Source organism: Diospyros lotus, chromosome 7 (assembly GCF_014633365.1).
Source record: "Diospyros lotus cultivar Yz01 chromosome 7, ASM1463336v1, whole genome shotgun sequence".
Taxonomy (NCBI): Eukaryota; Viridiplantae; Streptophyta; class Magnoliopsida; order Ericales; family Ebenaceae; genus Diospyros; species Diospyros lotus.
In genome coordinates, this window is record NC_068344.1 from 7,169,187 (window position 1) to 7,279,525 (window position 110,339).

General features: G+C 37.4%; 1 protein-coding gene and 1 pseudogene across 3 annotated transcripts; one reads left to right on the top strand and one right to left on the bottom strand.

Moving 5' to 3' along the window:
• The first annotated feature begins 19,636 nt into the window (after nucleotides 1–19,636).
• On the top strand, nucleotides 19,637–66,569 carry LOC127806913 (acyl-acyl carrier protein thioesterase ATL3, chloroplastic). Of its 3 annotated transcripts, XM_052344509.1 has the most exons (6): nucleotides 19,637–19,713; nucleotides 19,795–19,984; nucleotides 20,527–20,630; nucleotides 63,605–63,714; nucleotides 65,880–65,975; nucleotides 66,070–66,569. In XM_052344509.1, the coding sequence occupies exons 2-6, from the start codon at nucleotides 19,797–19,799 to the stop codon at nucleotides 66,187–66,189; spliced, it is 618 nt and encodes a 205-aa protein (XP_052200469.1). In that variant the 5' UTR covers nucleotides 19,637–19,713; nucleotides 19,795–19,796; the 3' UTR covers nucleotides 66,190–66,569. The 3 variants fall into 3 exon arrangements, with proteins under 3 accessions (XP_052200469.1, XP_052200468.1, XP_052200470.1); XM_052344508.1 differs by having other exon boundaries at nucleotides 19,654–19,984; XM_052344510.1 differs by having other exon boundaries at nucleotides 19,654–19,984; nucleotides 20,530–20,630.
• A 10,095-nt stretch (nucleotides 66,570–76,664) lies between these two features.
• LOC127807058 (small nucleolar RNA R71) lies at nucleotides 76,665–76,764 on the bottom strand (annotated as a pseudogene).
• Nucleotides 76,765–110,339: the final 33,575 nt, after the last annotated feature.

The window sequence follows — 110,339 nt, forward strand, 5'->3', positions numbered from 1 at the left end:
AATGAAGGTTAACGATGGAGGAAGAAGAAGAAAGGAGAAGAAGAATAAGAAGACAATTGGGAGAGGGAGAAGGGAGCAAGAAAGCAAGAAAGAAGAAAAGAAGGAGGAAATGGGGGAGGAGTTGTCTCCCAACTCTCTCCAATCCAACCCCTTTTTTGGCTTTCCTAATTTACCCCTCACATAACACACACATAATTCAAATATCTCTTGCCCTTTAGGTCATTTTGTCATTTTCTTAATTTTTTTTCCCTTTTAATTAAGATACCACTCTCTATGCCCATAGCCCAAGCCCAAGTCTAAATATATGGCCCAATCCAACTAAGGCCCAATGGAATTTTCTTGAAATTTGGACTAGCCCAATTCATTTACACTTAAATTTTTAATACTTATAAATGGCTTAATTCAAATAAGACCCAAACCCATTTAGCCCACAACTTTGAGACTTTTCCATACATTTCATTTATACTCACAAAGACATTGATCCACTTACATTTATTTTTCCTCAAAATATTATCTTCATTAATTTTCCCCATTACCAACACATATAATATTTCCAACACTTAATTCAATAAAGACAAAAAATTCTAATATTCGAAAGAAAATATCACTCGACATCTAGACCCACCTACGGGTCGTTACAGTTTCCACTAGTATCAAAGACGTACCTTTTTTGGAATGAAGATCTGCTTATTTATAGAAGAAAATGAGACAATCCTAAATCTCCTTGGCATGAATTTTTTTATAGATAATTTTTATCCCAATATTCTAATATCTTATTAGAATTAGGATTTTTAATAGATAATATTTATCCCTTTTACACTTAGATTTTATTAGGGTTCCTAAAGGATAATGTTTATCCTTTTTATGGGACCTTTGAGGGAATTTTTAGATGTTAGAATTATCCAGTTGTACTCTGCTTGGTACCCCCTTTAATTAAGGAGAAATTTACACATTTTTAGCCCAAAATGTTATTTTGGACTTTTAGGCTTTTTTAAGATTTTGCTTATGACACAACACCTCTGATGCCTCAAAAGGCACCTATGATGCACAACTAAGAGGCAAATCACCAGCCATGACTGTTGAGCCAAGTTGCTCCAATCAACCTATTGTGTATTTTGATGTTTGACAAAACATAATTTTAGTAAAACTATTTTAGTATGTTTAAAACCCCTAATGGATTTTTGATACTTGTTAAGTATTATAGTATTTTGTGTATAAGTAAATCTCAAGAGTTTTAAAAAGGAAAGAATCGATTCAATAAGTTTTAATCACTCAATTCACCCCCCCTCTTGAGTGGCCATTGTGTGTGTCAAGGGACCAACAATTGGTATCAGAGCGGGTCCTACAATATTTGTGATCATCAATCTCAAATTTTAGGATAAGATCTTAAAATGGCCTCATATGTATCTAATGGTATTGTTGAGGGAACTTCTCCCTCCCGTCCCCCATTCTTTGATGGAGCCAATTATAGCTATTGGAAAATGAGGATGGAATCCTACATCTTTTCAATTAGTTATCTTTTGTGGAAACTTGTTAGGGATGGTTTTACATTATCTAAGGAAGAAGAAAAAGATTGGAGTGAAGAAGATATAAATAATCTTGAAATGGACCATAGGGTCAAATATATATTGTTTTGTTCTATTTTTCCTAGTGAGTATGAACAAATCTCTTCATGCTCCACATCTCATGAAATATGGAAAAAATTAGAAGTTATGTATGAAGGGACCGATCAAGTTAAGGATACTAGGATAAATCTTTTGATGTCCTAATATAAAGGGTTCAAATTGTTAGCCAATGAGACCATTAGTGATATGAATGCGAGATTTCAAAAATTGGTTAACTCTCTAAAGATGCTTGGCAAGGTTATCCCCGAAAGTGATCAAGTAAAGAAAATACTTAGGTCACTTAGCATAGATTGGCAACCTATGGTTACCGCTATCACTCAAGCCAAAGATCTTGGAGTCTTGAAAATGGAAGAGCTCATTGGGAATCTCTTAACCCATGAGTTAGTTCTTAGTCAAATGAAAGAACCCATAAAGAAGATAAAGAATATAGCTTTAAAAACTAAATTTTCAACTAGTAGTGAAAGTGAGTCTTCTAGTGAAAATGATGAAGATATAATTCTCCTAGAAAAGACTTTAAAGAGCTTAATGAAAAAGCAAGGTAATGGTAGTAAGAAATCGCTTCCTACTTGCTACAATTGCCAAGAAGTTGGGCATTATAAAAATGAGTGTCCAAAAGAAGAGAAAGAAAAGAAATATAAGAAGAAGAAGAAGCATTCAAAATATCCAAAAAGGCATGCTTTAAATGCATGGGATGCAAGTGAATCTTCCCAATCCGAAAAAGAAGAGGCACAAGTGTGTTTCATGGCCTTTGAGGATGAAGAAGAGGAGAATGTAGGAGTTGATGAACTCCAAGAGGCATTTAAAGAATTATTTGCTAAATTTAAGTCTCTTAAGAAGGAGTTTTAGAATGCAAAGAAATATTTTGCTAAGGAGAAAGAAGATCTTGAAGAAGAGAATGAGTCTTTGAAAAATGAAATAGAAATCTTAAAAGAAAAGATTGTAGAGTTCAAAGAAGAAAATGAGTCTTTAGAAGAAAAGCTTAAAAAGAAAAATGAAGCAAACATGGATGACAAAATGTTTGAAAAATTCCCCATCTTGGAGAAAGAAATATTGGTCTTAAAAGCTCAAAACTCAAGCTCACTTTAGAAAAAGGTGCAATAGAGAAGTCTTTGGCAAGCCTAATTGTGAAAAAGAATTCTAATCCCCCAAAGCCAAAGCCAAAGCCAAAATATCAAAAGAAATCTTGGAAACCATATAGATGGACTCCCCAACCCCCTAAGAGAAATGAAATTAAAATTTGGGTGCCAAAAGGGGTAGTTCAACAAATGAGAGCCTTGGATCCTCCTAAAGGGTCCAACACAAAGGCAAAGGGCATTCAAGAGCCAAAAGCCAAAGGTCCCATTTTTAGATGGGTGCTCAAGGCTAAGACTTAGCCTTATGTGTGCCAATGTGCATGAGATCCACATGGGAAACATGTTTTATTTGTTTTAGTGGAGACTCATGGCACAAGAGAGGTGAGGGGTTCTATGGCTTAGACCTCACTCTCAAAAATAGGATGGAAAGCCTATGGAATAAATGAGAATAGGAGAGGTTTGGTTTTTGGGTAATCACCTCATTCCTAAGTTCTAAAATTAATATGGCTTGAAATCTAAGTTTGCTAAATGCATTAAAATGTGAAAAATCATCTTATGGCATATAAAAGATTTGGACTTAATGAAATCCTTCATGCTTTAGTTTAGGTCTTATCCCATGGTGTTTAAATGTTTGAAATTTTTGGGATTTTTGTAAGACAACCCTCATTTCCATTGTTGATCCAACTTGCATAACCTATTGTGATAGATATATTTTCTTTGGAGTCATTCAATGCAAGAAAAATTGGTCATTTGGAAGAAAAATGAGGTTTTGATCATTTTAGTCCCTATTTTCTAAAAGAATTATTTTTGAAAGGGTCTAAATGTGTTGTGTGTTCTATGTGCTTAAATGTTTCATTTATGTGTGTTTTAGGCCTTGTAGAATATATTGGTATATGTTATGTTAATTGTTTTTGGCCTATGTTTCAAAAGAAGGAAGATTCTTTCAGGACTGCTTTGTTGCAGTCGACTGTGTAGGTTTCACAGTCGACTTTCATTTGGCAGTCGACTATCCATTTTTGGAAGTCAACTCTCCTGAAGCCTCCGGGTGAAAATGAGTTTATTTGATCAAATTTTTATCTCCCATCATGTTTTAAATATAAGTATGCCTAAATATGTTGCTTAAAGTCATTTGGTATCCTAGTGCATCATTGTTTTATCAATTGGTATTAATTGATATCATTTTGTTTCATTGTTCTCCAACAAATGGTATCAAGAGGATATTTCTTTTATACAACAATTGGTATCATCATCCAAAAATTATTCTCAAAATGCTTATATCATTTTTTTTTTTGGCATCATTTCAATCATTTGGTCTTAATGCTTCAATTGGTATCAACTTTAACTTGGTATCATTTTCTTGTTTCAAATCAATGGCATACAAAAATTTGTCTAGCCACTTGTTTTAATTGATATCATATTTATCTCTTGGCTAGTGTATATGTTTGGATTGCTTGGCTGCTATTTCCTACTTATTTGTTATACTCTGCATGCTCTGATCCCTTGTGCTTTATTGCTTTATTATTTTCCCTATATTTCTCTCTTTACTAACTCTTTTCTCTTTTTGATGATTTCAAAAAAGGGGGAGAAGTATGTAGTGAGGGGGAGGTATGTCTAAGGGGGAGGTAAGTTGTAAGGGAGAGAGGAATGTCCTTCCAAATGGTTTTTCATTGTAAAACCTTGGTTCATGTTTTTCAAAAACAATCTTTGTGATTTTTGTTTTATTGGTATCTATTAGTACAAAACATAGGGGAAGTTGATTTGCAAAAACGTTTTCATAAAATTATAATGTTTTTGTCATCATCAAAAAGGGGGAGATTGTTAAGCCAAGTTACTCCAATCAACCTATTGTGTATTTTGATGTTTAACAAAACATAATTTTAGTAAAACTATTTTAATATGTTTAAAACCCCTAATGGATTTTTGATACTTGTTAAGTATTATAGTATTTTGTGTATAAGTAAATCCCAAGAGTTTTAAAAAGAAAAAAATCGATTCAATAAGTTTTAATCATTCAATTCACCCCCCCCTCTTGAGTGGCCATTGTGTGTGTCAAGGGACCAACAATGACGTGTTTCCTAATAGCCCTAAGAGCCTAATCAACCATGAGTCCACAATAACAATCATTAAAATAAGACAAGCGATGCAACTAGTATAAAAAGTCCAAGCTAATAAGTAAGAAACATCCAATTCTCTCATTATCTCTCTTTGACACATTTTCTCTAGTCGGCTTAACCATGAAGCCATCTAGGTGGTCACCTAAGACTCTACATTTATGAAGGCTCCAAAATTTTGTAATTTATATATTTTTTATTTTTTTAATAACAAATATTTTATTAAGAAAATTTTGAGTTCAAAATAAAATTTAACTTTCAATCCAAATTTTCACAGACACCCAATCCAACAATCAATTTGCCCAACAATCAATTTACAATATTTTATCTTCCCAATTTTTACATTCCCTCTTTCCATTATATCTGATTTTTTTTTCTTTCAATTTTTACCCTTTCTTCTTGAATATCCCATAGACTTTATGACTATAAGTTTATTTTTTATTATAAATCTTTCAATTGCAATCCTAAAAAAAATCCCATTGTTCTCAATTTTCTCTTCCCAGTTTTTACCGTTTCTTTGTTTATTGTAATAGGTTGTTTGACTTCATTTGATCTCTCAGGCATTATATTTTAATTAAAAATTCACTATCATTATGAGATTATCATATTTGGTAGTTGATTGAATTTTAAATTTTTTTCTTTTTTAATTTAGTGAAATGATGAAATTTTCTAGCAGAGATGTGTATTATTTATTTTTTTTACAAAAAAAAATTAATATTCTTAAGAAGATCTCGATAAATTTTTTCTCTTAAAACCCCCAAGTTGATTGAGTCAGCCTTGCTCTAGTCATTAAGCTTTATAATCTTTCGTCGTTTTCTAGTAGAGATGTTAAATAGGCTAAGTCTGGCTAAACTGTGAGGCAAGTGCTCTGCTTAGCTCAAGAGCACACATAGGTTGGGTGTTATAGTAGGCATACAAAGTGGGTTCGTAGCAAGTGGACATTGATGGGTCGAGCTTGCCAAATTAACTATTTTTTCGTTACTTTTCTTTTTTATTTTAAAATACTTTTCACCTTCCAATGTTACTTCATATTTCAAAGTTTCAAATGCTTAATAACTTAAGCCATATATGTGAAACTATAAGCATGAAATAAGAAATAATTTATATTGTGAGACTTATTTATAGAAAAACAATGCATATGAAGAGGCATGTCTTTAGAATCAAATTGGATTGAACAGTTAAATCGACAACCTACTAAAGTTTCATTTGGTTGGCATTCCAAATCCAACAATTCTAAAAATTGGTAAGATTTAAAAAAACCATCCTAGTTCAACTAGTTCGGAGAAGGTGAACATTATGTTTTTTTCACTTGTCAATTATAATGGGTGTCCTTATTGATTATTACTTCATCGCCAAGAATTCTTCAAAGTATTGTCTCGTTGAAAATAGTTATGAAGCTTAGTAGAGATAGAGAGAGCTCCAAACCATCATTGAACCATTAGAAAGGTGAACCAAGCTAGGTTCATGACAAGAGGGGGTTGAATAGGATTATATGCCATTATTATTTGATGGGTTTGAACTAGTAGGTTTTAAAGGATTTCAAGAGTACTTGATTAAAATAATATTATTTTATTAAATGATTCCCAAGTTAATACTAATCCAAAACTAACTCCAAATCTAGTATTCTCCCATCAAATCAAGAAGCCACGCAAGCAAGTTGCATGTGCATAAGGGGAAAAAAAAGCCTTTACTAAGAGCATTTTTCATGTTGCTCTTCATCACCCACTCCCACCGTATTGTATTTACTTATCCAACCTAAAAATGCTCTTCCCAATAGTGTTTTTAGGCTAAACACCAACACTTCAATGATTGAGAAATCAACCACTAATTAAAATCAAGGACAAACGCTACCTCATGCACCCTCACGTGCCACCTAGGAGCTCGACGAGTGAAGCCCATGTGCAGCCGGACTAGTTGTCTTCTCCAGTCTTCTTCTCCAATTCCAACGACCTCCAATGCTCCAAATTCTTACAGGGGCTTGTAGAGCTTGATGAGGCGACCTCAATGGTGCCTTTAAACGTCGGAAAAAGCCACCGAAAATAGCTTTAAAAGCTAGTTGCAGGTCGCAGCGCTGGCGAGCCCGATTTTTTGGCCAACTCACTGAAATACCCCCAAACGCACACGAAACTCTTCAAAACTCTCCAGAAATGATCCTTGTGACTTGAAAAACAAAATCCCTCTAATCTCTTTGCTCGATTCTTGCCAAAATGAGAGAAATTTCGATCGATTTTGCTTTAACCCTATCGGCCGAGAACTCCTTTTATACTCGACCTCGACCCAAATTTCCACCACCAATCGATTGCTCTTATCCCCTTAACCCTAGATCTAGCCTCCAAACCAATTAAATAACCCCAAATCACGAGCTACAACCCTCGAAAGATTCGGCCAAATCAAAAATCCCATCTGCCATTAAACCTGATCACACTTCACCATTTTCCGGCCAATGGCAGCTCCTAATGGCCTCATCATCGCCTGGAGGCTACCCTGGAGCCTCCGGGCGACCTTCCCAATGCCTCAGGGGTGGCTGGTTAGTTTCACACTATGCAATTTTGAAAAATTGCATTTTAGCCCCCAACCAACTTTCAATTACATTTTCTCCCATTCTTAGATACCCTTAGACTATCTAACACTTTCACTACTGCCCATAAGTTCTATATTTTTCATTTTCTCAAGAAATTTCTGAAAAATTCGTCGTTTCGACCTCCCCCTGATACTTTACAAAATCTGCACTTTTGCCCAAATGCCCTTATTTGCATGTTTTTTTGACTTCAAACCTTCAAAAATCCCTTGATTTTGTCGAATATTGCTTATTTGGGCAATTTGACATTTATTGGCTTGCTTGACATAGTCCCTCACCTTTTGTTGTATTTTGAATATTACCCAAAAGCCCGAAACTTTAATAAATACCGATTTTGACCTCATAATTTCTAAAAATGCTTATAATATTAAACATTGGATATTACATAGTCTTTCAAGAAACTCCTTGTCGTGCTTGTTGCCTATAGTTTGAGATCGTGTGAGAACCATTGTAGTATTCTTAAGCTTTTTGGATGTTTCTCATAGACGACGCCAATTATTTTTGCCAAAATACAATAATAAAATTATAAAGTGGAAAATATCATCGTCAAACTACTTGAGATTGTCGTCACTTGAGACAATCACCGCCTAAGACTTTTTTCATTTCAAAACCTAATATCGTCCTAAGACTTTCGTCTCAAGACCTAATATCATCCTGAGACTTTCGTCTCGAGACCTGATGTTGTGTTGAGGCATCGTCCTGAAACCTAATGTCGCATTGAGGCCTTCATCCCGAGACCTGATGCTGCACAAGACTACAAGAGAGAAAACACTCTAATGCTTAAGTTAGACGCTGAGCATGCTGAAAACTGTAGATAAGAGTTTCTGTAGTGGCCTACTCTCAGATAGTCCCACTAGCATAGGATATCCGAAAGGAGGTTATCACAAGGATAATATAGAACAATAACATACAACACCACATTACAATCCTTAGATAAATTCAGCAGAAGCCAATATAAAGGTTTACAACATCTTGGCACCATGGCCTACACAAATGAAATATAAAGACACTAACAAATTTTACAACTTAAAATTTTATCACTTGTGCCCTCATCACAAACACTAACATAGGTTGTCTAATATGGGAGATCTCTGTACACCTCTAACCCTAGGCTCTAGCCCCACTGGCCTCGCCCTCAACCACTGCTCTACTTTTACCTAAAATGACATGAGAGTAAACAAGGTGAGCCATAAGGCTCAACAAGTATATTTATAAAGCATGGAGATATAGAATCAAATGCATGGATAATCAAGATAGAGTAAACAACTCTATGAGATGATATTATTATAACACAACTCATAAGTTTTCCATTTACATCAATTTCTCATGCCGTGATTATTATACATACCATGTAGTTATTTCCATGCTCATGCACATGCTCTAATAGAAAGGAATTTTTCACATAATTCCCAAGGCTCCTACGGCCAATATGTCCATACATGAATATATATATATATATATCATGAAAATATATCAACAAATAATAACAATTTGAGTCTTGCTTACCGAGTTGATGGTCACCTCATCCGCGTCAAGCTCTCATATCCTTTTCTCATCCACGGACATAGCCGTCGCCCAAAATAATAGGTGGGCAAATCAATATAATCATGCATCACATAAGCATGTCCCAATTTCATGTCAATCATTAATGATTAAGAAAAATCCAACACAAAAAGGATTAATTGACATTTCTAGGAAATTTCCAGATTTCGAAGGGTAACTTCAAAGGCCTATTTTGGGCTTGTTTCTCAGTCAAATTTAATGAGAGATATATCAAATAGAAGCCTCAGATCTCTAGTTTCTGAAACAATAATTGGATTCGGAATAAAAAATAATCACAATGAGTTATTTCCCAAAAATTGAAGCAAGACAGATTGCTATAAAAAAATTATAGCATTCTAGACAGAATTCAATAAGGATTTTATGGATTCAAATCGTGACCAAAAATTTCAAATCCTATACCAAAAAGAATCCTATGATGTCTAGTTTACATAGAAACAAATGGATTATAAATCGAATATAACCATAGAAAGTTATACCACAAAAACCCAAGCAATGTCGAATTACATGGAGCAGTAAGTTATGAATTGTTTTAGTAGAAATTAACAAGGCCACTGGGGGTTCAAATTGAAGCCAAGAAATTCAAACCCTATATAAAATCGAATCTCATTGAGTCTAGTTTACAATGCAATAAACGGATCTCAAATCGGATATTTCTACTACAAGTTATGCCCAAAATAATAGAATATGCACAAACTGCCACAAGCTAAAAATAGACATATGGACATAATGCAAAACAAGCCAACAAATGATTGTTTTTCTGTAATCTAACCAAAAATATGTCATTCTTTGAATGATTTTGGTGTAAATCAAGCTCCAAATGAAGATCCAACAAGACCCATTAATTTTGAAGAATTTTTACAAAATATTTGTACATAAAAAGAAAGACTCATTTTAAAACAAAAATGGTAGTTTTTGCCATGGAGAAGCAAGATCTACTCAAAATGAAGAGAATTAAACAAGAAAGTTGTACATCAAAATAAGGAGAGGTAATCTTGTATAATAAGAGAGATGCAAGGAGAACTTACCTTAGAAGATGAAACCCAAAGAAGAACTTGATGAAACTCTTGAAAATCCCTTTGCTTGAAGCTCCAATGGAGGAAGAAGAAGAATAAGAAGACAATCGGGAGAGGGAGAAGGGAGCAAGAAAGAAGAAAATGAGGAAATGGGGGAGGAGTGTTGTCTCCCAACTCTCTCCAATCCAACCCCCTTTTTGGCTTTCCTAATTTTCCCCTCACATAAAATACACATAATTCAAATATCTCTTGCCCTTTAGGTTATTTTGTCATTTTCTTAATTTTTTTCCTTTTTAATTAAGATACCACTTTCTATGCCCATGGCCCAAGCCCAAGTCTAAATATATGGCCCAATCCAACTAAGGCCCAATGGACTTTTCTTAAAATTTGGACTCAACCAATTCATTTACACTTAAAATTTTAGTACTTATAAATGGCCTAATTCAAATAAGGCCTAAACCCATTTAGCCCACAACTTTGAGACTTTTCCATGCATCTCATTTATACTCACAAAGACATTGATCCACTTACATTTATTTTTCCCTTAAAATATTATCTTCGTTAATTTGTCCCATTACCAACACATATAATATTTCCAACACTTAATTCAATAAAGACAAAAAATTCTAATGTTCGAAAGAAAATATCACTCGACATCTAGACCTACCAACGGGTCGTTACAGTTTCCACTAGTATCAAAGATGTATCTCTTTTGGAATGAAGATCTTCTTATTTATAGAAGAAAATGGGATAATCCTAAATCTCCTTGGCATGAAATTTTTTATAGATGATTTTTATCCCAATATTCTAATATCTTATTAGAATTAGGATTTTTAATAGATAATGTTTATCCCTTTTGTACTAAGATTTTATTAGGGTTCCTAAAGGATGATGTTTATCCTTTTTATGGGACCCTTGAGGGGATTTTTAGATGTCAGAATTATCTAGTTGTACTCTGCGTGGGACCCCCTTTAATTAAGGAGAAATTTACACATTTTTAGCCCAAAATGTTATTTTGGACTTTTAGGCTTTTTTAAGATTTTGCTTATGACACAACATCTCTGATACCTTAAAAGGCACCTATGATGCACAATTAAGAGGCTAATCACCAGCCATGACATGTTTCCTAATAGCCCTAAGAGCCTAATCAACCATGAGTCCACAATAACAATCATTAAAATAAGATAAGCGAGGCAACTAGTATAAAAAGGCTAAGCTAATAAGTGAGAAACATCCAATTCTCTTAGTATCTCTCTCTTTGACACATTTTCTCTAGGCCGGCTTAACCATGAAGCCATCTAGGTGGTCACCTAAGACTTTACATTTATGAAGGCCCCAAAATTTTGTAATTTATATATTTTTTATTTTTTTAATAACAAATATTTTATTAAGAAAAATTTGAATTCAAAATAAAATTTAATTTTCAGTCCAAATTTTCACAAACACCCAATCCAACAATCAATTTGCCCAACAATCAATTTACAATATTTTTTCTTCCCAATTTTTACATTCTCTCTTCCCATTATTTCTGATTTTTTTTTTTATAATTTTTATCGTTTCTTCTTGAATATCCCATAGACTTTAAGACTATAAATTTATTTTTGATTATAAATCTTTCAATTGCAATCCTAAAAAAAATCTCATTGTTCTCAATTTTCTCTTCCCAATTTTTATCGTTTCTTTGTGTATTGTAATAGGTTGTTTAACTTCATTTGATCTCTCAGACATTATATTTTAATTAAAAATTCACTATTATTAAGAGATTATCGTATTTGGTAGTTGATTGAATTTTAATTTTTTTTCTTTTTTAATTTAGTGAAATGATGAAATTTTTTAACAGAAATGTGTATTATTTTTTTTTTTTACAAAAAAAATTAATATTCTTAAGAAGGTCTCGATAAATTTTTTCTCTTAAAACCCCCAAGTTGATTGAGTCAGCCCTACTCTAGTCATTAAACATTAAAATCTTTCGTCGTTTTCTAGTAGAGATGTTAAATAGGCTAGGTCTGGCTAAACTGTGAGGCAGGCAAGTGCTCTGCTTAGCTCAAGAGCTCACATAGGTTGGGTGTTATAGTAGGCATACAAGGTGGGTTCATAGAAAGTGGACGTTGATGGGTCGAGCTTGCCAAGTTAACTATTTACTTTTCTTTTTTATTTTAAAATACTTTCACCTTCCAACGTTACTTCATATTTCAAAGTTTCAAATGCTTAATAACTTAAGCCATATATGTGAAACTATAAGCATGAAATAAGAAATAATTTATATTGTGAGACTTATTTATAGAAAAACAATGCATATGAAGAGGCATGTCTTTAGAATCAAATTGGATTGGACAATTAAATCGACAACCTACCAAAGTTTCATTTGGTTGGCATTCCAAATCCAACAATTTTAAAAATTGGTAAGATTTAAAAAAACCATCCTAGTTCAACTAGTTTGGTGAAGGTGAGCATTATGTTTTTTTCACTTGTCGATTATAGTGGGTGTCCTTATTGATTATTACTTCATCGCTAAGAATTCTTCAAAGTATTGTCTCGTTGAAAATAGTTATGAAGCTTAGTAGAGATAGAGAGAGCTCCAAACCCATCATTGAACCATTAGAAAGGTGAACCAAGCCAGGTTCATGACAAGAGGGGGTTGAATAGGATTAGATGCCATTATTATTTGATGGGTTTGAACTTGTAGGTTTTAAAGGATTTCAAGAGTACTTGACTAAAATAATATTATTTTATTAAATGATTCCCAAGTTAATACTAATCCAAAACTAATTCCAAATCTAGTATTCTCCCATCAAATCAAGAAGCCACGTGAGCCAGTTGCATGTGCATAAGGGGGAAAAAAAGCTTTTACTAAGAGCATTTTTCATGTTGCTCTTTATCACCCACTCCCACCTTATTATATTTACTTATCCAACCTAAAAATGCTCTTCCCAAGAGTGTCTTTAGGCTAAACACCAACACTTCAATGATTGAGAAATCAACCACTAAGACTTTGGTGATGGATATAACATCCATTTAGACTTCGACAACTGAAAGTCTGACCAATTCTTTACAATGTCGATGAGATTGAGATGAGCCACGACCATCAATTGAGATTAAGAATGAGATTGAGCGTGCACGAGAGAGAGTTCTAGAGGGTTAAAAAGAGAATGAGAGTCGAGAGATCATAGGTCAAGGTTTCAAATTTGGGGGCAAATTAAAGGGGTTTGGGTTTAGGAAAATGACATTGTTTGACTATATAACTAAAAGACGCCTGTTAGGAAGGTTTCTAAGCCAAATTGTTCTTAGCCTAAAAACGCTCATGGGATGAGCATTTTTTAGCAAGAATAGTTTGTGTGATGACCCTCAATTCTCCCCCCCAAATTTCCAAGGCATTTTTTTTTCTTAAAACACAACTAGGTTAGCACAGTGTGTATTTATTCCATAAGAGATCTCGCGGTTTTACAAAATCTCCACTCTGTCACTCAACCAATCAAGCTACTTATAAGATAAGTCTAGTGCCTTTGTTTGTGACAACTCCCTGTTTAACATAAGTGGGTAATCTTGTTTAGCTAATACTTTTTTTTATCATGGACAAGCCTCAGTTTGATCCAAGACTAGGTTTGGTTAACCCACATAGTTTGAAAGCTTTCTACCGAGATTTAGTTGAACTAAAAGTCCCTTTTTATTGACCAAAGTCAACTAATACCTTCCAATCGAGCTTTGCTCATTTGAAGCTATCGTTTCAAGTGTCCAAAGTTAACTCTATCTGCCTTCGATTGTTCAAAGCTATTACTTTAGAAGTCAGAAGTTGGCCAATATGTTCTTATTCTACTAAAGTTAAAGTTCAAAAAAGTAAACACTTCAGCTACTATTTTACACCCATTTCAAACCATCCAACTTTCCAATGTTGGTTCTTAATTGAAATTGTGTTGGACTCCCTCAAAGCTTAAACATGTTGTAACTCTTCCCATGGGCTCTCCAATAATATGTTATGAGTTCGAGACTAACTCCATTTATCACATTATTTTCCTTATGCACAAGGACATGTTAGTTTTTCCAAACACCTAATTTGTCCTCAAATTTGTTTTGTTTTTTTAAAACACTTTTTTCCAAGACGCCTGATAACCTTTTTAAACATCAAGATATGTCAAGTTATTGATTTTAAAGTGACTATTTGTCATTGTGTTTTTTGTATAAAACCCTTATTTTCAACCCTCAAACCCAAGCCCAAAGATTGATATTCTTATACCTTGCAAAAACATTGTTTAGGGTGACATCTATTACAAAAGATAGCTTGTACATTGCCATGATAAATTGTCTATCCTACCAAATTATGTTACAAAATGTAGGATAACATGCTCTCAAACCATCTAATTGATGAACTACTCTAATTGTAGAGAATGTAAGTTATGTTATGTACGAGTTAGCTTAAGAGGGGGGTGAATTAAGTTTTTTCATCTTTTTTGAAAAATAAACTTGAATAAATAGAAATGAAATAAGAATGTTGGAAATAAAATGACAGGAGCAGAACACAAGATATAAAGGGGTTCAGCCTCAATTACCTAATCCACTACCTTAGTTCACAACTAATGATTTTGCAAACACACACACAAGTGTATTATATTACCTTGTAGTTTTTACAGGTTCAACTACAAACCTACTGAAAATGGGAGGCCCAAAACACCAACGCTTGGTGGATCAATGCAAGGGACACCGATTTTTAAATTTTTTTTAAAAACATAACAAAATGACGGAAGCAAAATTATCCTTGCAAGACCCAATAAGAGTCATCCATATGCATAAAACATAAAACCAACCATAAGGGTATTTCAAAAATACCTCTAGGATGAATTTTCCCCATCGGTTGTCCTCAAAAGAAGCTCCAAGATGCTTCCACAAACTTGCAAGTCAGGTGACAAACCCGTATCCTCAAGTGAAGAGGTCCTAGTCCGTCTATGCTCGAGCTACCACCTAACCCTTCTTTAGAGCATAACTAGCACCCTCTTAAAGAAGGTAATGTAAGGCTGAAGGGGTTCCAAAGGTTGCATTTTCTATACAATAACTAGAAGATCCAAGAAGGAAAAGAAGCAAACTATAGATGAGTGGAGAAAGAATACCCTTCAAGCTTGCAAGCAACCATGAAGGAAGAAGAAGAAGCCATAAGAAAGATGAAGACGAAGAAGAACCCACGAGAGAAAGCCCTAGGACTTTTCCTTCAACTTCTCCAAACTTCTTTTCGTGTAAGGCAACTTCTTATTCTTTTACCACTTTCCCATGATATTTATACACGACATAGGGAATCGGGTCTAGCACAAAACAGTCGATAACTTATAAGGAACGGTCGATCGGTCCAACCGATCAATAGCCCCAAGGCCATTAGTCAACCGACCACAACAGCCACCATGAAATGATGCATTTTGCCTCGCTATTAACACTTAATAGTCTTTTCACTAACTCTTAGTGAAACCAAGGCCCCGTTAACACTTAACGGTGTGCCCCGCTAACACTTAGCGATTTCCATAAAATTGGATATCTTTGGTTAGCATTTAATTGCAACCATCAACATTAACTCTTTAATGAAAAGAAACACACTTATAGCATTGAATCACTAATCGGCACAACACTCAGTGTGCGTGTGACTTTTTAGGTCCATAGCCATGTAGTAATCAAGACACGTCAACTCCTTAACGCTAGTTGAATACTTCAACCTACTAAGAGGATCTCTCTAAATCCCTAGAACATCCTGAAAGATCCTGAGTATCCTCTAGCTAAGACTTAAGATGATCCTAACAGCAATGAGGTTTGAACTTCAAATGAACCTATTAAGGTTTTTAGATTACCATGCACTTTAATCCTTCCACTAACTAACATCATGGCAAGTGAGAGTCATGGACTGATTAAACTCACAAGACTCAGTAACTATGACATATCTAGTATGGTGTGATCGAGGTAGCATTTCAAAACAACTTCCAACATCGAAAACACCTTTTCGATCATTCCTATGCTTGCTAGGAGTTAAACAAGCATAACTAACTAAGAACACATAGGATGTTCACCCCCATCTAATGAAGGACAATGGATCCCATCAGCAAACATCTGTTTCCATACACCACTGCCCGAAGACCACACATAGAGCATTCCCACCTCTCACTCTAAATGGTTCCGCTCAACAATAAATCTCTGACACTAATGCACAAAATAACTCTGTTGCTTCTAGTCAAAGAAGCAGGTACACAATCGAGAACCAGCGACATATCATTAATCCTTAAGCCATGTGATATATCGCAGGCATCACATTCAATAGATGTTCAACTAATATCCACCCACATGTCTACTATTTGTATCTCATGCAAGATGGCATATGACACACCACCCATACTCATTAGCATCTCATTGCTAAATAATGGTAGTAGCACATATGCTGGTCTATAATAGATATATCATATTCTCCTTCTGATAAATCTCAGGATAAGGAATTCCTTTAAGAAATCCTGAACTATAAATATGTGTCATATCATTCTTAACACTTAAGAACTAGATCTCTACCCAAAAGTTTAAGGACTAATTCATAAATAAAAACGAAGAGTATGAATGAAGATATGACTTTATATATATGAAATATATATATTATTCAAGATAACATTATTAGTGCCACACACATACATCACATGTAGTGTAAATTTAGCATTTAGGGCACTAACACTAACACCTACACAGTTGGCTTTTTCAAACAAGCGCAACCGGAACCACTGCCTTTTCATAAGATCAGACGTAACCTTTACAAGTTCACAAGAAGTTGTGAAAAGATTTCTCAAGAGAAAATTATGAATGAAATAGTAATCACAATGGATTTTCTCTTGTTAAAGAGTTACAAGATTTGGAATAAAGCACTCTAAAAATTCTCACAGAAAGATTTTCAAGGAGAAAGCTAAAGAGAAATAGGAAGGATTTGAAAAAGATTGCTAGAAGTGTTTCGAATGATGTTCTTGATTTTTGCATTAAGCTTTTCTAACCTTTTTCAATAAGCTGATTCATCTCCTATTTATAGATTTCCTGCATTGAATGTTAGTTGACGTGGTAGAATTCAAATTAAATGATTCATTTGTCTCACAACTGCTATTTTTTATCTCTATGAACACTAAACAACATTTATTAAATCATTCAAGAAAGCTTATGTTGTCTGAAATGAATGATTTGAAAGTTAAGACTGCCAAGCATTTAATGCGTCAAACGACTATTTTTCAAAAATTGATAACAATTACTCTACTAAGTTGTAGAGATACTTGACTACTATAACATTTCACTCGATTGGACATATCAAGTAATCAATTATGTAAAAGCCTTACTCGAGTATGACCAAGTCATTACTCGACTATTCGGAAAGCCATATAGGCTATGCATTATTTACTCGACTATTAGACTAGGCTTACTTGACTAATTCAAACATTTACTTGAGTACAAATATTTGATACTCGATTAACTTTAAGATCAAATATTTAGCCAGAGACAACCCTTTATTTACTCGACTAACTTATATAGATATTCAATTGATAAAAGCACATTAGTCGATTAACAACAAGCTTTACTCGATTGATTTTAAGAAAAATAAGAGTTTGCATAATGCACTTGAGTATAAGGATATTTATAGTTGAGTGAAAAATATTTTGTTAAAGCAAGTAATTGACTAATTTGAAAAGCATACTAAGCATTATTCGACTAAAAAATATGCTCAGATTTCATAATTATAAAGACACTCGATTTTCTCAAAGGTTTACTCGAGTATAAAAAATTAATACTCAATTATACAAAGTACCATACTCGATTTAGCTTTAGGAAACAAAGCTTTGCAAAAACATACTTGAGTAAGGTTTTCATGATAGTCAATTGAATGACTTCAATACTCGATTATTTTAAAAGCAATACTGGGCAATACTTGATTGAATTAGAAGTTTACTTAGATTAAAAATATATTTTCAAAAGCTTTACTCAATTACTTTTCTTTTAAAAGTTTTATATATACTCGACTAATATGAGCATATAATCAAAAGATTTTTTCATACTTAGCCGAATTTTAAAGAGTTTTTTTTCACAAGCTTGATTTTATACAAAACATACTCGACTATTTTGAAAGATATATGTATATAAGCATGAAGTTTTCAAATTTAAAAGAATTTATATAAAATATTTTGAACATCATCAATAAACCAAATTTATTAAAAATATATATTTCAAAAATTATTTTGCCTCCTTGGCCAAGACAATGTTCCCCTTGAAAATGAGTGATTTTTATGATTATTATCTTCAAAATGACATTGTCACCTTAACAACGAAGTCTTCCATGGACACCTTCGCTATACCAGCGTCTATGCATCCCAAATGTCCATAATAGTTATATAGTATGGAAATATGAAAAAATAAATGTAAGAAACATAAAAAAAAGAAGAAGCATTTTTAGGCTATTTCTCTAATTTTGAAAATATATTAGGGTCATTTCACAATATTAGAAAAATATTGGAAACACATTTCATGTCCCAATGGCCATGTAAGATGGAATCAATTTCATCTCTACTGTTCCACGACCACTCTATTCCACGACCACTCTAATTGAAAATTTTTAGCCTTAATATGTTCTTCTTTCTTCATTTCGCAAAAAATTGAAAGTTCTTTAATTTCTTTTATCATCATTGCAGTCGTCTTTCTGTCTTCTTGTTCTGATCATAGTTCCGTCACTTAGTCTACTATTATCATCCTTTCATTTTCTCGATCTTGTTGTGGTTTCACTATTCCATCGCTTCATCCATCTTCAATCGACGACTACATGCAATTTCAAGCTTTTACATCGATGAGTCCATCTTTTCATTTGTGTATATATATTCATATTCTTAACTCTTTCTTAGGTAGATTGTGAATATATTATGTATATATATATATATATTTTGAATTTATGTATATTACATATAGTTGTGACTGTGAATGTATGTATATATATATAGCTACAATCCTATGAATATATATATATTTTCTTTCTTTAGATTTATTATTTATTTTTAATTATTAAGTCATAGTTTATGAATAATAAAACTTGGATTTATGTTTGTTTGAATAGACGATGAAATTTATATTTATGTTCGATTGAATAAATATTTTTATATTAAAAATTATATTTATAAAAAAAATTTATATTTTTTTATTTATTGAATTTTGTTTCTTATTTTTTTTAAAATGTCCTTTTTCTATTTTTATTTTGTATTATATCACTTTTCGTATAATCTAGCCAATCACTCATTTACCCATTTAATTTATTAAATTAGTATTATAATTTAATTATTTTATTAATATTATTATGAATTGACAATTTATCATGAAAATATGCTATCTATTTTAAATTTTTTTCTTACATTATAATTTAATAATTATATATTTATTTATTTAATAAAAATATCTATTGCAAGTTCCGCCATTGAACCGTGAACTTTTTCATTATAAATTCAGAATTTATAAAGAAAATATGTTATTAATTTTAATTTTTATATTATTATTTTAACTGTTATATGTTTATTTTTTAATAAAAGTAAAAAAAAAAATCAATCCAAAAAATTCAATCTCAATCGGACTATTAAATCGTAAAATTTTTCTTTTTCCGGTAGGTCGATTTTAAAAGCATTGAAAATGCTTTTAAAATAAAGGAAAACTCCATTTCTGGTTAGCCTTAGCTCCGATCCCAAGCCCGGGGCTCACGAGCTAGGCGCGTGATTGGAAGGTTGGCAGGTGAGCGGCATGGAGTTTAAAGCCGCCCAAATGCGGAGACAGAATTCTCATCACTTTCTCCGTCGCTGTTGTCGATTGCAGAGATGGTTCAGGTTCTCGGGTTCCCTGTTCCGATGGCTGTAATTCCCAGCTCTTGTTCCAAGAACGCGTGGCTAAATCTCCGCCGCCTGCCGTCAAATTTTCCAGCACCCTCGCCGCTGCAAAGCCGGCCACTCCCTTCTCGTGCCAGGAGTAGTCCTGTGGTGGCATTCGACTTAAAAGGTGGCCGAGGGTACTACTGCTGTCTTCTGTTCTGCATCTTTTTTCTTAAGATTTATTCCCTGCTAATTTTTCAAATGGAGGTTTTACTTAGCAGAATGTAATGTTTATTGGTCTTTCATAAGATTCATATTGAGTAAAAGAACAATGATGGGTTACTTTTACTATGGTTATGGTATTGTTATATTTCTTTTTCCTAATTTCTATTTGGGTTGAATTTTGTAGACTTAAACTTGTTTAATCAGACCTGATTTTTATGTTGAGTTAGACTTCTAATTTGGACATGTTTTAACGAAGACATGAAATTTACTTATTCTTGGGTAATCGGAGATATGAGGAGCTTTAGATGGTTCTTTGCTGTTGCAATTGTGGAACCTTTTGAGATCATTTAGTGCTCGTGGATGGAGTTGTACAAGTATATTTTTTCATAGGTACATGTAGTGGACTCAAATTCAGGACTTTTTATTAAGCCATGCAAAACCTAAGCTGGGGGTTGTCTATGGGGATCAAACTGGAGGTTTTAATTTAATAAGTTCTTCTTCTGGATTATTTTAGCAGAATGAGCGGATTCCATGAAGTTGAGCTCAAGGTGCGTGACTATGAATTGGACCAGTATGGTGTTGTGAACAATGCTGTTTATGCAAGTTACTGCCAACATGGTGAGAGCCTCTCTGGTTATTGATTGAATTACTTTTGGATACTTGTTCAATTACAGATAAGTTTTGCCACAATTCTGAAAAACGTGACTTTCCTAAAAACTTGAGCTGAATATGGTCCTCAACCCTTAGTTTAAATGGGGAAGATTAATCTTTTTAAATAAAAATAGTCAACATTGCTTATAAATCTACTAGATTTTGGAATCTTCTTCCCTTTTGTGGTTTCTCCTTTTCTCTTTGTTCCCTTTTTAAGTTTAGCCAATGTTATGAGTGGTCTTTGAAAGTCTGACCACAAACTGCACCTGATTTTATGGATGCCTATTGAATTTTCCATTCTGTCCATTTCATTATTCATTTCTTTTATAGCATTGTAAGCCAACTTTATGTAGAATTTTTTTCCCTGTGACTTGTACATTGTCAAGATGAGATGTCAGCAAAGAATGGTTGTTATTCACCAAAGACAAAGAGGGTTCCTTTAGCTAGGACCTCAATTAGGTAAGACTCATTTTATGTTATGCTTTAAAAAGTTTTGCTTAGTTGAGATTTTTTTGGCTTTTCTAGGTGTAGAGTTGGCTTGCCATCCATTTTTATTATTTGGTTGTGAGAGTGTTTGCTATGAGGTTGTGGAGATATATAAGAAGAGGCTTGCCTCTTGGAAGGGACATTATGGTTCTAAAAGGAGGCCAGTTGACTTTTGATTAGGAGTATCTTTTCAACTTGTCTCTATGGCTGAAAGATTGAAAGGCTACAAAGGGATTCTTTCTTAGGGGTTTCAAGGATGAGTTTACGTACCTTGTGAGCTATGATAGACTACTGTTGGTTGGGGCAAGGGATATTAGCAGAGGGGCTTGATATCACATAATATGTGATGTGTTGTATAAAGACAAACAATTTCTCAGAAAAGCTTTATTGTAATTTGTATTCTTCCTCTCTATTCTTTGGATTAGCACAACAAAAACAATAACAATAATCAAGTATATGAATTCTAGTTCGTCAATCATCTCTATTTGTGGTCATAGCTTTTATAGAGCCCTTATAACTCATATCATACCTAAAGTTTCCAACCAAGTTTTTCTTTTTTTTTTCTCCATCTGTTTTGATAAAGACTTCTTTATTTCCATCCAATCTCTTCACAAGAGCCTTTATCAGTCTTCTTCTCATATTGCCACGTGTCTCATGTTTTTATCTTCAATAGGAGCCACCGAACTTATATGAATAACTTTTTTTTTTTATTCTATCATTTCTTGTATAGTTGGGCATTCATTGTAACATCCTCATCTTTTTATGCTCATATTTTGCACGTGTTGATGATTTACCACCCAATATTCTTTGCCATACAACAAGCTAGTCTTATAGTTGTCCTATACAATTTTCCTTTTAGCTTTAATAGAATTTTACTATGTTGTAGATCAAATCCTTTGATATGTTTGTTCCAAACGTTAACCAAAGAGTTTTGGATGTTACCAAAGATTGCCTTTTCATATAATAAAAAAACTTCAAGTTTCTTGAACAAGTTTATTCAACCCTGGGACCCTAGGCTTTCTAATAAAGACCTTAAGACAGGTGGTTGTGGAAATTTACTTTAGGTAGCTTAGGCTTGTGGAGAAAGTTCATAGTGAGCAAACATGAAAGGGCTAGGCGGTTGGTTCATGGCCCCAATCTGACCTCCTTATGGCTTTAGCATGTGGAGATGGATTATGGGAGTTTAAGATGAGTTTTGTTGGCTTAATTTGTTTCCATCTGGGTATTGGAGTTAGAGATAGGTTTTTTTGTTTAGATATTTAGCGTATTAGGGTGTTTTGAACGTCTTTCAGTTGGCCAAGGATAGAGAGGATTTAGGTAGTGGGCATTTTTCTTCTTCTTTATAAGGTATTATTTGGTCTTTACAAAGGCACAATTTCCAAGATAAAAAAATTGACTCCAAATTGGCATTTTTAGCATCTTCAAGATCATCTCTTGTCTACATAGTATACACTCAGAGGATAATTGCGTTTTGTTGGAAGAAGAAAGAGACGAGAGACAGGCGCTAGATGGATAGGGATCAATAGTGATCAAGAGATCATAGCTAAAGTATTCTAATCCTAATCGATAAAGGAGAGTACAAGATAAAAGCAATCTTGGAATCAGCTAAAGAAATCCAAGATATATACTAATCCAAATCTGTAAATTATATTAGTCTAAAGTTATGTTCTTATCCCTGTAAAATAGGAGATTTTTCAGGAGAATATTTAGGTAGTTTACTGTATATATATCTTCTTAATCAATAGAATTTTTATGGTGGAAGAGTTATTCATTCTCCAACTGATTCATTCATGGTATCAGAGCCAAGTTCTCGTGGCATTTGTTTTTTGTTTCTTGTTGCATGGTGGATTCTTAAAGTCCATGATATGGTTGAAAAACAAGCAGCCAGTGAGACTTCTACCTCTAATCCTCCTTCAATGAAGGATACTTCAATTCCAGCTGCTCCAGTTGTTCAAACTGCCATGGAAAGTCACTCTCTCCAGATCACACAACACAAACTGAATGGAACCAATTACAAGAATGGTCCCAATTAGTTTTACTCGTTAAAGGTTAGGGAAAGATAGGATACCTAACTAGTGTAGTCACCAAACCGAGCATTGAATCAACTACATATGGCATATGGGAGGCTGAGAATGCTATTGTTATGGCTTGGTTAGTGAATTCTATGGAACCAAAGATTGGAAAGACCTACCTATTTTACAAGACAACTAGTGAAATTTGGAAGGCAGTCCAAAAAATATATTCTGACATGGAAAATACAGCCCAAAGCTTCCAGATCTGGTCACTCATTCGAACCACACAACAAGGTACAAGTTCTGTAATTGAGTATTATAATTCTTTAACAGAATTGTGGCAAGAGATGGATTTGTTCTATGAGATTACATGGGAGTGTTTTGCGGATGGAAAGAAATATGACAAGATAGTGGAAAAGGAAAGAGTCTTCGACTTCTTACATGGGCTAAACTTAAACCTTAATGAAGTGAGGGGCAAGCTACTCAACACAGAGCCTTTTCTTTCCATTAGAGAGGTCTTTGTAGAGGTTAGACAAGAAGAAAGCAAGAAGAAGGTGATGTCGACAGATTCAGGGCATTCTAATAGCGAGGTCTATACCCCAACCTCATCCCTTAACGTTTCCCGAGGGAAAATATCTATCATCACTGTTAAAGGAGAGTCTCAAAAGGAGAAGTAGTGGTGTGATCACTGTAATAGACCTTACCACACGAGAGAAACTTGTTGGAAGATTCATGGGAAGCCAGCAAACTGGAAACCAAGGAATGAAAGGAAGGGAGGACAACACGGAGAACAAACTATCTATATGATGGAGGTTGGAAAAGGATGTACAAACTTCACCTTAACAACAGACCAAATGGAAGCTCTTCAACAACTTTTGAGTCAAACTAAGGTTGCTAAGACTGAAAATTCAGACAACTCCAATCCGGTGATATCCTTAGCAAAGCAAGGTAATGCCAAATACTCTCTTATTTCCAAAACTCTTCCTAAAGGTTGTTGGATCATAGATACTACAGCATCAAATCACATGACAGGTTCTCTTCATATGTTGTCCAATTATGAATCTTGTGATCAAGATATTACTATTTTTATGAATCTTGTGATCAAGATATTACTATTTTTATGGCTGATGGAACAAAATCCTTTGCAAAAGGGAAAGGAACAACTTATATAGTAGGACTAACTTCAAAATCAATACTATATGTACCTGATTTAAAGTGTAATATGTTATCAGTAAGCAAATTAACTAAGGACAAGGGTTGTTTGGTGACATTCTTTCAATCTTATTATGTTTTTTAGGACCTATCCTCGGGGAATGATTGGCAGTGCTGAGGAGAGAGGAGGACTCTATCAAACCTCAAGACTTGATCATTCTACTGCATTTAGGTTTCTTATTCAATCTTCTTTATTTGTTGTTTCAGAATAAGAAATTATGTCATTGCATCACCGGTTAAGACATCCCAGTTTTGAGTATCTTAGAATCTTGTATCTTTTTCTTTCAAACAATAAAGACTTTACTTGTGAACATTGCATTCTTGCCAAGCAAACCAAAAGCCCTCATCCTATTCGTGTTTATTCTCCATCAAAACCCTTTCATTTATTTCATAGTGACATTTGGGGGCCATCTAGAATCCCAAATCTCACTAATACTTGATGGTTTATCACTTTTATTAATGACTGTTCGCTTATTCTTTCCCACAAGTGAACGGAATCGTAATAGGTAATATAATGATGAATCAAGTATCGTTTCCACGAGGACTAGCTTTTAATGCTTACTCTAGTTGATTTAACTTTAACCTAACACACACATTAACAAAGATTTCAACTGTAATAAAAACTAATTTACTAATAAAAGATGCAAACAAAACAATTTATTTGATTCAAAAACTCTCAAAGTTAAGGCACTAGGGTTATTTGATCCACCGTCGGCCTTCTATGATTCAATTATTCATTACTCGGGTGTTGCTATTCCTTATCTTAGGTTGAAAATCGATAATCCAATTACAACCAAAAGCCTCTCTCGATGGTCATTCAGTTCTATGTATATATATGAGATTAACTATCTCTAGTCAACTTTCGAACATATAAACATGCATTCAATCATGGAGATCATCACAAAATGATTTCATAGGGCATAATGGTATCTCTACCTATTATCGGACCCTACGTTGTTTGCTACCATGTCTAATCCGTATTAAATCTCTCCAAAGCAATACAAATCACAAATAAGTTTCAATGGAGATCAAGCATCAAAACACATTATAAACATAACAAACAATCAACCCGGATAGATAAGAAAATAGCAAACCGAATAACTTTAAATGAAACCATTAGAAGTTGAGGTTTCATCATTCACCCTAGCTATAAACACTTAGCTATGCATGCTCTCAATCAAAAGAAAAAAGAAAAGAGTTTGAATCCATAGTAGAGATTGAGAAAGAAAAGAAAAATACAACCCAAGAGTCTTCAATCTTTCGTCCGCTTCTCTTCCATGCCCCCAAAAAACTCCTTTAATCTCCCCAAAATCAGTCTTCATATGGTCCTCTTTAGGTTATCAAAGTCATGCACCTTGAAGGAGTCTATTTCTCTTTTATTTGGATTGAAACGGGCTTAAAACGGCATTTTCACGAAGCTTTGAACCCTACCGCGGTCCTACCGCGGTATGCTTGTTGCTGCAGACCCGTGAGGCAAGATTATCGACTCAAATATATCACCGCTCAAGTAGAGAATAGTTAATATTTCAAAATCACTTACAAGTTCGATAGCCTTCAAGGTAGCCTCGGATTTTGGTATCATTCACATAGAGTTTTCTAGTAATGCTACACAACTGTTTTTTGACTTATTCCATGTTTTGACGTGTGTGTGTGCGAATCCTGTCAGGTACAATATCATGCATAAGGTTTTTGGTATCCCGACCCCTTGATGGTCCTGTACACTTTTTCGCTCGTAATATGCACTCCACCCCCAAACTTGGTCTTTTCATTCAGTCCCTAGGTGCTCTCAATCACTCTTTTCTTTCTTGTTCAAGTTTGGTTGGACTCGGCCAAAAATGGCGTTGTCTTGGTTTGAAAGACTCTCATTTATTTTGAATGCTTCGGCATGCTAACATCCACTAGACAGTCAAACCCACCAGTTTTCTCAATCCCTAAGAGTTACAAACATCGGCACCATTATTGAGATTTTTTTTTTTTTGTTGAACGAGTGCATTTTATGCTCCATCTCGTTTTTTTTTATATCTTATGTGCAAGCCTTCACTCCATTAAGCTTTCTGAATGACCCTTGTAACGAGCTTTTAGCCGATGACTCCCAAGCCAGATGACCACGGGGCACCAGGTTTTAAGATACCTCTACGGGCATAATCACTCAAGTCATTCAGGCTACGAAGAAAGGTATAAGATATATGCAGGTTCAAATTTACATTGGTGCACGACATAGTGACATAGGGATTAGATCACTAGCCTATGGTCATTGCCTAGCTTCCCTTAGTATGCCTAACACATTCCACACAAAGCACGGAGTCAACACATTCCTCAACATTTGTCATCATGGCTCAACCTTCCCCAAACTTTTCTTTTCATAATATTTGATAATTGAGTTACTCACAAAGTTGGTTTAAGGGCGAAAGTTTAAATGGGAACCTATGCATTTAACCTCTTGACAGTTGTGCTCACATTCATCTATCATGGATAATGAATCACAAAACAAAATGAATAGCATCACTCTCTTTACTCATTTCATCAAAATGGTACCAAATAAGCTTCATCATTGATGGCACGTCTACCTAACAAAATAAGACAATTTTTTTTTAACACTATTCAACCAGATCATGTAACATATATCCTCGGCAACGGCGCCAAAAACTTGTCCTGCCTATTCTATTCCGCAAGTGGACGGATCGTGACAAGTAATACAGTGATGAATAGAGTGTTGTACCCACGAGGACTAACTTTTGACGTTTACTCTAATTGATTTAACCTTAACCTAACACACACATTAACAAAGACTTTAACTGTAAAGAAAACTAAGTTACTAATAAAAGATGCAAACAAAACAATTTCTTTGATTCAAAAACTCTCAAAGTTAATGCACTAGGGTTTGTGAATCCACTGTCGGCCTTCTATGATTCAATTATTCATTACTCGGGTCTTGCTATTCCTTATTTTAGATTGAAAATCGATAATTCAATTACAACCAAAAGCCTCTCTCGATGGTCATTCAGTTATATGTATATATATGAGATTAACTATCTCTAATTAACCTTCGAACATATAAACATGCATTCAATCACGAAGATCATCACAAAATGATTTCATAGGACATAACGGTATCTCTACCTATTACAGGACCCTACGTTGTTTGCTACCATGTCTAATCCATATTGAATCTCTCGAAAGCAATACAAATCACAAATATGTTCCAATGGTGATCAAGCATCAAAACAACATTATGAACATAACAAACAATCAACTCGAATGGATGAGAAAATAGCAAACCAAATAACTTTAAATCAAACCATTAGAAGTCGAGGTTTCATCATTCACCCTAGCTAGATACAACCCAAGAGTCTTCAATCTTTCGTCCGCTTCTCTTCCATGCCAAAAACTCCCAAAACCCTCAAGAATAAGTCTTTATATAGGGGTTTTTAGGTTATTAAAGTTGTGCATAGTGAAAACTCTCATTTTTCATTGATTTGGACGAAGATGGGCCGAAATCAAGCTTTGATTTGAAGTTCAGAATGCTACCGTAGTCCTATTGTGGTATGCTTGTTGTTGCAGACCCATGAGCTCCAGAAAGCAATTCTTAAAGTGGTCCTACAGTGGTATGCATTCCGCTGTAAGACCGTGAGCTCCAGAAACTAAACTTTATAGCTGTCCTACAGCGGTATGCATTCTGCTATAAGACCGCTAGCCTTCTTCTTTTGCTTCTTTTTTCATCATCTTCCACTTTTTGCTCTTGACACTCTTTTGCTTTCTTTTGAATCGATACCCGACCATGTCTCCAAGCTTTATTTCAACTCCCATCATGCACCAAAATCACTCTTTTTGCTCCATGTTCGCTTTACATGTAATGTGTACCTATATTGACAATATTAAGCCCAAAATGAGTAGCAATCATGTTCATTGAATAATTAAATGCTAAGTTTATAAACCAAAATAAGTGTACAAAAGACATTTATCAATGACCATACAAGAATTAGTTGGGTTTTCTTAATGAAAGACAAATCTGAAGCCTATTTTGTTTTCAAGAGGCTTCATCAAATGATACACAATGTCTTCCAAACATCAATTCAAGTTTTAAGGACTGATAATGGTCGAGAATATTTATTGAATGAATTTAATCAGTACTTAATAGAGCACGGTATCATTCACTAAGCTCATGTCCCTATAGCCCCTAACAAAATGGGATAGCTGAAAGAAAGAATCGTCATCTTCTTGAAACAGCTAGGGCACTCATGTTTACCCATTTAGTCCCAAATTCCTATTGGGGAGAAGCTATACTTACATTTGCATATCTCATCAACCGGCTTCCCTCAAAAGTTCTAAAGTTTAAGACTCCCCTAAATGTTCTTCTTGAATATGTTCCTCATCATTCTCGAGTCTTAAACTCTCTTACTCCTAAAGTGTTTGGATGTGAACAGATTTTGTTCTAAGGGTATAACACACCCGAGAACTTCAACTAAGTTTGTAGAACTCAAACTTGTTAATTGATTCAATGAATAGACATCTATTTATACAAGTTCTAAGCTATCTAATCCTAATATTTAGGAGATAATATACAGCAATAAGATAAACTATAACAGAACTTTAAGCAATAAACAATAAAAGACCACAATCAAATCTAATCCTATTATTTCTCCTGATTTCTAGGAGTTTCAATCTTCAAACTTTCTGCTTATCTTTCCAGCACTTTAGCAGTCTTTTTTATCTCTTTGTAACACTCCTATTTCACTTAGGACTCTCCAATACCCCCCCTCAAGCTAAGGAATAGATATCTCTCATTCCTAGCTTGTTAATGAGAGTCTCAAAGCTTGATCTTGTCATGGATTTGGTGAGCACATCCGCTTCCTGTTCTGTTGTAGGAATATATGTCAATTTGATGTCTCCTTCTTCAATTTCCTGTTGAATGAAACTTCGGTCAATCCTGACATGCTTCATTCTATCATGTTGTACTGGATTGTTAACAATACATATAGCTGATTTACTATCACTGTAAAGCTTTGTTGGCTTTGTTAGAGGTAGTTGTAGATCCTCCATTAATCTTACTAACCAAATTAGCTCACAAATCCCTTGGGCAATGGCCCTGAATTCTGCCTTAGCACTGCTTCTTGCCACTACAGATTGTTTTTTGCTTCTCCATGTGACTAGGTTGCCCCACAATTTTGTGCAAAAACCTGATGTAGACCGGCTGTTCATCACTGATCCTGCCCAATCTGCATCAGAATATCCTTCAGCCCCCCTTTCATTACTCTTTTGAAACAATAATCCCTTACCTGGTGTTCCTTTCAAGTATCTCAAAATGTGGTATACAGCTGCCATATGTTGTTGTGTTGGAGCATGCATAAATTGGCTTATGATGCTCACAGAATAAGCTATGTCTGGACGAGTTAAAGACAAATAGATTAGTCTTCCAACTAGTCTTTGATACCTTTCCTTATCCACCTGAGGATCATTATCTCTTTTCACATATTTCCAATTTCTTTCTAGAGGAGTGTATCTTGGTTTGCATCTGATCATTCCTGTATCTCTTAGAAGATCAAGAGTATATTTCCTTTGAGATATTATCATACCTTCTTTACTCGCAATTTCCATCCCCAAAAAATACTTCATTGTTCCCAAGTCTTTTAGCACAAATTTTGCCTTTAGCTTCTGTTTTAGGGCTGCAATTTCTTGAACATCATCCCCTGTAACAATTATATCATCTACATACACAATCAAAATGCATCTTTTTCCATTGGTATGTTTAATAAATAAAGTGTGGTCAGCCTTCCCTTGTGTGTACCCGAATTGAGTCAAAGTAGAGCTGAATTTCTTAAACCATGCTCTAGGAGATTGCTTTAAACCATAAAGAGATTTATGAAGCTTACATACCTTGCCAATCCTCTCTTCTTTCTCAAACCCAGGTGAAATTTTCATATACACTTCTTCTTCTAATTCTCTATTTAGAAATGCATTCTTGATATCAAATTGAAATAGCTCCCAATCTAAATTCACCGCAATAGACAATAATACTCTAATGGAGTTTAATTTAGCAACTGGAGCAAAGGTTTCTTCATAATCTATTCCATAGGTTTGAGAGTAACCTTGGGCAACAAGCCTAGCCTTATATCTGTCCACACTCCCATCTGAGTTGTATTTAACTGTAAACACCTATTTGCAGCCAATGATCTTATTTTTCGGACTATCAACCACTTCCCATGTGTGATTGCCTTTGAGTGTTCTTATTTCTTCCATCACTGCCTCCTTCCATTTAGAATCAGCTAAGGCTTCTTGGATGTTTCGAGGTATATTCACTCCATCCAAAGTAGTAATAAAGGTCTTGAATTTAGGAGATAACCTGGAATATGTCAAGTAATTGGAGATTGAATGTTTCACACATGATCTGATGCCCTTTCTTATTGCAATAGGAAGATCTAACTCACTGTTAGCAGCATTATTTTCTCCCTCAGTTGCTGGACCTTCCCTCGATTCTAACAATTGGCTGAATTGAGGAGCTGAACTTTTACCTCGCCTTGAATAGACTTTTATTAGTTTTTCTATGTTCAAGTCTTCTACTATATCAGTTTCCATAGGTCCAGCTGGGTTTAGAGATTCTTGAGAGGGAGGAAGGCTCAGACAGTGAGGCTCAAACAAGGCTGGCTGAGGATAATCAGCAACAGTTGTTGGATTTGAATCATGATTAGGAATGGGTTGAAGGACTGGAAATAAAATGGGCATAGGAATAGTGTTGTCCTTCATTTGAGGTGTGGTATTTGAGTAGTATAACTCATTCTCCACAAAGGTTACATCACATGAGATAATAACTTTTTGTGATGTTGGACAAAAGCATTTATACCCCTTTTGAGTAGGAGGATACCCAATGAATATACACTTTAAGGCTCTTGGTTCAAGTTTATGACGATTTGGACTGGTTTGGTAGACATATACTACACATCCGAATACTTTGGGAGGAAGATTGTTTAGAATCCGAACGTGAGGAAAAATAGATGTAAGGTTGTGCAAGGGGGTTTGGTATTTTAGGACTTTGGAAGGCAGCCTATTGATGAGATAAGCGGCTGTTAAGACTGCCTCCCCCCAATATCTATTTGGAATGGAACTTGTGAACATAAGGGATCTAGCCACTTCAAGTAGGTGTCGATTTTTATTTTTAGTTATTCCATTTTGTTGAGGGGTGTAAGGACAAGTACTTTGGTGAAAGATCCTATTAGTAGTTAGATATTGGGTGAATGGATAAGAAAAGAATTCTCGGCCATTGTCAGTCCTAAGAATGCAAATAGAGGACTGAAAAACATTCAAAATGAGTTTATGGAAAATCTGAAAAATAGCACATGCCTCGGATTTTTCTTTCATTAGGTATACCCAGCATAACCTTGTATGGTCATCAATGAATGTTATGAACCATCTTGCACCATTTAAGTTTGGAATTCTAATTGGGCCCCATATATCACTATGAATCAAATGGAATGGTTTTGATGGAGTATATGGGTTTGGTTGATAAGTGCTATGAGTTTGTTTGGCAAGAATGCAATGATCATACTTGAGTACCAACTTTTCTTTATTGATAAATAAATTGGGGTACAAGCGTTTCAAATATGGAAAACTAGGATGACCAAGACGTCTATGCCATAATAAAATTTTAGACTCTAAGCTGTAAGAGAAAACCTATGTGGAGCTTGACTAGGAGAATTCTTGTTATTGGAAAGCCAATAAAGTCCATCCCTCTCCTCAGCACTGCCAATCGTCTTCCACGAGAGTCGGTCCTGAAAAACACAATATGAAGGAAAAAATGTCACAATGCAATCCAAGTCTTTTGTTAATTTGCTCACTGATAACAGACTATATTCTAAGTTTGGCACATATAACACTGATTTGAGCAATAAATTAGCCACATAAACACTTCCCTTTCCTTTTACCAATGATTGTGTTCCATCAGCCATCAAAATATTTAGCCCCTTTTCTTCAATCTGAAAGATATCAAGTGTGGCAGCAGATCCGGTCATATGATCGGATGCTCCAGTATCTACCACCCAACAATCCTTATTTATTTTTCTAGTGGTCAAAGACAAAGGCTGATTACCTTTTTGTGCCATAGATGCTGAGTGACCTAGTGCAACATCCTCCAATTCCCTTGTAATATGAGAGTTTTGTAACAGCTTCTGTAGAAACTCAAGCTGATCATGAGTTAGACTCATACCTGTTTTGTTTTCACTAGTAGGAGCACTTGTTGTTGCATAGGCTGATCTCTCTTTCTCCTTCTTAGACCTAGGTTTCCAGTTTGGGGGTTTTCCATGCAACTTCCAACATGTACTTTTGGTGTGATAGGGTCGGTTGCAGTGCTCACACCATTGCTTCTCCTTAGAATTATCTTCCCTCTTTGTAGTAGTAAGGGCTGATCCTGAGTTATGTTCCGTTGTAGATGGCAGCATTACTCTTTTTCTGCTCTCCTCCCGTCTTACCTCTGCAAATACTTCTCGAATGGATGGTAATGGTTTAGTGCCTAGAAGTCTGCCTCTTACCTCATCCAAATTTGGATTGAGCCCTTGGAAGAAATAAAAAATTCTCTCCTTTTCCAGCATCTTGCTATGCTTTTGGTTGTCTTCTGCACACTTCCAGTCAGGATCATAAAACAGATCCATCTCTTGCCATAACTCCATTAGGTTGTTATAGTATTCTGTCACGCCGAGGCTGCCTTGCTTGGTAGTCCGAATTGCAGCTCTAACCTCGAAACATTGGGCTGTATTTTCAAGATCGGAATAGATTTCTTGAACAGCCTCCCAAATTTCCTTCGCCGTTTTATAGAAAAGGTAGGGTCGACCTATCTTTGGCTCCATAGAGTTGATGATCCAAGCCATCAAGATCGAATTTTCTACCTCTCATCTTTGATAATCTCCTGAATCTTCTGGTGGTGCTGGAATTGCCCCGGTTAGGTAGCCATATTTTCCCTTGCCTTTTATCACCAAGGTTACGGATTGAAACCATTCTCTAAAGTTTCTCCCGTTTAACCTATGTTGGGTGATTTGCAAGGTGTTGTTGTCCAATGACAGGGTGTTGTGAGACGCCATAGTCGCTGGAATTGAGGATTGCTGAAGAGCCGAACTATCAGATGATTCCGCTGCAATTGGAGCTGTATTCCCACCGCCTTGCGGATCCATCTGTGTTGGATCATGAGGCTAGATAGAGCCGAGCTCTGATACCATGAACAGATTTTGTTCTAAGGGTATAACACACCCGAGAACTTCAACTAAGTTTGTAGAACTCAAACTTGTTAATTGATTCAATGAATAGACATCTATTTATACAAGTTCTTAGCTATCTAATCCTAATATTTAGGAGATAATATACAGCAATAAGATAAACTATAACAGAACTTTAAGCAATAAACAATAAAAGATAACAATCAAATCTAATCCTATTATTTCTCCTGATTTCTAGGAGTTTCAATCTTCAAACTTTCTGCTTATCTTTCCAGCACTTTAGCAGTCTTTTTTATCTCTTTGTAACACTCCTATTTCACTTAGGACTCTCCAACAGGATGTATTGCTTTTGTTCACAAGAATCAATCCATCCAATCTAAATTGGATCCTAAGGCACTCAAGTGCCTCGTCATGGGTTATTCTCCTACTCAGCAAGGGTAAAAATGCTATAATCCTATTACAAAAAAAAAATCATTGTCTCTTGTGATGTTTCGTTTGTTGATACACAACCATTCTTCCAAAAACATTCCCAGCAAAGGAACATTATTGAAATTGAACACCATTCGGATCCAATGGTGCTCACTTCAGATTATTCTATTCTCTTGCCTACACCCAGCTCAATCTTGGAGCTATTTGAACCTTCACCTGAAAGCTATCAAGTATCTATGTCCTTTAACTAAACCCATCAAGGGAGAGAGAACAAGGATAACAAAACTCAGGAGAATGATCAGATTCAAAGTAAACCTCATTTAATGGTTTATTCAAGGAGGCCTCATGACCCTTAGTTAACCATTTCATCTAAACCAAGGATAAGTCCAAAAGAGATATCTAATAGAGATGTTGAGGCTCCTAGCCAGGGGGAGGACAAAGGAGAGAATGAAAAGTATGACCTTGATATTCTCGTTGCTCTAAGGAAAGGGGTGAGATCATGCACTAAACACTCCATCTCAAACTTTCTGGGATACTCAAAATTATCCCCTCAGTTCAGGTCCTTCACAGCCAGTTTGGATGATGTGGATCTTCCTAAAGACATCTATCAAGCATTAAAGGAAGTAAAATGGAAGGCAACTGTCATGAAAGAGATGAAAGCACTAGAAAAAAATGAGACTGCCAGATGGGAAGAATATATTAGGCAGCAAATGGGTGTTCACCATCAAGTACAAATCAGATGAGAGTATTGATAGATACAAAGCAAGGCTTGTAGCTCAAGGTTTTACTCAAACTCAAGGCCTTGACTATGAAGAAATATTTACACACGTGGCTAAACTTAATTCTATTCGAGTATTACTATCCTTGGCAGTCAACTTGGATTGGATATTATATCAATTAGACATAAAGAATACCTTCTTAAATGGTGAGCTGGAGGAAGAAATTTACATGTGAATACCACTTGGTTTTGAAAGAGATGACACTAAAGGAAAGGTATGCAGGCTGAAAAAATCTTTATATGGCCTGAAGCAATCTCCTAGAGCATGGTTTAAGAGGTTTAGTGATACTTTAAATCAGCTTGGATACAAACTAGGTCAAGCTGATCACACTCTTTTTACAAAGATGGAAGTTGATGGGAAAGGACTATTCTAATAGTCTATGTGAATGACATAATCATCACTGGTGATAACATACAAGAGATTGAAAATCTGAAGAATCAACTTAGGGAGGCATTTGAAGTTAAAGAACTAGGAGACCTGAGATATTTCCTAGGTCTGGAAGTTGCTAGAAACAAAAAGGGTACCTTCATATCACAAAGGAAGTACACCCTTGACTTGTTAAGAGAAACAAGCAAGCTTGGGTGTAAGCCTGCAAGCACTCCTCTAGAACCTAATTGGAAGAATAAAGGAGGAAATGAAGATAGTAAAGTTGACAAAGGGAGATTTTAGCGTTTGGTAGGTAAGTTAATTTATCTATCTCACACAAGGTCAGATATTGCCTATGCTGTGAGTATAATCAATCGATTCATGCATTCTCCAATAAAAAGGCATGTTGAAGCTGCATACCATATCCTAAGGAATCTAAAAGGACACTCGAGAAAGGACTTATGTTCAAGAAGAGCAAAGAAAGAGGAATAAAGTGTTATGTTGATGCAGATTGGGCCAGATTTGTTGAGAACAAGAAGTCCACATCAGGATATTGCACCAAGTTATGGGGGAACTTGGTCACATGGAGAAGCAAGAACAAGTGGTTGCTTGCAGTAGTGTAGAGGTAGAATACAAGGCCATTGCACAGTGTATTTGTGAATTGATTTGGATAGAATGAAAGACCTCTCTATGCTTGTAGATTCTCCTAAATTGTTTTATAGTGATAGCAAATCAGCTATAAGCATAGTAAACAATTCGGTATAGCATGACCGAATAAAGTATTTAAGGATTGATAGACATTTTGTCAAGGAAGAGATAGAGAAAGGAGACATAAGGCTTACTTATGTCCCTACTGAAGACCAAGAAGTTGATTTTTTAACAAAGACTATGCAAAAACAAGGATTTGAAACTCTTAGAGGCAAGTTGAGAATGATGGATATCTATTCTCCAGCTTGAGGGGGAGTGTTGAAAGAAGAAAGAGACAAGAGAGAGGAGCTAGATGGATAAGGATCAAGAATGATCAAAGAGATCACAACTAAAGTATTCTAATCCTAATCGATAAAGGAGAGTAGAAGATGAAAGCAATCTTGGAATCAGCTAAAAAAATCCAAGATATATACTAATCCAAATCTGTAAATTTGATTAGTCTAAAGTTATGTTCTTATCCCTATAAAATAGGAGAGAAAATAGGAGATTTTTCAAGAGAATATTTAGGTAGTTTGCTGTATATATATCTTCTTAATCAATAGAATTTTTATGGTGGAAGAGTTTTTCATTCTCCAACTGATTCGTTCATGTTTGATGCACATTAGAGGGTATTATCACATTCCTAGGGGCAGAAGAGTCATTGTATTTCTTTTCTTATACTTGTTGTTTGCAATGCTTGTACTTAGTTACTATAGCAGTTGTGCTTAACCGGATTGTACATTCCGGATAGTGGTATCGCTGGGCTATATATAGGCCACAACTAGAGGATGGGGATTATCATGTGAATGAAGAATCCTTTCCCTTACTTTTTGTTATCTTTCTTTCTCACTTTCTGTTCTCTCTCTCTCTCTCTTAAACATTCTCCCTCTTTCTTACTGTTTCTCTCCCTCCAAATCTTCTCTAACTCTTAATCCTTCCCAATTGATCCCTTATCAGATCCTTGGATCTGACAATTGGTATCAGTGAAAGGGAATGCCAACACTTGGTGGTTCATGCAAGGGTTTTAGCCCGTTTTCAAAACTTTTTCGAAAACAACATAAAATAGGCAGCGGAAGAAAACAAGATCACGTTGCAAGACCCGGTATCTAACAACCATATGCAATCAAAACTGAACCATCCATAGGGCCTTTAGAAAGTATACATCATTGGATGCTCCTGTAGATGCTGTGAATGCCGAAACGCAGCCAAGGCAGCTCCTGTCCTCACCGAAGGCTCCCGAAAACAGCTCCCGAACAGTCACCAACTGCTTCAAATGAAATACTGGATAACTAGTCCATCCCTCGCTTGCACAAAGGCCCTAGTTAGTCCACGCTCCAAGCAATGGAAGAACCTTACAGGAAGCATATGTGCTAGTCAAGCTTCCTTGTAGGTGATGGATGTTGTAAATTGGGTTTAAGGGAAACAAAAGGCTAAATCCAATAGTCTCACTATTGGAATGGATTGCTACATTAGCAAATATAAGAAGGGAGCAAAGGAGGAAAGGGATTTGATTTTGGAAGAAGAAGAAAAACTATCAGTCGAGAGAGAGCAAAGGTTTCATAAACCAGCAAAAAGCCACTTTTCTTTTTCTTTTCATTCTTTATATATCCAATTAGGAGAGAGAGAGAGAGAGGGAAAGGCCTGAGGGGGAGAGGCATGCCATTTACTTGTTGTCCTTCCTCTCGTCCTCCCCATACATGCGTCCCCCAAAATCGTTACAGAAAACGATAAGAGAACATTCCCGAACGCAATCCTCACTATAAGAAACGATCGACTGGTTTCGAGGAAATGATCGACTGGTTTACACCAAATCAACAAGAATTGGTCAACTGATTCTGAGCTGGTCAACTGGTTCGGGGTAACGCACTAAGGTCTGATTGACCACCTCTAAGGCCGATCGACCACCTATATTTCCTCATCTGAATTTTTCATAAATTGCATTTAGACCCGCCATTAACTCTAAATGGCCATTTTATTATCTCATAATGAAACTGAGGCCCCCATTAACTCTTAACGGCATGCTTGTGTCACGACCCAAGGGTTAATTAGAAGGGCTATGCTGTATTTCTTTTACTTTAATTGTTGTATCTATATTCCAGCTATCAATTCTGTTAGGATTAGAAAGGCCACATGTGAGGCCTTAGGAAAATGACAAAATAGTTTGTTGTAACTATTGGAGGGGGGGATGATCTGTTGCATCCACACCCACGCCAAGCACCTATATGTATTCATCCCATTCCATGAGAGAAGGCATGCAAAAATAGAATACAACATTATCCTATTCTATCTCGTCTCACTCAATTCTCTTTTCTCCCTCTGTTCATTCCATTGTTCCCTAATCTTTTTCTAAATTCTCCCTTCATTTTTCCAATTTCCAATCCAACCCTACCCTAAACCCTAGGTTCATGACAAATGGTATCAAAGCAATTGTTCCTCGGCTGTGAGTTCTGAAATTCAGTGGTTGTCCTTGTCTAATCCGATTATGAAGTAATCAAGCCGATTCGAAGTAGAGCAATACTTCTTCAGTTGTGATTCATACAATTGTTGGTAAATTGATTCTGATGACTTTTGTCGGAATTGATTGAGCAGTGAATTCCGCGGGTGGTGCAGAGAAGTGGTCGGTGATTGGGTAAGCAGAAGACAAGTTGCGAGAGCTACATCAGAGTGACGACGTGTGTGAGGAAGGCTGTCACAGCCAGGTCAATAGCTGAGAAGCAATCCTGGACACAACAAGGAATGGATTGAATAGCTGAGTCGATCTATTCGGGAGGCTGTGTTGGAGGCAACTTGGCCAAGTGGTTTTGCATAGGTTCATGACAAATGGTATCAAAGCAATCGTTCCTCGGCTGTGAGTTCTGAAATTCAGTGGTTGTCCTTGTCTAATCCAATTATGAAGTAATCAAGCCGATTCGAAGTAGAGCAATACTTCTTCGGTTGTGATTCATACAATTGTTGGTAAATTGATTCTGATGACTTTTGTCGGAATTGATTGAGCAGTGAATTCCGCGGGTGGTGCAGAGAAGTGGTTGGTGATTGGGTAAGCAGAAGACAAGTTGCGAGAGCTACATCAGAGTGACGACGTGTGTGAGGAAGGCTGTCACAGCCAGGTCAATAGCTGAGAAGCAATCCTGGACACAACAAGGAATGGATTGAATAGCTGAGTTGATCTATTCGGGAGGCTGTGTTGGAGGCAACTTGGCCAAGTGGTTTTGACAGTGCATTTGGTGGCTCTCGGTTTGAAATTCAGTAGGTGTTGGTTAGAGCTTGCGGACGAGCAGACAAAACGTCTCCGAAGGAAGGTTCGACAATTCATTGAAGTGGAAGGGCAGGTTGATATACGATTGATTTTGCTTACGCTGTTGCAGGTGCTGTTAGTAAGGTGAAGCAAATTACTCCAACGAGTTTGATTGCCGATCATAACCGAAGGGGAGAAGTAACTGTTGGCTCGGAAGGTGCAGTTAGTTTTAACGGAAATTTCAGACAACAACAAAAGGGAAGTGTGGGGAATTATGATGGAAAGAGCTGCGATTTCTTGGCCTATTGCTTTTCCAGCCAGTGAGATTTCGGCCAGGAGGAGTAGTGCATGGAGGAGATCAGAGGAGCCTTAATTGCAGCAGAAGAATGTTTCATTTTCAGCCGAAATGGAGCCTCAATGGCAGCAATAGGGACAAAGGAACAAGCAATGGGATTCATGAAGAGTGCGAGGAATTTGGCCGTATGTTCCGCGAGAAGTTACAGGAGTTTGCGATGATACTTATTAAGAAGTATCATTATAACTTTCCGGTGGAATACTTTGATAATTATCGCAGAAGTTTTAACAAAGAGGAATTTCTCAAAATGAACTAGCTGAAGGAGAAATCAAGATGGCGGGAAGGGGATTCATTGCTCACCTTCAATGTTGAGCAGAAGAAGTATACCGGTTTAGGCGAAATTGACAAGGAAGATACCAACTCATTACCTCGTTGGCTAGTGCATGGGCTGAAGGATTTGGTGGTGTTCTAGATCAGAAGTTCATAGGAAATGGAATAGCATTGGATTAAGAAAATCGGACTAAAGGACCCTCAATCTACCCAGATATTGGGGTTGGAATCCTTCCTCCTATTTTGGACCTACCAAAAGCTAAGGATTATTTGGCATGGGTTAAAATGGGCAGCGAGAGGGTGGAGATAGCACTAGCTGGAGGATATCTTACTATCAACATAAAAGGCTCTAGCACTGAACAATGTGATCGTGTTGCTGCCATTTCAAAAAGGGCAAGACAAATTGCAGGTGTGAACCCGTTGTCAGTATTGGAGGTAACAGAGGTAACTAAAGCAGGGATTTCGGGAGAGTGGAACACAAAAGCTGAAAAGAGAGATGCTGATTTCTCTTTCAGTCAAGGGAAATCCTTTACGAGTTATAACCGTATAAGTAGTTCTCTCCATCAGTAGCAGATTCAAAGTGGTGAGGAATTTTGGAAGCCAGTTGTAGATGGGGAAAAGTTAAGGGAGGTAGCTGAAGAAGTTATAGGTTTTGCCGAAGGGAACAAAATTCATGCTGCTGTATTGGTTCCTTCTCCAGTGGGAAAATTCGAATGTTGGTCTATTGCATTGATTGATGAACAGATGGTTGAAGACGATGTGGCTGCAAGTCATAATGCTGTTACGGTTGAGAGAAAAGACAAAGAGGAAAAAGCCTAGAAGGATAAAGAAGGAAAGAAGCATTAAACTGATAGAGAAAGCTGAAACTGGATGAATAAGAACGGTTCAACGTAATAAGTTTCTTGGAGACAAAAAACCTTTCAAGGAGAGGGGATTGTCACGACCCAAGAGTTAATTAGAAGGGCTATGTTATATTTCTTTTACTTTAATTGTTGCATCTATATTCTAGCTATCAATTCTATTAGAATTAGAAAAGCCACATGTGAGACCTTAGGAAAATGACAAAATAGTTTGTTGTAACTGATGGAGGGGGGGGATGATCTGCGGCATCCACACCCATGCCAAGCACCTATATGTATTCATCCCATTCCATGGGAGAAGGCATGCAAAAATAGAATACATCATTATCCTATTCTCTTTCTCTCTCTCACGCATTTCTCTTTTCTCCCTCTATTCATTCTATTCTTCCCTAATCTTCTTCTAAATTCTCTCTTCATTCTTCTAATTTCCAATCCAACCCTATGCTAAACCCTAGGTTCATGACAGCCTGTTAATTCTTAACAATTGCTCCTATTAATTAAACCCATTCCGTTAACTCTTAACGATGTCATCACTAACTCTTAATTATGATCAATACTTAATTACAACATTACATCACTAATCAACCACTATACTCGGATATGCGTGTGACTTTCTAAGTTCACCACTGAATAGAAATCAGAACACGTTAAACACTTTGATCTACAACGAGGATATCTCCATCTCCTCGATGTACCCTAAGAGGTCTAGAGTGACAATTAACATTATGTCAAGACGATCCTATCAGTAATGAAGTCATACTTTATGTGATCCTATTAGGGCTTTTGATTACCGTGTACTATAATCCCTTTACTGACTAACATCCCAATTGAGTGAGAGCCATTGATTGATCAAACTCATTGACCTCGATAGCTATGCCAAGATCTAGCATGGTGTGATTGAGATGACACTTTAGAACTCCTTCCGATATTGGAAATTCCTTTCCAATCATGTGCACTCTGGCCAAGGGTTTAAACAATCACAAACCACTACTGATCGCATAGGATGTTCGCCTCACGATGGAGGTCAATGGATCCCATTAGCAATCACCTGCCTCTATACGTTACTGTATAGAGACCACACAGTGCATATTCCCACTACGATATACGAGTGGTTCCGTGCAATGACAAATCTCTGACACCAACATACAAGACAACTGTGTTACCTCTGGTCCAAGGACCAGTAACACAAACGATGTCAGTGACGGATCATTAATCCTCTCAACCATGTGATCTATCACTTGCGTCACATTAAGAAGATGTTCAACTAACATCCACCCACATGTCTACTATATCCATCTCATGGATTATGACATGCGACTCACCATTCTTTATCATTAGTATCTCATACTAATCAAAGGTAGTAGTCCATGTGTCAATCCGTAATCAATTAATCATATTCTCTTTCTGAGAAATCTAAGGACTGGGAATCACTTTAAGAAATCCTAAATTCAAGAGTTTTTGTTACATATTCTTAACACTTGAGAATAAGACCTTTATTAGGAAATCTAGGGACTCATTCATATATATTAATTGGAGAGATATGAATGAAGATATGACCACAAAATATAAAAATGTATTTCATTAAATTTACAAGATATACATCATTAGTCCCAATTTACACTTGCTAGACATCATCTAAATTTAGTATTAGGGCACTAACTCTAATAATCAGAGCCAAGCGATTTTGACCTTGTTAACGGAGGTTGCGACATTGGGGTGAAGCTATTGCGAGCTATCGGGTATCATGATCGCTATCGAATTGTGGGTGATCGGTGATTGGTGATTTTAGTAGCAGTTTGCAGATCAGATTTGACCCTTGGAAATTGGGTTGATCAAGGTTAACCTATAAATTAAGAGGATGGCTGAGGGAACTAGAATGAAACAGTTGGAAACCCAATTGGATACGATGGAGATTGGGTTTTGTCATAATCAAGAGTAGTTGGAGGATTGATAGGGGTCAGTGGAGTAGGGCCTTCGCCAGATCTAGGAGAAAGTGAGTTATGGTAGGGTAGAAAACTTGGCCACTCGAGAGACAATGCTATTGTTGGAGAAGAGTGTCCAGGCGGAGGTCACTGGTGTTAGAGAAGATGTAATGAGCCTTAAGGAAGAGTTTGCTGGGTTTGGCCAGCAATTGAGCACCATTCTAAGCATGTTCTCCCAATTGCCTAATGCGAGCTTACCGATGGACTTCCCTCCTAGGTCCACCACAACTTTGATCTTAATCGAATCAAGGATCCGACAGTGTGCCTTTGATCTTATGGAAACAGAGGAGAGGATGGAATTCATGCCGGAGATGTCCTGGATCTGGCGAGGACGGAGTGCATGCTCTAATGCCAAGGCTGGAGATTTCGACATTCGAGGGTGACAAACCGCAATGGTGGATCTAACGTTGTGAGTTGGTCTTCTAACATTATCGAGTGGGATAAGGCCAGAGGGTGAACCTGGCCGCCACCATAGATGTTAAAGGCGTGCCTAGGCGCAAGGTGCCTGAAGGCGCCAGTTTGACGCCTCGATTGGGACAAGGCGACATGTTTTTCGGGACGCCCTCGCCTTGCACGACAAGGCACCGAGGCGTGAGGCGCGCCTCGTGAAAACTAGGTTTTATTTAAAACCTGGGCAGTCCAAGTCGGCTCGTCACTCCCATCTTCCCCTCTACATCACTCCCATCTTCTCCCTCCTCTCCTCGTTGCTGTCAAGTTGCGCCCGCCTCTCTTTATACGGTTGTTGTTTTCTTGTTGATTGGAGAATTTTTGTGGAAGTTGGAACTGTGTTGCAATAACCCAGTCAATGTTGTCGACAACTTCCAAAACTGACCCAGCATGGAATTACTTTGAAGTTGATCCTAAAGACTTGAAGAGGAGGAGGAAAGTGAGACAGAGATCGAAGATGATGAAGACTTTAAAGAAGGAGAAGAATTGGGAGAGGAAGAAGAAGATGAAGGGGTGATTGAAGGGGATGATGAAGATATTGATCTTGATGTTGATGATTTTCTTGATGATGATTGATTAAAGCTTCTTTATTGATTGTGGACTTATAGTGTTTATTGATTGTGGACTTGTAGTGTTTATATGTTTGTTTAGAACTTTGAATGATGATGATTGGTACTTGTTTGAGTTTGAACTTTGATGATGTTTCTAGTTTAGAATTTGCATGATGAATGAATCAACTTTGATGTTGTTAGTTTAGAATTTGAAGATGATGAATCATGAATGATATGTATGTGTTATTATTGATAATTTGATAGTTGTTTATGATTTTACAAGATTTTGAGTTTTTTTTTTCTAAATGGCGCGCCTTGCTTCGCAAAGGCGCGCCTCGCCTTGTGAGCCTCACGCCTCAGGCTTCAGGACCCTTTGCGCCTTGATGCGCCTATTGCCTTTTAGAACTATGGCTGCCACATACCCTAACGATTGCTTGGATGATTGGTTTCAAGGTTGGAGCAAAAGGAGAAGTGAGCTGAATTGGCAGGAGTTCATGGAGGATTTTTGTGCTCATTTCAAAGAAAGAATCGTGATAAGACATATAAGTAGAGGAGTTCAACAAACTTAAGTAGGAAGGATCAGTTGAGGACTACCAAACCAGGTTTGAAGAGTTCAGGTCCCTGCTAATCCTCTCTCACCCGACTTTGGATGAACTATACTTTGTGTCTAGTTTCATCAACAGGTTGAATGATGAACTTAGACCCACTATTAAGATATTACAGCTAGCCACCGTTAAGCAAGCTGTAGAGAAAGCACAACTCCAGGAGTTAGCCTTGGAGGCGATTTTTAAGAAGCACATGTCAATATCTAAGGGTTATATCGAGGGCAATTTACAAGGTAGTGAGGGAGGAATAACTAAGCCTAGCAATTTAGTGGTGCAGAAGGGAAACCTATTACCCATGACTGCACTCAACCCAACCCTGATCAAGTCCCTTTTTGTAACGACCCGTTTTCCTACAACGTGCATTACTTCAAGATTTCGGGAATACATATATATATATATATTTTTTTTTTCTTCAACATCAAACACACAACATAAGTCTCTCGATACCTTCATCATAATCGTTTCCCGTCAATCCCGATCGTACCTTCTTAGCATATCGAAATTTAATAATAAATAAACTAAGACAGGTATCAACAATCACATCAGCGGAAGCAAGATCGAAACCTCAATGATATATAACCGACAATTCCTTTACAATAACCAAATCGATGTTTCACATAAAAATATCAAAATATTACATAACCTCTGAACATCGTAATCATGGACAAAACCTACGAAAACTAAACATAGCCGCTACATCTTGATGATATTCTTTCCCTTGGCGCCACTGCTTTCACCTGGAACGTTTGAATATTCCAGGGACATAGTCCAAATTAGATGCTGAATCATCTAAGTGAGAGTTCAAAAACGTTTTCATGCAGATATGAAAAATCATATACAAAATCGATAAATCCCGACATGCACCAGCCTAAGAGAATCCCACATAGCACTTAACCCTAACCGGGGAAAATGCAATCTCTCTAAAGGCGACACAACCACTTCGGCCCATTGGCAAAACAGTCCTGCTTAAGAGGGACAACATCGACATATGAGCCCGGGAATCACCCCATTGTCATTGTTAGGCTTTACGCTCCAACTCAAAAGCAATTTAAAACCCAACGCAACCCTAGCCCCAAGAGTGTCACATCAGCACTATCCTCAGAATCGACGTCACCTCGGCATTAATGCTATTGCTCAAAGGAACCTGGGGTGGTGTCCACTCGCAGCCCCGCCACTTGAGCCAACAACCGGGGTGGTGTCCACTCTCAGCCCCGCCACTTGGGTCCCGTAGGGTGAAATCCGTCTCAGTCCCGTCCTAAGTGGGTCACCTAGCATTAATCCTAGGTATGCATCCCGAGTGCCGTCACTCTGGGCTACGTCACAAGTTACCAACCCACGTCCCACATGGACGACACAAAACAAGCCAACGCCGAAAAATCATAACATGCATAAAATCAACATCTCAATGTATGCACTTTACCGTACAAAATTCAATGCATGTGTAAATAATTGTTTGGACAACCATAATAAACCAAGCCATAGGGATGAACATTCACAGTAAAGCATTCACATGTCACTCAAGGTCTTTTCGAGTAGAACCACTCACAAGTCAAAACAAAGTTGGGGGCGAACACTCACCTTGTAATTCAACTTTCTTGAAGAGCGCGAGTCGCTTCGATTTGCGTACCTGCCTTGATTTGCGTGCCTGACCTCGATTCTTGTGCTCGACGCTCTTATACTTCAACCTCGAGCTTCAATGATACCCTAACCACCACGTTTATTCAAAATCATATCAATATCTATTTTTCCAATTTTTCCATAATTTCTTCCTATTTTCTTTATATTTCTCCTCAAAAATTCTAATAAATGCTTACTCAAGTTTTTTCCTTGATTTCTCTTCATAACGATTCATAAATAATTAATTCCTAACTCCCAAAATTTTCTAATGATTTTCTAATTCCTCTTCCTATTTTTTATAAGTCTTATTTATTTGAAAATTACAAAATGACCATTTTCTCCAACATTTTTCCAAATTTTCTTACATCATAATTCATAATTTATTTTTCTTAAAATAAATAAAAAATTTTCGAAATTACCTAAAGCCTCACGCGCCCTCACACGCGGGCGCGTGGCTGACTGGTTTGAACTGGCGCGTGGCAGTCACACGCCAGTCGTCTTCTACCTTGAGCCGGTCGCCGGCGACTGCTCCGATGGCTACAAAATCGGTGCCGTTCGAAAGCCCTTGGAGAATCGATCACGATGCAACAAAAATTAGGCTGAAAGGCCACCGGAAAGTGGCCCAAATGGCTGGTTACAGGTCCGGCTAGCGGACCGCCTCAAACCCTCGGCCGAACTCGAAACCCCCTCAAACCTACTCCAAAACGCCTCAAATCGATCCCAAAATGATCCTTGACTCCTAGAGACCAAAAGCCCTCTATCAAAGCTCCAAAAATCGTTCAAAAACGAGCTCGATTTGGTGCTTCCTTCTCGGCCGAAACCCTTGGCTATTTATAGCCAAAATCCGCTCCCACGTGGCCGATCTCCGGCCAAGGCTTCTTCCCCACGCTTCCTAGGCCACCCTAGGCCACTCCCTGACGACCCTAGGTTGCCCAAATCGCCGGAAAATCAGGCCAAAATCTCGGCCAAATCTGCCATGTACGTGCAAGATTTTTGAAAATTACAGTTAGGCCCCCATGAAATTTCCTTTTACATTTTGGCCCTTATTCTCAAGCCCCTTAATTATTCAACTATACCACTAAGACCCACAAGATTAGAACTTCTCATTTCTCCCTTGAAATTTCTGAAAATTTACCGTTTTGACCTCCCTCGGGCATTTTTAGAAAATTACACTTAGGCCCGATTGATTTATTTGACCTTAATCTACTCGATTCAACCTGAAACCACTTAAGGGTTGTTCTATACATCGAATACTAGTTCTTGACACTCTCCGTTGACTTTTTGGACGTCGTTTACAGCAATTCGGTAATACGACCTAATTGGTAGCTGTATTTTTGCTCTACCGAAAACTGTTCCCGATCTCATTTCTTTTATCACTAAAAATCATAATTTTAATTGCTCGTCGATACTATACCATTTTCCTTGGCTATCTAGGGTCCGAGGTACTCCCTCTGATTAATTCGATCGTCCAAAGCTGTGTTAGTGTGCCCTATATTCTTATTTTTCCCAAAATTCCAATTATGCCCTTCATCAAATATCATTTTTATCCTCAAGATTATTCTCGGGTGTTACATCCTCCCTCCCTTAAAAAAATTTCGTCCTCGAAATTTGGTCTGTGATATTTGCTAATGATTTCCAATTGAAGTGTCCTAGGTACCACTCATTATCCGTAGCAATTTTTCATAGCTTATATCTCGTTATGATCCAAGTTTACCAGACACGTTTTTATTTTCTAGAATATCCCGTTGTAGCGTTACACGAATCCCCAAACGATTCATAACACTTATTATTATTTCCAATTGTGTTCTTATTGACTCCCAACCGACTCTAATGCTAATGCCATGATGACACAGAAATTGATAACATTGAATTTTAACTCATCTGTCAAGATGGCACAGAAATTGATAACATTGAATTACCTCGGCATACCTTTGGTCATTGTTGGATGGGTTTCTTCATCATCTCTTGCCAAGCCAGGGTAGACCTCTTCATTTTCTCTTGTTAGGCAAAAGACTCGTCCGGTACGAGGTCCTGGCGTCATGGTTATCTTCCCGGGTTCATCCATCTTCTGTCTCTTCGGACATTTACTAGCGTAGTGACCGGGTTGATTGCACGAGTAGCATGTGATCCCCGTTCGATTCCCAATTGGAGGTACATCTTTCTTCTTAGGGCAGTCCTTTTCCTTATGTCCTTTTTCGCCGCATGAAAAACACGTGATATGCCCTTGAGAACAATTTCTTCCTGGGTGTTCTTTATTGCATCGGGGACACGGCTTGCTATTTTTGAAATTTTTTCCTCCTGTCTTATGCTCCGTGCCTTTCGAATCTCTTTTCTTTTCATCAGATCTTCTCAATCCTACACGCAATAGGTTCATCTCGATGGTCAGAGCCCTGTCCAGCGCCTCGTTGTAAGTGTTAATGGTACATGAGCTGAGAGCTTGTTGTAGATCCACTTTCAATCCACTCACAAATTTCTGTGCCTTCTGCCTTTCGTCAGTTTCGTACATAGGCACGTATCTAATTAGTTGGGTAAACTTGACATCGTATTGGGTTACTGACATTTCGTCAGTCTGCTTTAAGTTCATGAATTCCCAAGTTCTCTCTTCCTTCCAGCTTTGGGGAAAGTACTTAGCATTGAAAACTTCCTTAAATGCTTCCCAGGTTATCGCCTGAGCTTGTCTCTGCCTTAGATCCTGTGTTGCCTGCCTGGGTGTCCTTTGTAGGGCTCGTTGGGTTGATTGCCACCATCGTGCAGCCTCTTCCTCGAGCATGAATGTAGCGTAGTTAACCTTCTCTTCGTCACTGCACTGCAGATGTTGGAGCAGCTTCTCAGTTTGCTCTATCCAGTACTCGGCTGTACTGGGGTCGTCTCCCGCTTTTCCTCTAAACACCGGGGGTCTTTGCCGGCGATACTGATCCAGCATATGGGGGGCGCGCCTTGGCGGCTTGTTCCTTGTTACATGTGTCAGCACGCCCTCTAAGATCCGCTTTATTCGATCAAGTCTACTCTTACTAGGACCTGATTGCTCTTCTTGTTGTTTACTGCTCGTGGCGCGATTCGTCAAACGACTACGGTGATTACTCGTAACAGAGTTTGTAGAGCGACTATGGTGACTGCTCGTGGCGCGACTCACTGAGCGACCACGATGACTGCTACTACCATTTTTCTCATCTCGCTCATTGAGATCCAAGGTTCTTCGAGTCCTCTCCATCTGAAAAAGGCAAACATCAATACTTGAACCTTAATGATTCTAATAATTACCAAACCATTCTAATACTCGAACCTCAATGATTCAAACCTATCTTGATAGCTAAACCATTACTGACTCAGTTATTCTCAATTCCCACTAGTACCCCTGAGTCTCCAATCGGGTTTTTTTTTTTTTTTTTTGCTAGTTTGCTCTGATACCAATTGTAACGCCCCGTTTTCCCACAACGTGCATTACTTCGAGATTTCGGAAATACATATATATATATATATATATATTTTTTTTCTTCAACATCAAACACACAACATAAGTCTCTCGATACCTTCATCATAATCGTTTCCCGTCAATCCCGATCGTACCTTCTTAGCATATCGAAATTTAATAATAAATAAACTAAGACAGGTATCAACAATCACATCAGCGGAAGCAAGATCGAAACCTCAATGATATATAACCGATAATTCCTTTACAATAACCAAATCGATATTTCACATGAAAATATCAAAATATTACATAACCTCTGAACATCGTAATCATGGACAAAACCTACGAAAACTAAACATAGCCGCTACATCTCGATGATATTCTTTCCCTTGGCGCCACTGCTTTCACCTGGAACGTTTGAATATTTCAGGGACATAGTCCAAATTAGATGCTGAATCATCTAAGTGAGAGTTCAAAAACGTTTTCATGGAGATATGAAAAATCATATACAAAATCGATAAATCCCGACATGCACCAGCCTAAGAGAATCCCACATAGCACTTAACCCTAACCGGGGAAAATGCAATCTCTCTAAAGGCGACACAACCACTTTGGCCCATTGGCAAAACAGTCCTGCTTAAGAGGGACAACCTCGACATATGAACCAGGGAATCACCCCATTGTCATTGTTAGGCTTTACGCTCCAACTCAAAAGCAATCCAAAACCCAACGCAACCCTAGCCCCAAGAGTGTCACATCAGCACTATCCTCAGAATCGACGTCACCTCGGCATTAATGCTATTGCTCAAAGGAACTTGGGGTGGTGTCCACTCGCAGCCCCGCCACTTGAGCCAACAACCGGGGTGGTGTCCACTCTCAGCCCCGCCACTTGGGTCCCGTAGGGTGAAGTCCGTCTCAGCCCCGTCCCAAGTGGGTCACCTAGCATTAATCCTAGGTACGCATCCTGAGTGCCATCACTCTGGGCTACGTCACAAGTTACCAACTCACGTCCCACATGGACGACACAAAACAAGCCAATGCCGAAAAATCATAACATGCATAAAATCAACATCTCAATGTATGCACTTTACCGTACAAAATTCAATGCATGTGTAAATAATTGTTTGGACAACCATAATAAACCAAGCCATAGGGATGAACATTCACAGTAAAGCATTCACATGTCACTCAAGGTCTTTTCGAGTAGAACCACTCACAAGTCAAAACAAAGTTGGGGGCGAACACTCACCTTGTAATTCAACTTTCTTGAAGAGCGCGAGTCGCTTCGATTTGCGTACCTGCCTTGATTTGCGTGCCTGACCTCGATTCTTGTGCTCGACGCTCTTATACTTCAACCTCGAGCTTCAATGATACCCTAACCACCACGTTTATTCAAAATCATATCAATATCTATTTTTCCAATTTTTCCATAATTTCTTCCTATTTTCTTTATATTTCTCCTCAAAAATTCTAATAAATGCTTACTCAAGTTTTTTCCTTGATTTCTCTTCATAACGATTCATAAATAATTAATTCCTAACTCCCAAAATTTTCTAAGGATTTTCTAATTCCTCTTCCTATTTTTTATAAGTCTTATTTATTTGAAAATTACAAAATGACCATTTTCTCCAACATTTTTCCAAATTTTCTTACATCATAATTCATAATTTATTTTTCTTAAAATAAATAAAAAAATTTCGAAATTACCTGAAGCCTCACACGCCCTCATACGCGGGCGTGTGGCTAACTGGTTTGAACTGGTGCATGGCAGTCACACGCCGGTCGTCTTCTACCTTGAGCCGGTCGCCGGCGACTGCTCCGATGGCTACAAAATCGGTGCCGTTCGAAAGCCCTTGGAGAATCGATCACGATGCAACAAAAATCAGGCCGAAAGGCCACCGGAAAGTGGCCCAAATGGCTGGTTACAGGTCCGGCTAGGCGGACCGCCTCAAACCCTCGGCCGAACTCGAAACCCCCTCAAACCTACTCCAAAACGCCTCAAATTGATCCTTGACTCCTAGAGACCAAAAGCCCTCTATCAAAGCTCCAAAAATCGTTAAAAAACGAGCTCGATTTGGTGCTTCCTTCTCGGCCGAAACCCTTGGCTATTTATAGCCAAAATCCGCCCCCACGTGGCCGATCTCCGGCCAAGGCTTCTTCCCCACGCTTCCGAGGCCACCCTAGGCCACTCCCTGACGACCCTAGGCTGCCCAAATCGCTGGAAAATCAGGCCAAAATCTCGGCCAAATCTGCCATGTACGTGCGAGATTTCTGAAAATTACAGTTAGGCCCCCATGAAATTTCCTTTTACATTTTGGCCCTTATTCTCAAGCCCCTTAATTATTCAACTATACCACTAAGACCCACAAGATTAGAACTTCTCATTTCTCCCTTGAAATTTCTAAAAATTTACCGTTTTGACCTCACTCGGGCATTTTTAGAAAATTACACTTAGGCCCGATTGATTTATTTGACCTTAATCTACTCGATTCAACCTGAAACCACTTAAGGGTTGTTCTATACATCGAATACTAGTTCTTGACACTCTCCGTTGACTTTTTGGACGTCGTTTACAGCAATTCGGTAATACGACCTAATTGGTAGCTGTATTTTTGCTCTACCGAAAACTGTTCCCGATCTCATTTCTTTTATCACTAAAAATCATAATTTTAATTGCTCGTCGATACTATACCATTTTCCTTGGCTATCTAGGGTCCGAGGTACTCCCTCTGATTAATTCGATCGTCCAAAGCTGTGTTAGTATGCCCTATAGTCTTATTTTTCCCAAAATTCCAATTATGCCCTTCATCAAATATCATTTTTATCCTCAAGATTATTCTCGGGTGTTACACTTTTGATTGAATAGAAATGGTAGCTTGGGCTCTGTTTCCGATGTGGGGAGAAACATATCCCTGAACACCGATGTAAGAGACGGTTGTTACACATGGTGGGACAAGTAAAAGAGAAAGAAGGAGGAGCAGAGGAGGCTGTAGAAATGGAATTAATAGGAAATGGAACTACATGGGAAGAAGATGGGGAGATATTGTTGCATGCCTTGCAAGGTTGCCCATCTGAAAAGATAATTAAGGTGAAAGAATGAGTGCGGAAGAGGAGAGTGATGGTTCTTATTAATACTGGAAGCACGCACAGCTTCTTGGATGAGGATACTGCCATGGACTTGCAGTGTCCACTACAGGCAACCCTTCTTCTATATGTTAACAGTTGCCAATGACAGTAAAATGATAAGCTGGTTCAGATGCCAAGGTTTCAAATAGGTGATGCAGGGTCAAGAATTTACAGCGAATTTGAGAATCCTAAAATTGGGTGGCCGCCACATTGTTCTAGGGGTGGATTGGAGGTAGACAGTGAATCCCCTAATTTTTTATTTCAATAAACTTGAAGTAACCTTTGAAATGGCTGGGAAGAAGATGACCTTGACAAGGAGTTTAGAGGAGGGTGAATGCAAGATGGTGACAGGCAAAAAGTTGTAGAAACGTTTGCAACATGAAGAAGTTGCCATAGCCCAATTACATTCTCTATATGCAGTGGAGTTGGAGGCTGAGGAAGTAGAGGTAGGAGGAAGTGCAACGGAAGAAAAAAGGGACCACTCATGGCTTCACCTACTTCCACTTTGCATTCTCTCAATGAGGTACACTCTTGTGACCCCTTACACTCACTGTTGATTGTGTTTGAGGATTTGTTTGCCAAACCATCTGCCCTACCCCCAACTAGATTCCTTGACCATTCTATCCACTTAAAACCCAATATAGAACCTGTTAACATCCAATCCTATAGGTATTCGCCCCTATAGAAAGCTGAAATAGAAAAATTGGTTAAGGAAATGCTCACCAAATCTATAATACAGCCAAGCCAAAGTCTTTTTGCATCCCCCATCCTCTTAGTCAAAAAGAAGGATGGAACCTAGCAATTTTGTGTGGATTACCGTCAGTTGAACTCTCTTACCATTAAGAACAAATTTCCCTTCCCAACATAGAGGATTTGTTAGATGAACTAACAGGAGCCACTATCTTTTCAAAGCTTAAGAGTCAGATACCACCAAATTAGGATGAGTCCAACTGATATCCCAAGACTATTTTCAGGACTCATCAATGTCTATATAAATTCCTAGTTATGCCATTTGGTTTAACTAACACCCCTATCACATTTCAAACTCTAATGAACCATATCTTTAACCCATATTTGAGGAAATTCATTATTGTCTTTTTTGATGATATCCTCATATACTACCCTTCTATTGATCAACATTTGATTCACTAAAGGACAATTTTTGAAATCCTCAAATCCAATCAACTATTTGTGAAGAGGTCCAAATGTACTTTTGCTGAGAGAAAAGTGAAATACCTAGGCCACAATCACGGGAAAAGGTGTAAGCACAAATCCAAAGAAAATTGAGGCTATGGTGGGGTGGTTGAGACCACACACTATCAAGGAGTTGAGGGGTTTTCTAAGCCTCATGAGGTATTATAGGAGATTCATCAAGGATTATGGCATCATAAGCAAGCCATTAACTGAATTACTTAAGAAGAATAGCTTTGGGTGGAATTCACAGGCGGAGATAGCCTTTCTAACATTAAAGAAGGCTACGACACAAGCCCTTATACTAGCCTTACTTGACTTTTGAAGCCTTTCATTTTGGAGATAGATGCATGTGAGACAAGGGTAGGAGTTGTGTTGGTTCAAGAGGGTACCCTTAGCATTTCTTAGCCAAACTGTAGCCCCAAAACACTTGGGACTAAGCATTTACAACAAGGAGCTGTTAGCAATGTTGATGGCTTTGGATGAATGGAGGTATTAACCATGAGAATCTTAAATTCTTGATGCAACAAAGGCTGCACACCCAGCTGCAAAGAAAGGAGTAACTAAAGTGTTGGGGTTGGACTATACGATACAATACCAGAAGGGAAAAAAAAATATAGTGGCAGTTGCATTGTCAAGGAAAGAGGAAGTGGGGAATTACCAAGCCATTTCCTATGTGGTGCCTAATTGGGTAAAGGAGATTACATCAAGTTATAAGCAAACCACTTGGGCAAAAGATCTCATGACATAGCTAGCAATTCAACCTGCTAATCAGAAGGGATACACCTTGTCAGCATGTTTACTTAGGTACAAAGGAAGGTTGGTGATAGGGGAAGATGACTAGCTTAAAAAGAGGATCCTGCAATCACTAAACAACTCACCAATAGGAAGACATTCAAGGTTAAATGCCAATTACCACAAGGTGAGACAATTGTTCTTTTAGCCCAGACTCAAACATGTGACTACATATGTGTTAAGAGTACCCTATCTATCAGCGCTGCAAACATGAGCAGGTTCCTTATCCTGGCCTGCTACAACCATTGGACATACCGGATCAAGCTTGGGAGCAAATCTCTATAGACTTCGTTGAAGGGTTACCTAAGTTAGGGGGTAGGGATGTTATATTGGTAGTGGTGGACAAATTGACGAAGTTTGGCCATTTCTTAAGTTTGTCCCACCCTTTTACAGCCCCTAAGGTAGCTAGATTGTTGTTGGATTCAGTTGTGAAGATACATGGGCTGCCTTTGTCCATTGTCTCGAGTAGGGACAAAATGTTCACTAGTAACTTTTGGAAGGAATTGTTCAAGATTTTGGGGGTGGGATTGCATATGTCTATAGCTTACCACCTAGAAACTGATGGTTAGACCGAATGAGTAAACCAATGCCTTAAAACTTACCTCCGGTGCATTTTTTTCTCTAAACCAAAAAGTTGGAACAAGTGGCTATCACTAGCTAATGGTGGTATAATTCTAATTTTCACAACTCCTTCAAGAGGACCCCATTTGAGGCCCTCTTGGGTTACAAACCACCCCTATTACCTGCTATTATGAGATATACTAGTGCTGAAGTGGCAGTGGATCAGTATTTACAACAAAGGCAAGAGGCATTGTAGGTGATCAAAAAAGAGCTAACTATGGCACATAATAGGATGACACGAATGGAAGATGGAAGGAGTGAAGATCATTTGAGGTAGGTGACATGTGTCAGATTCCCGATTTGACAAGTAGAATTCTCAATCGCTTGAGAAGAATTGATACGAGGGAAATCAGGAAATTAGGGGGAAGATTTGAGAGAATAAAGAGAGGGAGAAATGAGAGGGAAATTGATTTTCGAATTCATTCATCATGTGGGGGTAGGCGTAGATTAGTTATATTTATACTAATCTATAGCCTAGATTAGGCACCAAAAACGGTTATCCCATCCCACTTGCCTTACAACTTGCCATAGGAGACATAGGACATGTTGGAGCATTCCTCCAACTATGCCAATACACGTGGCTTATTTAACAAGGCCTAATAGCCTATTACATAAGGCTCAACAACCTGCTAACGTGACAATCCCCTCCCCTTAAGACATTTCTTATCCTCAAGAAATGTGTAACAAGCTGGCTAAGTTGGGAAATTGCTGGAGGAGATCTGGAAAATACTCCCATGTATTGTTGTCTTCATGGAGGGACGACCATTTAACTAGGACCTAGGTGAGAGGAACTCCATTCTTGTGAATCACTCTTTTATCTAGGATAACGGTAGGAATTGCCTCTTCCATTTCTTCTCTTACTACAGGGGGAAGCAAAGGAGTGGATCTCTGTGCTCCAATGGCTTTCTTGAGAAGAGATACGTGGAACTCAGGGTGAATCTATGTCTCCTCTGGCAGTTATAGTCGATAGGCTATTGTCCCTATCTTCTCCACTATGGTAAATGGCTCGTAGTACTTAGGGCTCAGTTTGGAGATGGACTGATGGGTCAGGGCCTTGAGATGCTGTTGGCTAAGCTTCAGATAAACATCCTCTCCGACTGAGAACTCCCCCTCACTCCTTTTTCTATCAGCCAATTACTTAATCCTATTTTGTGCCTTGGTTAACTCTGCCTTAACCAACCTAATAGTTTCTTGTCTCTGCTGCAAATAAGTGCCAACCGCAACCATTGTAAACTATCCCCCAATTGTTAGTAGAAGCCTTGGCTTATAGCCATAGAGAGCCTCAAATGGGATCATCCTGATCGAGCTATGGAAGCTCGAATTATACCACCATTAAGCTACTGCCAGCCACTTATGCCATCCCCTCGATTGTAGAAAACTGAAACACCTTAAGTAAGATTCTAGGTACTAATTTACCCTTTCTGATTGGCCATTAGTTTCAGGGTGATAAGCGGTAGACATCAGCAGCTTAGAGCCTAACAATTTCATCAATTCCTTCCAAAATAGGCTGGTAAATATCTTATCCTTATCTGATACTATAGACTGAGGGATTCCATGCATCTTTACCACACTATCAATGAATGTTCTTGCCACTTCTTATGCTGTGAACGGGTGGGATAAGCCAATAAAATGACTGAACTTAGAGAATTTGTCCACCACTACCATAATACAGTCTTTCCTTTCTGACCTTGGGAGCCCTTCTATAAAATCCATGGTTATATTCATCCATGCTTGGTCTGGCATAGCCAGGGGTTATAGTAGACTCGGATGAGCCACTGTTTCATGTTTGCATCTCATCACACTTCCAACACATAGTCCCATGCATATTTCTTTAGCTAATAGGTCCTCAATGATTGGGATAGGGAATTTATCTTTAATGGTAATGGCATTGAGTTATCTATAATCAATACAGAAACGACATGTACCATCTTTTTTCTTAACTAATAGGACGGGTGAAGCAAATGGATTGTGGCTAGGTCCGATTACAAATTGGTTTAACATTTCTTTGACAAGTTTTTCAATCTCGGATTTGAGTTTAGGGGGATATCTATAAGACCTAATGTTCACTGGTTCAACATTAGATAGAAGGGGCATTGTGTGGTCCAAGGATCTTTTGGGGGGAAGTGACTTAGGTTTTACAAAAAGATCTTGGTATTCAACTAATAGTACATCAAGTAGGGCCAATTCGTGTACTTGCCAAGTGGTTGTGGATGATTGGCTTCCTGGTTTAGAATCTCCTTCATCCCCTATCTCCAGCTGCTCAGTAGCTTCAATTGAGAATAGTTGTGCTACTCGGGACACCCTCTTCTTAAATAGTTGTTGCAATTTCTTCCCCTTGATTAGTTTGCACATTCCCACTTCTATATCCCCTTGCAACACCACCCTCCTTCCATCCTTCTCTAGGGTCACCTCCATCTTGTTGAAGTCAAAATTGATTGGACTCACTCCCCTCATCCAATCAACCCCGAGAACAATATGGCATCCCCCTGACTTAAGTAATCTTAAATCAGCCTGGTAATCTTCTCCTTGCATTTCTTCGCAGAATCCCAAACATACGAATTTGTTGATGACTTTACTCCCATTAGCTATTGTTATAGACGAGGGAATTGTGCTAGCCAGTGGCCACTTCATCCTCTTAGATGTTCCCTCATCCTCATCAATAAAATTGTGGGTACTCCCACTATTTATTAAGACCATGAGGGTGTTGTCTTGAACCTTTCCCTCCACTTTAATAATCTTGCTATTGGCCATTCCTTTGATTGCATGCAAAGAAATAGCCCCTTTACCTTCTTCTTCCTCTTCTTTTATCACTGCCATCTCATCCTCTTTTTCCCCTTCTAGTAGAAGCAACTACTTTTTGCACTAGTGCCTTGGGGTATATCTGTCTCCACACCTAAAACACAATCCAACACCCTCATCTGCTCAATGAGCCTGTCCCTCTGCTGCAAATTCGGATTAGGGGGTGTATTTGCCACATACCTCACCCCTGTTCCTCCCCTGAAGTTCTCCTTGCTCTGCATCCTTTCTCTAGATAATACCATTCCTAAATTAATCCCTCTACTCTGGCCCCTTTATTTCTTCATTAAGGCTTTTACTGTCAACTCCTGTAATAATGCATCCTCTGTTGCCTCTTGCACAGATCTATGCCTCATCATTTTCACCATGGATTTGAGGTCATCACTCAATCCACTAATGAAACTTGATACAAAATACTCCTTAGTCATGTAGGGATTTCTATTAAGCATGAGTGACTTCAGCTCTTCAAATTTGAGCTAATAGTCATGTACAGTCCCAATTTGCCTCAACTTATTAAACTCCTCCACAATATCCATAGTCCTTTGTTCACCAAATCTTCTGCACAAGCCCCTAGCAAACTCCTCCCAACTACAGCTATTTCTCACCCCTGACCGTCCTTGAAACCAGACATTGCCTACATCGTTCAGGTATGCTGCTGCCAAAGTAACCCTCTAGTCATCAACCACCTGATGAATGTTGAACAACTTCTCACACCTCCTGATCCACCACCGAGGCTTCATTTAATCAAACATCGGTAATTCTAACTTAGGTACTGGAAAATTCAAATGGCCAGAATTCACCAGAGCTTCTGGCCTCCTTCCCACCATATTCACCTATCACTACCGGATTAACCCACAATTTAGAGGATCCAGCTACTCTCTAACTGGTGCTAATACCCAAGAGTATTGGATCCATTCTCTCACGAGGGGGAAAGTCAGGGGATAACTTTATCGGTGCCTAATTAGCGCGAATTGTTGCATCTGGTCACGTACCATGTTGTTGTGCTCTCAATTCTCCTCCCGAATTTGGTTGCGCATCTCTCCTCGCAACTAATCTAAACATCCTCTAACTTCTTATCAATTGTGGCTCCTATAGCTTCTTCCATTGATCCTAGCCGATTCTGCATCTCCATCACCGTAGCAGTCACTTATCGCAATTACATCTCCATATGCTTTACACGCGTGCCGTCAGCCATCGCAATAAGATCACCGAAAGCCGTCGACCAGGACCTTTCTTCGATACCAATTTGTCAAATTTTCGATTTAACAAGTAGAATTCTCAATTGCTTGAGAAGAATTGATACGAGGGAAATTGGGAAATTAGGGGGAAGATTTGAAAGAATAGAGAGGGAAACTGATTTCCGAATCATTCATCATGTGGGGGTAGGCGTAGATCAGTTATATTTATATTGATCTATAGCCTAGATTGGGCACAAAAAACAGTTATCCCATCCCATTTGCCTTACAACTTGCCATAGGACATGCTGGAGCATTCCTCTAGCTATGCCAATACACGTGACTTATTTAACAAGGCCTAACAGCCTATGACATGAGGCTCAACAGCCTACTAACGTGACAACATGGTTTATTTGAAGGTGAAAAGGTTTCAGCAACAGGTGTTCTCAATGACCCCTGCTGCCAAACTCAGCCCAAAGTATTACGATCCTTTCCCCATAGTGGGCAAGGTGGGGAAGGTAGCTGATAAGTGTTTTTATACAATTAGATTAGGCCAATGAACTTAGAATTTATTCTATTAATGAGCACGGTTTCTATTTTAATTTGTTCAATATTTGGACATGTAGGTGTGAAGCATGTGTTGAAGACATTTGGAGCAAAAAGTGATAATGTTGTCGCATTTTTTGGAGCTAAACTGGGCATTAAAGGCAAGGTCAAAGGTCCACTCGGGGTCGAGGGTGATGAGGTCGCAAAGCATCAGAAGGAGGACCTCATTGGTGAAGTGTTGGAAATCAAGGAGAAATGGCTCACGATGTTGTCGAGCAAAGCATTGCGTGGTAAGGTCGTGGTAAGAATTCATTTATGTGGCTCACAGTGTTATCACGCAAAGCATACCGTGGTAAGGTAGTGGTTGTTTAAACTTTCTGTGGCTCGCGGCCTTATCGCGGAAAGCATTATGCGGTAAGGCTGTGGTTGGAAAAGTATTATGTGGCTCACAGCCCTGCCGTGGCAATCATTCTGTGGTAAGGTAGCAGTAAGGCACAGAACATCACGAAAAGGCCGTTTTAAGTCCGTTTCCTTTCAAATCAAGTGGAGATGGGCTCTCTCAAGGGGCATGACTTTGAAGACCTAGAAACCACTATAAAAAGACTGGTTTTTGGAGGATTGGGGAGTTTTTTGAGAAGAGGATCCGACGGAAGATTGAAGGGGTGAAAGAAGGCAACTTGAAGACTATACTTTTTGTTGTATTTTTCTTTTTCTTTCTCAATCTCTGTTATGGATTTCGACTCTTTTCTTTTTCTTTTAATTGTAAGAATGCATTGCTAAGTGCTTATAGTTAGGGTGAATGATGAAATCTCAACTTCTAATGGTTTGATTTAAAGTTACTCATTTTGCTATTTTCTTATTCATTCGGATTGATTGTTTGTTATGTTCATAATGTCGTTTTGATGCCTAATCACCATTGAAACGTATTTGTGATTTGTATTGCTTTCAAGAGATTCAATACGGATTAGACATGGTAGCAAATAACGTCGGGTCTTATAATAGGCAGAGATATCGTTATGCCTTGTGAAATCATTTTGTGATGATCACTGTGATTGAATGCATGTTTATATGTTCGAAGGTTGACTAGAGATAGTTAATCTCATATATATACATAGAACTGAATGACCATCGAGAGAGACTTTTGGTTGTAATTAGATCATCGATTTTCAACTTAAGGTAAGGAATAACAAGATTCGAGTGATGAACAATTAAATCATAGAAGGCCGACGGTGGATTCACAAACCCTACTGCCTTAGCTTTGTGAATTTTGAATCAAAGAAATTATTTTAGTTGCATCTTTTATTAGTTAATCAGTTTTCATTACAGTTGAAGTCATTGTTAATAGCTATACCAATGTGTGTGTTAGGTTAAAGTTAAATTAATTAGAGTAAACGTCAAAAGTTAGTCCTCGTGGGTACGACACCCCTGCTTATCACTATATTACTTGTCACAATCCGTCCATTTGCGGGATAGAATAGGCGGACAATAGCATATAGCATACAAGTTGCAGTTGCAGCTATCGGAGGGAGTATTGATTCATCCAGTTTGCCATGTGTCTTTGCTAAAGAAATCAGTGGAACGTACTGACCTCACTAGTTTGCATCTTCCCCCTATTGCAGAGGACTTCACAATAAATGTGAAGCCCTTAGCAGTGCTGGAGAAGAGGGTGATCTAATGTTTTACACTTGTGTTTAGTTTTGATCCCCAAGTCATGAGTCAAGTTTATGATTTTTAACATAAATCAATTTCAAGTACCTATGTGAAAATAAAAACTGAATGATCTATAATTTTTTCTAAGTCTGGAAGATTAGTACATTATAAGGAGACATATATGAAAATGTTTTCATTTTGAAAAACTATCTCCCGGTATTTCGATAGCTAATATCCATTGGTGATAAAATGATTTTTAATGAATTTTTCAAGAAATAGAAGGTATATATTTTGGGAGTGGTAAAATTGTTATTTTTTGAATTTGTACTAAAACCAAAATTCTATTTTTGTATTGTTATGGATTTTGAATTTTTAGATATTTTTATTGAATCCAAATGGGGGGTACTTTCTTATTTACATTTATGTATTAAAGTAAATAGAAGGTAAAATATAAATTAAACAAAATGAGGACATTTACTTGGCAAAGAAATGTAAATATGTTGTGGATGGTATCATCAAGCAAAGTTAGCATCAGTAAATTTTTATCTTGGCAAACTGTCAACAGTTTGTTTCAAGATGTCAACAGTTTTATAAAACTATAGAGAGTTTAATATAAACTATTGACAGTTTCAAACCTTGCTCTCTGTATCTAAATGTCGACAGCTCCTACATAAAAAATGTCGACAGCTTATGTCGCAGACAGCTTCCAACGGCTAAATTCTCCTCAATTCAAGTCTCCAACAGCTATATTTTTTAATGGGCTCGAGATGCTCTATAAATAGAGATCCAAGGGATGAATCAACACAACCAAGAGATAATATTTCAAGCTTCCAAGTGTTTACTCTATTGTGTGCTTCATTGGTGATTTTATTTCTCTCCAAAAGGCTTTGTGCTTAAACAACAACAACAACAACATATCCAGCCTTTATCCCACTAGGCTTTGTGCTTATCTTTGTAAATTTATCTTCAAGCCTTGTTGTATTATTGAGAGAATTTGTAACTAAGAGTGATAACTCTTAGATCCTCTCTTATCTTGTACTACTTTGTAAATTTCCTAGCTTGTTGTGTTAGAGGACTTGCTTATTGAAGCAAGCGGTTGAAATACCTAGCTTAGTGCTAGAGGGCTTGCTTGGTTAAGCAAAATGTTGTATTTTCCTAACTTGTTGCTAGAGGGCCTATCCGGAGAGATAGGAGGTATTTAGTGAATTGGTTGAAAAATCCTTAGTGGGGAGCTAAGATAGTGGATTAGGCTTGGTTTAAGTCAAACCACTATATATCGTTGTATATCTTATTTGCTTGTGCTCTTTCTTTCATTTATTATTCCAAACATTTCAATAATCCTCACTTGCTTTAAGATCTCGTTTTTCATCAAAAGGATTTTCAAGTTCAATCAAAATTTTAAAAACAACCCAATTCACCCCCCTCTTGGTGTTGGTGCCATTGCTATTCAAATCTAACATGATCTACCAAAATTCTCTACTGTTAACCCAAGTTTTGGTGCAATGGACCCACCTACACCCTAATCACACAACATCGGAGTACCTGCTCGACCTCCTCAAGCAATTTCCTTGAGTTGCCCAGCTTTTGTAATTTCTTGGGGACAAGAAATGTTTTAAAGATGGGGGGTTATCATCACTTTCCTAGGGGCAGAAGAGTCATTGTATTTCTTTCCTTGTACTTGCTGTTTGTAATGCTTGTACTTAGCTGTTTTAGTGGTTGTGCTTAGCCAGATTGTACATTCCAGATAGTAGTATTGCTGGGCTATATATAGGCCACAGCTAGAGGATGGGGATTATCGTGTGAATGAAGAATCCTTTCCCTCACTTTCTATTATCTTTCTCTCTCCCTCTCTCTCTCTCTCTCACATTCTCCCTCTTTCTTGCTGTTTCTCTCCCTCCAAATTCTCTCTAGATCTTAATCCTTCCCAACTGATCCCTTGTCAGATCCAAGGATCTGGCAGGTACATTTTCTATTAGCTTTTTCTGAGACTGCTTTTTGCAAGCAGGGGCAATATTTCTCTTGTCATTTCGTAGTCTATTCTGAATTTTCTTTAAAGTCTCCTTGTAATGTGTACTGTTCCTGGAACATAGTAAAAAATGCTCTTTAGTAGTACTTGGGTAGGCTTGTATGGTTATCTGCGTATTTCAATAATTAGGCATTTAATAAAATAGGGCAATAAATTCCTTCTTTTCTTCAATAAATATTTTAACACATTTTCTTGAAATAGAATAGCCATTTTCCTTTTCTTTTCTAATTCTGTACCCAAGAATTGAGTTGAGATTGTGTTGGATCCAGAGAAACCTCATAAACAATCTATAAAGAATTGAGATTGCAATGGATCACTAGATTTAACTTTTTGGAACATGAAGTGAGATATTTGTAAATCGCTAGGGTGTAGTATTTTCTGGTAATATTTCTTGGAATATGTAATTGAAAAGATGGGGTGATAGATGAGGTGAGAGATATTGCAATGACTCATATTTCTTTGTTTCCTTTGATGCTTGATAGACTTATTGCTCATCTTTTAATATTTGAACAGGTCGTTGTGAACTTTTGGAAATGATTGGTATAAATGTTGATGCAGTTGCCCGCACTGGTGATGCTATAGCAATATCAGAGCTGTCACTTAAGTTCCTTGCACCTTTACGAGTAGGACATTCATCTCCTTATTCATGATCACTTATCCTTTTTTTAAATAAGTACCATTATGCCTTTTATTATATCTAAATTATTAATCTTTGTTTCATATTGACTAATAAAAGTATATCTCATTGAACACTTGTAACCTTTTGGCTGAAGTTCAAAAGATTAGGTGCCATATGCTAAAGTTCAGGTGTTGTCTTCATCTTTGGCATGTATTAGATACAGATACTTGTGAGACACACCAGGATAACTGAAATCCAAGTTAACTACCTATAAAGATTTAAGGAAAAATAAATAATTTGACAACCACCAAATTTACATGAAAAATTCTCCACCAATTGAGAGGTAAAAATCACAGGATACATATAACTTTTTCATGATTAATTAACACGACGAGTACACACTCCAAAAATTTGGTTGACACTTTTCACCAAGGTGGGCACAAAACATCTCTCTCAAGAATATTCTTGAAAATTGAGGAATGAAAAAAAAAAAACATATATATATGTATAAGGAGTAATAAGAATGATTGGATGGTTTTTTGCTAGTTGTTAGCTACTTAATGCAATCGTCCTCCATTATCTAAGCTGAGACTAGTTGTTTTAAGGAGTAATACCACTAGAAGTGTTGAGGAGATTATTCAAGCCACAGGCTGAAGTTTCCTTTCCATGAATGTTTGAAAAATATTGGTATGCTTCCATTTGTTATTGTTAATAGTCTCAGTCTATACACACCTCACAATATTGACATATTGATCATCTATTTCAAACTCTTCATCACACTCACCCTATTCCCCAAAATACTCTAATGGGTAACTACTTGATCAGTACTCTCAAGTGGATTACCAGACTCTTGCTCATGCTCTAGGGTTAAGGTGCTTTTGGGACGATGAGCAACTATGCAACCCTTCTTGTCACAGTTATGGCATTGGGTGGAAGGGTTATTATGGTGCGAAGTGCTAGGATAAGGATTTTTGGAAGAAAAGTTTCTATTCATAGCAATGTTATTCAGCTGATTGAAAGATTACATTATTGACACTACCAGCTCTAGGAGTAGGCTGTGGGAAGGGCTTAGATGGATGAGAGTCATGGATCTTAAAGTATCTTTCTATCTCCAATGCCTCATGACAGATAGGCTTCCTCCAAATTCTCCAGGAAGTGTAACATGATCTCTCTCTTGATGTCTAACCTCAACTCGTTAATAAACCTTTGAACTGTGAAGAAATGATCCTCATTTATTTACACTTGATGAGAAGCTCTTCAAACTGAGATAGGTAATCAATTACATTAGAGGTTGAATATCTTAGGTTTTACAATTGATCTACTCACTGACTCTTATAGAAAGTGGATAAGTACTTGTCCTTTGATTTTTGTTTCATGACTCCCATTGGGTGATGGGAGGCTCACCTAGTTGCTCAAAATTGCGTAGAACATTTTGCCAATATTTCCTGTAGTGTAAAAGCTCAATTTGGCCCATGAACTTTTCCCAATTTGTCAATTTAACCCCTGAACCTTTTTTTTTTTGCCTCAAATGCATGCTTGTATTTTGTGAATTGATCCATTTTCACCCAATGACTAACGGACGATTATTCACCGTTCTTCTATTTCGTCATCTTTTCTCTCTATCTCTCGAACCCACTAACAGGCCTGTCATTTTACCTGTGGGTTTTGCACTCATCACTGATGGGTTGCTGACAATTTTTTTTTATTACTTTTTTGTTTTTATTTTGATTTAATTAATGTTTATTTTAACTTAATTAACATTTAATTAAAATAATATAGATTAATTTAACGGAGTTAGTAATGAAAGAGGTATCTTCGCCAAAAAACTAAACCACAATGACTGGTGGAAGCATTTCCAAACCACAAGCCAATCACCCAAACCACAGGGTATGGATGCATTCTACCCTTTTCTAAATTGTCGTATCCTGTGTCCGTTTCCATATCCATATCCGTTACAGGCTTCTTAACATGAAATATTACCTAGAGAGCATGGAAGCTGTCTTACTGTAATACTCTCTTATATACTTTGTTTATTGGAAATTAGTAGTTATGTTTATCAGCACTTGAAATTTTAATTTTTCAGAACTGTTCACTGCAAGTATGGGAATTTGGTTATCATGGAATTGGATCTGATTGTTAGCGTTGCATGGTTTTCCCTGTTGCAAACAGAGTGGTGACAGGTTTGTTGTGAAGGCGAGGGTATCTGACACTTCAGCTGCTCGCATGTACTTTGAACATTTCATCTTCAAGCTACCAAATGAGGAGGTTCATTTTTATAGTATTCATAATTTTCTTTCATCAAGGCAAAAGGAAACAATCTTTCTCAAGGATTGATTATAATTTAGTTCTGGTTCTGCAGCCCATTCTTGAAGCGAAGGCCACAGCTGTGTGGCTTGACAAAAGCTATCGTCCCATCCGTATTCCAGCAGAAGTGAGATCTAAGTTTGTTCAATTCATTCGGCATGAAGAATTTAATTGAGTTTGCTGCTTGAAGATTCAGCGAAGATGCCAACGGGCTGAAGACCTGGTATAGCCAGTTTCTTTCCCACTTATCCTGGTATATCCTCAGAGGCTAACTTTTTTTTTTGTTTGGCTTTATTTTTTGTTAATTTGGGTGCCTCCCACACGAAAAAGGAAGCTTTTTCTTTTTTTGTTCTTTCAGACAAGGGGTTGGTCGAGAGAATGTTACAAAACTATTACCTTTTGGAAGTGAAAAAGCGATAATATTTGCTAGAAAACCATTAGTTAAGAGTCCCTATACTTGTGAATTTGAATTTGAGAGAACATTCTGATAGAGAATAAAGTTAATACACTCTGTAACCGTTGAGTCTACATATATTGCATCTTCTGGTTTTTGCAGACTATTGTGTTCATGAAGTTTTTGCATTTGAGAATCCTCCATTATAGTTTTAGGAAATAGATTATGGTAAGTTGACTGTAAATATGATTGTGTTTCTCTGGGATTGAGCTGAGCACAACCTGCAATGTTGTAGAGCCAAATTGATTGAACCAAATTTCTTGATGTTGTCCACATACATGCACAGGGTTTACCTTACCAATTGACTTGAATTAGTTTATGCTGCAGTACTCTTTTGTGGGCATCAATGAAAGCCCACATCCTCTGTGTCAGGCGGGTACTGGGTAAAATTAGGACACTTACAATAACTCACAAACTACATGCACTAAGCATATAAAACTTTGTACCTTAATCCACCCAAATGAGGTTTGAATCCTGATCCCAGAGCAAAGTGATAAACCTCTTTCCCATAGGCCAATCTTTGATTTCTACTCTCGACACTTTTTGGCTATGATGTATGGAAATTGTTGTTGTTAAAATCTCGATTTTACTCGTACAATTTTATGATTTTATGCTTCGGAGACTCCCAAACGATTCAAATCCTAAATAAAATTTTATTTGGGGTAAAATCTTATAAAATCTCGATTTTAGGTATACAATTTTACGATTTTACGCTTTAGAAATCCTCAAACAATTTTACGCTTCAAGTATAAATTGCAACTTAAATTTAATGGAGAATATTGGAATCATCCTCTAAAGAATTTTAAGCTATATTTTGTCTCTAAATTGCCTATATCAATATGTTAATTTTGAGTTATATTTTAGAAGTATCATCTTTGAGTTATAATAAGAAATAATCAGGTTATTAAATGATATTAATTTATTTTTTATAAAATTATGTTATTATAAACATATATTTATAAAAATTAAAAAATATTTTTAATTATTTTTAAAATCTTACGATTTTATGATTCGATTTTACGATCCGAATTTATGAACTATTTTTCAATCTCACTTAAAATCTCGATTTTAACTACTTTGATGGAAACACCTCATGTGTTGTTTTGGTATTTCTAAAACGTTTTCTCTACCAAAATACTAAAAAACATAAAAAAAAAAAAAAAAAAAAAGGTTTGTGAGCCATTTTTAGAATTTTGAAATATTTTGAGGTCATTTCGTAATATTAGAAAAATATCAAGTTTTTGTCCAAAGTTTCGTTTCTAATCATATTTGTATTATGTTTGATTATTTTTTTTAAAAATTTATTATTTATTTTTTAATTAATAAATCATGATACATGGATAATAGAATTTATGTTTATGTTTATGTTTATATTTATTTGAATGTATTATGAAATTTATGTTTATTTTTTGATTGAATAACTATTTTTTTATAAAAGGATATTTTTTTATTTTTGTATTTTTATGCATCTTCGTACCCTATTTTTTAAAAAATGTCTTTTCTCTATTTTTATTTTATATTATATTTGTTTTTTGTTTACGTGGAATCTAACTTTTTGGACCATCCCTAATTCATATTTAATTTAGATAATAGATATAAGATATTACTCACCTAATCCATATTAAATGGTATGATTTTACTCACAAAAAGACAAATTAAATGGGGGATGAGTGCTTGTTATTCAAGTTAGCTAAGTCCTTCATTTTCTCAAATTCTCCATAAAGTGGTAGAGACAACATCAAATTAATAATCCAAGAAACTATTGAACACCAACAAAATAATATCTAACTAAAACCTAAACTAATTAAACAATATTATCATTCCCACCAAATCAAAATAACAATAGAAATTTTAGAAGCAATTTTTGGTAGATTTTAGACCAGAGAGGTTTAGAGGGTGTTTGGTTTATCGGTTTGACATATAGTTTATAAGCTATTAAAAAAAAGATGGTGAAGTGTTTGGGTGCACCTCACCAGCGTTTTGCAAAAGTTGGTGGGGGAGCTTTTGCAAAACGCTGCTTATATATAAGTTGCGTTGACTGATAAATTTATCATTTTACTCTTATTATTTTTTCTAATTTCTAGTCATGCTCTATTTCTTCAACCTCTGCCTCCTGTCGCTTTGCTTCCCCAACTTTTTCAGCTATTGTCGTCGCCCCCACTGGCCTTTTCCTGTCAACCATCGCCTTCATCAGCTGCTGCCCCCATCTGCTTCAACTCCTTCTCCGTCGCCCCATTAGCAGCTACCCGCCACTGTCCCTACCCTCATCGTCGGTCGTCTGTGCCCCCATCTGCTATGCATATGTAATAATAATAATAATAATAACAATATTATTATTATTATTATTATTATTATTATTATTATTATTATTATTATTATTACATAATAATATTATATTAATATATTTTTAATAATTATATATAATTTATTAACATTTATTGGTAAAATTTTACATCATTCAATACCATATTTGTTTTAGTCTTTTTGTCAAATTTTGATAGTTCATCAGTTTTTTCAAACCAAACACATAACTATTAATTAATAATTTAAAAATATATTTATTCAAATACATTATCAACTTAAACACTATCCAACTTTTAACTTAAAAACTAAATAACTTAAAAGTTATGAGAAAAAAAAGGTAAACCAAACACCCTTTTAATTAAAAGGTATCAACCATGCCCCCACGGGCATAGTCGAGTGGCAAAGGAGCAAACTGAAAGCTTGTCTGAGAGCTCCCAGTATGGGTTTGATTCCTAGGGAAAGTAGAATGCTTTCTTCTGGGGGAGAACCTTGAGAGTGACATTAATGGTGCCAAGGTCTACCACCCTGGTCACTCGGGCATATCTCTCTTACCTCCTCAATGTAGTTCTAGGGACAAAGTGGCTGAGGACGCCAGTAATGGGGCATAATAAAAAAAAAAAAAAAAAGGTATCAACCATTCTTTAAGTTTTAAAAAAGAGTAGATCTCTCTTTTTAAGTTTAATAGATATGAATCACTTTTTCTCCTATAAATAATAAAAACTTTTTTTTATTCTCAAAATGATCTTGTTTACATTATTATTATAGAAAAATAAAAAAATTATAGATGGTAGGTAATGACATTGTTGATTACCTGATTTGAACAAAAAAAAACTTGGTTCAAAGCAAATTTAAACCCAAAACTTAGAGTTCGAAGTTATGGGTTTAAAGGAAGTTTAAACCCATATTTAATGAACTCAAAAATCTAGATTCAAATTATTTAAACCTAGATTTCTGGGTTAGAATCGAATGCTTTTTTAGGTTTTCATTTCTTCGAATTATCTAGGTTTTCTTACCTTTGAAAAAAGATAAAAGAGTTTTGTATTTTCCTGTAATCGGCCACACCACCACAAAGCCAAAAGCAGTACCAATCCAAGAAATAGAAATGAACCACACAAGGTACACACGCAAGAACACAATATATACGTGTTCGGATCCAAATAAATCCTACTCACGGTAGAGGCTCCGCCTCTAGTCAATCCACTATATGAATATGAACAAGGGATTTACATAATACATGCACAAGATCCTCACGACCATCGCAAATCAGAAACCAAAACAAACAAGGCAAAATTATACAGAGTACAATGCTCAAAACTCGAGCATCCCAAGCACTCAAACCTCACAGATCTCTCCCTCAAACCACCCAAGCGATTATGCACTTACCGGGATTCGAGATCAGAAATACCTTGCGTCTTCTTCTTCGTTCTTGGATCATCGAGCGCCTTCGAGCTCTTCGTGAGCTTCTCCGTTCTTCCCTCTCTCTCTGTGCGCGTTCTTGTTGCCCGATTAGGGCTTCCCTGTTCGTGTGTGTGCGCAAAAGAAAAGCCATCGTATTGATTTCCCCCAATCTCATCTATATATACGCAGGCCAAGGGATAGGGTTAGGATTAATGGGTTTCACAATAAGCTTGGGCTTGGGCTTGGGCTTGTTGGGCTGCAGACACCAACGGCCCAACCCAGCTTAATTATACATAACCCAAATAACTAATCCACATACAAATGAAATTAAGGCCAAATGTAATGCAAATAAAATGGAAATCAAATGCAAACATTTATTAATATATTTTGAATCACAAATCCTAACACAGAGAGAGAGAGAGAGAAACTTTGTTGTTGTGATGCCATATCCACCATTGGCACTATCATCATCATCTTGTCTTGACAATGGTGATGTCATGTCTTTATACGCCACCACTAGTTTCTAGAAGAACCCATGGCAATGGGGTTTAAATCTATCACACGGTTAACTCTTCGGGGGCAGCGTATATGGTCCTCTACACATGTTCGGGAGGTTGGATGTCATAAGGTTGTGGGTTCAAATCTGAATCCATGATAGTAGTATATTATCTGTATCTATTCGAGGGGCCAGGGCCCAGATTTTGACCCAGACTTACTCTTCCTAACCCCTTATGTAACACCCCGCTCTAACCAAGCATGGCGTTAATCTGAGATTTCGGGAATATATTTTTTTCCACTCAATCCAATACACATAAATCAATTCCAACAATTCTGTTTCGCTTTCTCAACATATCAAACTTAATAATCAATAAACTAAAACATGTAACATCACCATAAATGTGGAAGCAAGATCGAAACCTCAATGATACATAACCGTAAATTTCTTATTTATAATCAAGAAATTGTACCATTATATAATATCATATCTTCAAAACATAATACCTTGAGACTCATCTCTCAGAAGTACAAGTGAACACCTCAAACATAGTCAAAAGATATGTTAAAGATCATCTATGTAAACAACAATTACATCTCGACAACTTTTTTTTTCTTTGCGTCGTTGCTTTCACTTAGAACGTTTGAATATTCTAGGGACATAGTCCAAGTTAAATGTTGAATCAACTAAGTGAAGGTTCCAAAAATATTTTCATGAATATATGCAAGATCATGAATAAATTGACATGTCCCGACATATCCCATCCCAAGAGAATCACATATAGTGCTTAACCCATACCGCGTGGAAAGAGCGATCTCTCTAAAGGCAACATTGACACATTAGCATAATACATCACAACCCAACCCTCCACAAGAGGATCACATCAGCACTAACCCTAGAAACGCATCCCGAGTGCTATCACAAGGGTCACAGCCCAGGTTGACATCCCACATGGACAAACACATAAACATGCCAATGCCACAACACATACCATGATTCGATGCATTATATAAAACAACATTTCAATGTATACAATTTATCTCACAAAATTCAATGCACATGTATAAAATATTTTGGGATGAACCTCCCACATGAAAACAACCATCCTCAAGTTAAACCATTCATGTAACACCCCACCTACTCAGGGCGTGTTATGTCTTAGGGAATTTAGGAATTTTTTTTTTCCACACTACCTCACCCCGAAATTCCCTTAGACCTATCTAGTGCTTGACGAAATAATTTATACACTAGAGATAAATAAAATCTCATAAAGCAGAAGCTGAAATCGAACCTAATCATAACATTTCATACATAGCTAACTGAACATGGCACTTATTACAAAGTTGATACATAAGTTTCTAAAGATAATTTAAAATGTACATAATACTTGAAATATTCGTACTACAACATAACATGGCACACTTGCTCATTTCTCAACGACTCGCGTCACTACACATCTTCGACTTCCGTACCATCACTACAAGTCCCGACTGGAACGTTGAATATTCCAAGGGCAAAACCCGAATTAGATGATGAACCATCTAAGTAAGGTATAAGATGTTTTAACATGTGTGTATGCAATGTCTTACTCATCATAGGTGTCAACTACACCCTTCATGCTAGTTACCATTTTTACGGCCACTTCTTTCAAAGTCGGGGTGTATGGGGCACCCTTGGTACAGTAGCGGTGCTAGTTCGTATTTCCTATGACCACGATACATGTGATCAATAATATCAACGTGTACATATGCATTTCATAGCATATCATGTGTACAGTCTACATGATGAATACATATCAGGGCATGTCAATATGATGAAGCATTCCCAAAGATCGGGTGTAAATATAAATATTTATAACCGTACTAATCTTGCAACGATACACTTACCTTCCACAATTTAAGTTGTCTCGAAAAGCGTGTCATCCTCGAAAAACGAGCTATTTCCCAATCCTTGTGCCCCAAGGATTCCTAAAACATTAAATTTATTCCAAAATGTTAATTTATTATTTTCTCATAATTTCTACAATTTCTCTTTATTTTCTAAGTCTTATTTCATAATAAATATCTAAACTTTCATATAAACCGATTTTCTCTTTACTAATATTCTTTAAATAATATTTCTAGCCTTCTAGAATTTTCTTGAAATTTTTCAAATTAAATTCCTATTTTTTCCTTATTTCCATAATAGAAAAATTACTTAAATAAATAATTAATTTAGCATTTTCCAGAAAATTTTTCACAAAATAAGACATAAACAAAATTCTAGATTTTCTGAAAATTTTTGCAATTTTTTTTCTATTTTCTTTTTATTTTTCTTCTTTTCTTTTCTTTTCTTTTCTTTTCTATTATTTTTTTTTCCTGGCGAGCGCGTGCAGGCCACGCACCTTCTTCCTACTCACAGGCGCGTGCCGCCACGGGCCCGATCCCCTCCTGGGTCGTTTTCTCTGGCAGCCATTTTGCCACCGGAGACCCTACCGGGCTTCCAAGCTTAAAAAGAAGCTTCCATTCCCCTTATTTCCAACCTCTCGAACCCGAATACAACCTTAGAATTGAGAAAAAAATAACAAAAATACCTCGATTTTGCGTTTGAAGTCTCGGCTTCGGCAAAGTCGCGATTTTCCGACGAGGCTTGATTCTCCTTCCCCGCTGCTCCGTTGGCCACCAAACGCTCTAGAAACCTTGCCCACGATGCAAAGATTAGAACCCCACTCACCAAGCTCTCAAACGCTACCCTAAACGCTCGATCTATGGAGTAAAAAAATTCTGACAATGGGCCTCGCTCGAACTCGGCTATTTATAACCAAAACTCGACGTGTCTTGTCCCATCACGGCACCCACATGTCCTGGAAGGCCATCCTAACGGCCATTTCAGCATTAATGGCCCCCCTCTCCTCTGATAGCCGTTTGCAGGCGCGGCCAGAGCATGGCCGCGTGCCTACTCTGATTTTTTGCTGATTTTCTGCTTCTTCTTTTTTTATATATACATATATACATACATATACATATATATAATATACATATATACATACGTACAACTATATCATATACAATATACCTATATCAGTAAAAAAAATCCCAATAAATAATTTCTGGTATTTTTTTTAATCATTTTTAAACTATATATTTTATGCAATGTATTTAACTATGATTAAACTAAATAAATTTAATTATAGTACAAATAAATATATCTTACCCTATTAAACTTACTGATAACACTAAAATTCTAATAATTTCTCTAGGATCTAAATACCAAAATTGTGATTATTATTCATGATGTCTTAGGGTATTACAATTCACATGCAACAAAATTATTTGCATGAAACTAAAACAAGTTTGGGGTCGAAACACCCACAATAAACCAAGTTTCGATAGAACCAGTCACCTTGAACGAAACTCAGAACACCTCGAATCTCGTACTCAACATTGATTCTTGTGCTAGGCTTCTAACGATTCTCAAATCCGAGTCTCAATGTACCCTGGCCATCGTATATATTCAATATTTCTCCTTTCTCCATTCCTTCTCCTACTTCTCCAAATGGTGTCTCATATTTATAAGCCTTGAAACTTAGCCACCGAGTATGTTATATTATATTATAATATTTCTCAATCATTTCAAATATTTTCCAAATCTTCTAAAATATTCCAATCATTTCAAATTTTCTAAAACCTTCTTCAATCATTCCAAATCTTCTAAAATTTTCCACCATCATTGATAAGGGTCAATATTTCCTATATCCTAATGAATTATATCCCTATTTTAGCTTTATAATTATGCTTAAAATAAATAATTATTTGCATTATATATTATTACAGGATGAAGCAAGAAAGCTGTCTTCTACAATTAATTAGGGGCATAAATCGAAGACGTTGGATTACCCATTATTGTTGCTCAAAATCACGGGCCAACTATGGAGTCTAGAGGATGTTTCATGTGCACTTGGCCCAACAATCAAATAGAATCCAACATAAGACAAGCCCAAGCCCAAGCTCAAGCCCAACACAAGGAAGGCCCAAGCCCAAGCCCAAGCTCAAGCCCAACACAAAGAAGGCCCAAAGCCCAAAAACATGAAAAGCCCAAGTCCCACAAATAGGATGACATCATCGCTTACATCATGGGATATGATGACATCATCGCTTACATCATGGGATAGGATGACATCATCGCTTACATCATGGGATAAGATGACATCATTGCTTACATCATGGTTAAAATGACATCATTGCTTACATCATCAATTAGATATTTTGTATTATTAAATTATATAATTAAGTGGTTTCCATTACATCTTTTAGCCTATAAATAGAGCACTTAGGTGCACTTGTAAGAGGGGATTATTCTTGAATGAAATTTTAGTTGTTTTAATTACTCTTGTTCTCTTTTATTTTATCTTGCAAATCTTACTTCTTCTCTTTCTTATTTAAATTCTTATGTCATTTATTGTTACTTCATTATCCACCGCCTAAATGGTCGGTTAATTTCTGCCTTTAAATTCTTGCAATTTCAATTATTATCTTTCAATTATATACCGCCTATATGGTCGGTCAAAATAGTCTTTCAATTATTGTCTTTAAATTATATACCGCCTATATGGTCGGTTAAAAAAAATAGTCTTTTAAATACTGTCTTTTAATTCCCGTCATTTAAATTCCTGCCAATTTATTTTAAAAATGGAAATGAGTAGCTAAATCTAATCTTGGGTTAAGGCGAGGACAGTGTCCAATGTTCTTGAATCTCAAGATAAGCCAAACCTCGATGAATGCAAGATTTATTTGAGTTAAACTCGAGTTGAGTGTATAAATGATTTTGTGAGTTTGGATTGGGTCATCATCCTAACTTAGAACTCTCATGCCATGTATGAAAGTTGCTAGAATTGGAGATGAGATATACCCAAGCTCAGATGATCAAATCATAGTCTCTAGTATAATAAAATTTACAGTGATATCTTAACCCAGAACCATCATATCATGTATGAGGGTTGCTTAGCTAAGAATCATTCGTATCTTGAATTATAACTACGAAACGATCCTCTGTTTATTTCAGATTAATATTGCTGTTTAAATTACTATAAGAGATTTATAAGGCATTGGTTCTGAACTCGCCTCAACCCAAGACCTTTTTAATATAAAAAAAAAAAACCTTTTCACAATCAGGAAAACTTAGCTCTCTTTGGATAAATCAACCCGAATGAACCATTCTTTTGTTAAATAAACCTCCCAGTGAATCGACCCGGACTTGTCCGGAATTTATATTTGTGCTACAACTACACTCACACACTGGTGAGTTTAAACCTCCTCACCATTTCAACACTGAACATCCAAACTGATTAAGGCTATTTAAATTGTAGGGTGAGGAGTGCAGCCAAATTTTGGCGCCGTTGCCGGGGAGGTACAACAGAAGAAAAAAAATTCACTCCACGGGTAACTTTGTTCTTAATAATTTTTTTTTTCTTAACTGTTTGCATATTATTCAAATTGTATGAGACTTAGATCTGGTAGAATCTTAAGCCATCAGTTAAACCATTCTATAGATTCTTTATCAGAGACTGAAATATCACTTTTACAATCCATAATGTCTCAACAAAATGAAAACCTATCTGCTCACGGGAGTGATCATGGAGAACATGATGTTGATGAGATTAAACCTCTCAGGGATTATTTGAACCCTCCAAGGCAAACCACTCCCTCTTGCATAATCCTACCAATAAACCATCATCGATTTGTCCTTAAACCAGGTACCATACAAATGCTCCCCACATTTCATGGTATGGATTCTGAAAATCCATATACACACATGAGGGATTTTGAAGAGGTATGTGGTACCTGTGGGGATCAAAATATTCATGAGGACACTGTTAGACTAAAACTCTTCCCGTTCTCACTCAAGGATAAAGCAAAAATGTGGTTAGGGACTCTAGAGCCCAGATCAATAGGAACTTGGAGGGAGATGCAAACAAAATTTCTAAAAAAATACTTCCCAGCTAATAGAACAGCATCACTCCAAAGGCAAATGATGAATTTCGTCTGTAAACCAAATGAAACATTTGCTCAAACTTGGGAACGTTTCAAGGACCTCTTGCATTCTTGCCCACACCATGCCTTTGAACAATGGCGGGTAGTTAGTTTCTTCTTTAATGCCTTAACTCCTAATTTGAAAATGCTGGTGTCCACCATGTGTAATGGTGACTTTTATGAAAAAACTCCTGAAGAGGCTGTTGCATACTTTGACCATGTAGCTGAAAACTCTAGAAATTGGGAAGTTGGGCCATTAACCATGGGAGATTTGAGAGACCAATCCAATCCACAACCAAAGGGAAAACTCCAATTAAATGAAACTGATGACATCAGTGCTAGATTAGCTCTGTTGACAAAGAAAATGGAAGAATTGGAGATGAAAAAAATGAAGGCTATCAATGAGATAGAGGTGCATTGTGTAGTGTGTGAAGCCAATAGCCATAGAACAGAGGAGTGTCCAACTCTCCCTGCTTTCAAAGAAGTGTTGTATGGCCAAACTTCAAACTCACAACCAAGGCAAACAGAGGGTAGGATATACCAAAACCAGAACCAGGGTGGAAATTATCAAGGGTACAACCCAAACTCAAACACCTACCATCCAAATTCTAGGAACCACCCAAATTTCTCTTGGAGAAATGATTCAGCACCTCAGCCACACCAACCATTTCCCTCACAACCACAGCCACAACCTCAGCCACAGCTCTACCAACCTAACCAAGGACCATCTGGCTCATATCAGCCACCGCATAAGAGATCCCTAGAGGATACTCTACAACAATTTATGCAAGGGCAGATGGGGAACAATGCTCAGGTAGCAAAATTCCAAGAGCAAACAAATAGGGCAATTGAGGACATGAGGAGTCAGCTAACCAAGCTAACTCAAACTTTGACTGTGAGAGAACCTGGGAAATTCCCTTCTCAACCAAATCCCAACCCCGTGAGGCAAACAAATCAAGTGGAATCATCAAATAGTGGGAACTATAATCATGAGCAGGTGCAAGCAGTCACTGTCCTTAGGAATGGAAAAATAATTGACAAACCAGATGACCCTAGGACAAACCAACCTAATGCACAAGAAGAAGAACAAAATGAAAATATAAAAAATGACAATGCTCCAGCTTTGGAGGAAAAACTTGAAAACAAAAAAAAGGAAGATAAAGAAAAAAATAAGGTGGAAGAATTCAAGAGCAACCCTGCACCACCATTCCCTCAAAGACTTACTCAAACAAAGAGGGAAAAACAAAATGCTGATATTTATGAAGTGTTCAAGCAGGTGAGGATTAACATTCCTCTACTTGATGCAATCAAACAGACACCATCTTATGCAAAATTCTTAAAAGACTTGTGTACTGTTAAAAGAAAGATCAACATCAAGGAGAAAGCATTCTTAACCGAACAGGTGAGTTCCATCCTGCAACTTAAAACACCTCCTAAGTACAAAGACCCTGGTAGCCCAACCATTTCTTGCATAATTGGAAGCCAGAGGGTGGACCAAGCACTCTTAGATCTAGGAGCAAGTGTCAACTTGCTTCCTTATAGTGTATATCAGCAACTGGGCTTAGGAGAACTCAAGCCAACAAGAGTTACCCTACAGCTTGCTGATAGGTCAATCAAAGTCCCTAGGGGGATAGTGGAGGATGTATTAGTGCAGGTGGACAAATTTTACTTCCCTGTTGATTTTATAGTCTTGGACACACAACCCCATCAAGGCCCTCAACCCCCTGTTCCAGTCATTCTTGGTAGACCATTCCTAGCAACTTCAAATGCCATAATTAATTGTAGGAATGGAATACTTAAGTTATCATTTGGAAACATGACTGTAGAGATGAATATCTTTAGAGTTTCCAAACAACACATAGCTGAGAATGAGGTGGAGGAAGTAGATTTGGTTCAAACATTAGCTGAGGACTATTTTGCAAAAGAATTTTTGAACAAATCTATGGAAGAAGATCAAGAAGAGAGAAAGTTAAAAGAATTAGAGAACACTAGGGAGGAAGAAGCAATGCCTGTGGCTCAATGGATTCCCAAATCAGAACCATTGGGTTCTCTGAACAATGAGGAGTCACAATCTGATAATACCTCACCCACACTTGAAATGAAACCTTTGCCAAGTGAGTTAAAATATGCATTTCTAGGTGATGAGAACACACTCCCCGTAGTCATCTCTTCAAGTTTGACATCCCAACAGGAAATTCAGCTGATAAACATTCTGAGAGCTCATAAAAAAGCCTTAGGTTGGACCATCTCAGACTTGCATGGAATTAGTCCTTTGACTTGCACTCATAGGATATTTCTAGAGGAGGATGCTAAACCTGTTAGGCAAATGCAGAGGAGACTCAATCCTAACATGAAAGAGGTGGTTAGGAAAGAAGTGCTAAAGTTGCTGGATGCGGGTATTATATACCCCATCTCTGATTCAAAGTGGGTCAGCCCCACTCAAGTGGTCCCAAAAAGGTCTGGAGTCACAGTGGTGAGAAATGAAAAGAATGAGTTGATCCCTACTCGCATCCAAACCGGATGGAGAGTGTGCATTGATTACAGAAAACTCAATGCAATGACTAGAAAAGACCATTTTCCATTGCCGTTCTTAGACCAAGTCCTTGAAAGAATAGCTGGACAAGCATTCTATTGTTTCCTTGATGGTTATTCAGGATATAACCAGATTGACATTGCCCTAGAGGACCAGGAAAAGACCACTTTCACATGTCCATTTGGGACATTTGCCTATAGACGTATGCCTTTTGGACTTTGCAATGCCCCTGCCACCTTCCAAAGGTGTGTGATGAGTATTTTTAGTGAGATGACAGAACACATTGTGGAGGTTTTTATGGATGATTTCTCTGTCTATGGAGCTAGTTTTGAGGCATGTTTAGAGAATTTAGAGAGAGTTCTAGCTCGTTGTGAAGAAACCCACCTTGTGCTTAACTGGGAAAAATGTCATTTCATGGTCAAACAAGGTATAGTCCTAGGGCATATTGTCTCTGCTAAGGGAATGGAGGTGGACAAAGCCAAAGTGGAAGCCATCCAAAAATTACCAGTCCCTAAGAGTGTTAAGGACATCAGGTCTTTCCTAGGGCATGCTGGGTTCTATAGGAGATTCATAGCATCTTTTAGCAGCATAGCCCGGCCTCTGTGTAATTTGCTCTCCCAGGATGTCCCATTTGAGTGGACATCATCTTGTCAAACCTCTTTTGAGAGGTTAAGAAATGCTCTCATCTCAGCCCCCATTATTCAACCACCAGATTGGTCATTGCCCTTTGAACTCATGTGTGATGCAAGTGATTATGCTGTAGGAGCAGTCCTAGGGCAAAGAAAAGATAAAAAACCTTATGTCATCTACTATGCCAGTAAAACCCTCAATGAAGCGCAAAAGAATTACACAACAACTGAGAAGGAATTATTGGCAGTAGTGTTTGCATTAGAGAAGTTCAGATCATATCTGGTGGGGTCATTGGTCATTGTTTTCACTGACCATGCTGCTTTGAAATACTTGCTCACCAAACAAGATGCCAAACCGCGTCTTATTAGGTGGATTTTGTTACTCCAAGAATTCAACATAGAAATCAAAGATAAAAAGGGAGTAGAAAATGTGGTGGCAGACCATTTGTCTAGACTTCCATGCCAAGACCTTAATCTAGACAAGGAACCAATTAGGGACACCTTTCCAGATGAACAACTCTTCCTTATCAATGATACCTCAACCTCTGTTACACCATGGTATGCAGATCTGGCCAACTATCTAGCCACCGGTCTAATTCCAAATCATTGGACCAAGCTAGATAAACAAAAATTCTTTAGGAAGGTTAGGACTTATTTCTGGGATGACCCTTACTTGTTTAAGTATTGTGCTGACCAAATTTTAAGAAGGTGCATCCCCGAGCATGAGCAACAGAGTGTTTTGAATTTTTGTCATACTCTTGCTTGTGGAGGTCATTTCTCCACAAGAAAAACATTGGCCAAGATCTTACAAAGTGGATTCTTTTGGCCTACCATGTTTAGAGATGTGAATCAGTTCTGTAGTTCATGTGATAGATGCCAAAGGCTAGGAAGCCTAACCAAGAGGAATATGATGCCCTTGCAACCCATTCAGGTGTTAGAAATTTTTGATTGTTGGGGAATAGACTTCATGGGACCATTTGTTAATTCAGGTGGACACGAGTACATCTTGTTAGCTGTTGACTACGTGTCCAAGTGGGTAGAAGCAATCCCAACAAGAACAAACGATCATCGGGTTGTAATGAAGTTTTTGAAAGAAAATATTTTTAGTAGGTTTGGAATGCCTAGGGCCATCATAAGTGATGGAGGTTCTCATTTCTGCAACAAACCAGTGGCTGAATTAATGAGAAAATATGGAGTAGTCCACAAGGTTGCAACCCCATATCACCCTCAAACCAATGGCCAAGCTGAATTGGCCAATAGGGAGATAAAAAGGATTTTAGAGAAAACAGTCAATTCTAATCGCAAGGATTGGTCCTTGAGGTTGATTGATGCACTTTGGGCCTATAGAACTGCTTACAAGACCATTCTAGGCATGTCTCCCTACAGGTTAGTATATGGCAAGCCATGTCATTTACCAGTTGAAATAGAGCACAAAGCCTACTGGGCCATTAGGAAGATTAATGAGGAATCAACAGAAGTGAGCCTTAATAGGAAATTACAACTTAATGAACTTGAAGAACTTAGGGATGAGGCATTTGAAAATGCCAAATTGTCTAAGTTGCATATGAAAAAGTTGCATGACCAACACATCAACAGAAAAAAATTTCATGTTGGTCAGCAGGTGCTTCTCTACAACTCAAGGCTTCATTTGTTCCCAGGGAAGTTGAGATCAAAATGGACAGGACCCTATACAATCAAGACCATATCAGAATATGGGGCAATAGAAATTGAAATCAAAGAGTCTGGACAATGTTTTAAAGTGAATGGTCAAAGGCTGAAACCATATCTAGGCATAGCTGAGAAAGAACTTGTTGAAGGAAATGAAGAAATGGTGGAGTTGGGTGATCCACCATCAATGGTTGAGTGACCTTTAGGAACACATTCGTCTGGGAATCTGACGTTAAAAGACCACCTTTCCATTTAGGTTAAATGGATGTTTCTAGATTTGAAAAAAAAAAAAAGTATATAAAAATTTGTTTCTTTTCTGCATTACTTAAATAGTGTTTCTCTGTGTGCAGTCTAAATAAAAATTTTTGCATACGAGTTCATGCATTGAAGATCGCCAGGTATGCCTATCCTCTATCCTTTTATTGCCGATTGAGGACAATGCGCAATTCAAGTTGGGGGGTAAGGTGTACTTAGGAATTTATTGGTGTTTGAATTTAATCTATTGTGCAAGTAATTTTGTTTGACTCGATAATAATGTTTTGTGTGGTATATATGATTTTATTAAGCACCTAAAAAAAAAAAAAATTTTAACCCCAAAAATTAAAAAAATAAATAAATAAATAAATAAAAATAAAAACTAAAAAAATATATATTTCAAAAAAACAAAAAAAAAAGAAAAAAATATATATATATATATATATAAAAAAATTGAATTGAGAGAGACAAAATTGGCGCTGGTGGCGGCCATTTTCTCGGGCAGTGCAATCACACTGTCCTATAAAGGAAGAGGCGCACTGCCAAATGTTGAAAAAGGAGGCACCAAGCATTGAAAAAAAAGAGACGCGCCTGACCCTACAATTATGGCGTGCCTCGAGCCAAGTATAGAATAGTGACACCCATTGCTCTATAAGAGACTCTATATCTGTATGAGCCAAACCACACTTCTGCAAGCAAGCTCAGTTTCCTCTCCTTTGTGTTGTTCTTCGATCAGGTATTTTCGTTCATTTTGTAAGATTTATAGTTTCTACTTTTCTCTTATTATAGTTGTCTTTTGATTTTAAAAAAAAAAAAAAAAATGGATCTTCAACTATCAAAAATCCGCAAGTACTATCCATCTCTCCCAATGAATGATTTGAAACAAATTTATATTGGTAGGTGTGAAAGACTTAGGATATTGATGCGTAATAACATCCCTGAAGATATTCGTTGGCTGATCGAAGCAAAAGTTCGATTAGCTGGCGAAACTTCACCTAGTTTTAAGCACTTCCCGGGCTTAGGGAAGAGTAGTTTTGCAAAGAAACGAAGAGCTAAAAGAGTGAATGGTTGTCACAAGTGTGCTCGTTGGACCTGTAACACTCGATGCAAATCTGTGGGGTTTACGTCCGTAAATCGAGAAGATAAAATTAGTTTCATAAAGGATGGACTGAGTAAGGAGTCATTGGATGATATCCGATTGACTCTTGAGACGCATCCATGTGGAATAGTGCAAAGAGAACTTCTTGCTTTATGGACCCAGTTCATAAGTGACCACCAACGCTATAGTCTTGGGAATCTGACTAAAAACGACCCTGTTTGCCAATCTATAAGAAAATTGGATGGGAAGCTTATCCTCGCTTCATAGAAAGTGTTTAAGCCGTTTCTGAACGTAAAACCAGAGGAAGATGTGAGCCACAATCACAACTACTTGTACATATGCATGCTTTTTGTTTGTATTTATTTCTTGTTGAATTGTTGTATAGCTACTTTTGATTGTCAAACCTCTTTCCAGGGCATACAAAAGAAACAAATATGGAAGGCCAGTTAGTTCGTCGAATCAAAACCATATGTGTACTTTGTGGCTCTCAACTTGGGAGTGATATTTGTTACGCACTTGCAGCAAGCGAACTAGGTAAAACATTAGGAGAGAAAAAGATTAATTTGGTGTATGGAGGGGGAAGTCGTGGGTTGAATGGTTATGTTTCACAAGCTGCACTTTTTGGAAAATCATATGTGGTAGGTGTAATGCCAATCCCTTTGGCTGAACCACGTATTTCTGGGATTACACGCGGTCAACTTGTAGAAACGACTTCTATGTCTGAGCGCATGGCTTGTAAGATTTATCAGTCAGACGCTTTCATCGCTTTACCAGGAGGTTTTGGTACACTTGAAGAAATCTTCTGTATAATCTCTTGGGCCAAGAGCAATCTGCATACCAAACCCATTGGACTTTTAAATGTTAACCATTTTTTCGATGGGTTGCTCTCTTTTATTGATCAGGCTGTGGACCAACAGTTCATTTCTCCTTTAGCAAGAAAGATTCTTATTTCCGCATCCACCATCGAGGAGCTGCTAGAGAAATTACATACTTATGTTCCACAACACGATCCTTATGAGCCTCGGATAGATTGGTCTAAGGCAATCAAAAACAAGTGGCAAAAAGGTTCGATTAATTTAGAATTATCCCTGTAAGGCAAGTCTATGATAAGATGACTGAGTAAGGAGTACTTTTTGTACTCTTGAGACGCATCTCCTATGACTTGTACAAAATTTCTTTTCTTGTGTTCTTAAAAATAAAAAAAAATAAAAAAATAAAAAAAAAATAAAAAAACTGTGGAATGTTGTTAGGCGAGTCTATGATAAGATGGCTGAGTAAGGAGTACTTTGTACTCTTGAGACGCATTCTGTTTATCTTATGACTTGTATGAAATTTTTATTTTGGTGTGAAAATATAAAAATATATATATATGGTATGCTCATTTGTTTGTTTGAGTTTTAGCAGTTCACAGTAAATCTATGGACTTATGGAGTTACAGGTATTCCTAACAACCCTATTTTATTACTGCAATTCAAGTTGGGGGGAGTAAGGTATATTTATGAATTATCTGGTCTATGTTTAACTGTGAATTTGCAATTGCATGCTTGTAGTTTTGTGTGAATTAAAAAAAAAAAAAAAAAAATGTGTGTGCTTTAAATAATGCTATCCCTAAAGCTTTGGAATTGTACACTGATAGCCAGTTGAATTTGCAATATGAATCATGAATGCATTAATTTCTTATTTGAAAACGTATATGTATGGAATTAGAATAGATGATTTGCATGCATCGGGTGTTCAATAATTAGAAATTGGTTTATCTGTCATAAAGTCAAAGGCAATGGTAATTAGCTGATTAGCACACTGCATAATCCCTCAACAGAAGTAGAGACTATTACCCGAGTGAGTGTTTGAGCCTGATAATCGTTACTTCTGAGTGAAATAACACTTACTCTAAATATGCTTTATTGTTTATCTCATCTTTTCAATAGCTTCAAAGCATCAATTAGCTTTGAATGTCTAGTATGATAGCGGATGAATTTGGCTGGTTTTAAACTCTGAATTAGTTGACCGAGTAACATTGTTTTATAGAAGTATGATAGGGGGAGCAATTTCTTTCAATTTGGGCCTATTAACCTTTTTCTTTCTTTACATTAACCTCCATTACTAGCCCATTTGAGCTGTTCTTAGCATAATTTCTTTCCTTACCTTCGTCTAAACCTGTAACCATATGAAGTTTGTCCAACCTGGTGTATTTCTAGGAATCAGTCTATCTCGGTATTTCATATAAAAAAAAAAAAGAGAAAAAAAAAGAAAAAAAAAAAGGGAAGTTCTCTTAGCTTTTCAGCACGAGTGTTTCAAAATAAATGCTGAAGAAAAAAAAAATATATGTCTAATTTGAGATTAGTGCCAAAAAAAAAAAAAAAAAAAAAAATCCTGACACACCATTTGCACACTTTATCCTTTTCTTTGACAACCCGTATTAACCTCATAGCCCCATTACAACCTAGTTTGGTCTCTCTTGATGCTATAAATCATGTGATCTCAAGATTCGAGTTCGGAGTAGGGAATTCTGTTTAAATTCAGAAGTTATTTATCTATGGCATTATTCCAGTCATGAAGCTATGTTAATTTCCCTGTTCTTTCATGAAAATACGTTCTTTGTATTTGGGATGACACCGAGTTTGAACTTGTTATACATTTACTCTTATAACGGTGCACCCCCTTGTGTGTACACCTGAGGAATCGTTTTATTAAAGGGAAAATCCATAGTAAGGTTTAAAGTCAAAACTTCGAGGGAGTAAATCTGTGTATTGATCATCCTGATTGCCATTCCTAAGATTGTATGACCTTTAACCATAAATCTAATTTTGAATGTTCGACTTATTTTGAATGTTCTACTCTACGCATTTTGGTTTCGAATTTGAAATTTTTATATTCATGCAAGTATTGCGATTAGATCATGGCTGGTGTATAATCTAATTGCTAAGGGACTAGCAATATTCAAGTTGGGGGGTGTGATAAGGGTCAATATTTCCTATATCCTAATGAATTATATCCCTATTTTAGCTTTATAATTATGCTTAAAATAAATAATTATTTGCATTATATATTATTACAGGATGAAGCAAGAAAGCTGTCTTCTACAATTAATTAGGGGCATAAATCGAAGACGTTGGATTACCCATTATTGTTGCTCAAAATCACGGGCCAACTATGGAGTCTAGAGGATGTTTCATGTGCACTTGGCCCAACAATCAAATAGAATCCAACATAAGACAAGCCCAAGCCCAAGCTCAAGCCCAACACAAGGAAGGCCCAAGCCCAAGCCCAAGCTCAAGCCCAACACAAAGAAGGCCCAAAGCCCAAAAACATGAAAAGCCCAAGTCCCACAAATAGGATGACATCATCGCTTACATCATGGGATATGATGACATCATCGCTTACATCATGGGATAGGATGACATCATCGCTTACATCATGGGATAAGATGACATCATTGCTTACATCATGGTTAAAATGACATCATTGCTTACATCATCAATTAGATATTTTGTATTATTAAATTATATAATTAAGTGGTTTCCATTACATCTTTTAGCCTATAAATAGAGCACTTAGGTGCACTTGTAAGAGGGGATTATTCTTGAATGAAATTTTAGTTGTTTTAATTACTCTTGTTCTCTTTTATTTTATCTTGCAAATCTTACTTCTTCTCTTTCTTATTTAAATTCTTATGTCATTTATTGTTACTTCATTATCCACCGCCTAAATGGTCGGTTAATTTCTGCCTTTAAATTCTTGCAATTTCAATTATTATCTTTCAATTATATACCGCCTATATGGTCGGTCAAAATAGTCTTTCAATTATTGTCTTTAAATTATATACCGCCTATATGGTCGGTTAAAAAAAATAGTCTTTTAAATACTGTCTTTTAATTCCCGTCATTTAAATTCCTGCCAATTTATTTTAAAAATGGAAATGAGTAGCTAAATCTAATCTTGGGTTAAGGCGAGGACAGTGTCCAATGTTCTTGAATCTCAAGATAAGCCAAACCTCGATGAATGCAAGATTTATTTGAGTTAAACTCGAGTTGAGTGTATAAATGATTTTGTGAGTTTGGATTGGGTCATCATCCTAACTTAGAACTCTCATGCCATGTATGAAAGTTGCTAGAATTGGAGATGAGATATACCCAAGCTCAGATGATCAAATCATAGTCTCTAGTATAATAAAATTTACAGTGATATCTTAACCCAGAACCATCATATCATGTATGAGGGTTGCTTAGCTAAGAATCATTCGTATCTTGAATTATAACTACGAAACGATCCTCTGTTTATTTCAGATTAATATTGCTGTTTAAATTACTATAAGAGATTTATAAGGCATTGGTTCTGAACTCGCCTCAACCCAAGACCTTTTTAATATAAAAAAAAAAAACCTTTTCACAATCAGGAAAACTTAGCTCTCTTTGGATAAATCAACCCGAATGAACCATTCTTTTGTTAAATAAACCTCCCAGTGAATCGACCCGGACTTGTCCGGAATTTATATTTGTGCTACAACTACACTCACACACTGGTGAGTTTAAACCTCCTCACCATTTCAACACTGAACATCCAAACTGATTAAGGCTATTTAAATTGTAGGGTGAGGAGTGCAGCCAATCATTTCAAATCTTCTCGAGTGGATCTTAATTTGATCCAAAGTTGTAATGAAATAATAGAGTTTAAATCCACCCATGGTGTAACACCCCGCCTTCCAGGGCATTAATATATGCTAGGATTTTTTATTTTTTTTTAACATAAACTGACAATAAATCCTCAACATAACTTTTATTTAATAATATTCCCAAACATAGTAAACGAATAATACAATTTAAACATAAGCAGAAGCAAGATCAGAACCTGCATGAAACTTTGGAAACATAACTTGGGTTTTTCAACATCATTTGCCCAACACATTTATTTAAAATCTAAGTAATACAGTCGAATGAAACATATGGTCTAGCCCCACATGGGACCCACAAAATTTCTGTCGTAATCAGGCCTCGATCACCTCCTTGCCCTTCCAGCCACTTGTCTCGCCTGGAATATAGAATATTCCAGGGATATAGTCCAATATTAAAAGATGAAATCTTTTAAGTGAAGGTTAGACAAACATAATGAATGAATGATGCATGGATATTTATAAACAGATACCCTTAGTGTAACTTCCCTGGCCTACCAGCCCAGTACGGAACCCTAAGCGGAATCCCTAACCTCTGCAGGATACCCTTAATGTTGTTCCATCAGTTGCTCTCGGGGAATTACGGCTACACTCTTAGGGCGACATCCCAACCCTATGCACCTGTTTCAATATGATGATAATATCATGCCATGCGAGTGTCACAACTTTCCATGCAACGGTGTATGAACCAATATGGCAAAATTGCCCATAACATATGTAATTATCATGCGTAGGAAGATAATCATATCGAATATGGATTTTGGGGTAAAATCACTCACCTTTCACAATTATCGGGATATCTCGAAAAGCGTGTAAATTGCCTCAATTTACGTGCCAACTTTGAAAGTCGCACCAAATGTTCTGCTTCAAGTCCAAAAACACCCTAGGCAAGATATTTATTCAAATAATCAATAAACACTATTTTTCCTCTATTTTCTTGCCTTTTTCTCTATTTTTCTTCAATTTTTCCTTACTAAGATTCCAAAATAAATACCTACGTAACTTATTTTGCAAATCTTTTTTCATGAAAAATCAAAAAATAATTTTCCAAGACATTTAAAAAAAATTACAAAAATTTCCAAGCTCGCACACGCCCGCACAGGCCTAGCGCATGGTAGGGAGTGTGAGACTAGCGCGTGGGGCCCACGCACCGGTCATCTTCTCCGGCCACGATTTTGCCAGAAAAATGAGATTTTTTCACCGCCAGGAAGCCCATGCCAAGTTGATCGCGATGGCATCGGTTTCAACTCGAAATGAGCATCGGAGAACGTCCAACCGACCACTTGAAGGCTCGGCCAGGCGGTCCATCCCACTTTCCGGCGAGGCTTCGAACAGCCCTCAAATCTCAACCAAAATGCTTCAAAATTCACAGAAACTATCCTTACCTTGTGGGAAACAAAAGCCCCTTTATCCTTGCCTCTCAATTCGTCCAAAATAGCCCTCAATTTGAAGCTTTATTTCTTGAAAAATTCGGCCATCTTTGAGCTCTATTTATAAGCTATTTTGAAGCTTCAAATGGCCTTGGGTGCCTTGCCCATTGCCTCAAGAGTCTTCACCGCCCCTAGATTAACCTAAAGGCACTGATATTCGCCTGCAAAAGTGAGTTGCAGGTCTCCCATTTTCAGCCAGCTTTCTTGGCCAATTTTCTCGGAATTTCGGCCACTCTAGTGGCCATTGTCGACTCATCATCACCCCTTGGCCCTCCCTGACCATTGCCCATGCAACCCCAGAAGCTTTCGACGCCCCTCGTGGCCTGGTCGGTTTCCCATTGTTGCCATTTTTGGGTTATTTGCATTTTAGCCCCTCAACTTTTGGCCTTTACCTTTTTGCCCCTTTTTACTTAGCCCCTGAACTTTCCAATAATGAATTTGAGTCCCTCAAGTTCAAATCCTTCAATTTCCCTTTTGAATTTTTTGAAAAAATGACATTTTGACCCCCCCTTGGGTAATTTCAAAAAATTACACTTAGGTCTGCTTCTTCGTTTTGACTCTAACCGTAATCGTTTCTTTCTGAAACCACTGAAGGGTTGTTCTTTATGAAAAATCGAAGCCCCCTCAAGCTTCCGTTGACTCCTTAGAAGTTAGAAGTTTTCTTTAAAGATTCAGTTTTTGCAGCCTAAATGGCAGCTGCATTTTTACTATACCGAAAATTATTCTCGATTCGATTTCTTTTGATCTTAAAAATCCTGTCTTGATATGTTCGTTAAAGGCGTTCCTTTTTCCTTAGATATTTAAGCTTCAGGGTTCTCCCTTCGGTCAATTTAGTAAATTTTTCGGGCTCTTCAGATACCTATTTTCCTCAAATTTTCATTTTTTTTCTTTAAATAACAACCCAAAGTTCTTGGGTATTACACATGGCCTATTTATAAATTTTTTTGACCACGTGTCGTCGTCTCAGGGGGTCATCATGAAACCTTATCCACCACCTCAGGGGGTCATTATGAAGCCTTACTCTTATCTTCAAGTGATCAATGATTACTTGCCACATGTCTCTAAAGATAAGATTTAGAATCTAAAGTGATCCAAAATTAAAATGAAATGTTATTTGAAATCTAAAATGATCCAAAGTTGTATTGGAATGAAAAATCACATTCGCAACCTCATCATGATTTCTAATGGTTAGTTGGTTCAGTTCGTTACTCCAATGACCTGGTTACGGTGTTTCAAGAATTACACATTGGCCCAAATTTTTTAAGTAATTACACTTAGACTCCTTGCGACTTGGTCCCCAGACCATCCTGAAATTGTCTTTACGCCCCTAGAGAAAGGGCTTATTACACTAAAATTTCAAATATTTTGGTAAATTATACTTTTACTCGAATTTCAATAATTTTAATTTTACCATTGGCTCAGAAACTAAACTTTTATCTTAGAACTTTCATAATCCTTTGAAATATCTTATTTCCTCAAGCATTTGAGTTTAAAAATCTCGAGTATTACACATTAGCCTAAGTAGGCAGACCGTGGTTTATATAAAGAGTGTGATGGTCCAAGCCAAAGACTGTTGTGTATTGGGGATCTCTCGATTTTCACGTTACAAAAAAACAAAAAACAAAAATCTATCACATGGTTATCGTCAATGGTTGGCAATGAGAAAGAAAACTCATCGTCGACCAACGATTATAGGATTCTTCCCATCACTCTTGACCCTCAATAATGTGAGAAAGAATGGAGACAAAAAAAAAAAAAAAACCCTAGGTTTCAGCCTGGTGGTTCTTGGCGATTCCCAATGGTGTTGCCATCACGTTTGCATTAATCCCAAGGTCGAAACCAAGGGGTTGTTAGGTTCTGATTTACCTCTCCCTCAGAGTAAGGCATCAGAGAGGCGCTAGTGATCTAAAAAAGAATGGAGATAAAAAAGAAAAAAGAAGATAGGAGTAGAGGGAAAGGAAATAGAAAGAGAGGATAAAGAAAATAGGAGAAAATATCTTATATATAAGGGTAAAATGGTCATTTGTTTAATCTTATGATGACAAGAGAGGTTTATGTTATTTTGAAAAATATATGAGTGGTCAATGCCTTTTAAAATACATGTTATTTTTTCTTTTTTCATAAGATTAAACAATAACAAGAAAAAAATAATAAAAATAAACCAGGTTAAACTTGATTTTAAGCTCATTTGGAATCATGAACAAAAGTTCATTCATCGCTCATATATATATAAGCTCATTTATTTACTCGTTCCAAAATATAACTCTGAGTGTTTAATCTAGACACTTATTGAACTTTTTTTTTATCAAATTGGTCATTTAGCTTTATTGAAACAGCTACAACACCATATCTATGACCAATTATGTTAAAGTAAATTAACTACACACCCTTTAAACTTTGAATCTTTGATCTAGGTATTCTTTAAACTTTTAAAAGTGACGTCTGATATGAGAAATATTTTAAAAATCGGACCGGATCGACTGATCGGACCGGTTTAATCGGGAACCGATGGCCTATCCGGTCCGGTTTAACTTAAAAGGTCAAATCTTCTTCAACCCGATCAAAATCTAGTTGGACTGGTGAACCGGGAACTGGATTGACCCCGATTTTTTTCACCCCACTCATTTTTAAATTTTTAATTATTAATTAATTCTATAATAACATATATAATAATTATATATGAAATATTAGTTGTATATTAGTTAATAATAACATTTTTCATAATAATATATAAAATATTAGTATTTTAAATATATATTTAATATATATTATTTAATTATAAAATATAATTATAAAATATATATATGATATCATCCGATCGGACCACTTCGATCTAACCGGCCGGATCAAGTGACTTGTGATCTAATTAATAGGTCGATTCGCTCTCCGATCTAGTTTTTAAAACATTAGATACGAGAAAAGTGAGTCGAGGTCCTAAAAATATGATTCTCACTCATTAGATTTTTACGTTTGATGTGACACATCCCTAAAAAAGTGATTTTATTATGAGAAACACTACTTGATATTTAACTTTCCATGGGAAAGTGAAAAATATTTTAGACAAAATTACCCTTTGATTTATTGCAAAAATAAAGAATAAAAACATAATATTACAATACTGCATTAAAACTTTAATTATGTTATTTTATTTTGGTATATAGTATATAATATATAGAACTATATATTAATATAATATTATATATTATATATCATATTTTATTTATAATATATCATATATGATTACAATAGATGATATATATTATCTATTATAAATTATTTTCTTATATGATATATATTTCCAAATATATATGATATATTATATCATAATAATATATTGTATATTATATATTACAAAAGTATAAAGATGTATGATCAATTTCCTTAGGTCATTAGCAACAGGAAGGGATGTTGTGGCTATTTTATGAAAGTTTAAATATTGATTTAGTAAAAAAAAAGAGTTTAAGGGACGTTTAGACGAAATACTCAAAAATATCGGATATATACTGTCAATTTGCATTCTATATTTTTGTTACATTATTTATACTATTAAATTTTAAATATGTATTAAAATATCCTATTTTATAGTTTTACTAATTTTGCATGTTATATTTGTATGCCCCAATTCTAAGGTTTTGTATGCCACTAAGTTTCTTAAACCTAAATATGTGTTCCTTTGATAAATTGAAATAGTCTAAATAAACACATTTTTTTTATTTAAATATTTTACGAAATTTCAAAATAAATTACTTATAATTTTTAAAAAATCTCATAAAATTTGGTCGACCAAAAGTCTTATTCTAGTCTATTAAAGATGTTCGACAACTTTTTTTTAAAGAAGGTAACTCTTTGATCGATCATGGCAAAAGTTTGATAGACCAAAATGTCACAAGTTACCAAATAAAGTTCTCAATCTTAGGTGATTAGTTTAGTTGACCAATATTATAGATATAGTCAATTAAAGTTTCTCCCTCTTGTTGTAAGATAAAAATTGCTCACATCACTTTCTATTTTGATTAAAGTCATTAATTGTTACTAACTTATTTTTTTTTTTAAATAAATTTAACTCTAATATTCAAAAATCCCATTTGAAGACCCATTGAGATTTCACATACTATCTAATTTTTCTTCTCATTATTGACTTATTCTTAAATAAACTAACATTAACCTGCAAGATCTCTTTCTCTACAAAGTTGAAAGTGTCACAAGTTGATTGAAATTTTTCATGAATCCAAATTTATCATATCTTATTGTCTCCGATGGTTGGAAGTCGAAGAAAATATATATAAAAAAAAAGTCTCACCTACCAACATTGGAACCACTTATGAAGCTCTCAAGTTGTGCATTCAAAGTTGAAGGTATTCAAGCATTCAAACATTTAATTGAGTCGTATCATTTTGTTTCTTCCTTAATCTTTTATCATTGTAACGTATTATAAGTCATTTAATATATTTGACTCAGTTGTATGTAAAGAGATCTTACTTTATGGTATATTTGACTTGTTACAAAAGTGCAAAGAGAATTTGTAACGAAATTCTAACTCTTAAACGAAAGGTAAGATTGTTACTTTTGCTTGTAAAGCCTTCAACACTTAAGTTGAAAGAAAAGACACAGCCTTCTAAAGTCGAACTTCTATAAAATTTGTATGCATTTGCACTTGATTATGTTCTTACTTATCCATTTATATCCATCAATAAAACACACTTTAAATTAGAAACTGTTTTAGTCAAAGTTTAGAAGAAAAATCTTTAAATTCTTATAAAACTCGATCCACTCTCGCCACCAAAGTTATTTTTCTGAGCAATATTTTAAATGTAAAACTCATGAAAAGACTTGTTTAAAGTCCATTTTATATAAGATAGAAGATAATTATCAACTAAACTCAAACCTAACAAAATTCTTAATGAACAAATTTAAGTATAAAATTTAGCTCAACCCTAAACCTAACAAAACTCGACTTGACTCAACTTTGTTTGCAATCATATGGCTAGATGTTTTGACACATTTAACGAGCATTCTTAATGCTATTTAAAATTTTAACTCCATAGTTATGTTTATTTATAACTATATTTTCTCCAAGTTATTATGTCAACAACAAAACTATAAATCATAAATTTTAAAGTTTCTTTGGATGGTGGGATTTGTTACCTCAAAATGGAAGCGAAATTGCTATTTTACCCGAAAGACTTATCGATTGATTGATAAAATCTAGCCAAAATAACAAATATGCCCCTCACCCATTTGCAAAATTATTTCCCCTTCTCTTCCCACAAGGGTGGAATCAGAAATTTTAGACAGGGTAGGCAAATATTAAATAGTATAAAAAAATTAAATAATATAATATTAAAAAAATATATCAATAAATTGGACAATCGATATATTTTCATATTTTAATAATGTCGCATAATAATATCATTATCAATTTTATTAAATATCTATTTTTCAATATACACAACTAAAATGTCATTCAATCATTAATTTTCAATTCGATTGTACAGCCGAGTCTTGATAAGTTTCATGACAAACTGTTGTTCAATCATTGATCTCCAATTCAATTGCTTAGCCGAGTCTTGACAAACTTCATATTTTCTACCATTGTTTCAAATATGTAATTGACAAATCTGTAACATAAAATGAAAAAAATTAATCCCTTTAATTAAAACACAATCAAAGAAACAGTCAAGGGAGGTTAACATACACAAAAGAAAAGTGGGTTCAGATTTTCATATATCTTATTTCTAATTTTCGGCTAGAACAAAAAAATGCATTGGCAGTCGCCATCAGCCACCGTGGTCGATGATTTTCAGCTATCAAAGGCAACCACTCAACACCATTATTCCCATCGACCAACATACCCAAAAACTAGCAAAATCTAACAGACAAATTTTGTAGATCTATGCTTAAACTTTTGGCCAAACATAGTACGCGTAAATGCACTAGCAGTCGCCATCGTGGCCAATGGTTTCAGGCAATCAGAGGCAACTACCCGACACCCTTATCCCCATTGACCAACATACCCAAAAACTAACAAAATTTAACAGCCAAATCTTTGTAGATGTAAGTTTAAACTTTCGGCCAACCCCAACGCGTGTAAAAGCATTGTTAGTCCCCATCGGCCACTGTGGCCAGTGGTTTTCGGCAATCAGAGGCAACCACCCGACACCCTTATCCCCATCAACCAACATATCCAAAAACAAGTCAAATCCAACAGTTGCATCTTCGTAAATCTAAGTTTAAACTTTTTACCAAACCCAACACGCGTAAACGCACTAATAATTGCCACCAGCCACCGTAGCCGATTGTTTTCAAGGATCAGAAGCAACCACCCAACACCTTTATCCCCATCGCCAACATACTCAAAAACCAACAAAATTCAATAGTTGAATCTTCATAGATCTAAGCTTAAACTTCATGTCAAACCTAACACGCGCGTATATACATATATATATCATAGATCTATACTGAAAATAATTGCTGATAAAACTAAAAGACTTACCTTATTGTAGATCAGAGCCACTTTGACAGTAAAAATACGGTCGGATCGAAGATCAGACATCGATTTTTGGGTGGGAGGCTAGGTCACTACAAAAAAAAATGATTTTTTGCAGCAATTTTTTTGCAGCGGTTTGTAAATCGCCGCAAAATATGTTTTTTGAGGTGGTTTTTTTAACATTTTGCGACAATTTTTAAAAAATCGCCACTAAATTTAGAAAATAATTAAATAATTAAAAAAATAAATTAAATTTAGCAGCGATTTCTCGAAAAAATAAATTAAATAAGTACTCGGGATTTTTTTTTAATTTTGTATTTTACTTTGTTGTTTTATACTTTTTTATTCATGTCTATTCTATTTATGATTTTAATAGTTTTCTTTTGAACATGGTCAAATGGATCTTTAAGGCTTGAATTGTGATAGGATTAGGAATCGTGATAGGATTAGTCAAATGGATTTTCTCATATATGAGAAATTGCTTTTAACATAAGTATATTATAATCAACTGTTATGCTTGCACAGTTGCACAAAACAGTACTTATGAACATAGGTTTCTATGGATACTAGTGGTGGTATTATTTAAACCCCACTAAGGTTATCCTTCCAAACCCATTCAAATAATAGTAATGACAACATTACTATTATTTGAAAGAGACTAATTTTGATAATATTATTGTAATGTAACAGGGAGTATAAGTGTTATTACACTGGTACTTCATTCGAAATGAGAGCCTCAATGTCTTCCTCTTGCAATGTACATAAAGTCATACTGCTATTGCTATATGGTATTTTTGTAATGGATCATTGTTTTCATGTGTTGGGTTTCTTAATTTATGTACATAGATGCCATTTCCAACTATAGTCTTTAGTCTTTAAAAATATTTAAATTAAATTAAAATTACTCTTTAGTCTTTAGTCTTTAAATACATTTAAATTAAAATTACAATTGATAATTGTATTAATAATATAATTTTAGATGGCAAGAGAAGAAGACATGACTCACACCATAAATATCCCTAGTGTGAATGATAGTTTAAGGCCTGCACCAATAGCACCAACCCAAGATAGCCAACTAGAAAATGATAGAGATGTAACATCACTTGGGAAGGCAAAGAGAAAACCAATAAAAGCTAGATTAGAGGTTTGAGATCATTTTACCAAGTTTACAAATTTAGAGGGTGAGATTAAAGGAAGATGCAACTATTATTCTAAGGAGTTTCACTGTGATCCCAATAAAAAATGGGACTACAGGTTTAAGGAATCATGTGGGAACTTGTAAGAAACACCCTCATGCTGTGGAATCTCGTCAAATGGAATTACATTTTCAATCAACTGCAACAGGGGATGAGAGAGAGGGTGGTGATAATATTGTTTCAGTGGTTAATTGGAAATTTGATCAAGTGCTCCCAAGAAAGGTTTTAGGTTGTATGCTGATGGTAGATGAGCTACATTTCAAGTTTGTTGAGCGTGAGAGGTTTAAACACTTCGTGAATGTTATTTATCTAAAATTTTGGTTTCCTTCACGTTGGACTATGGCGCGTGATTGTTTTGAGTTATTCAATGAAAAAAGGTTGAACATGATGAATGAGTTAAAAAATTCTTGTTAAAGAGTTTGCTTAATCACTGACACTTGGACTTCAATTCAAATGATGAATTATATGTGCTTGACAGCGCACTATATTGACAATACTTAGAGTTTGAAGAAAAAAATCTTAAACTTTTGTCCAATATCTAGTCATAAGGGTGATGCCATTGCTATGGCAATTGAGAAATGTCTCATGGAATGAGAACTTGATAGAGTTTTTTCTTTGACAAAGGATAATGATAATTCAAATGATGTTGTTGTGGCTAATTTAAAAAAAAAAAATTGCAAAATAGGATACTAGCATTATGAATGGGCAATATTTGCATATGAGGTGTGTGGCTCACATTATAAATCTAGTTGTACAAAATGGGTTGAAAGACCTAAATGAATCGGTAACAAGAGTTAGGGATGCAGTGAGATATGTTAGATAATCCCTAGCAAGATTGAGAAAATTTAAACAATGTGCTGAAATGGAAAAAAATGAATATAAGGGCTTGTTATCATTGGACATTGCAACTAGATGGAACTCCACCTACTTGATATTAGAGATTGTTCAAAAGTTTGAGAGGGCTTTTGAGAGATTTGATGAAGAAGATCCTTGTTTTAAACTTGATCTTAGTACAAGTAATTGGAATACTGATTTGAACCAAGTTATTACTATAGATGGGAGACCGAAGACAGAAGATTGGAATAAGATTAGACTTTTTGTCAAAGTGTTAAAACATTTTTATGAGCTAACTTTGCGAGTATCAGGTTCATCATATGTCACCTCAAACACATTTTTTCATGAGCTTAGTAAAATGCATTGTCTCTTATAGGGGTGGTTGGAGAGTGATGATTTTGAAATTGTGGAAATGGCGATAAAAATAAAAGAAAAGTTTGATAAATATTGGGGGGATCCGCACAAAACAAATCACTTAATTTATATTGTTATAGTGTTTGATCCGATATACAAGTTAGCATATATGAAATATGTACTGAAATGGATGTATCAGAGTAAGAGAAAGTTGGTATAGTTTTTTTTAAAAAAAATTTCCTACATGCTTTATATGAGGAATATAAGAAAAAGTTGGGACCTCGATGTGATGCCGGAGAGCCATCTGAAATGTCTACTCTAACTGTTTTGGTGGATGATGAGGAAGACTCCAAATACCCATTTTTTCTGGCTTAAAAAAAAACATAAGCGTGGCGGTGGTAGTGGACCTACAATTGTGTCTTCGAAATTGGATAAGTATTTCAGTGAAGTGTGTGAGCCTCCAGCTAAAGAATTCAATATTTTGAAATGGTGGAAAGCAAATTGTCATAGGTTTCCTATTTTGTCTTCGATGGCTTGAGATGTATTGGCAATTCTAGTTTCTACTGTTGTGTCTAAGTCTGAATTTAGCACTAGAGGTCGAGTACTTGATCCATTTTGGAGCTCTCTATCTCCTAATGTGGTTGAAAGCTTGATTTGTACGCAAGATTGACTTTAGTTATCTACCACCCCAATAAGTGTTGAAGAAGATTTAGAACATGTTAAACAACTTGAAGAAGGTAAAACTCAATTTTACTCTTTTTTAAATTTATTCAAGAGTTAGTTCAATATATGTTACTTTGATATTAACTAATTCATTCTGCATATTGATTTTAAAATTGTCAAATGTTATCATAAACAGCAGCAGCTCAACATCCAATATGGAAATTTAGATTTTTTATTTTGAAGATCTCGTTCATTTGTAAGTATATATGTTTTCTACTTTCTAGTTGTATAGATTTTATATTCTGTAAATCAGTAAATGTGCACTTAGCTAATGACATTGCTCTTCAACCATTTTCAGGTGTGGAATTATTGTAAATTAATTTGAATGAACAATTTGTGAATTCGTTAATCATCTCACCTTCCAAGATATGCCTCATTGAACAATTGCGAAAACAGGAAACAATATATGTCAATGTATGTATTTTGTTGGATATGTTTAGTTGGCTTTGATATGTCAATGAATGTATGTATTTTGTGTTTTTTATGTTTAGTTGGCTTTGATATGTTGTCAAACTCTAAAGATAGCAGTATGGATGGCAATAAGTCGAGCTACTCGTGAGCTGGCTCAAAACTCGACTCGATAATTGGCTCAATAAGCTAACTCATGATACAAATGAGCCAATTTTGAGCTCAAATATTTGGCTCATTTAGTAAATGAGCTGAGTTTGAGCTACCATCAGCTCGACTCATTTGGCTCACGAGCCAGCTCGATATACTTATATATATATTAATTTTATAAATTTATTAAATAAAAAATATTTATTACTTAATACTCAATAATATAAATATATACTTAATAATTTTATAAATATATTATTTAAATATAAATAAATATATAATATATATCACATATTATTTAAATATATACACATAAATAGATTTGGAGGGAGGGGGGAAACTCCAAAAAGCCTTTGATTGATTTGAAGGGGTGGCTCAGTGGATTTGACAAGGACAGAGAGGCTCTATCTCCAAGGGGGGGTCTTCAATTCTTCTCCAGCACACTTCTTTTTTACATTATCTTTTTCTTCCTTGCATTGTCTTCTTCTTCTTCCAGCAGGTTCTAACATATCTTCTTTTTTTTCTTCTCCTCTAACTTTTGGCGAATCCTTCTCCGACGGCAGCACATCTTCTTCTTTTTATCCTCCAGCTTCCGACAAGATGACCAACGACTTCTCCGACAGTCGTCTAGCATCCGACCTCCAATTCCTGCAACTAGGTTTGTTTTCTATGTTGCTATCCTTCTTTTTGGGTCTATTTTCTGTGCATAATTTGTTATACTTTTGTTGTTGTGCATTTGCATATTGCACTTTTTTCAAGTATACATAATACAAATGCAGAATATGTTATGTGTGCTTGTAGATTTATTTGCATTACATTTTTTGAATATATATATATATACATAAAAGTAAGGTGATAGTCAGTTTCGAGCTGAGCCGAGCCAGCTCGTAGTCATCATCGAGCCGAGCTCAAGCTAAAAAAATCAGCTCATATCGAGCTCGAGCCGAGCTATGAGCCAAGCTAAAATCAATCAAGCTGAGCTCAAGCTAGGCGTAGCTCGGCTCAGCTCGACTTATTGCCAGCCCTAGATAGCAGCAACAAAAAAACATTTCTTTACGAACTGAAATAAAATAATTTGTTGTTGATTTGTATGATTTGTATCTTGTTTTTCTTCATTTGACATTTATGTCATTCAATCTTAGAGGTAGTAGAAAAAATTTTCTATCATTTTTTGTTTGTACAAGTCGAACTCCATTCTAGTTATAACAAAGAGCAACCTTTTCGTCGTTACAACAAGCCTCTTATGGATGTTGTTGTTTGCATTTTATATCAAAAGAGAAATGACTTGTAGATTTAGGTATTGATTTCAATAGAACCTTTGGCTCTTTTCATTCATTTGTTTGTGTTTTTGGTTTAATGAGAGTTTGCAGCTGGCAGTTGCCTCCTATTTGGATGGTTAATTAACATCCAAGATGAACCTTTAATCCACACACACACTATTGAATTTGCATTAGAAATATGTGTTTTTCTTAGCACAAACTTCATTTTTCAATGTGAAAAAGAAGATACAATTCTATCAAAATGGAATCAGGCTAGCTTCATTATAAATCATTTGGTTTTTCCTTCCCCCACACAGCTATAGCCAAAGGTGATGATGCGGTGGTCGCTCACCCTCTTCGGTCTCGGATAAAGCACCTACAATAAAGACAAGGACTCGCTCCCTCGGTTCCACTCCGACGCTCAAGTCAGATTACCAGATTAAGAACCAGCTTAAAGTGTGTGATTCTGAATCTTTTAGAGAGGAAAATTTTGATCCCTCACCTCCTTTTGGCCTTCTTCCTTTTATCCTCTTGTTGAGATGAGGATTCTTTAGAAATCCCCGAGATCTCTATCCCGTTCATCACGGAATCTCACTGATATGAGTTACATAATCGCAATTGCCCCCGGAGAGTTCGAGGTAGTTCCTATCCCCATGATCCTCGGCGGGATGGTCGATCCTGAGGAACCCGGAGAATCCTTGTCAAGTAACAGGTCAGCTGGTATAGTGATATGTATCTGCCACGTGTCCCCTCTAAACCCAAGCAAGGTGACATCAGTGGAGTACCTTTTTAGCAGACATGTGGCACTGCTGTCAATGGTTATATTCCCGAGGCATTGGAGTAATTATGGACCCGAGGGTATTTCCCCTCATCACTTGCCCCCCACTCCTCGAGCCTCTTAGCTTAAATGGTTCTGAGAGTGTTGAAATCTATGAATGTTCACGCTCCCTTTTATCCCGAGGGTCGATATCTGCGGGGCCCGAAGAGCTAAGATACCCTCTTTTCTTGCGCTTGTCTAGAGGGCATAGCTACCGATTTGCTCCGATGGCAATACCCCTTCCCAAGACACTGTCCAGACCTTTTCATTTTCGAGCCGCACAAATTTTGGGTAGTTAATGCTCATCATTATCTGCCCTTGGATCTTCCACCCCTCTGGTTTAAATAAGTATCTCTTATTCTGCCGTCTGCTTCTTCTTCCGACTCTTTTCCCGCTTCAATCTATTGTTGTGCCATCTAGCATTCTCTTTCTCTCAATATCTTTTTCACTTTCCCTCTCCAATCTCTTTGCGATGGCGATTACTGGGTCTGGGAGACTTAACTCAACCGGCATGGAGCTTGCTAAGGGGGAGAACCATCCAGTCGGAGTGTCAACAGCTCAGAGAGAGATACAACATCCTTGTAGAATGGGAGGTGAAGTTCAACAGCTATCTGCGAGCATGCCACCCTATCACCGGCCGCATCTCCGTCTACAAGTACGCCTTCGATAAGGGCTTTCACCTACCTCCCCAAGGGAGGGTGATGCCCTTGCTCCAACATCTTACCATTGTTCCAGCCCAACTGTCTCCTTTCAGATAGCGGTATTTGATAGGATTCATCATTATCTACAATTTCGGTAATATAGAGCCTTCAGAAGATCTCTTTGACTACTTTTTTACTACCAACCGTGATCCGGGGGGCTGGATCTCTATCTCACCCAGGATTGTAGAGGGCTGCCTCATCGCCAAAGTGCCCCGAACTTGAAATCAAGGCCTCGACCCTTATGCAATCCAGCGGGATCAAAAGACTCAGACGACTGGAAGGAGCGTTTTGTCTTCGTTCACCTTAGACCATTCGGTTCTCTGTAAGAGGTTTAGTCTGTGTGCAATGGGTGGACTCTGAACACTACGCACAAATGTCCAAACATCGAGGACATTAAAGAACCAGCCGGTAAGCTCATGAAGATTAGTCGGAACTGGGAAGAGAGATCGCTTTCTAACCCAACGCTTATCGAGGCGAATCTAAACTGTGAAACCTGTAAGTATTAGCCCTTCCCTTTCCTCCTCATTTCCTCCTTTTTACCAGATATTTAATCTTCTTTACCTTCCTCTCGCAATTAAAAATCTTTGGGAGATAACTTATTCTCCCATCACAAAGGGGATGGTCTTGGACTTCCCTGAGAGCAAGGGTTGTTCGGCCCTTGCCAAAACCAAGAGAACGTCTAAAAAGGCCTCCAAAACTTCTCATAGCAAAGGGCTTTCAGTGCCACCCAAGAGGGCTCCGAAAGGCACTAAGGATAAAGGACCCTCTACCCCTTCCAGATCAAAGAAAACGGCCGAGAGGGATCTTCAAATTTTCCAGAGGCTTCCAAGGACGGTGTGGAAACTGGCCCAATAAGTCCCTCCACGGGGTCTCGAGGCCCGAGGAATAAGAAAGACTTCTCACCCTCCCCGTAACCAGTTGCAATGATGCCCAGCCTTACACGGAGTCCACCTAAAGGTGATACCGAGACTATTGCCCAAGCTTTGGAGACAGTTAGGGCGGAGGCTTGGGGAGGTCGGCCACCTGCAGATCTGAAGCCCCTTACAATGCCCCCCAGCATTCATATTCCTTCTGTTTTCAAGTGGATCTTAATGTCTCTAGCACCGGAAGGGCGCCTAAGCTTAACAGAGGAAGCTTCACTGAATGAGGCTTCCATGTTGTCCATGAAGGAGATATTGGCCTGTCGAACAAAGCACCAAAGGGTAGAAATTGCTTCCTCTCCACCCGCGACCGGAGCAACCTCCGCCCCTGAAGCAGCCGAGGCCCCTGCCCAGGCTTTGGCCATCTCCGACATCTCGCCAGCTGCTGGCGAACCAAACTATTACGCCGAGATTTTGAGGGTGTCCCTTGCCACTCGTCTCTTCCTTCGGCTTTTTTTTTTTTTATAAGTAGGCTCTGACTTTTACTTTGCTACTTTCTTTCAGAGTCTTTCAGGTTTCAGGATTTGGTCACCCGACGAGAATCAGAGCTCCAGGCTCGTATTGCTTCCTTAGAGTCCGAAGTTGAGAGGCTCCGAGGGCTCGGGGCCCTCCTTTCCAAACTGGCCAATCTTGAACATAATGTATACATTCTCACAAAACCTGTTGAGCTAGCGCAAGAGGAAGCTAAGCTCGCCAATGAAGCTGAAACTCAATCTCGCGAGGATCTAGAGCTGGTTCAAAGGAATATGTTGGAAGCTAACCAGGTCAACTCTAAGCTCAGGGAGGAATTAGATTCCACGAAAGGCGAGAATGACTTGCTACGGAAGAACGTAAAGACTCTTACCCTGGAGCTAAATGAGGCTAAGAAAAGGCAAATCGAGGCGATGGAGTCCTATTCTCGGTGCAAGGAAGACCTTTGCACTACCCACACCCAGCTTCAATCTTCCCTCAAGGATGCCCAAGTGGCCTTTTAAAATGGCCGCGAGGATTTTTGGAGCTCCGAGGCCTACGCCACGGAGTTGGAAGGAGTCATTCGGGGCGAATTTGAGTATATGAAGAAACTCACGAAGGAGCGCTTCCCGAACCTTGACGTGGACTCCATCCCCTTTGATATCTCAGCAACTTTATCTTCTCTAGAGTAGATGCCTTTGTACTCGAGCTTGATTTTTTAATAAAATTTAAAATTTTCTTGCTTGGCTTCGAAAAATTTTCTTTATTTGAATGTTGTCTGCCTTAGATAATTTTCCTTGCTATTAGAGACAAAAATCTCTTAAGGATCAGATCTGATCCTTTGCTTTACTTTTGCAGGGGGTTCGGGCCTCCCGAGGATCACATCTGATCCTTTCATTCCCTTTGCTTTTGTCGGGGGTTCGGGCCCCCTGGGGATCACATCTGATCCTTTCATTTTTTGTCGAGGGTTCGGGCCCCCCGAGGATTACATTTGATCCTTTCATTTTTTGTCGAGGGTTTGACCCCCCCATCCCCCGAGGATCACATTTGATCCTTTCGTTTTGCTTTTGTTGGGGGTTCAGGCCCCCCAAGGATCCCTGAGATGATTTGTAGCGAGGCACTTTAACTGAATGGAGAGTGAAATAAATTTATTTCAGAAATCGTAATAAAGAACATTACTGATAAAACTTCCTCAAATTTTACACATTCCAAGTGTTTTTAACAAGTACACCCTCGATGGTCTGGAGTTTGTAAGCACCAGGGCTGAGAGCTTCCACCACTTTGAAGGGACCTTCCCAGTTCGACGATAACTTGTTTGCTTCTCGGGCCCCTTGAACATCCGCTCGCCGCAATACCTAATCTCTAGGAAGAAAACTCCAAGCTTTTACTCTTCGGTTGTAGTATCTTTCAATACGCCTGTTGTAGGCAGCCTGCCGAATATTTACCTACTCACGACGTTTATCAAAGAGGTCCGGGTTGTATCTTAGATTCTGCTCATTGAACTCTGGGCTAAAGAGCTCTACCCTTAAGGTAGGCACTCCTGTCTCGACTGGGATTAATGCTTCCGAACCATAACATAGGTTGAAAGGAGTTTCGCCCATAGATACCTTCACGATGGTCCAATAAGACCATAGAATACTCGGTAATTCTTCCACCCAGCTACCATCTACCTTATCCACTCATGCCTTTAGACCATGCAACAAAGTTCTGTTAGCGAGCTCAATTTGACCATTGGCCTGTGGATGGGCCACCGAAGTGAAATGCTGCCTTATTCCTAACACTTGGCACCATTCTTGGACAGATCGGTCAGTGAACTGAGTGTTGTTATCAGAGATTAGCACCCGAGGAATCCCGAAACGAGACACCACATTCTTCCACAGGAATTGTTTTACACGTCGAACAGTAATGGTAGCCACCGGTTCGGCCTCAACCCACTTCATGAAATAATCTATGGCAATAATGATATATTTAACTTGACCAGCTGCCGGGGGGAAAAGACCTAAGATGTCGATGCCCCATTGAGCAAAGGGGCAAGGGGTAGCCAAATGAGCTAGAGTAACAGCTAGTATATGAACCAAGTTGGAGGTTCGTTGTCATCTGTCATAGGTCATGACCAGCTGCTCTGAGTCCTTCACCATCATCGGCTAATAGTACCCCTGCTGCAAAGCTTTCTGGCTGAGGGTTCAAGCCCCAATGTGGCTTTCGCATATGCCTTCATGAATCTCCCTTAAGATATAGTTTGCTTCGCGAGGTCTGATACATTTGAGCAATGGTTGCGAGAATGATCTTCTGTAAAGTTTCCCATTGATTAGTACGAAGCTTCGAGCTTTCCTTTTGACTTCTCGAGCTTCTGAGCCATCCTCGAGAAGTTTTTCTTCCTTCAAGTATAATAACAAAGGATCTACCCAACTAGGCTCGTCCTCCACACATAACTAATCGATGACCTCTTCGATAGTCTTCTACAGTAAAGATTCAATCCGGATTTCTCGGGAGCTCGTAGGAAAAGAAGAAGAAGCAATTCGGGACAACAAATCTACTTCCGTGTTCATGGTCCAAGGGACATACTCCACCTTTATTGACTGAAAACACACGATCAATTCCCTAACTATAGCCAAGCATTTTGTCATATGATCTTCCCGAGCCTCATACTCCCCGTTCACTTGCTGTACCATCAAGTTGGAGTCCGAACTTACTTCAATCCGCTACGCTCCCAACTATTCGACTGACCTCAATCTCGCTAACAAGGCCTCATATTCAGCCTCATTGTTAGATACTCAGAATTCGAAATGTAAGGCATAGGGTCATGTCTTCCCTTCAAGACTTCTGATCATCAGCCCCGCTCCGCCACCACCCGAGGTTGAGCTTCCGTCTACGGCCAACATCCATGGCCTTTGATCCTTTTTCGAAGTTTCTGGGGATCTTATCCCTTCGGCAATGAAATCTGTTAACGCCTAGGCCTTGATGGCTGGCCGAGGCTTATACTCAATATCAAAAGCTGTAAGTTCCATTGCCCATTTCAACATCCTTCCAGAGAGATCAAGCTTGCTAAGAATCTGCCTCAAAGGTTGATTAGTAAGAACAATAATGGTATGATCTTGAAATAGGGGCGAAGTTTTCTTGCCGATACCACCAAGGGAAAGGCTAACTTTTCCATGGAAGAGTACCGAACCTCAGCTCATGTCTACCGCTTACTGGCATAGTAGAAGGGCCTCTTCCTTTTATCTTCTTCAACCTTGTTGAACGCTTCCTGACATTCAGGATCCTAGACAAAATTCTTCGTCTTTGATAAGACCTTAGATGGGAAGACCCTTTTCCGCCAATCGAGAGAGGAATTTCCCTAAGGCCGTCATTCTTCCTATGAGGTTTTGCATCTCCTTGATATTCCTCGAGGCCGGCATGTCCATGATGGCTTTAACCTTCGTTGGGTTTACCTTAATCCCCCGGTGATGAACTATATAACCCAAAAACTTTCCTACAGAAACGTCAAAAGCACATTTAACAGGATTAAGCTTTACATGAAACTTACAAAGGGTTTTGAAACACTCATCCAAATCGTCAGGATGATGTTCGGCAATGAGGTTCTTCACTAGCATGTCATCCACATACGTCTCCATGTTCCGCCCAAGCTGGTGTTGAAAAAGCTTATTCACCAGGCGTTGGTAAGTGCCCCCTACATTTTTCAACCCAAACGGCATTACTGTGTAACAGTAGGTTGCTTTATTGGTGATGAATACCGTCTTCTCCTGATCTTCAGGATGCAACGGGATCTGGTGGTTCCCCTGAAAGGCATCCAGAAAACTCATTAACAAACATCCAGCCATCCCATCGATCTGGACATCTATCTGAGGAAGAGGATAGTTATCCTTTAGGCAAGCTTTGTTGAGATCAGTAAAGTCAATACAAAGCCTCCACTTGCCCTCTCCTTTAGGTACCAACACCACATTTGGTAACCATTTGGGATAATCAATCTCTCAAATGTATTGCGCTTCCATCAACTTTGTGACTTCTGCATCGATCGCTCTGGCCCTTTCTAGGGAAAAACTTCGCTTCTTCTGCTTAATAGGTTGGAAACCTAAACGTATTCCCAACCTGTGCATCATGACCTTTGGATCAACCCCTAGCATGTCTTGGGCAGTCCATGCGAAGACATCTGCATACCGCCGAAGAAGGGCTAAGATCTGCCCTCTCAACGGGTCTTTTAACTCAACACTTATCCTTACGCAATGATTTGGGCAATCTTTCCTTAAAGGTACCTCCTTCAACTCGTCCACTGGTTCTGCAGTCTTTGGGTCTTCCGACCCTTCCAATAGAAGACTGATTTCCTACAGGAAACTCTCCCCCTACTCTCCTCGGGAGTCCCTTCTCTGGCCGGGAGCTTTTTCTCGCAGCGACCTTTCATTCATCTGCCCTGGCGGGATCCCTGGACTCCTTGCTACGCCTGTAGAGGCCATGTAACATTCACAAGCCGAACGCAAATCTCCTCGCACCTCGCCAATCCCTCCAACCGTAGGGAATTTTATCATAATGTGATATGTGCTAGGAATAGCCCGAAGAGCGTTGAGACCTGATCTTCCTAGTATCATATTATAAGCCGCAAGAACATCCACTACCAGGATATCCAGCATGACCTGCGAGGTTCGAGAACCATTTTCCAAGGTTAGCAGAAGCTGAATGACCCCATCTGAATATACGGCTTCCCCATCAAATCCCACCAAGGGGACCCTAGCCGACCTTAGCTACTCCATCCTATACCCTATACCCAGGAAGGCTTGACGATACAAAATTTCTGAGGAACTACTTGGATCCACAAGGATTCGTCGAAGCTCCCATTTTCCAAGCTCAGCCGTTATCACCAGTGGATAGTTTCGGTTTAGGTACCCAGAGAGGTCGCTATCCGAAAAAGAGATCGCTTTCCCTCTTCTCGACCTCTTCAGCCCCGAAGTTCAGCTACCCGCTGCAACCTCTTCAGCCTTTACCCCCGGGACCTCCCCCGCAGCCAGCATATGAAATACTTGGGGCTGAGGAGGATCTTCTGCCGACCGTGGTAGCCTCTCCCTTCGGGGTGAATGCCGATCCTGGTCTCGTTCTTCTACTCGATCCCTCCTGGCGGGGGGACTTCGCGATAGCGAGCACTACTCCCTTCCTTCTTTAGTGATTCGCTCCTTCAGCCACATAATTCCTAAGGAAGACTCGATTAATGAACTCTTGGATCTCTTCTTTCAACTGGTGACATTCCTCCGTATTGTGACCATGATCATGATGGAAATGGCAATACTTATTCTGGTTCTTCTTGTCAGACGGCGCTCTCATCTATCGGGATTCTTTAGATAGTCCTTGCCCTCAATAGTGGCCAGGATCTCCTCTCTCGGGGTTTTCAGAGGGCTAAAACTGGTCGACTCCCACCGAGGACGATGCTTCTCCTTTCAGTCTTCCCTTCGGCCCTCCTCCTTCTTATGCTCTTCAAGATGTTTCTTTTTTTCCCCTTTTCTCAATGTGCTTTGCTCTTTTCGCTTGCATAACCTCCTCGGCATTAATGTACTTCGTGGCCCGGCCTAAGATATTCGTAAATGTAAGCAGGGGAGTTTTAGCCAGTGACTGCGCAAAAGGACCAGACCTTAGGGCATTCTGAAATGCCATCATAACGAAACTATGGTCAAAGTTCTCGATGCTCAAATCTTCCATATTCAACCGTGAAATGAAGTCCTTCAACAATTCCCCTGGTTCTGCTTTAGGCTTACGAGGGCCATGGTGGACCTGTGATGCCTCCAAAGGGGTGTAAAATGAGCCAGGAAGCTGCCCCGAAGCTGCGCAAAATTGGGTATTGAGTGGTGGGCCAGGTTTGAGTACCAAGCCCTCGCATTCCCTCCCAACATCGCCATGAAAACTCTACACCACATGGCGTCAAAGGCATTTTGTACCATCATATGGGAGGTAAATAAATCTAGATGATCCATCGGATCGGTGGTTCCCGCATAGGGCTTAATGGCCAGAATGCAAAAGCGCTCGGGCGGGACAACAGCCATAATCTCCGGGTTAAGGGGTTGATTTACCGCTGCCCCCCCCCCCCCCCGGACTCTCCTTATCTCGGCTTCAAGGCTGCAATCTCCTCCTCCAACCGATGCAACCTCCTTTCCTATTGCTGCTGGGCATACGACATGCCAGAAATCTCTTTTACCTCCTCATGCCCATCCTCCCGGGGATCTGTCTCACGAGGATAAGATCCTTCCTCCAGGTGGGGCTCCTGCCCTCCTCCTCCTTGAGAATGAGGAACTTGCTAGTGCTGATGGTCCAAAAAACCAGTGAGCAGCTCTATCAGGCGCTGAATCTGATTTTTCAAAAGCATGATCTGATCTGGAGGGGGTGGAGGGTTGTCTGGGCTTCAGCCCCTTCCCTGTAGGCTCCTCGGGGGATTATTCTGATTTAGTTTTGGGGCGGAGTTACCACTGGTAGCTCGAGACTGGTTCCTTCTCGTCGCTATTGAGATGGAGTGAGAACTTGAATGTAGTAGTAATTTGCTCTAAGGGGACAGAAAGAAAAGTGTGAGGGCCCTACGGTGGGCGCCAATTGATGATGCAGTGGCCGCTCACCCTCTTCGGCCTCGGATAGAGCACCTGCAATAAAGACGGCGACTCGCTCCCACGGTTCCACTCCAATGTTCAAGTCAGATTATCATATCAAGAACCAACTTAAAGTGTGTGATTCTGAATCTTTTAGAAAGGAAAAGTTCGATCCCTTACCTCCTTCTGACCTTCTTGCTTTTATCCTCTTGTCGAGATGAGGATTCTTTTGAAATCCCTGGGATCTCTATCCCGTTCTTCATGGAATCTTACTAATATGAGTTCCTTAATCGCAATCGCCCCCAAAAAGTTCGGGGTAGTTCTTATCTCCATGATCCTCGGTGGGATGGTCGATCCTGAGGAACCCAGAGAATCCTTGTCGAGTAACAGGTCAGTTGGAGTGGTGATACGTATCTGTCATGTGTCCCCTCTAGACCCAAACAAGGTGACATCAATGGAGTACCTCTTTAGTGGACATGTGGCACTATTGTCAATGATTATATTCCCGAAACATTGGAGTAATTAT

Coding starts and splice junctions, on each gene's coding strand:
- LOC127806913 (XM_052344509.1), top strand. CDS start 19,797: ATGGTTCAGGTTCTCGGGTTCCCTGTTCCGATGGCTGTAATTCCCAGC. Junction 20,631..63,604: donor TGCAAGTTACTGCCAACATG/GTGAGAGCCTCT, acceptor ATATTTGAACAG/GTCGTTGTGAACTTTTGGAA. Junction 65,976..66,069: donor TCAAGCTACCAAATGAGGAG/GTTCATTTTTAT, acceptor CTGGTTCTGCAG/CCCATTCTTGAAGCGAAGGC.